Source organism: Daucus carota, chromosome 5 (assembly GCF_001625215.2).
Source record: "Daucus carota subsp. sativus chromosome 5, DH1 v3.0, whole genome shotgun sequence".
Classification (NCBI taxonomy): Eukaryota; Viridiplantae; Streptophyta; class Magnoliopsida; order Apiales; family Apiaceae; genus Daucus; species Daucus carota.
The window spans coordinates 27,147,538-27,291,716 of record NC_030385.2 but is presented as its reverse complement, the minus strand read 5'-3'; the positions used below and the strand labels follow the sequence as shown (position 1 = coordinate 27,291,716).

Below are 144,179 nucleotides of genomic sequence, written 5' to 3'. Positions count from 1 at the left end.
GATTACATGTGAGTGATTGGATAGTTGCCTCGTCCAGACCTTCATCCCATTAATATCATTTTATTGGTTAATTTTCAGTGGATTACATCTCCTGGATGACTATTAAATGTAATACAAAATATAAATGTCAATTCCAATAATATTCTTCATGCTCTTTTTATTTTTTATGTTTTGTTAATATATAAACGGAAATAGAGAGAAAAGTGATGTATGAACCGGAACAAATGAATTTTTTGTTCGGCCGAATAGAAGTTCCTAAAAATATGACACTAATTATTTACGAGAATATATTTGAAAAATATCATCATGCAGATAAATCTAAATAATATTAATAAATAACATCACTCTGGTTTCAAAAAAACAAATAACATCACTCGTTCGAAAATTCAGATTAAGTCCCAAATTTAGTGAATTAGATGTCCTAACATGCTAAAAGATATCTATGAACTCCAAATATCAAATAATTTATAGAAGAAAGTTCAAAAATATGAGTTGCATTCTCATATCAAGTTTTTAATTTAATCCATGTACTTGTTTATAAATATCAAAGCCAATTATTTTATTATTAACTTATCCATGCATCTATACGCGAAAATATAATAACTTCAAATTACTGGCTGAGTTCGTTTTTCCAAACTAAGTTTTATAAATATTTTTAAAAAAGATCCGGTATAAGAATTATTTCACTCATCTTTTATTGACTTTCTCATTATTATTATTACTTTTAATTTCATGCCCGTTTCATATCTTTTTCTTTTTTGCTATTTTATACATTTTTCCAAATTTTATGTCCCAACAATTTGTAAATAAATGGGGCGACAAATCGAGTATTTATTTTTAAAAAGATGTTTTGTATTTATAAAATTAGAAAAAGGTTTCTTATTTATGAAGTTAACAGAGAGCATTATTCTTTATCTTTTACATTTTTAGTAAATAAGATATCGATCTTTTTTTAAAGACAAGATTATCATATTTTTTTAGTTTTATAAATTTCAAGTTATATACTGAAGATTTTCTCAAATATGGATCTCATATTTGTTATCAAAAATTATTTTATTTTTCTGAATAAAATTCATTTTTTGATGCCAAAAAGACTAATATATTATAAAATCTTTCTTTGATAACAAAATTTTAGTTATTTGATTTTTGGTTCTTCTTAAAAAGCAGTGACATACTCCCATTAATATTATAAGATTTGTTCTTATTATCTAATAAAAAAAATATTTAGTTATGAAGTCACAAAACCCTAAATTTTCTTGCTATAGGCCTAGCCTATATATGAGAAACTCTGGTTTTTTCTTGCTAAAAATGCCCTCCAAATTGCAATTGCACTGTCAAAAAGTGCAGCAGTAATTTTTTGGTAAAGCATGGTTAAATATGTAGCACAAATATTTACAGATTTACTGCTTCCCTCCCCTTGAGGAGGCTTTGATTGCATTGCACCCAACAAAACCCTCACACAGATGCTCATTATATTTACAGATTATATATATATATATATGATTCAAACCCTTCTTTTCATTCCTGAGTTGCCACCCAAATGAGGGCCCCATCTGCTCAATCTGTGTCCAGCAGCAGTGGTACTAGTCAAGCTGTGGCCACCCCACATGCTCAAAACTCCTTTCTCAATCTTAATCACCTTCATATTCAACAGCCTCCTCAATTTGATAATGATGTTGACAATGATGTTGATGATGCTGCTTCTCAGGCCCCTGTTGGGTATGCTTTTCTCTTACCCATCTTTTAATTTTGTGTTCTGATTTATTGTATAGTGTTGTTTAGTGATTTAGTGTGATTTGGTTGAGTTTGAAGCAAACCCCATTAGGCCTTTTGAAATTGAATTGTTGTTGGGTTACATTGTATTGCTTGGACCTGAATTTCGGCTACTCGGTGAGCTTGATATAATGTGATAGGCTGTTGATTAGGTATTAGATAATTTTGTCTGTGATTGCGATTTTGGTTGTTGTTAATTAGCTGTGGATTGCGTAATTTGTTTACTAATAAATAGTAGTTCCTTTGTGCATTATGTTGGAATTCGTCCGGATTTCTATGTTTTAATCGCTGTTTGAGTTGAATTCTTATGATTGATAATTATGGTGTGTCATTATAGTTGAAACTGTATTTGTGGTAGAGATTCTATATCAGTTAAGGAAATTAGTGATTATGATAAATAAGTGCTTGTTTGTTGGACTTGCTCTTAGAGAACTGGAGCAGTACTTGGTAATTTGGTATTAATTCCTGGGAACTCCAGGGTATTTGCACTTTCAAGAAACTCTAGGGTGTCTTTAAGCCGTTTACTATGTAGGGTGGAAATTTTTACTTCCACTTCTACAGCTTTGATTAAACATAGCAACAAACAACTTTGTGAATCACTTCCTTGGTACTCGAAATATCCAAAACAGATTCAGATTAAAAGATTTGTGGTGCCTGCAAAAAGATAATTGTAGACTTTCATGACTTGAAAAAATTAGGGGTTGTGGAAAGAGACACACAAGAGAGAGTTTTGCATAAAAAATAGATGATTGTATTCAAGGTGTTATGTAAGGGAGCGGCTCCATTCTTTTATGATATTTATACTTGTAGATTTGTGGTTTCACCCTCCCTCAACCTCGCTATATAGCTTATTATTCAGTATTGTTAATGACAGTCATTTGTGGTTGTGAATTGTGATCCCAACACATTACTTAGTATAACTAATTGTCATTTCCTAACAGTCATAAGAAGAAGAAACGAGGACAGGGTGCTATTGATGGGGACAAAAGTGGCAGAGGACTTAGACAGTTTAGCATGAAAGGTTTGCCCATATCTTCATCTTCATCCTTCTTTTTATTATTTTTGTTTTTCTTTTGCCTTTTGTGTACAACAATTGGTGCATCAGTGAGTAACTGAGTATATAACATGCTATATTTTACTGCTGTACTGTTTTACTATATGATGCTTATTTGATGGTTTAATTCTTATCCATGAATTGCCTTTTATTATGCGTAGTGTGTGAGAAAGTGGAGAGCAAGGGCAGAACCACATATAATGAGGTCAGCTGAAGTTTAGAGTTATTTATGAAATTGATGTCATGCCTTAATATGAATAAATTGTTTATATTATAAATCCATTTTGTGACTTGTTCGAGATGAATGACTGGATTAGATCACTTGACGTCTGGGTACGGTTTCCTTAAGTAAATACTTGAGAAAGAGAGACAGAGAACTCTCCAAACATAGATAAATGTATTAGAGGACGAGCACTGAAATGGTTTCTGTGAGAGATTGACTTACATTATGGTGTCGTACAAATCATGTCATGAATATCACAGTCCAATGACCCCCAAGTACTGAGGAAATGTCATTTGTTAGTTGCCAAATGATTAACGTGCTCTCATTGTTTCTCATGAAGACTCTGTAAAAATGCATGACATGTATCTCGTTACGTATTCTGCACCAGCATGAATTAGTTTTTTTGGCATTGTATGACTTACTTTCAGGCAGTCAGTTTCTACAATTGAACTTAAGCAAAAATATTAGAGAATCATTATTACTGAAGTTTCTGGACTGTTATTTAAAATTCAATAACTAAAACATCAATGACTTCTGTAATGTTAATACTGTGTGACAATAGTTTGATCGATCCTTAAACAATGTCTCAAATATTAAAAAAGAATCCAAGAATTAGATTTGCAAGTCCCAAGTGTTTTTGACTGACGATGATCTAAATATGGCTGTCTATGAAATAAACATGTGGCATACTTTATCCTTGTCCTAGACAGACCTATATTATTGAAGCAATGAGCTAAGAATCCCAGCAAGTAATCACTGGTCTGACTAGCAAGACCACATATGATTTTCACAATCTATGTAGTAAAAAGGAGCTTAGAAACGGAACTGAACATAATACAAAGATTGTAATTTTTGCTTTAAATTAGAAATCAATATCGGAGAAATCACACTCAATTTTCTGTGCCTTTTAATTTTGTAGTCCTTACTAGTTACTCCTCTGTTCTTGAATATTTGCTTTTTAAGGTTGTTGCACAAAGACCAATTTTTCATTTATTGGTCTAAATGTTGGTGTAATGCTCCTAGTAGTCAAATTATTTAAATAGAGCATTTATTATCTTATAGGGATATAGTTGGAATCATAGCATTAGTTACATATTGTTGAGGATCTTACACTCGTCTCAGTTACGAGCACATACTTTACAGTTGTCTTAATTACGAGCATATACTTTACAATGAATATCTGAACTAAGTGAACATATGCTAGGTTGCTGATGAACTTGTAGCTGAATTCTCTGACCCTAATCATAGTCTTTCATCTCCAGATCAGGTTTGTCACCACAAGATGCTATTGATAAACACTTTCTATCAGATCTTCTCTGGAATCTAAATTCTTTAATTTAGAAAGTAATATAATTTTTTTAATGATATATCACAGCAAAAATATGATGGGAAAAACATACGTCGAAGGGTATATGATGCGCTGAATGTTCTCATGGCCATGGATATTATTTCCAAGGACAAAAAGGAAATACAGTGGAGGGGTCTGCCTCAAACTAGCTTAAGTGATATCGAAAAATTGAAGGTCTCTCTATCTACCTAAAACCCTCTTCCTTACATCCTTATGTTCCTCCATAATCCATATTGCATATTAGACCTTATTGGAAAATTGATTTTTATCAGTTACATGTATGACTAACTTAGGAACCGGCTAAGAATGGAACAAGAAAGAAAGAGTATTTAATATTAAATATCTTTTTTAATTTATTTTTAAATTATGAAACTGCAGAGTGAACGTCTTGGACTGAAATGTAAAGTTGACAAGAAAGCAGCATATTTGCAAGAGCTAGAGGACCAGGTAAGATATCTTTAGTATATTTTCCTTTGATTCTATGCTGAAATCTTTATGCAAAAGCAAAATTTCAGTCAAGTACTGCCTATATGCTTATGATGTAATGGACATATTTGTACGGGTTATGGTCAAAAGTCGTCTTTCTAATAACAGTCTCTTACGTCCCTTAAAGTATGAAGGTATGCAAAATCTTATACAGCGGAATGAGAAATTATACAGCTCTGGAGATCCTCCTAGTGGAGGGGTGGCTCTACCTTTCATACTAGTGCAGGTGAATATGATTATATAGTAACTATGTCTACTTTATCTTAAGTTTAAGTTCTGTCAGTAATTTGGATTTCTCCTTGTAATTATGGTTTCTAAAGTGATTATTATCTCTTCCACAGTTCAGTAGGAATACAATGTGAATATATTATTTATTTCAATTCTCCCTTTTAGGGGTATAATCTACCAGGATAGCATTGTGATTTGTGAAACCTTAACATGTCATCTTCTTTTTTGGCCCCTATAGTGTAATTTATGATTTCATCCACATTTTTTGTTACTAGAAGGATCAGAACCAGGGAAACAAGTTGTGAAAATTGTAACATTTGGTTTAGTTGGTTACATGTTTCAAAACTTTTTACTTGATAATGTATTATTATTTTATCATCAAATGTTGGCAAAGGAACTGCAACCTGAACAAAAAAGGACAGCTAGTGCACAGCTTGCTTCTATTTAAAAGAAAGTAGGAGTCAAATTAATCACTTTTTTATAGACTGGGTGAGTTTTCTTTAAAAAGACGTTACAAAATTTAGTAGATTGTGCAGGAAAGAGTTATAAGATAGAACTTAGTTTACTAAGAGAATACAATATTAGAATTTTATATTTTCTATATAAATGTCTATTTTTCTCATCAAGTACCACATTACTAAAACTCTAGCGCAAGTTGTGCAATTGTACGTGCAATTGTACGGCCACTAGTGGGCAAATGTGGTTGTGTTTTCTTCTTTGTCATTCTTATCTTATTATAGCAACTGCTCTCATAATATGTGGCTTTTGGAACTGTAGACCCGACCTCATGCAACTGTAGAGGTGGAAATATCTGAAGATATGCAACTGGTGCACTTTGACTTTAATAGGTACGGACACGGAGCAACATATAGATATTGATCTTTCTTTTTACTAATTCATATAAAAATTGTTTCTAATGTTAAGTTTTTCTTTTCCTTTCTAATTTAAGGTAATTGCCAATGTTTTACCAACCAATCATATAAACTGTTGTATAATGATTAAAAATTGGTTTTCGTTACTGCAAGAGAAGGAATAGACAAGGAGAATGCATCTGTAACTGTATTCACTATTTGGTTCATATTATCATCTAATAATCTTTCTTTTGGTAATTAGTATGTTCATGATAATTGTTCCCTTGTTCAATAGTATGATATACTGATTTTAGTAAATACCTCTTTCTATAATTTTTACTTCTCCCACCTTTCTCAGCTTCTAGTTTAATACTAATGCAGCACCCCTTTTGAGCTCTATGATGACAACTACATTCTCAAGGCTATGAAATTTTGTGGAAAGCCAGAAGGCAATGATTCAGCGGATAGAGGTGAAAGCTCGAGCATTTTCCAACCTCAAATCACCGACCCATCTAAGTCAAGCATACAGCTGAGAAGAACTCCCACCTCTCCTCCACTTCCCGGAATACTCAAAGCCCGTGTTAAGCGTGAACAGCATTAATCTCTCATCCCCCTTGCAACAGGCTAGTTCATCATAATATTATTTGTGCCTTGCTAGGCATTACAGAATTTCTTTTGTAGGTTTGAAATGTTTGAGGATACTCATTCTTAAGTCATAGCTATAATGATTTTTGTTATATTTATAAGATAAAATCTGAAGTAATAATTGGAAATTAGAATATTTAAGTAATCTTTATGCAGTACTAATATTTTAGAGAAATATATATCTATCTACTCCCTCCGTCCCAAAATACACGTCGCTTTGACTTTTTGCACGTGATTTGATGTGCAAATAAAACATACTTCTATACATTATTTTTCAAATTTTCTTTTTCTGAATAAAAGTATAACATCCATATTTTTATTCAGAAAAAGAAAATTTGAAAAATAATATATAGACATATGTTTTATTTGCATCTCAAATCACGTGAAAAAAGTCAAAGTGACATGTATTGTGGGACGGAGGGAGTAATTATTATGGTTGTGGTGATCCGTATACTCTATATGGCTTATTCAGGCATTGGAATTTGGAATAAAAAGTCCTCATCCATACTATACTCCCCGTTCATTTTTAATACATAGATGATACATATAGAGGATATTTTAGGGTTTAGATATCAGATCTTTTATCTACATGCTTATTTTTGCAACCTTCATAAGTTTGTACAATTTTGTAGTCGTGAGTTTAGGCATTTGTTAGAGAGAAGAACCAGAAAACCTTACGTGAATGTGAGGTTTCGCCCTTGTCAATAGTGTGGTTACTGTTTCTTGGCTGCAGATGAATGGTACCTGGGATTTTAATCCCTTTTTTTTCTCAGTATGCTATCATTATCCGTTGTTAGTGATGAAAATCTTTCATCTTGGAAAATTGAATGTAAATTTATATATCAAGCTTTTTATTATACACCACAATGTTTGACCATTTCCTTGTAGTAAACTCATACGTGGTACTCCATCCATCTCATTTCTTTATACTTTTTGTAAGCATTATTTGTGACGCCCCCAGATCCACTTCCCGCAGATCTGGTCCGCCACTAAATATCTGGCTCAAAACAACACTTGCATTACATATTAATATTACATAATCCAACTCTTGCCCCACAAGTCCAGGGTCGATCGTCATACAACATTACTATAGAGTCTAACTTTATTACATAAAGGGGAGTCTGATTTCTGGCCATTATAATAACTATATCTCGTACTACCAAGCGGCGTAGTCTAGCAGTCTCAGCTTGGTGATGCGCATTTTCCCTGCCTTTGCCAAAAATCCATTTCTGGGCGGTTCTTTTGAGTTGTGCCATACTCACTAGTTACTACTCAAAAAGGAATAAAATAGATGCAAGAATGAGCAATCAAATTGCTCAGCAAGTCTACATAGAACAAACAACAATCAACAGAATATGCACGTAAGGCATAGAAAACAATTCAAGTCAAAGCAACAAAGCAGCTACCGTCAAATGACAACACAAGTTCAAGTAAAGAAAACGCTGGTCTTCCACCTCTCGGTAACACTACATGGCTCGATCAGCACCATTTCGTGATTACCGTTCTCCTGTGTGATCCTTGCAGTCTGATCGTAACCGCACAAGACACACCTATCACTCTCATTTGCTAGCATAAGGGTTAACATTTGTAACCCTAAACTATCTGCCTTACCAGATAGTAAATTTCAACTCTACCACGAATTTAATAAATTCGTGTTGACCAGCTTGAACAGATTCCTCCGAATACAAGAAAATTCTCCCAAACAAACACTTCGCATCTCTACCAAAGAAGTGCGAACAATGCACCCTTTCAACAAAGATTACCCGAAGTTAGAAGTGAAGGATAATTAAAAGAACAAGATTCCAAGGAATAAGATGATCTCCAAAAAGGGAGTAAGTTGATTATGGTGAGATCATCGCTGCAATGTATTCACCTCAAGTTTCAAAGATTCAAAAATATTATCGTTATTAGGATCAGCTCATCCCCGTACAATGGGAGGGCTCGAATTATAGAAAGTAATATATGAACAATATCTTTAAAGTCTTCCAAATGAAACAGAGATATTTTCTCGATTCACGTTGGTACGAAATGTAATATCTTCACAATCAACACTTTTCACACAATTATCAAATAGGCACGAAAAACTTCACGTCAAGAGAGGGATAATGAACTTGCCTGACGTCCTTAGCTTGATAAGACTGTACAAATTTAATACTCATAATTGGCTCCGCCTTTCCGGAACATATACATTCTATATCACACAAGGTAGTATAGATTTAGTATTATCATTTTAAAGGAATAAAAATAATTCCAAAGTATCTACTTCAAGTAGGTTTATATATATATATTCATTAATTAATCTCGAATAATCGTTTTTTCATGCTGGCTTAGAAAATCATACACAACTTTTATTTCATAGTATAATGATAGTAATTATAAAGCTCATTTATATTTATATATTTGATATCCAATTATCTTTTATTACTCATTCTTTTTAACCAATAATCTCCGCTCATCTATATTAAAATTTTATTATTATTTACGCAACGGCCGACTAATATTCAATATTTCCTTCTTTTCTATCCCAAAATATTATAAACTCCACTCTTACGTTACTCATGTCCATTATCCGAATATTTATTCATTCAACTTGTACTTAAACTCCGTTTTTCACATAGATCTATACTCGTGTTCACCTAATTGAACGGTAATCCCCAATAGATTAAATTTTAAATCTACTTTTAATCCACAAATTACTTTTAACGCTACCAACAATACATTTTTATTTTATACCCTCATTCCAAAAATTTATTGTTAACCAAAATATTTTTAAAGCCAAAATTCCTTTACTACATTCCAATTATCTTTACTCCGCATACATTATTTTTAATGAATCCATTTTATATACTTAGCTCTAAATTTATTATTATCATCCATCTACTTAATTATATAATCATATCCAAAATATTATCAATCTAAGTTTATCGTTAAATAATCCAAATTCCATATTTTTATATTTATTTGACAATCTCGGCTTGTGAAGGTCCAAACCACCCCAAAATATACATGTATAAACTCTAAACCTAGTTTTTTAAGAAATTGGGGAACTTCAACAAATATGAGAAGTTGATTTAGAAGTATATCTGTGTGTGCTGCAGTAAACTTAGACTTTTAGGTTTAAGTTAAAAATATACTAGTGAGCACCAAATGAATACCACAAGCTTGAATATTGAAAGTTAATCTCCATTAACTAGCATTATTGACCAACGTAAGGAAAATAATACCTTAGATTCAGGTGCAGGTTTATATCCAAAATTCCTTCTTCCCAAATTAAAGCTCTGATATGCTCCTCTGCTCACTCTAATTTCTTCCAATTTATGCCGAAAAAGTGAAGGTAGTAAATGAGAAATTACTTTGGCTTTTATACTGATTCTTAATCACCATTAATACTTAATGACCTTTAATTAACATTTTTAAATTATAGAAAAACTTACTTGGGCGCCAAGTCTACTTGGGCACCAAGTATAATTTTTATTTTTATTTATTTAACTTCTTTTTCTTTCTTGCTCGCCAAGTTACGCTACGGGAAAAAATTAATTGTTTCGTTATTACTCGAATATTCTCGGTTCCCGTTCATTTAACGCTACTATTTTAAAATCATTAAATATTATTATACGAGATAATAGAATTGAATAAAATAATTATTCTAATATTTTCTAAATATTTCGTAATTTATGAAATAATTACAATGAAATATTTATCATGGCCAACCCGTAATACTTATTTATTCTCGGGTTGTAAAATTAGAACTTCACGTCTACTAACTATTCACGTATTAATATTAATGGTACGTAACTGAACTTGATTCTCTAGCTGACATAAAAATATAATCTAAACTTTTGTTACTCTTAAATATATTACGTACCAATACTAAATTCATAATTTATGTAAATGCTAATTTTAACCACATAAAATTTAATAATCAACTTATTTACGTACTTGAAAATTTGCGGTTGTTACATTCTTCCCTCCTTTAAAGGATTCCGACCTCGGAATCATATTTGGTGCTGAAACAATTCTGGATAGCTCTTTCTCGTTGCCTCTTCTAATTCCCATGTAGCTTCTTCTAATGCCGGATATCGCCAAATCACTTTAACTAATTTTACTTTCTTGTTTCTCAGTTCTTGAGACTTTGAGTCTACAATATCTGTCGGTTTCTCTTCATATGTTATGTCAAATTGGATATTTATTGGCTCGTAAGACATGACAGTTATCAGTTTTGTAAGCTTTTAACAAATACATCGTGAATATGTTGTAGGTCTGGGGGTAAGTCTAACTGATAAGACTCACTTCCAACTTTCTTTAGGATTTCCAATGGTCCTATAGACCTTTGATTCAATTTACTGCTCTTCCCGAATCTAATTATTCATTTCCAAGGCGATATTTTCAAAAGTGTTTTTTTCTTACGTCAGATGTTTTCTCTTTTCTTTCTAAATCTGCATATTTCTTTTGTCTATCATGAGTTGCAACTAATCTCTTTCGTATCTTATCAATTGATTGTTTGGTGTGTTGGACTAACTCTGGTCCTAGAATCTTTTTCTCTCGAACTTTATCCAACAAAGACGTGATCTACATTTTCTACCATACATTGCCTCAAAAGGTTCCATTCCAATACTAGAGTGATAGCTATTGTTGTAGGCAAACTCTACTAAAGGAAAGTGATCATTCCAATTTCCTTTTAAGTCCAAAGAACAGGCTCATAACATATCTTCAATAGTATGAATTGTTCTTTCGCTTTATCCATCAGTCTGGGGGTGATACGCAGTGCTCAGGTTAAAACATTCTTAAAATGATTGCCAAAAGCTCGATGTAAATCTCGCATCTCTATCCGAAACAATTGCCACTGGTAATCCATGCTTAGACACAACTTCGTTCATATACATCTTTACTAATCTCTCAAGGGTATATTTCTGACTGATAGGAAGAAAAATGCACAGATTTTTTTTTATTATTTTTTTTTCCAATTTATCAACAATTAATAGCGTCACGATTGGCTCAGGTCATTAGTAAATTTACTATAAAATCTATTGTAACGTGTCCCAGTTCCATTTTGGAATTTCTAATGGTTGCAAAAATTCACTAGGTCATTGGTGCTCAGCTTTTACTTTCTGACAAGTCAAACATCTACTTACCCAGTTCGCGATCTCTCTTTTCATATTAGGCTACCAATAATTCTTCTTCAAATCTTTGGTACATATTTCGTGCTTCCTGGGTGTATAAAATATCGCGATTCATGAGCTTTACTTAAAATATCTCTTTTAATATCTAACATGTTAGGAATCCAAATATACTATCAAATCTCCTAATTCATTTCTTATCTTTAACACTTAAGTATTCATCACTTGTCAATTCAGATCGTCTTTCTTCAATCATTAATTCTTTGCTCTTTTTATTCTTTCTTTGTAACTTTGGTTGCACTAACATCTCATAAATCCTTCCCTCCTTATGCTCTGAGTCTTTAATCTCCAAATCTAGCTTTTCCATTTCCTTAATCAACTCTTTTGGTAAAGACATCACCTTAACTCTTTCTTTCCTACTTAATGCATTAGCAATTATATTCGCTTTTCCTAAGTAATGGTTAATTGTACAATCATTGTCCTTTATTAATCCTAACCATCTCTTTTGTCTTATATTCAACTCTTTCTGAGTAAACAAGTATTTTAACTCTTATGATCCGTAAATATCTCATATTTCTCAATGTACAAGTAATGTCACCAAATCCTTAAGGCAAATACTATAATAGCTAACTCTAGGTCATGAGTAGGGTATCTCAACTTGTAATCCTTAATTTGTGTTAAGGCATATGCTATCACTTTTCCATATTGCATAAGAACACATCCTATTCCTTTATGAAAGGTAGGGGGGCCATAGTAAGTCGCTTCCTTATCCCAAAAATTCTCCTTGCATTTAGGCGTCCATTCAAACTTTTCTTCTTTCCTAGTCAACTCGGTCAAAGGAGTAGTAATCTTAAAGAAATCTTTTACAAATCTTCTATAATATCCTGCTAATCCAAGAATACTTCTCACTTCTGTTCGGGTCCTTAGTCTTTCTCAATTTGATATTGCCTCAATCTTTGCGGGGTCTACCAATATTTATTTCTTGGAAACTATATGCTCTAAACTGTATTTGCTTTATCAAAATTTCGAAAATTTTGCATATCACTTTTCTTTCCTCACAATTTCCAAGTTATCTTAAGATATATGCTCTTCTTTCGTCTTAGAATAAATCAAAATATCATTTATAAATAATAATGAACTTCATCCAAATATTTCTTAAATACTCTATTCATAATATCTATAAAAGTTCCACGGGCATTAGTCAATCCAAATGACATCGTTAAGAACTCATAATGTCCATATCAGGTTCTAAAAGCCATCTTAGGTACATTCTCAGACCCGATTCTTTAGCTGATGGTATACAGATCTCAAGTCAATCTTAAAAGTAAGATGTTCTCTTTAACTGATTAAACGAATCATCAACCCTAGGTAAATGGTCGACTTATTTAACTCTCGATAATCGATGTAACAATTCCTCAAACTCGAGGGTTTGAATTTGATGTCTCCATACAAGACCTTCTTGAAACACCTTTAAAAGAAAACTATAATTTTGAAAAGAACAAAATCAAAGAATTTGAAATCTGAGCATTTTGAAGAGAACTCAAAAGAAATAAGAATTATAAAACTTTCATGGATATATAGGAGTCTTTCACAGTGGTAATCACCGATCAATGATTTTTCAAAATAGCTTTCATTTGAATTAAAAGGATGATTGGGAGCCCAATACAATCAAATGAACTAAGTGTTGCGTGTCCAAATTAAGACACTACTAAAGGTTGTTAACCTTCTTGTAATTACAACACACACAAGTGATGGCGTCCCATCCAACTCCTATCACACAAATAGGTATACCTTGTGTCCCCTATAATTAGGGTTGTTCATCCCAATCAGATTGAAAAAATATCAAAGAAGGTTTATTTCAAAGATTTGCTTTTCAATCGTTATTTCACAATTTGGACAACCTTGATCTACCATAATTATTTCTCAACACACTTCTTTTAAAGAATGCGAGCAATGCATCCTTTAATCACAATTCAAGGATTTCCAGTGGATAAAATCAGAAATAGAATCAAATATGAGACGATTTGCTTAGAATTATTAGATTGAGATCATCATTGTGGTGTATATTTATTCCAATTCTCGAATATTAAATCACGAATCACAAAAAAATTTCGTAACATCAAAGAAATATTGATTATTAGGGGTAGTCGCTTCCGAACAAAGGAAGGACTCAAGATACAGAATAAACTTCTCAGTTTTCAAAATGAGATTTGATGTCAACTTGAGCTGAAATAGTGTGAAACATAATATTATTCATAAATAGCGTATTCTACAGATCTTCTACTCAGGAAACGAGATCTTCCTTGTAACACGTTCGCGGTCTGCGAAGTTCTAAACTTTTGATTTCTTTCTATTTTACCTATATTCGCGGCATCCCTTGCTTCACAAAAGGTTTCTTCACACTATGAGTCCAAGGTTTCTTTTCAATATTTTGATTATTTTTTTAGGGTTTTTTTTTTTTTTTTTTTTTTTTTGCTTCCTATCGACTTTCTCTTTGTTAAACAACTCACTACTTGACTCAACTATACAGACTTTGTGCACTCTCGTCGTATGGTTAGCAATATCGAGAACAGTAACCCTATTCTGAATCCGGGGCTTTAAGCCTGAATGAAACATCTAGCTTTCTTTTCGTCTGTATTTTCTCGATGTGGTATAAATTTTGAAAGTTCGATAAACTTAGATTCGTGTTCAACTACTAACATATTCTCTTGCTTAAGCTCTATAAATTTGAGCTCCATTTGATTCTCTAGGTGTTTAGGAACATACTTATTTAGGAATAACTTTTTAAACCCAGTCCATGATATCACACTAGACTCTTCCAGAACTTGCTAATTAGCTTTCCACCAATAATTACCCTCTCCATTACACATATAAGCATCAAAGATAGTTTTCTTATCATCTTCTACATCAACCATTTCAAAAGTCTCCTCTATTTTTCTTAGCCATATCTTGGCCTCAACGGGATCTACAATCCCTTTATAACTCTTGTGGTGGCAAAAATTGGAAAGATTTGAGAGAAATAGTGGGTTTAGTAAGCGAACTTGAAGAACTTCTTTAAGGATTGTTTGAAAATTCTGGGTATGTTGTTGAAGAAGTAGATCAAAAAGTGATTGAACAGGATTGGGTCTAGGTTGAAATCCAAATGAAGCATTTGGTATTGCTTTATCAACAGGGTTGTCATTTAGGTTTGAATCCATCTCAATCTATAAGAGTAGACAAAACAGTTTAATAGGTCTCATCATTATACAAAATACAAGGTTTATCCAAAGGTACAACAAGGTGCAATTTTGTAAAATACTCAGTACAAAATTTTGAAAACAGGTTGCATATTTTGGTTGAAAAGACAAGTTGTACAAAAGCTGCATATTTTTGAAAAAATTTTAAAAACTTTAAAGGTTGCACCTTTTCTTTTGAAAACTCTAAAACTTTAGCAACTTGAACATTTCTCTTTTTGAAAAACCTCTAAAAACTTTAAAGGTTGAAGACTTCACATTGGATCATTGATGTAGCAGTTGCAAGATAGTTGACAGAAATGAAACAGGTCAAAAGTAATTAATAAGTGCAAAAAGCATAGAGAAGGTATAGCAAGGAAAGAGGCAATAATATGACATAAGGATTGATCATCTATCCCAAAATGGTCATAATATTTGAAGCTTTAAGGGTACAAGTCATAATATAGAAAGTAAATCTGGTTGTCATCCTGCTACATCTGGACATCACTATACAAAAGATCATCTATACACATCTCTACTTCTAGAATGATCCACTGATCGAAACTATAGCATCTGTATCTAAATAAAAGGAAGTGCACGATTCTCTATTCTGATACTATACAAAAGTGTCTGCATATCCTCAAGATACATAATATACCATAACTGAGATACACACAGACTTCGTGTTTTATTTCCCAAAAGTCATAAGATATATCAACCAGATATCCCTGAGATCCTACGCTAGAACTCAGAAAAGGCTCTATTCATCAGTATTGTAACAATTTTAACATTTGCATGAGCTGGTGGAGGGTATCTCACAGATATCAGTAGCAAGTCCCTCAAATACAGAAATAGAAATCTTATACACAATCTCCATACTAAACACTCGGGTCAGAAATCCTGAACCCGTAGAACAAACATAGGATCGTAAGATCCTGGAATTCCAAATCTGGAGTCATATGCAAACTCTCTCAACAACTGGTACTGATGGACCAAAGAAAGTGGCACATAGTCGCCACCTGATGGTACAGAAATTGGTGCATAGAAAGATTCACTAATCTGACAAAGAGTGGTATGAGGTGCAGAAACTGAAATAGTGGATATGAAAGTAAATGGTTCACAAGTCTCTAACATGGTAGTAACTAGGGGTGTAACTTGAACTCGAGGTTTAAATGTGGTATAAACATGGGTGTGACTACTCAAAGGTGGTATAGGATCATCTCCAATCAGAGAAAACACAGCAGTCCCAAAACGACAACAATTAAAAGTATGTGTGGTAATAGGATTATAAGAAAGAGGTGTAGGCTCGAAATGTTGAAGCAAGCCTAAAATGAAAGGGTCCTCACTCTCAAATATAGGTGAAGGAATAGTAGATGTGTTAATTGAAAAGGAAGTGGTCAAAGTAGGAACATAAGTCAGCTCAGGTAATGATAGAAAGATATTCATCCAATCACTCAAAAGATTCTCTATCCTTGCTCTCCTCAGATACTAAGTTAATGATCTCAGGTGCCGGTGGCTCTAATATTTGTCTAGAAAAATCCTCATACTCGTTATCTCAATCTCTATAGATGGATCAGAATCAGCCTCGTGACCTGACATCTACAACAACATCATTACTAATAGTTATTGCTACGATTGCTCGTACCTATAAACGTTTATATTTGTAGGGTCTACTAACCCTTTGTTATAAGTTTATTTGGTACGTATGTTCTCAAACATATGGAGATAGGTTCTTCTAGTATACCTATCTTAATCTACGTGTCATTCTCGCTCGTTATATTCCTAGGATTTCTCGAATCCTAAGGATATAACTACAGCTCTGATACCAAATCTGTGACGCCCCCAGATCCACTTCCCGCAGATCTGGTCCGCCACTAAATATCTGGCTCAAAACAACACTTGCATTACATATTAATATTACATAATCCAACTCTTGCCCCACAAGTCCAGGGTCGATCGTCATACAACATTACTATAGAGTCTAACTTTATTACATAAAGGGGAGTCTGATTTCCGGCCATTATAATAACTATATCTCGTACTACCAAGCGGCGTAGTCTAGCAGTCTCAGCTTGGTGATGCGCATTTTCCCTGCCTTTGCCAAAAATCCATTTCTGGGCGGTTCTTTTGAGTTGTGCCATACTCACTATTTACTACTCAAAAAGGAATAAAATAGATGCAAGAATGAGCAATCAAATTGCTCAGCAAGTCTACATAGAACAAACAACAATCAACAGAATATGCACGTAAGGCATAGAAAACAATTCAAGTCAAAGCAACAAAGCAGCTACCGTCAAATGACAACACAAGTTCAAGTAAAGAAAACGCTGGTCTTCCACCTCTCGGTAACACTACATGGCTCGATCAGCACCATTTCGTGATTACCGTTCTCCTGTGTGATCCTTGCAGTCTGATCGTAACCGCACAAGACACACCTATCACTCTCATTTGCTAGCATAAGGGTTAACATTTGTAACCCTAAACTATCTGCCTTACCAGATAGTAAATTTCAACTCTACCACGAATTTAATAAATTCGTGTTGACCAGCTTGAACAGATTCCTCCGAATACAAGAAAATTCTCCCAAACAAACACTTCGCATCTCTACCAAAGAAGTGCGAACAATGCACCCTTTCAACAAAGATTACCCGAAGTTAGAAGTGAAGGATAATTAAAAGAACAAGATTCCAAGGAATAAGATGATCTCCAAAAAGGGAGTAAGTTGATTATGGTGAGATCATCGCTGCAATGTATTCACCTCAAGTTTCAAAGATTCAAAAATATTATCGTTATTAGGATCAGCTCATCCCCGTACAATGGGAGGGCTCGAATTATAGAAAGTAATATATGAACAATATCTTTAAAGTCTTCCAAATGAAACAGAGATATTTTCTCGATTCACGTTGGTACGAAATGTAATATCTTCACAATCAACACTTTTCACACAATTATCAAATAGGCACGAAAAACTTCACGTCAAGAGAGGGATAATGAACTTGCCTGACGTCCTTAGCTTGATAAGACTGTACAAATTTAATACTCATAATTGGCTCCGCCTTTCCGGAACATATACATTCTATATCACACAAGGTAGTATAGATTTAGTATTATCATTTTAAAGGAATAAAAATAATTCCAAAGTATCTACTTCAAGTAGGTTTATATATATATATTCATTAATTAATCTCGAATAATCGTTTTTTCGTGCTGGCTTAGAAAATCATACACAACTTTTATTTCATAGTATAATGATAGTAATTATAAAGCTCATTTATATTTATATATTTGATATCCAATTATCTTTTATTACTCATTCTTTTTAACCAATAATCTCCGCTCATCTATATTAAAATTTTATTATTATTTACGCAACGGCCGACTAATATTCAATATTTCCTTCTTTTCTATCCCAAAATATTATAAACTCCACTCTTACGTTACTCATGTCCATTATCCGAATATTTATTCATTCAACTTGTACTTAAACTCCGTTTTTCACATAGATCTATACTCGTGTTCACCTAATTGAACGGTAATCCCCAATAGATTAAATTTTAAATCTACTTTTAATCCACAAATTACTTTTAACGCTACCAACAATACATTTTTATTTTATACCCTCATTCCAAAAATTTATTGTTAACCAAAATATTTTTAAAGCCAAAATTCCTTTACTACATTCCAATTATCTTTACTCCGCATACATTATTTTTAATGAATCCATTTTATATACTTAGCTCTAAATTTATTATTATCATCCATCTACTTAATTATATAATCATATCCAAAATATTATCAATCTAAGTTTATCGTTAAATAATCCAAATTCCATATTTTTATATTTATTTGACAATCTCGGCTTGTGAAGGTCCAAACCACCCCAAAATATACATGTATAAACTCTAAACCTAGTTTTTTAAGAAATTGGGGAACTTCAACAAATATGAGAAGTTGATTTAGAAGTATATCTGTGTGTGCTGCAGTAAACTTAGACTTTTAGGTTTAAGTTAAAAATATACTAGTGAGCACCAAATGAATACCACAAGCTTATTGAAAGTTAATCTCCATTAACTAGCATTATTGACCAACGTAAGGAAAATAATACCTTAGATTCAGGTGCAGGTTTATATCCAAAATTCCTTCTTCCCAAATTAAAGCTCTGATATGCTCCTCTGCTCACTCTAATTTCTTCCAATTTATGCCGAAAAAGTGAAGGTAGTAAATGAGGAATTACTTTGGCTTTTATACTGATTCTTAATCACCATTAATACTTAATGACCTTTAATTAACATTTTTAAATTATAGAAAAACTTACTTGGGCGCCAAGTCTACTTGGGCACCAAGTATAATTTTTATTTTTATTTATTTAACTTCTTTTTCTTTCTTGCTCGCCAAGTTACGCTACGGGAAAAAATTAATTGTTTCGTTATTACTCGAATATTCTCGGTTCCCGTTCATTTAACGCTACTATTTTAAAATCATTAAATATTATTATACGAGATAGTAGAATTGAATAAAATAATTATTCTAATATTTTCTAAATATTTCGTAATTTATGAAATAATTACAATGAAATATTTATCATGGCCAACCCGTAATACTTATTTATTCTCGGGTTGTAAAATTAGAACTTCACGTCTACTAACTATTCACGTATTAATATTAATGGTACGTAACTGAACTTGATTCTCTAGCTGACATAAAAATATAATCTAAACTTTTGTTACTCTTAAATATATTACGTACCAATACTAAATTCATAATTTATGTAAATGCTAATTTTAACCACATAAAATTTAATAATCAACTTATTTACGTACTTGAAAATTTGCGGTTGTTACATTATTCGGTTTTCCCCTTTGATTAGATATCTGATAAGCATGAATGCTCTGCTATTTCAATCTCTTAATCCACTTGCCTCTTCTTTTACTCCCATGCACATTAGGCATCCATCAATAGTCAATTGCTCCTTTCTATTGTTTCTTTCTTCCCATCACTTCTCTCTGGTGCTTTCACTATCTGGGCGTCCTTTCTATAGGCAGCTATCCTTAAAGTCAATAATGTTGTTTTTCAATTTGCGCATGTTCCAAGCCGACTCCTATCACTTTCACATTGATAGTGATTTTTAAGCCATCGAACGGTCGTATGATGTGTACACAAATCTTTACAGGTTCAATTGTTGTAGCATCATTCATTTTTTATTTTATTTTTGTTAGAATCTCATATGAATTTCCATCTAAATATTATCTCTCTCTACTTATATTAAAAAACCAAGATTGATACCAAGAACTTCAATAATCCCAGGGGATCAATGAGTGCAAGTACATAGCCATGAATTCCGACATGGGATAGCAATAATTTCCGACATGGGATGCTCGAGGTCGTGGAGGATTGAAAGAAGGGAGATGTAACCTGTCATATGAATCTAGGAAGGAGATACAACCTGTCAGAGAACTAGTACCACATAAAATGAAGAAGGGTCAAGAGGATTTGAGAATGATGGCTCCAAATAGACATGTGTTATGCTAACGAGAAAGAAATCAAGACACAAGTAGTTATGAAGAATTATTATATTGAATTTGTAGATAAAAAATTTCATCTTGGAGAGAAGTGTTTCAAACAAAATTATATTAAAAATAAAATAATAATAATATGTGGTGAAAGTGTACTAGAAAATATGTGTTTTGGGGAGCACTCCGATTAAAATGAAGTTGGGGAGAAGTGTGTCAAATGAATTTGGTGAAGAGTGAATCGAACAGTTTGATTCTCGTTGTGTACAAGTCAGGTTGTTATTTGTAACCACTATAATTAATTGTCCATAGTGCTATAGCCATTGCTGTCAATTGTTAACATCTCAAAAGGCTTTAAAAAGCTAAACAAGAACATATACTATGGTAAGTAATCATGTAAATTCACAAAACTATACTATACCAGAAAGTACAAAAACAATTGCTTGTTATAATGGATTTTACTTTTAGTGAACCCCGTCTTCTTTGAGAAGTATCGAAGAGCTTGATCCAGACGCTATGTTTATGGTGGGTTGGCCGTGTGAAAACTTCTGCAGCTGTATCATACGCGAATAACATCCATCGGGATAGTTTTTAAGAAGATGCGAGTGAGAACCTTGTTCTGCCACTTTTCCGTCATCTATAACTGCAATGACATTAGCATTTCTTATTGTAGATAAGCGATGAGCAACCACAATGGTGGTCTTTCCCGAGCAAGCACGCTCAAGAGCCTCTTGCACACTCATTTCAGATTCTGCATCAAGTGCACTTGTGGCTTCATCTAGGAGCATGAGCTCTGCTTTCCTTATGAAAGCGCGAGCAATAGCTATTCTTTGCTTTTGTCCTCCTGATAACTGAACACCTCTTTCCCCCACAAATGTTCTGTAACCCTCGGGTAATGAAGAGATGAACTTGTGGGCATTTGCTAGTGTTGCTGCTTCAATTATCTCGGCTTCAGTTGCTGATTCATGTCCATAAGCTATGTTCTCGTATATTGTGGTAGCAAATAGGCAAGGCTCTTGAGGAACCACTGCAATGTGGTGTCGCAGTGACTTCAAATTGTACTTTCGGATGTCCTTCCCATCAATCATAACCCGCCCAGATGATGGCTCGTAGAATCTTTGTACAAGTGCAATGACTGAACTCTTTCCACATCCACTTGGACCAACGAGGGCAAGGGTTTTGCCAGCTCGAGCACGGAGGGAAAGGTCACGGAAAACTAATATATCAGGGCGGGAAGGATAACAAAAATCTATGTGTTTTAAGTCCACATCTCCGCGAATGCTACTAGGCATAACAGTACAATCTGGATCATCTGGCTCAATTTCAGTTTTGCGATCAATGAGATCAAAGACGGACTGCATAGCTTGGCCACCCTTGATGAAGTCGGGAGCCAGTGTAAGTGTTTCAGCTGCACCATTTGCTGAGACCATAAGAACCATAAATACTCGGATCGTTTTTGAGAAGTCGGAGATCCCATGCTTTACTAGCCAGGAAGAATACCAAAGACCAAGGGCATATGAAGCATATAGTAGAAATTGAGCAATTCCATACCCACATCCAGCAATCTGGCCTTTATAAAAACAGCGACGCAATGGCGCTTGGAGGTTGGAGATGTAAAGTGCCACAATTTTGGATTCCGAATTGAAGGCAGCAATGGTTCTTACATTTGCCACAGCTTCGCCAGCCAATTGTGTGGCTTTAGCATGAATAGCTTCCAGGTCTCCGGAGAATCCTTCCATGAACATCTTCTGTAGAAATAAATGAAACAATAGAAAACCTTTAGATTTGTTCTTATATGAACTTCCAAAGTCTACTACTGCTGGAAATTGTGACAACACAAGCATCTTGGAATTAAAGTTTGCAACAAAATTATAACAAGCGATTTATCAAAAATGGGGAATTTTTCATTGTTTTGCCAAGTGAAGAATGGGATATTAAATAATCAGGATTGGCAATTTCGGGTAACAGGTCGTGTTCGTGTCAGCAATCGGGTCGACTTCGGGTCAAGCTAAAATCACTCAAAATTGAATAAAACTAAAAATTGAAGTTATTAGAAATGAAATTCTAATTTCAGGTCATTTCGGGTCCAATTCGGGTCAATCGGGTGATTTTCGGGTCACTTTCGGGTTTCTGTCTCAGTAAATCGAGTTTCGGGTTGGGTCGGGTTCGTGTCGGGTTTCAGGTCGTGTCTGATATTGCCACCCCTTCATATTTAAGAAGATAAGAAGTGATTTTCTCAAAAACCTGCTTGCAGCAGTTAGTTTAATATAATGTTTTAATTGATTCAGTTGCAAAATCAAACCTGCAAAATTGTGGCTGCAACAACTAGAGGGAAAACGGCCATAAGGACAAGAGCAAGCCGCCATTGCAAGACAAATCCTGCTGTGCATGCAACTACCAAGAGCGCTGCGTTCTGCATAATCACTGAAATTCGATCCCCAATTGCTGATCTGACATTATTGGCATCAAGAGCCAGCCTTGCAGCAATCCTAGAGCTCTCATTTTCCTCTTTATCGAACCAGGCCATTTCATTTTTCAGCACGGCTGCCAGCATTTTCTCTCTTACTCGTTTTGTCAAATTTTCTCCCACAACATCCCAGAAGAAATGTTGCATTGTGTTAAATATCAATGCAGCCGAGGAAACCCCAATCAAGAGGTAACAGTATTTTCCGATTTCTCTTATCATGTAAGCATGATCTTGATTGTAGTAAACACTAAGAACAGCACTCAAAACATATGCAAAGAAGGCACTAAGGGTGCCACAGACAACTGAACCTATAGAACCAACTAAGGCATAAGTCCACTCAGGAGAGTTCATTTTGGCAAGGCGCCAAAAGGAACTAGCGTGCTCCTTAAATGGAAGTTTTTCAAGGCGATAGCTGGGATATGACCCATCTATGGATAGGCTAAAGTCAGAATTAGAGAAATCAGATAATCGACGTGAATATGGCGATCTGCCGTAAGAGGAGTTTCGGGTCATTATAGGTGAACTCACTGAGTTCCTTGCACTCGAAGGCCTGCAAAGGAAAAATCATGTCAACTAATAGCTGAAATCCTGAGGAGCACCCGAGGACCAAAAAAATGTGATTAACGTACATAATGAGTACCTTGCACTGCTCTTTCTTGCATTATTGAGTGCAGTTTCATGAGCAATTTCCTGTAGGCGGATGAGCTTGGCATATGTTCCATTCTCTCCTTTGGCAAAAAGTTCATCATGTGTTCCAATTTCAGAAACACTACCCTGCTGCAGAACAGCAACTAAATCAGCTTTCCTTATGGTTGATAACCGGTGGGCAATCACAAGAGTTGTCCTCCCGATCATGAAACAGTCAAGCGCTTCTTGTACAAGTTTTTCTGACTCAGAGTCTAGTGCACTAGTTGCCTCATCCAAAAGCAAGATTGCTGGATTTTTAAGCATTGCTCTGGCTATTGCTATTCTCTGTTTCTGTCCACCTGACAGTTGCAGCCCTCTTTCCCCAACCTGCCAATATATTTTATATTAGTAAAGCTTAATTTCAACTTCAAATCAATTGTGTCAGGAAAAAATAAAAATTAATTGGTAAACTGATATATCTATGTACAATAAAACCATCGTATACTCCTCAGGAACATTTCCTATTGTATGAGAATTGTCACTGTAATTTCATTTATACTAAGAAATTTGTTAGTCTGAAAGAATGAGTACAGTTGATGCGAAAATAATGTAACCTGAGTGTCGTAACCATCTGTCAGCTTGATAATAAAAGAATGGGCATTGGAAACTCTGGCAGCTTCTTCGATCTCTTCTAAAGTTGCATCTGGTCTACCCAAGAGTATATTTTCTTTAATAGAAGTAGCAAACAAAGCTGGTTCCTGGCTCACCAGCCCAATTTGCTCCCTTAGCCATTCAAGCTTCATTGTCTTTATATCATTACCATCTAGCAAAACTTGACCTGTACAACAGCTATTTATTAATGAGAATGCAAGATCTACAAAACATGCAAAAAACATGAACCTTTTAGCGCATCTAAATGCACCACAGTGAGTAAGTAATACAATAAATTCGTTAGATTTGCAGAATCTTTCAATAAAATTGTACACCACATTGGCAATAACTGTATTACCCGAGGTTGGATCGTAGAACCTTTCAATGAGGGAAACCACCGTACTTTTTCCAGAGCCACTACTTCCCACCAATGCTATGGTCTTACCGGCTGGAACGCTAAGCGAAAAATTGTTTAGTATTAGTACGTCTGGCCTTGCGGGGTATGAGAAATTCACACTTTTTATCTCCACTTGTCCCAATACAGAGTCTAACTCCAAACCCGATTTGCTATTTTTGTGTATAGTTGGCTTGTGGTCAATTATCCGGAAAATTTTAGCAGCTGCAACTCTTGCCTTCGCAAATGCAGCCATACTGGGGATAGATTGTCCCAAAGCACTGTAATGGGACACATATTGATATTAATTTCTTTAGTGAAATGCACTGAAAAATGTAGCCATGTGAATAATGTTAAAGAATACACTTACATTCCTCCAATCATAACTGCGAACATTGTTGATATGGCAAGCCCTCCATTGGTATAATGATGCCTGACCAGATAACCCCCATACCAGAGTAAAAGTGCATAACAACAAAACACAGTGAAGTATGTAGCACCTAAACCCAATCCCTTTGATAGCCCGGTCTTATATCCAAGCCTCTGAGAGATCTTTAAAGCACATGAGTATGCTTTTAATGCTCTGGACTCACCAACATATGCAATTACAGTCCGAATTTGAGCTATATTCTGCATTTTTACTCAGATTTAGCATGCAATAAAAGGGAATTACATGCCAATTTGTACAGATTTAAGCTAAAACTTGTGGAACTATCATGGTTTCTCACCTGCTCGGCAATATTGCCAGCTTCTAATTGAGCTTCTTGACTCTTTGCGGAGAGTTTAGATAATGTAGTGGTATGAACTCCTCCAATTACAGCTATAACAGGAACCACTGCCAATGTGACCAGTGCTAACTGCCAAACAGCTGTAAAACCGACAATGAATCCAGAAGCAAAAGTTGCCATATAATGAATGAAATTTCCCAACTGCACCAGAAAAAAATATATGAAAATCATGGCTATTTAAAGTGCATGTAACGCTGCACAAAAATTGAACCAAGAATGCCAATTTTAGTTCTCATTCTCACTCCCCTACCTTCTCACTAATGGCATCTTGGACCATAACTGCATCTGTGTTAATTCCAAAAACAACATCTGATGTTCTAACTTCTGTATCGAAAAATTGTACATCCTGATTCAAAGCTGCTTCAAGGTACTCAACTCTCATTCTGGTCGTTTGTCTCTCTCCGGTCCACATCCAACAAGCAATCTCTGCAAATCAAAGTCCGAATCATTACACAATAGTAAAATGTAAAACCTACACATAAATACCCAACATATCTAATCCATATGTTCCGAGGGAGAGAATTGAAACTGTTTTTGTGAAAACCCCGATTTTAAAAGGCAAATATCGTAGTAGTACAGACATTAATAAGACGCAAATAGCCAAAAACCCAAATTTATGTCTTAGCACTAACCTGCCCATGAAGAAACCCATATTGCAGCTCCAACTACAAGAAAGTAAAATGCATACTACAAAACAAAACCATTCCAACAGAACAATCAGTCCTGTCCAAGCTTATAAACAAGCAAGCTGAAAACAACATGACAAAAACAAGAAATACCTTGACAACTTCATGGGTCATTTTATCAGGATTATTAACATTGGCACCAAAAGAATTAACAAGATCAGCAAAGAACCTAAGAAACAAAGGCAAAGCAGAGCCATGAACAAAAGCCCCCACACTCCCAATACCCATCAAAACATAATCTAATCTATCTGCAAATCTGAAAAGCTCCATGAACCCAACTGAAGGCAACAGAGCCTTCTTCTCCTCATCTGTTTTCTTCACCTCCATTTTCTCCTTTTTCTTGCTTTTCTTGTCATTCTTTTCTTTATCTTCTGACCCTTCTAACCCTTCAGCTGCAGCTGTTGTTTCTGCTGATGAAGATGATGATGGGTTGTTTTCATCTTGTTGAGGAGCTGCAACACTGAGCTCAATCCCAAGAAACTCATAGAATTTGCGCTTTGCAGAGATGCTGATTCTTGGGCTAGTAGTACTGGACTTTCTCTCTTGTTCAGGATCTTGTGCCATTGTGTTTTAGTATGGTTTCCTAAACAAACCACCCTAACTTCCCCTACTTATACCATGTTTATATATGTGTGTGTGTGAAGAGGATGTAGCTGCAGTTTAGTTAATTTATTACTTGAGTTTTTTAACTAGGGGTTTGTAGTTTTGTGGTAGTAAAGAAGAGTGGTGTGAAAACACAGCAACAGGAGGAGAAAGTGACGGTTGATGAGAAGAGGGCAAACAATGAAAAGGAATACTACCTGTAAACTTAAGATTGGGTGTTTGACCACAACAGACTCTTGCAATAGTAATTTTCAGTACCACTGGCTTTGAATTTCAAGGCATATTTATACGTGTATATTTAAAATGTTACTGTATTCTTTTTGATTGCCGGAACAATTTCATTAAGCAGAATAAAATATATTCGAGATAACCCACGGTCATATAACTAGGTTGGAAAATAAATAATATATTAAAAATAATTACATAATATATTTCTCAATCATTTAACGCATAAAATTTAAAAATTATTAAAATTAAATATGAAATTAAAACTATTCCAAACCATCCAAATCATGGATATACAGATTCGTGATCATAACTAAACTGATTTATTGTTGAGTTTTTTGGTATTTTTTATCAAAATCAAATATAATTAATAAAATATTTTTTGCAAGGAAAATTTTTGATAAAAATATTAGAACACTGCATATAACTAATTAATTATTTTAAAATATTTTTAATTAGTTATTACAAAATACATATCCACTCCTCTAATCTAAAATGACAATTATCATATTACAATTTACACTTTCACTCGTTCACGATTTGTGTACTCACTCTCCAACAACCCGCATAAACAGCTTCAAACATTGCTTTTTTATACTTTAAAATAACTGAAATAACATTACACCTCAGAGCACCCGTCACTCCGTCGGTGAACTTTAAAGCATCTCCAGAGGAGATATGTATAATTGTTAGCTAAAAGCCTAAAATGCTAAAAATAGATGATATGTAAAAATTTGCTGAATGTGCAAGTGTTTCTGCTCCAACAGTGTTAGCTATAATGGTTAGCTATATGTTATATTATTTTTTTAAATTTTAACAAATATAAATTTAAATAATAATTATTTGTTATAGATAAATTTCATAAGTAATGTTTTCTAAATTCAGTCAAATAAAATTTTACATTAATATATATATATGTTATTTTAATTATTTGAAATTTTATTGTTTAAAAATTTGTATTTTACTATTTTCAAATTTCAACAGTTATGTTTTCAGATAGTAGTTATTTATTGTAAATAAAACTCATAAATAATTTTCTTAAATTCAATCAAACAAAAATTTTATAAAAATATATACGGTTTTAATTAATCAAAACAATCCTACTTAATGATGCAAATCATATAAGTTTTAAAACTAATTTAATTAACAAATATTATTTTAATCTTTCAAAAATAAGATAATATCTTTCTAAAATCACAAATAACATATACTCAACTGATGTTTTTATCATTTTTATATTACTTTTTCTCATAAAAATTTATATTTTATTGGCAAAAATAAAATATATATATCAGTTTCATATGCAAATTATAAAAATAAAAATAATAAGTTATATATCGATAATAATAATTATAATATATATGTATATACATATTGGTATCTATATAATAATTTTATAGTAAATAATAAAACATGTCTTATTTGTACTTTTATTTAATTTTTAAAAATTAATAATTGAATTTAGCTTTTTTAACTTAATAAAGAAACTAAAAGTATAGTATATATAATATAATTATTAAATAATATAGGAGAGACCTTAACTAATTTAATAAAGAAATTTATTAAAATTATAGTATATGTAATATAATTATTAAATAATATAGGAGAGACCTTAACTAATTTAATAAAGAAATTTATTAAAATTATACTCCCTCCGTCCCACCCATTTTTTTACACTTTACTTTTTGGGGTGTCCCATCCAATTCTTTACATTTCAAAACTTACCAAAAATAGTCAATGGGTCCCACCACTTCTCCACTTTTCTTTCCTTTTCACACTACTTTTACTCCACTATCTTCTTTTTATACATTAAAAATCAATGGGTCCCACCACTTTACCCACTTTTCTTCCTCTTTTCCACTACTTTATACATATTCCTTAACCTCCGTGCCCAACCCATTTGATAAGAAATGGGTGGGACGGAGGGAGTAGTATCATAAGAGAGATGTATTGTATCATGTAAGTGACAAAAGTATAAAAGTAAAATACATTTTAAAGGAAAATGACGTGGAAATAATATAGATGATGAGTTTTCATTCAACAAATGTAGCGTGTGTGTTTTACGTCATCTAAAATTATTGCTAACAGTTGACTGCGTTGGAGTACTTGTTTTGCAATCATTAGCTATACTTTTAAAACCTAGCATGACAACTGGACATTATACTTAACATGTGCATCCCCTCTTATAATTTGTAAATCAAAATACGTGTACAATAGAGCCAATTTTCGGGATTTTTTAAACTTGGCTGTGACTTTTAAATTTATAGAAATCACCAAAAACAGGTTTTCAACATGAGCCTAAAATGAATGTTAATAAAATATATTTTATTAAATAAGAATGTGAAAAAGTCATTTTTAACTATACCACCTATGTAATAGTTCTTCCGTGTTGATATTAATGTCTTGTTAGTATGATAGTGCTTATAATTTTATTTTATTTTAAAATAGCTTACTATCACTTTTATAGTAATTTTAGTTTCTTTTATAATATAAAAGTTACAAACTTATATCATATATTCATTGTTATGATCACATTTTTATATATCACTCGTATTCAGTTATATCATGGGAAAACAAAAAAAGAAGACATAACTTTCAAATTGTCCTCATAAAAGGATTTTCATTCTAGTTTTAGTAATTTCATTATCTGAACTAACTGGAAACAAAAATTTATGTAGGATTTTAAGATGCCAGTATTACAGGTGTTGGTTTTGATTGTCACGGGTATGAAGAAATAGATTAATAGCCAAAAGGATTATCCATGGTTTACTTGCAGTTGGACCATTGAACTCAAAAACTTACAAGTAGATCACAGAATCAGATTTAACTTGCACTTAATTAATTGAACTAATAAAAATCTGCATTTAAGTAACTGACATTAGTATAGCCGATAAGTGTCGGTTGACTTTGATGGAATCCATTAAAAAGAGATAAAAATAATTAAAAAAACATAAACAATCGAAAACAATCAAAATTTAATATTTTTTTCCTATTTATTTTGGATTTTTATCTTTTTTTTAATTCATTTTAACTGATTCCGTCAAAGTCTAATGATATTTAACAGTTATGCTGATAATAGTTATCTAAATGCAAGTATTTATTAGTTTAGTTAGTTGATTGCAAGTTGAATCTAATTTTGTAATTCGTTTGTAAGCTTCTTGACTTTAGTGACCCAATAAAAATGTTAGATCGTTCGGTGTTTATTCCATTTTCCTTCTTCATGTTAGCGTTTTGATTTTTTGTTCAAGTACCAAAACACTATATTATCCGATATTAATGAGTAGACTTTTGAACGAGGCTTTTTCTCCGATGTTAACTCATGTTACAAGAAATATGTAATAAAACTAATCATATGTTTCAAAAAAAACCTAATCATATGTTTGTAAATTTAAGAAGTGCTCGACGTGTATAATTATTTAAAAAAAGTTAGTATCAAAAATTCGCTAAACCCGGCTAAATTCCAGTAAACGCCCAGAGATCAGAAATATTATGATATTTTATAAAATCTGTATTCCGTTCAAGCTTTTAAACCAATAACAAATCCTCGAGCCAGAACTCTCGTGTACAGGCCATGGAGTACGTGAGTTAGACTAGGGCGTTTAGAGATGTATATTTTATTTTAAATGATAAATTTCACATCATGATATTTAAATTGTCATTTTAAATTCTCATATATATATATATATATATATATATATATATTTGAATGTTCTATTTTATCTAAAATGAAATTCAAATCTGTACAACTAAAAAGTTATTTGTTTACATCCAGAATTTCAAATGAAATTGAGGTTACCAAATAGATAATTAAAAATATTAAATTTGGATCAAATCGAACCAAGTTATATTTGATAGTATATGTCATTTGAATTTATTCTATGAATGAATTTTGGTGCTCGGCATTTTCATTAATTTATTAGAACTGTGGTATGTTAACCGAAAGCAAACAACCAAATTAATCGGTAGCTGATTTCACAACTCATTTCCCACAAATTGCATGGCTTTTGCATTTTTAACTGCTGGCTGATTCGTATCACCATTCACAAACACATTTTAAGCTCGTGCGTGTGTTTTATATAACCCTCTTCTAGTGCGTATCCATTTGTTTCCAATTGTGATCTACTTTTCAAACATAAAATTATTGAGCACATAACCAATATTCTAACTGTAATAAACTAATTTACTAATGGGTTTAGTGGGATTTTGCTCAGAAGAATCAGAAAAAGTCATTTGATCTTGATATATAAATAAGGCAGGCCTAAAGGCATTCATAATACATGTATCTTTTCGATTATAATTCAGTTGTACGTACACTCCTGGGTGTTTTCTTGATTGGAGCATTATGAAAGTGACGATATTAGTCCTTCCCACATGCTCATGGCATCTTCTCAAGCAGTCCTGTCGAATCTCTTAGAGCAACTCCAATGCAATGCTATACTTGGTTCTATTGCTATATTATAGCATCAAAAGTAAAAAAATTCAACTCCAAAGGGGTGCTATATTTGGATGCATCCATGCATAGATGCATCCTTGGTTCTATATTTGAAACCAAGGATGGATCCATCCATGTTGCCACATCATCAATAACTAGAAATTGGTTGAAATATTTAATAAAATTTATAGAAGTTAGGTAAAAGTTAATGAGTTGGTTAAATTTGAAACTAGTTATAGAATTTAGCATTGGAGTGCAAGTTTTATTTTAGCACCAAAAAACACTTTTTGGTGCTATCAATACCCTTTATTAATAAGCGAAACCATATTTCGGTGGAACATCGGTACCAAAAGTACCAAAATTTGGTCACTTTCCTATTGATTAGGATTTTATAAACATTATTATACTATTATCAAAAGACTTCTATATCGAATAGAATTTTATTATTAAAGACTTCAATATTCATTAGCACAATGAAATACTTCTGTATTGATTAGAATTTTACTCCTGTTAAAGACTTCAATATTGATTAGGACAATGTCATTTAATTTTTTTTATTTAATAAAAATAATTATTATAGAATTATGAAAAGTTTTTCGTATTGTTAGAATTTTATAGTTGTTATTATAACAATTATTAATATTATACAATTATGAAAAGACTTCTATGTTGATTCAGATTTTATTATTAAAAATTTCAATATTGATTAAGATTTTATAATTATTAGTGTTTAGGATTTTGTTATGTAACATTTATCACACAGTTAAATCGCTAACAATTTAACTTATGAAACAGTATTCATATCAAAATTTGGGTATCATCACATTATTTTTTAATTTAAACTTTCATATTGATTAGGATTTTATAACCATTATTATACTATTATCAAAAGACATCTATATTGAATAAAATTTTATTATCAGAGATTTCGATATTCATTAGGACAATGAAAGACTTTGTATTGATTAGAATTTTACTCCTGTTAAACACTTCAATATTGATTAGGATAATGTCATATAATTTTTTTATATAATAACAATAATTATTATAGAATTATGAAAAGTTTTTCGTATTGTTAGGATTTTATAGTTGTTATTATACATTGTTAGGATTTTATAATTATTATTATACAATTATGAAAAGACTTCTATGTTGATTCAGATTTTATTATTAAAAATTTCAATACTGGTTAAGATTTTATAATTATTAGTGTTTAGGATTTTGTTATGTAACATTTATCGCGCAGTTAAATCGCTAACAATTTAACTTATGAAACATTATTTATATCAAAATTTGGCTATCATCACATTATTTTTTATTTAACAATTATTACTATTATCAAAAAATTTCTATATTTGTCATGATTTTGTATTATAACAATTATCTCACTAATAAAAATATATTCCCAACAAAATTATTTGTTTTAATTTCTAAAACTCAATAATTTAATATACGGAACAACTCTGTAAATCTTTTATCATACTTCAGATTTCAAATAAATAAGAAGTTCATATTGATATTAATATAATATCCATATATAATTTTTATCAATAAGCCGAATCAATATCATCAAAATACTAAATATCAAAATGCCAAAATTTTATTATTATCATATAATTTTTAATAATAATAATAATTATTATTATTATCATATAACTATGAGAATACTTCCATTTATGATCAGAATATTTGTAATATATAATGATTATCACACTAACAAAATTACGGTCAACAAAGCTACTCATTTTAAATTTTAAAACTCAAATAATTTATTTTATCAAATAACTTTAATTTGGTTATCATCATATAATTTTTTTTATTCAGCAGTAATAATAATTATACTATTATAGATTTTATAGTGAAATAATGTCCTACCAATAGAATAATAATGTCAACGAAATTATTGGTTTTAATTTCTAAAACTCATAAAATTTAATTTACGAAACAAATATATAAAATTTCTATCATATTTGAGAATTAAAATAAACAAGATTCAATATTGATACTAAAGTACCAAAAAACTTGGTCATATATTTTTTAATAATAATAATAATAATCATTCAGTGCTCTTCAGAAGATTGCGATAAAGACGAATAAGACGGTGGTAACACTGACTTGACAATGAAAACGTTTTCAAAGAGAATGAAGCTATTGTCCAGAAGATTGCGATAAAGACGAATAAGGCGGTGGTAACACTGACTTGACAATGAAAACTCAAAGAGAATGAGGCCATTGTCCATATTGCAACATATAACAAAATAACTAAAACACAAGACATAAGTCAAAAAATTTGATATCAAATTAGTTTTGGAAAGTTAATTAATTTTGTCAAACTACAATATTAGTTTATCAAACTCCAACTAGAATTATATATGATGTTTGCCTATTAGATGAATAAAATAACAACAATAATTTCAATAAGTATATCAAAAATATGTTTTGTCCAATAAATAATAAATTTGAAAAAATATATAATCCCGTGCTTGGCACAGAGACCCATATTGTTATGAAATAAATTTAAAATAGGATCAAATTTTAATATATAAAAAACGTCATATTAAATAGAAATATATGAGAATACTTCCATGTATGATCAGAATTTTTGTAATATAATGATTAACACACCAACAAAATTTCAGTCAACAAAGCCATTCAATTTAAATTTTAAAACTCAAATAATTTATTTTATAAAATAACTTTAATTTGATTATCATCATATATTTTTTTATTCGGCAGTAATAATAATTACACTAATATAGATTTTATAATAAAATAATATACTACTAATAGATTACTAATGTCAACGAAATTATTCGTTTTAATTTTTAAAACTCATACAATTTAATTTACAAAAAAATTTTATAAAATTTCTATCATATTTCAGAATTAAAAAAAAAACAAGATTCAATATTGATACAAAAGTACCAAAAAAATTGGTCATATTTTTTTTTAATAATAATGATTATTACCATTCAGTGCTCTTCAGAAAATTGCGATAAAGACGAATAAGGCGATGGTAACACTAACTTGACAAATAGAAACTCAAACAGAATGAAGTCATTGTCCATATTGCAACATATCATAAAAGAACCGAAACACAAGACATACGTCAAAATATTTGATATCAAATTAGTTTTGAAAAGTTAATTAAATTTGTCAAACTACAATATTAGTTTATCAAACAACTATAACACCGTTGTTAGATCTACAAAAGCTCCAACTATAATTATATATAATGTTTGCCTATTAGATGAATAAAATAATTGCGACTAGAAAGTCGTATATTAAATAACAATAATTTAAATATCATTTAAAATAATAATTTAAATAGATATAATAAAATATGATAATGTAATTAAAAAAGACATTATTCTTCCAATAAATAACAAATTTTAAAATTTTATTTAAACCCGTGCTTGGCACGGGTTATCAGCTAGTATTATAGCAATAGCAATATATATATAGCATCTAGCATTGGACTTGCTCTTATTACTCATTTTTAAGTTTTAACACTTTCTTTTTTCTCAAAGCTGATATTCCTGATTACCGAATTTCACATTAGTATTTTGGTATCAGTTCATTCATAAGCTAGCATAGTCTGCGAACCATGTTGTTTGATCACCAAAACAAACTTAATTGTCATATGTTTTTGTATAGCACGTTTTAAGGATTTTAAGCTTATATTTTAGACGGATGAATATAATTTGTAAGATTAATGGATAATATAATATATGATGACCGGATTTTGGTACTCTGGTACTGATATTCCACCGAAACGTGGTTTCACTTATTAATAAAGGGTATTGATTGATGAACTAATTTTGTGACATTACATTTTACAAAGCTTAGTACATTGTTTCTTGTGTGTATAATGGATTACTTTCTTGTTGCTTCTTCGCAGTTACGTGGTGGATAAAAATTATTTCTTTTATGTAAAGTCTGCACGAGTATCTTCATCCTTCCCCACTCTTGGCCCATTCCATTTTTGTCCTTCTCCCTTACTTTTATCATTTTTCATCAATTATTATGTTCCTTTTAATTTGAAAACAGATCATTACCTCCCCCAACTTTTAGATACTTACTACTTTATTTTTCATTTATTCAATTTTACTATAATTGCTTTTTGTTTTTATGTAAAATTTATTATTACTTTTTTCTTGTAGCTATAGGATGACAGAGATCAGTGGTTTGATTGCATTGGCGCCTGGCGGTGGATGAGCAATGTGCCATGTGGGTTATATCAATATATTCACAACTGTTTAATCTAATAATCAAAACTTTCTGCTCAACTGTCCTTATTGTTGTACATTGTTTTAAGATTCTTAAGATAAATCGTTCGTATGGTTAAATGTTAAATTTTGTCTAAATATTTAAGTTCAACAATTTGCATATAAATGTGAATTTTTACTTGAAATAAGTCGATCTGAACGACAACTTTATAGTTAGTCATCCCGTGTATCAAACTCTAAATTTGTTATCCGAATCTCGGATTAGGAGTCGTGTGATTGGATATTAAGAAAATTTTATTTCATAATCTATCTGTGTTTTAAAATCTGAATTTGTTATCCAAGTCAGAATATGTTATTGATTGTTAGGAGTTGTGTGTTTTGGACATTAAGAAACTATTTGCAGACTCATGTAGTCATGTTATACGGTTCGTATGATAAATTTTAAACTGTTGTGATTTTTATGACAGAAATAAAGGAAATTAACAGTTTAACTTGGCTAAGGACAAGAAAAGAGGGCTAGGATGCCAAGTTGTTCTTCAACAAACAAGAAGGATCAATGCTTTTAGCTTTTCTTTTAGCCCTTTTTCACTTTTTAGCATGCCAGCCAGATTGTGCTCTAACCCTCACTTATTGACCAATAAAAACATACATCTGTGAATGGAATATATGAACTATATTAACTATACTAGCCACATATTATCTTAAAATCAAAAAAAAAGAAAAAAAAAAAAAGAGGTACAGTTCAGAAAAGAATAATTACGGATAGAATGAAGAAGAAAGAAGGGAATTGAGATAAGCGTTGAAATGTAAGTACACATTGTTGTGAAGTAAGTGGTTTTACATGTGCAAAGGCCAGTAAAGCAAGGCAAGAAATGGGAAGGGGGGGCAGCCTATTCGGTAGTAGTTTCACTCATGTGCAATGGACTGAATTGCTTGCTCATATTTTACATCTTATAAAGCTATGAAACGTCAATCTTTACTTTTGGTATTGCCCAACACAAGCTGGCCCAACTCACATGCTGCTTCCACCATTGCCTTTTGGTGAATATACACCTCTAATTATGAATATGTTTGGTTTAGTGGGACTGAGAGTGGCTCCCTCTAGTTACAACTTCGTACAATTATAGACCAAAACTTGTCCACATTCTTTGATTCAGTTTCTCGCTTGATAGCTACAAGGGTCCGCATCATTTGTAACCGTCGTTAGTAGTCAGTGCATTAAACTCCCGGCGTGAAAGACCTCGACGGATGAATTGATATACATTTACCTTAATTTGGAAGCAGATAATGGTGATGATAGTTGATGCAGATTGTGAGGACAGTTTATAGTTATATTTTGTTAGTCAACTTTCTGGAGCACAGGAGTATTGAATAATGTCCTGGAGTCCGAAAGTGTCAGAAACAAAGTGGCAGTGTACAGTGGGAAATCTGGCAAGACACGAGAATCAAAATGAGCACAACAATGTGGACTTGTGAATGTGTGAAGTTGCTGAAAAAAGTTTTAATCATTTTCATACCATTCATACCTCCAGAGGAACCCCATTATAGGTCACTCCTATTATTTACTGCTTGAGTATGCACCAGCAGTCCACTAAATGAACCCGTAGTCCTGTACAGTGCAATTTCTCTGGTGAAAACGCAGGGCACAGAGTTGGACTTGCCGTGTCCGGAATAAATTTCTATTATCTTGTGTAAATATTTACATGCATAGAATGAGAATGCTTGTGCCATCATTTTCTTCTCCTAGAAAATGCACGATGAGCAGTATTAAAATATAATATTGATGCCAAAGTTTACCCTGTCTCATATAGTTGATTTGAAATTCAATATACACCCACGGCACACACTAGAAAAAATCTTATATTAATATCTGAATGTAAACATGATTTCAAATGAAATCTAAGCTCCTAGACATATCATAAAAGAATTTCAAACACCTCATACTTTTGAACATCATTTTTTTAACTAACCTAAGTAATTCACACTTTGAAGTACAGTATTATCTATTTCATTTTTTCATTTTGATGATTATAATTTTAATTATCTTTTATTTTAAATACAGAATAATATTGTTTAATTTTAATAATCTAATAATGTCCGAGGAAAAAACTATAATCATAACCCAACAATCTATCTATGTTTATTAACATAATATATGATGTCAGAGTGTCAATTAATCTAAAAATTAGGTTTCAGTGCAGCGGATTCTTTTTGCGAATTAAAGCCCAATAGTCAGTTACAAATTACAATACAACGTGGGATCATTTCGGTCCTTTAATTGTAACCATCTGCGGCCCAATTTTTGCCTTCTGCCGGATCGCAACCATTACCAATTCGAATTCTGAGCAAAATAAAATCTCTTTCTGACATATTAAAGTCTCCATTTATATTTTTTATTTTTTTCTGAGTTCTATCAAGGAGTTGGGAATTTTCTTTTTGTTTTTAAGTATAAAGAAATGATTCTGGACTAAGAGCATGTTCATCTCGTTTAAAACCAGGATTTTAAGTCACTAGTTGAAAAGCTGCGCGTTGCGGCGGCCTAAAAAATTATATTAATGATTCAATATTAATATTAGTTGAATGCAATAATTTTGTGGTTGTTTATAAAATGTATATTAATGATTAAAAATTAATATTTGTAGGATAAAATAAATTTTATATTATAAAAATCTTGATGTATACCAACACTAATATATAAAATTGCAAAATTGGACTATAATTCATGTTGAAAAATGAAAATAAATTTCTACACATAATTAACAATTTAAAGCACGACGAATCTTAATTTTATTTGTGTTATTTTTTTTTGAAAAGTGATCATGTTTTTACATTATCACCTTCCTCCAATTTGTTTGGATTGATTGTGCACAAAAACATCTAACTTAAATCCGTGAGATAGCGGTCTATAACTACCCTTGCTTGTAACAACCTTTATTTTTTAATACTGTATGAAAAGACTTCACTTAAAAGTTGCTTGAACGGAGTAAACAGATAATGCGTGAATAATATTTTCCTATGTATAAAGGAAATCATATAAAAACTAACAACTACAAAACTTGTCGGATGAACAAAATAAATATTATAAAAGAATAACCAACAAACATACATCACTGATAGTTAATTTATTGATATCGTTCATCAATATCATGTCAAGACTGTATTCTTCTCCCGTGTTTGGATTTGTCGACTCCCACATGACGGTCTATAACTACCTTTACTTGCAACAACCTTTAATTTTTTTAATATCATATAAACAGCCTTCACTTATCGGTGCAGAAGAACGGCACCACCGAGTTAGAAATCGAGCAGGAGAAGTATCACCAGAAAGAGAGGTAGGGTTGTAGTATTGAGAGAGAGAAGGTTGTGTTTAGATGATCCAAAACCCTACAAACAAAATCAGATTCTGAAACTTGCTTCTAATATATCCGAAACTAAAAAAGGTAGTTCCAATTTTTGATAGTTTTCAAACAAAAATTAGAAAAATAGAATGGAGCAATGTGAGAGGCGTCACCTACACGCCCCTCGCTTTTAACTTTAAACCGAAAAATGTATTGTGTAACAAGTTTGTTTGGAAAATAAGTAGAAGTTCTGAAACAAAATCGAGTAATCCTAACTTTTTTTTAAGTACTTTCTCACTTTTTATACAAACGGTACAGATAAGGGTTAAACTTATAAATCCTGAAGCGGGCATTGCCAAACACTGCATATATATTAAATTTTAAATTTATACTTGTTAGGTCCTGAATAAGGCGTAAATTAAGCTAGAAGGGGGGTTGAATAGCTTAATGTCCAATTTAAAAATTATAATTGCCTTTTAAAAATATTTTCCGAGTTTTAAATATTTTTACCGTGTTGTTAAGCAATTATATGTGCGGAAGTAGAAAGCAAATATCACACGGTCGATTTTATCCTGGTTCGCGATGGAGCAACCTCTAATAGATTCGCGATGGACTTGGGTCTTAGAACAAGAATCACCTCACTTCACTTCACCTCACTGCAAAAGTTAGAACACAATATCTACGAACAACAAACAAGTTATAAAAGATATGTTTTGAACTAGTATGTTACTGTACTAGTTCGGAGATGACAATAATATTCAAGTTATAAATATTATAGTCAAGTATAGTATACTTTCTTTGGATCTATAATATAAGATCAAGTATACGTTTAATTACTCCAAGTATAGTTAAGTTGGGAGTAATTAATCAAGCCTTTTCTTTTAAGCAAGATATGCTTAAGGCTACACAAGTATTCTTTTCTTTTGATTCAAAACGTTGATCAAAGAATACTTGGTTTACAAAACTCCGTTTTGAGATATAATGAGAGATCTCGGAGATTGTAAAAATATCCTTTCTTTAACTTCTTGCACAACTTGATAAAGCCAAGATAAATAGAATGTGGGTGGCTAGCCTCTTTGAGTTGTGCTCTTTGAAGTTTAGGATATAGAAAGCTTCCTCGAACAATAGTTCGGAATATTCGATATTTTCCCGAGAAAAAAAAGTTAAGTTAGTGCGGGATCGAATATGCTTTCTTTAGCTTCTCAAAGTTTAGCCAAGATAATAACAACAAATAAGTTGCTAAACTTTGCTTTTGAAGCTATAGTGATTAAAAGCTCTTTTGTCGTAAATCTTTCTTCCACACAACACTAAGGTGATAGATGGAAGGACGACGATGCTTTTATCACAAATCTCTTATAGAGATTAAGTACTCTTGAAACTATGTTCAAATCTTTTGTCTCTTTGAAGAGATCGAGTACTTCCTCGGATGTTCTTTCTTTGTTCTCTTTAAAAAGAGAGAGATATATATATCTTTTATATCTTGAACAAATCCGGATCTTTTGGTCTCGTTTAGAGAACCTTGTTGAAGAACTTGTAAGATGAAGAGAGTTTAAGTACAAAGTCCTGCAACAAAATGGTCGGTTAAGACACACATAAGAAGCTAAGAAAAAACCACTTACGGGAGATGACCGGAAAAGTTCGCCGGAAAAATTCGCCGGAGGTTCGGCCGGATTTTGGGCACTTGGACGAACTTGGGCAGCCCCTACGGAGGCTTGGGAGTGGTTGTGGGTGAGCTAACTTGGTGGGTTAGAGCTTGAGAATCAAAACCTTGTATATATGAATATATATTTAGGAAAGAGAAGGTTTTGGAGATGAAGTATTAAAGAGAGAGAGTATAAACTTGAAAATCTTGAACACTTCTAAAAATCTCAGCACTTTCTTGGCTCTTAGCTTGAGAGAATTTGGTGTGTGGGAGGTGGGTATTTATAGAGGGAAGTGGGTGGAGTGAATGGTTGAGATGAAAGGAAAATAAAGGGTGGAGATTGAAAAGGTGTGGATTGTGGTTTTGTTGTGTTTGTTTGCCACTTGCATAATAAGACAAACAACTTTGTGGGAGAAATCTCAGCTGAGTTGTGTCACTAAAAGACAAACACGCTTCCCGAGAATTTGATTAATAACGTAACTTTGTATCGTTATTAAATGCGACGATTTTTCGAAACCTCCAATAAATTACACCAAAAATATGATAAATCATAGAATATTGGAAAATGGTGATCTGGAAATTTTGGTCAATTTTGGTCAATGTTGACTTGGTCAAACGTCCAGTCAAAGATCCCAGTCAGCCCCTAAAAATAGCGTCCGGACCAAACTTCTCAGAAAATTACGAAACTTTTACTATGCACCAAAAACATTATTCAAATGATCCATCTCAAGTTTCAAGTCATTCTAGCAAGTGGAAGTATTTTATTTTGATTTAAAACGATAAAAACCAGTCTCCGGGTTTGAATAAAATACGATTAGCCTTTTGCGAGTTTGAACAGAACTTTGGCTAATATTTTGACTTGAGTAAACACTTTGAAATATATTTCCTTGAATATAAAATATTTTGAATTTGAAGGAAATATTTTTGGGAGTTTAAAATAATTTATTCCGTAAAATGATAAATTGAATAATTGGGAATAAATTGCTTTGAAATAAAAGACTTGCATAATAGATTTTTCTCTTTTTAAATAAATGTCAAAAGAGTGTTCTAAAGAATATAATGGATGTATATTCCTTGTTCAAGCTTCTTTTGCATTTTGCTTTTGCAATTGTAAAACAAGAAGATACCATTTATCGATATTTCTCGTCCGATAAATTGCGGTGTAAAAACTTTGAATACTCCTTTAGAAAAATATTGAAATCTTTTTGTAGACAAGGAGTATCATTTATATTTATATGATATAAATATAATTTTGAAAATTCTATTTGAGCTAGTTTGACCATTTGACTTTTGACAGAATCAATTAAATAAAATAACCTATTGGAGAGGATTCTAAGTGAATTTAAATTTTATGTAAGTTATGCAAATATCAAAATAATCTTTTTATCGAAGATGTCCTTTCAATCTTCCCCTTTTTGGTATTTGTCAAACAAACATAAAATTTAAATTTTTAGGTGTGTGCTTCCCCTACGTGTATGCATGGGTTTTTAGAAAAATATTTTTGCACATAAAATTTTGGAGCACACAAGCTAAATCCTCTTGATTAATTCCTGCACAAGGCAATTTTAATTTGTCAGTATGGGCTCAAAAAGAATATATTAATGGAAGAAATTTTAAAATTTTAAAATTGGAGTCCAATTTCTTCTTCCCCTTTTGTTTGGAAAAATGCCAAAAAGTAATATCTAAAAGCTTAAAGTGGGGAGATAACAAAATGAGCATGGCAATAATCTAGATTATAATTAAGCATAAAGTTTAACACAGTTTAATTATTGCTTAATCATGATAAAAATTTGCTACTATAGGCCAAGCATGATTTTAATAAACATGGCAGTTGGATAAGAGTTATTAGAGAAAATGAATTTTAATCCAACTTATAGAAAAAAAAATTTCATGGCATAAAAACGTTTTTCTTTGGATCAAACAAACCGCATATATTTTTGAAAACCAAGTTTGAAATCACATAAAATTTTCTTCAGAGAAAATTTGGATAACAAATGCAATTAGAATTTACAAAGAAAATGTGCATTTAGAAATTTAATAATCAGTGCACATATTTTCTAACTTGCAAACTCGAAACCATATATGAAAGATGGCACAAGGTACAATGTAGTTCCTGTTACTATACTGATTATAGATATAAATAATTAGGCATGACAAGAGTAATGACAGTTGGATAATCTCGTCCAGTGTCTGTAATTCTTCTGGCCAAGGATCTGTGTTTGCCCTGCAAAGTTAGCTAGAGAACAAGCTAAGACCACAGAGAACTATCGTAGCCAGAGAACATTAATTATTGGAATGCAAGAGATTAATTAAGCTGAGATACTTGTATAAGCATGAAAACAGATAGAGTTTATTTGAAGTGCAAGCATCTACACAACTCATCAGTACTGATTTAGGCGAATAATTCTAGGAAATTACAATTACATAGATGCCATGTGCTGCAATTTCAGAATCAGTTTTATGTGGAATAAATGCATCAACTGTTTTAACAACTTACACATGCCAGATGAAGATTTAGAAAAAATGAAACAAATAATCTAATCTCATAACAGGTTGAATGCATGGTATCAGTCAAGCTAGGCAATGGAGAAAATGAGTTGACTTATATCTAGAAACACACCTATATAACACACAATCAGAGGAGATCATATTCAGTCCAAGATTCAAGCAATGTACAGAAGGCAATGCTCAGTTCTATCAGATCACAGAAATTGGTCAAGTAATCATACTATCTGTAACTCCCAGATTCAAGCAAACAGTGGGAACTTGACATGTATTTCTACAGTTGAGAAGATTTAGCAACTCACCAGGTTATCAAGCTATAAATTATGCAGGAGAATAGCATCACAGATGTGATAGATCATTAAAGAAATTAAAGGAGTGACTAAGAATTCTAGCAGCTGAATATATCTCTGTCACTTACTTCATCCTACTATTTTAACTAAACAACTATATTTCCAGAGTATAAGAGGACATATAAATGCAAGGAAATCAGTATCAATATATTTATACCAAAAGAAGTTCCTTACAAATGTATGAATTTAAAATGATTTCAGTGAAGCAGGTTGTTTAACTAATCAAGGAAGTCTCATGTAAACAACCCAAACATTATATCACATGGACAATCATTTGTGATCAAAATATATAAGCAATCATCTTTTCAACTATTTTCATATTTCAGGAATAGAATTTAGAGAGATCAAATAGATATTCGAAGCAGATTATAAACATATGGCATATAATATTCAACTAGGTCAAGCCAGGCAGTCAGTCAAATATGGCAACAGATGGTAGAGATAATGAAATGCACACCTAAGTAGCCTATACAAATACCTGCAGCAGATAAGATTTTGTTTTCAGCAAGCTACAGGACCAACAAAAATTTACACCACAGATGATTTTTCTGGCAGAGCTAATAATTATGAGCAGAGCACTTAATTATTTTAGTCATTCTAAAGACTATCACATAGATTTATCATTTGGAATGTAACTAGTGAACTCAGTTTAACCTATAATAAACAGGCAAGAGACTTCAACAAATTTCAGCAGGACAGTTGCAGAATAAACCTGATCAATTTTGAGGTCCAAGGAGCTGCAGGAGTTCCTTACAGATCAATCACTGCCAAGAATAGCAGCAGCCAGAGGAGTCACCTGATGTTCTTTATCCTGCAATCTCAAACAGCAGGCTATATTTCTAGAGCACAGATTCACAGTTATATTTAAGGGAAGCAGGGGAAATATATTACAAACCAAAAGAGTTCATAATAATCAGTGATGAGCACTGATTACTTTGAACTAAGTCTCATCCCTGTTTAGGTTACAGACGGAAGTGTTCAAGCACTTCAAAATGCAAAGTCAGTTAAAGTTAAACATTACATAGATTAAAAACAAACACACATCACTTGAGTTAAACACTCAAGGATCAAAAGCAGCAGTCCAAGCACACATCACACAAGCAACACATCAAGTCATAGCTTCCTCCAAAGCTGCAGTAAAGCTACCAAATTGTGTACCAAATTCAATTAGATCATCCGATCCCTGTCCTCCGATTCCTACCCCAACAGCCTCAATGGAATGAAATATATCAATATCTTGTATCGCATTACCCTCATTAAGCATTGGAACTTGATAGATAGGATCTATTTCCATGCCCCTTTGGCTAGACTCTCCTAAAGAACCCGCAGCAACACTCTCCAAGTAGCTCAACCTACCCAAGATGCTCACATTTTCTTCCTTAAACCTCCTAATTTCAGATTTAAGTTCACTCACCAACAACCTAACCGAGCCATTGTTAGCCAAGGTGATGTCTTCTTCATCTAGTTTGGGTGACATCCTACCATTTTTAACCTCTTGAGGCTCACATTCATCTAAAGGCACTTGAGTTCGAATGTTTGAACGAGAAATTTGAGAAGTGGCTTTAGTTTCAAGTGAGGAAGGCATGGAAAGGTGGTAGATATTAAAAACGGAGGTCAACAAGAAGCCATATGGCATGTAATCAACTAAGTGGGCATTGATCATGTTAAGCAAAATGATGTAAGATATGCTAAAATCAATTTTGTTAGTCACAAGCATAAACATCATTTTCAAATCAAAGAAATCAAAGAACTTGTCTTGATTTGGTTTAGGGAGAATATTTGACCTTACAATCAAAGCCACAAGTTGAAAAGTAGGAGTGAAATGCTTGTAGTGAATGCCATAGTTTGAAACACACAATCCGGGAGGCACATCCGAATCACAAAAGAAACCAACATACAATTCAAACTCATTTTTGTTAAACACATAGGTGGAGTAAATATCAATGCAAGGCAAGTTAGTGAGTGGATGTGGCAAGTGTAGTGCCTTGTTAAGAGTTTTGACATCTACTAGCATGGGTTTACCTCCAACTATAGTAGTGAAGTGCAAGATACCCTCCAAACCCCTAATGGCCTTAAGATTGCAATAAAACTCCCCCATTAAATGAGTAAAATACCTTGATCCTACCCCATAAACCAAATTTTAAAGTTGAGCATTGACTACAATCTCCTCTATTTCCCCTTTAACCTCAACATTTGTTCCCGGTTGGATGTTCTTGTACATCTCTAGCAATTTCTTAGAATCCGAAGGGTTGATGAGCTTAGGGATGGGAGGGGTGATTGTGATATGGTTAGGGTGGATTTGGTTAACATAGTTCCTCCTATGGTAGGTGATTGGTTTTTGTATCTTGTATCTAGGGCTTTGGTAGAATGGAATGCCATAGCTTGCATTTCCATATCTTGGCTTCCTAATGAGATTGGATTTTGGTTTGTGAGTGTATTGGTGGAAGGATGAGGCATGAGAGTGTTTGAATTGGTTTCTTTCCATGTTGATGAGAAGAGATGGAAAATCAGTTGGATTTCTAGTGTAGTTTGCTTGAAGAGGCTTGTATTCCATATAAATATATGGCTGTGCAGACTTGTGTAATGCATGTATATATATACAGATTTATATCAATGCTTCATATAAATTTTAAACATGAATCAAGTGTACACTGCCCAAGGTAATCTGTGGCAGTTTTTTTTTTATTATTATTATATGAATAATGCAGTGCAGATTAAGTGTCAAAAAGCATGCTCAGATTTTCATACACCTAGGTGATGGCAGCAGCTGATTGTAGCACAGGTAAGTAAGAATAATGCATATATAAGTAAGCCATAGAAGATATGGTACGCATGCATAGAACTATAAACACAATATATGAAAAGACATATAAAGTATGTAATTACAAATAGTTTACACAGGCCTGAAGTGATGTTTTACAACCATGAATAGTACTTTAGTGCTGGCCATTTGTTGGCTATATATGATAGAGGTAGAAGGGTTATCATTCAGAAGTACATAGGTGGCATAAAGATTTTACAATCTAATTGCTAAAGGGCTAACTGTACTCCTTAGTGCAATTGGGTAACAGTTACAAGGCTGACAAATCAGTACCTAGTGATGTAGTAGGTATATATAAGAGACTTAGTATATATTCACATATAACTGGCAGCAGAAACAGAGTATATTAGAATAAATTTATGTTCTTGATGAGTTTCTTCTGCAGGCATACAATGACAGTGATACAGGTGACTTAGCTGGCATCAGATTAACTAGCATACAAATTAGCTATATAAATATACTGCATCCTCAACAGGCAATCAAATAATATATTCACAGAATTGAAAGGGAGTGAGGCTGCTTAGCATTTCAAAAATCAGTTTATATATATCACATATATGCACACTTAATAATTAGCTGAGAACATATACACACCCAGAAATATCAGAAAGCACTGAAACTCAGTGCACATGTCGTAGAGAAATATAGAGAGGGACTCTTAATTTTTCTACAGTAGTCAGCTTAAAAATCTAAAAACAGGTCTGTGCATAAATGTAACACTCAGGTATATAAGTAGATTAAAAATTTTTTTTTTTTAAAAATGCACAGAGATGTATAAGAGCACTCACACACAGCGTGCACAGGTATGGGCTAATAAGTCTAGTTGTGACCAGAGTCACAGCATTGCCAGGCAACAGCACCAATTTTCTAAATTTAAACACAAAATGCACAGGAATGGATACACAGCAGTGTCTCAAAAGTTACCAACTACAGTGCTTTATAGTACAACAAGTACCTTGTACACCTTACCAGCTTTTTGCACACCTAAGTCATTTGCAGCAAGAAAGTACATATGCATTTAAGGAATGCTGCATCCATAGAATAAAAGAATAAATTTATGAAGGTAGGATTGTAGCTACTACTGAATAGAATTGTCAGAGCTACACCAACCATTAGCTGGAATTTATATACACACAAGTGCATTATTCTAAGCAAGAACACTAAGGCTATTTCAACAATACTGTAAATGTTCAAACAATGAAACATACATTCGAAAATTATTAATTCTACCATTATACCAATACTTCACATATAGCTTAAAAAATATTCAAGCAATATCAAAGATTCATAAGGATGAACAACATTTTAACTAGACAGAAATTCACTTCCAGTCAACCGATTGAACTCACAGACTTCAAGAATTTTCAGCTAGGACAGATTATTTTCTTACCTCGACTTGTGGTGTCTATTCACACAAGTCCCAATTCTTTTAAACAAAGATACAAACTTGTCTAAAGCATGCTTTGGACAGCTTGTTCTGAGGGGTCATTCTGCATAGACTATCCTTGAACCATTTCTCGACTTAGGCCTGCGGTTTCAGCTTTAACAGTTGTCGTGAATTAGCTCTCTGACATCGCCAAACATCCACCTTCAGCGGGATTCAGTCCTCTCCATAGCTCCAGTACTTGGGGCTTCTGCAAACTTTCTCAAGCCAAGAGTTAGAGTTTCCACAGTTTCTTCGATACATATATGTATATATGTAAATCATAGCTGAGTAGCCGAGTGAGGAAGCACCAGTAATAGGTGCATTTGTAGATTTCGACATGAATCCCCAAATTCATTGAATCGAATTAGGGCAGAGATGAACGAAATCAGCTTGTTTTTACCAAATCAGCCTCGACACACAAATCTGAATGCAGAAGTATGTGTTTTATGTAGAAAATTTCTTAATTCAAACTGCAATACGAAGTATCCTGTAGAGCTAGGATTCAATTTGTGACAATTGCTGCAGTCGAATTGAAAGAAACTGAGAAGAGAAGAAGAAAGAGATAGCTTCAACCCGTTTTTTTTAAAAAAATGTATATGTATTTTAGAGAACGAATGATCCAGATTAAGCCTGGTAGATATTAACGGTTAAGATTTAAGAAATAAACTCAAGTGGTCGAATTAGTTGGCTGATTCGGGTTACGCACACAAAAATACATATAATAAAATCTTTAAAATAATCATTTAAATAGTTATTAAAGATATAAACATAAAAATATAAATATCAAAAATAATAAAATAAAAGATATTTGACCAATATTGGGAAAATAAAGTGCATAATTTCAGTATCTTAGAAGTATTGAATGATACTCGCTCGAACAAACAATTTGATCGATTACTTCGAATTTCTCGAATACCTCATAAAATCCGATTGACAAATTTCTTCATCAATGAATCTGAATTTTTGAGATATTGAAACGTTCGATCGAAAAGTTTATTTGCTCGTAAGATAACTTAATATTATGTAAATTATCTTAACCCAAAATAAATATATATATATAAATATAAATATACGCAAACCTGTACACTAAATTATTTAGTGTATTCCAGCATTCCGAGATCCAGGCGCAATTTGGCATATCGTTCTGAGTGTAGTGGCTTGGTAAAAATGTCAGCAACATTGTTCTCCGTGTCAATGTGAGTCATTTTTATATCTCCTTTGTTCACATGATCACGTAGGAAATGATGCCTTACGTCGATGTGTTTTGATCTCGAGTGTAACACGGGATTCTTGCTCAAATCAATAGCGCTTGTGTTGTCACACAGAATTGAGACCACATCAAATTTTTCATTATAGTCAGCCAATGTTTGCTTCATCCACAGAATTTGAGCACAACATTTTGCGGCTGCTATATACTCAGCTTCCGTAGTAGATATCGATACGGAATTCTGTTTCTTTGAAAACCACGAGACAAGACATCCACCGAGAAACTGACACGTGCCACTAGTGCTTTTTCTGTCGACTAGATGCCCAGCATAGTCAGAATCAGAAAAACACACTAAGTCGAATGATAGCCCTTTAGGATACCATAGACCAAGATCAGTGGTTCCTTTCAAATATCTCAATATCCTTTTGACAGCGGATAAATGAGATTCCTTTGGTGCTACTTGAAATCGTGCGCACTTACACACACTGTATTGGATGTCGGGCCTACTTGCAGTGATGTAGAGCAAGCTTCCAATCATTCTCCGATATTTCTTTATGTCTACAGGAATCCCCTTTGGATCTTCCGTTAATTTGTTGGATGTAGACATAGGAGTAGAGATGGGTCTGGCATCATCCATTTCAAATTTCTTTAACATCTCTTTACAGTACTTCGATTGAGAGATGTGGATGCCTTCGTCAGACTACCTTATTTGCAATCCTAAGAAAAAGTTCAATTCTCCCATCATACTCATCTCGAATTCCTTGCTCATGCTATCCGAGAATTCTTTACACAATGTACCATTTGTAGAGCCGAATATGATATCGTCCACGTAAATTTGGACAAGCAGGATATCATCTTTTTCTTGTCGTGTAAACAACGTTTTATCAGCAGTTTCCATTTTGAAGTTGTTGTCGAACAGGAACTTACTTAACCTTTCATACCAAGCTCTCGGAGCTTGTTTTAATCCGTATAGAGCTTTGTGCGATTTATACAAATACTCCGGATGTGTTGCATCTTCAAAACCGGGAGGTTGTTTGACATAGACTTCTTCCTCGAGTATCCCATTTAAGAATGCAGATTTCACATCCATTTGGTAAACTTTGAAGTCTTTATGACACGCGTAAGCTAATAGCATTCGAATAGATTCAATTCGAGCTACGGGTGCATAAGTTTCATCAAAGTCAATGCCCTCCATTTGAGTGTATCCTTGAGCAACTAACCTTGCTTTGTTTCGAACAACCGTTCCGTTTTCATCAAGTTTGTTGTGAAACACCCACTTTGTTCCAATGATAGAAGTGTCCTCAGGTTTTGGAACAAGTTCCCAAACTTTACTTCGAGTGAATTGGAGCAATTCATCTTGCATTGCAGAGATCCAATCCTCGTCTAGTAATGCATCTTTAGCAGTTTTGGGCTCAATTTGAGATAGAAAACTGAGATGATTAACAACGTTCTGAACTTGTGAGCGCGTTTGAACTCCTTTGTTTAAGTCACCCAAAACGTTGTCCAGGGGATGACTTCGAACAACAGGAATTTCTTTCGGGAGATCATCTTCAACATTCGCCAATTCTAATGGATTATTTGGCATAGATGTACCAAAATCCATATTCTCAAATTGACGAATAACATCTTCCACATTATCTTTGCCATCATCATCTTTATCAACAAGATCAATGTATTTAGAGGATGGTTTTGACTCATCAAATGCCACATTCATTGACTCTTCCACCACAAGAGTCTTGAGATTGAACACTCGATAGGATTTGCTGTTCTTCGAATAGCCAAGAAAAATGCCTTCACTTGACTTTGGATCGAATTTTGTGAGATAATCCTTGGTGTTCAGAATATAGCATTTGCTTCCGAATACTTTGAAGTAGCTTAGCTTCGGAGTCTTGCCAAAATAAAGCTCGTATGGAGTTTGCAGCTTTATAGGTCGGAGTAACACCCGATTTAGAATATGGCAAGCAGTTGACATTGCTTCGGCCCAAAAGTACTTAGGCCGACGATACTCATTTAGCATTGTATTCGCCATTTCTTGCAACGTCCGATTCTTCCTTTCGACAACTCCATTTGATTGAGGAGTGTAGGGAGCCGAAAAGTTATGAGTGATTCCATTTTCATCACAGAATGTTTTGAAGCTAGAGTTCTCAAATTCCTTACCATGGTCCGTCCGTATATAGACGATGGTATTCTTTTGTTGATTTTGAATCTTTTTGCATAGAGCGGAGAAAGATTCAAAAGCATCACTTTTAGCTTTGAGAAATTCCTTCCACGTATATATTGAATAATCATCAACTATCACCAGCGTATAAGAATTCCCTCCGAGACTTTGAACGAGAACAGGTCCAACTAAGTCCATGTGTAGAAGCTCGAGAGGCCTTGAAGTAGATATCATAGATTTTGCTTTGTGAGTCGCCCGAATTTGCTTTCCAATCTCACAAGCATCACAGATGTGATCCTTTTGATAGTTTAACTTTGGTATCCCTCGAACATGATCTTTTGCAGAAAGATTCTTGATCAGCTTCATGTTTGCATGTCCCAATCTTCGATGCCATAGCCATGGATCATCATTTGTAGTGATTAGGCACACATTCTTGATTTTGCCCATGTCACAAGTATAGACATTTTTGTTGCGAGGGCAAGTAAGAACCAACTTTCCATCCTTGTTCAAGATAGAACAGTGAGTAGGATAGAAGATCACTTTGTATTCATTGTCACAAAGTTGACTGATTGAAAGAAGATTGTATTTCAGCCCGGTGACTAGTTGAACATTTGATATTTTGACTCGATCATTTCCAATGTCCCCAATTCCAATGATGCGACCTTTGCTACTATCTCCAAATGTGACATCTCCAGCAGCAACCTTTTTAATGTTGTTTAAGAGTGACTTGTTTCCAGTCATATGCCTCGAACAACCACTATCAAGGTACCACATGTCTGTTTTAGCAGCAAGGCACACCTACAAACACAATCAATAAAACTTGTTGGTACCCTTTTGTCTTGAGGGTCCAGGGGTTAGTCCAACATAAGCAGTTCTAGAGTTTGCATAATAAAATTTAGGCATGGGATAATCACTTTGAGGCACATACAATAATCTAGATGCATGATTCCTAGCATAATAAGCATTTTGCCTTAAATCATTTCTAGGATGCACATAGTTTCTATCATAACTATGATAAGGAGTTGGGTGATGATAAAAACTCTGTTTAGGCACATTATGACTTCTAGGAATATTGCCTCTAGAGTTTGTATTCTTCCTTTCGTTTCTACTTTGAAACGCAATTGGTTGTTGGTGATAGCTAAACCTTGGTTGCCTTTGATTTTTATTGGCACCATTTTTCTTTGGTATAGCTTTGTCAACCCGAGTGTATGATTTTGATTCCTTTGGAATCCATACATGCTTCCCCTTAATTTCACCACTCTTATATTTACAAAATGAGACAGAATGTCCAATTTTGTTGCAATATGAGCACTTTAGAGTTGGTGGTTTGGGAGCATCTTTTGGTGGTTCCACACATGGTTTCACTCATTTACTTTGAGTGTTTATATCATATCCTAAACCTTCACGGTTAAAGGAGTTCTTAGAGAATACCATTTTGTTTAGTATCTCATTACCATGTGTGAATCTTTGAACCACTATCTCAAGATTTTCTTTTTCTTTAATCAAAGAATTAATCTTTTGATTTAAGGATATCTCTTGATCCTTAACTTGAGATAAGAGCTTAATATTCTCATCCTTTAGTCTTTGAGTTTCTAATTGAAACTTTTCATTTTCTTTTAAGACTAGGATCATCTCTTTTTCAATTTCAAGAGAGCTCTTTTGATGACTCGGAGTTGACCTTTCTTGAGTCAATGATTCATTTAGAATCTCCAAGTTTAACGCATCAACGTGAAGCTTACAATTATTTTCATTTAATTGTAACTTCTCATTTTCCAACTCTTCAGCTTGAAGTAACAAGGAAACATTCTCTACTTCGAGATTTGTGATGTTATCCTTGTACTTGTTGTTTTCAAGCTTTAGGAAATCATTTTGATCGTTGAGGGAATTTATCTCGTCCTCACTTTTGATCATTGATTCCTTTATTCGAGTCAACTCTTTTTGTTGATCTTTACTCGAATTTTTGAGCTTTTCATGTTCCGACCATATTGATAGGAACCGTTGGTCAGCATCACAATATTTACTATTTATATGAACTAGCAAATCAATTAAATCACTTTTAGTCATGTCAAGCAGATTTAAGCTAGAGTCAATAAATAGATGCATATTGTCTAATATTCGTGAGGGACCACTTACTTCTTGGTTCGTAGTGGAATCTTCCGTAGAAGTAGATGCATCATCCGAAGCCATTAAGCATAGATTAACCATTTCTTCGCTTGCTTCGGAGGCTTCTTCATCCTCACTTAGATCCCAACCGTTTTCTGCTACGAGAATACGTCCTTTGGCTAGCTTAGGACATTCCCTTTTGTAGTGTCCCGGTTGTTTGCATTCAAAACAAACATCTTGTGTCTCCTCTTTAGCAGGCTCTTTCGGCTTTGGAGGAGTATAGTTGTTGTTGTTGTTGATGTTGTTGTTGATTGCATTGTTGTAGGAATTCGAATTTGAATTTTGAATTCCTTTGCCTTTGTTGTAGCCCGAAGCAGGAAAATTACGCTTGTAGTTAGGAGCGTAATTTTGAGAGTAATTAGGCCTTCCGTTAGAGTTGAAAACTCTTTGTTGATTGTTTGATTTAAGGAAGCCTTTTCCGTATCTTTGAGCTTTGCTTTGGAGCACACGACGAAGTTGTCTTGTTAATAAAGCGATTTCGCCTTCATCGAGATTTTTGAGTTCCTCGTTTAACTCTTCGTCGTTATCATCATCATCGATTAATATGGCCTTGAGTGCCATATTTTTCTTCTTTTCTTCTACTTTAGGAACGACGATATCCGGAACATTGTCTTCCTCGTAAGCACGAAGATTTCCGAAGAGATTGTCAATGTGATAATCATTGAGATTGTGCATCTCTTTGATTGTTGTAACTTTGACTTTCCAACTCGGAGGAAGAGATTTAAAAACTCGCCGATTCTTTTCATTTTGCGTGTAGTTCTTCCCGAGTTGAGCTAGTTCATCGACTATACGAGTGAATCTCGTTTCCATGTCGATGATATTCTCTCCTTCTTGGAGTTTGAAGTTCTCGTACTCCATGATTAGAGTATCCATTCGAGAATCTTTGATATCGGTGGTTCCTTCGTAGGTGACCACAAGTTTGTTCCACATTTCTTGTGCGGACTTGCAATTGTTTACACGCTTGTATTCTTTTTCAGCAAGTGCACTTGTGAGAACCATTTCGGCTTTGGCAGCAATGTTCATTCTATCTTCCTCTTCGTGAGTATATTCACTCACTTTCTTCTCGTAGATGACATCATCGATAATTTTGGTTGGAATGATAATGCCATCCTCTATAGCCGTCCAAACTTTGACGCCTTGAGATCGAGCATAGATGCGGAATCTCGTTTTCCATGTTGCAAAGTTGGTGCCATCAAACAGAGGTGGTCGAGAGCTAGATAGACCTTCACCGCAGCCAATGGTATTCAAATACGCCATTTAGGATCACTGCTTGTTGTGCCTGTAGATCTGAAAATCACTTGACAAACACGTTAAGAAGCACAGCTCTGATACCAATTGTTAGGTCCTGAATAAGGCGTAAATTAAGCTAGAAGGGGGGTTGAATAGCTTAATGTCCAATTTAAAAATTATAATTGCCTTTTAAAAATATTTTCCGAGTTTTAAATATTTTTACCGTGTTGTTAAGCAATTATATGTGCGGAAGTAGAAAGCAAATATCACACGGTCGATTTTATCCTGGTTCGCGATGGAGCAACCTCTAATAGATTCTCTCACCCCTAGTCCAGTCCCCGAGCTCCTCTCCGGACTCGAGATTTTTCACTATAAGAAAGATGTACTCCTTATAGCCGGCGGAGAAGCCTTTACAATCTAAACTTACAAATATTTATCTTGGTTCGTAACTACCCGTTACAACCTCACAATAAATGTAAAACCTCTACTTGACTTATCTTAGAACGTAACTCCCCGTTACTTCTTCAAAGTCGGTGTAGAACCTTGGTGTAGTCTTTGTATTCCTAAGCTTTTGCGAGTCTTGGATCTTAGGTCTTAGATCTTGGATTTTTTTCTTTTCTTCACGGTGCGAAGACGACTAACTCCCCGTTAGTTCGTCTAGGACTTGGGTCTTAGAACAAGAATCACCTCACTTCACTTCACCTCACTGCAAAAGTTAGAACACAATATCTACGAACAACAAACAAGTTATAAAAGATATGTTTTGAACTAGTATGTTACTGTACTAGTTCGGAGATGACAATAATATTCAAGTTATAAATATTATAGTCAAGTATAGTATACTTTATTTGGATCTATAATATAAGATCAAGTATACGTTTAATTACTCCAAGTATAGTTAAGTTGGGAGTAATTAATCAAGCCTTTTCTTTTAAGCAAGATATGCTTAAGGCTACACAAGTATTCTTTTCTTTTGATTCAAAACGTTGATCAAAGAATACTTGGTTTACAAAACTCCGTTTTGAGATATAATGAGAGATCTCGGAGATTGTAAAAATATCCTTTCTTTAACTTCTTGCACAACTTGATAAATCCAAGATAAATAGAATGTGGGTGGCTAGCCTCTTTGAGTTGTGCTCTTTGAAGTTTAGGATATAGAAAGCTTCCTCGAACAATAGTTCGGAATATTCGATATTTTCCCGAGAGAAAAAAGTTAAGTTAGTGCGGGATCGAATATGCTTTCTTTAGCTTCTCAAAGTTTAGCCAAGATAATAACAACAAATAAGTTGCTAAACTTTGCTTTTGAAGCTATAGTGAATAAAAGCTCTTTTGTCGTAAATCTTTCTTCCACACAACACTAAGGTGATAGATGGAAGGACGACGATGCTTTTATCACAAATCTCTTGTAGAGATTAAGTACTCTTGAAACTATGTTCAAATCTTTTGTCTTTTTGAAGAGATCGAGTACTTCCTCGGATGTTCTTTCTTTGTTCTCTTTAAAAAGAGAGAGATATATATATCTTTTATATCTTGAACAAATCCGGATCTTTTGGTCTCGTTTAGAGAACCTTGTTGAAGAACTTGTAAGATGAAGAGAGTTTAAGTACAAAGTCCTGCAACAAAATGGTCGGTTAAGACACACATAAGAAGCTAAGAAGAAACCACTTACGGGAGATGACCGGAAAAGTTCGCCGGAAAAATTCGCCGGAGGTTCGGCTGGATTTTGGGCACTTGGACGAACTTGGGCAGCCCCTACGGAGGCTTGGGAGTGGTTGTGGGTGAGCTAACTTGGTGGGTTAGAGCTTGAGAATCAAAACCTTGTATATATGAATATATATTTAGGAAAGAGAAGGTTTTGGAGATGAAGTATTAAAGAGAGAGAGTATAAACTTGAAAATCTTGAACACTTCTAAAAATCTCAGCACTTTCTTGGCTCTTAGCTTGAGGGAATTTGGTGTGTGGGAGGTGGGTATTTATAGAGGGAAGTGGGTGGAGTGAATGGTTGAGAAAAGGTGTGGATTGTGGTTTTGTTATGTTTGTTTGCCACTTGAATAATAAGACAAACAACTTTATGGGAGAAATCTCAGCTGAGTTGTGTCACTAAAAGTTTACGCTTCCCGAGAATTTGATTAATAACGTAACTTTGTATCGTTATTAAATGCGACGATTTTTCGAAACCTCCAATAAATTACACCAAAAATATGATAAATCATAGAATATTGGAAAATGGTGATCTGGAAATTTTGGTCAATTTTGGTCAATGTTGACTTGGTCAAACGTCCAGTCAAAGATCCCAGTCAGCCCCTAAAAATAGCGTCCGGACCAAACTTCTCAGAAAATTACGAAACTTTTACTATGCACCAAAAACATTATTCAAATGATCCATCTCAAGTTTCAAGTCATTCTAGCAAGTGGAAGTATTTTATTTTGATTTAAAACGATAAAAACCAGTCTCCGGGTTTGAATAAAATACGATTAGCCTTTTGCGAGTTTGAACAGAACTTTGGCTAATATTTTGACTTGAGTAAACACTTTGAAATATATTTCCTTGAATATAAAATATTTTGAATTTGAAGGAAATATTTTTGGGAGTTTAAAATAATTTATTCCGTAAAATGATAAATTGAATAATTGGGAATAAATTGCTTTAAAATAAAAGACTTGCATAATAGATTTTTCTCTTTTTAAATAAATGTCAAAAGAGTGTTCTAAAGAATATAATGGATGTATATTCCTTGTTCAAGCTTCTTTTGCATTTTGCTTTTGCAATTGTAAAACAAGAAGATACCATTTATCGATATTTCTCGTCCGATAAATTGCGGTGTAAAAATTTTGAATACTCCTTTAGAAAAATATTGAAATCTTTTTGTAGACAAGGAGTATCATTTATATTTATATGATATAAATATAATTTTGGAAATTCTATTTGAGCTAGTTTGACCATTTGACTTTTGACAGAATCAATTAACTAAAATGTCCTATTGGAGAGGATTCTAAGTGAATTTAAATTTTATGTAAGTTATGCAAATATCAAAATAATATTTTTATCGAAGATGTCCTTTCAATACTTGTGACTTATGACACTTGACAGCATCAACAAAGTCACAAGGTTTGGGTTTTAACCGAGTATTCAAAATACTAGTTATTTTTATCTCGGTTTAAATTTGGTTCTTCTAGATAGGACTGATTTTGAAATAAATGACAATTTTAGCCTTTTGAGGGTGGGGCGATATATTTTTTTATATCAAAATCCAATTAATTTCTAGCTTATTACTCCCGTATTACTCAATTTTATGCAGTTTTTTCCATTACTAGCACATATTTTAAGATTTCTATAAAATAGAATTAATAATTTATTTGTAAATTTTTTTTCTAAAAAAATTTAAAATAAACATTATATTTTTATTTAAGAGAAAATGATTATAATAAATTATAAAATTATATTTTATAAGAAACTCGAAATATCTATATTATAATTCAACATGATTGGGAGTAATGTCGGTCTACGGGGCCGTTTGGACAACGTTAAAAAAAAGTGACTTGTGTAGATTAGAAATGAGAAGTAAATAAGTTAATAAAGTGTTTGGAAAAAATATAAAAGGTCTCGGATAGTAGTTACTCCCTCCATCCCAAATTAGATGAACCTGTTGATTTTGGGCACACAATTTAAGGTTCATTGACCGCATAGCTACATGACTTATTTTTAAAATTTTATTTTTGCAAATAAATTAAAATATGAATTTTTATTTACAAAAGAAAAAATAAAAAAGTAAATTTCAGAAGTAGACGGTCAATACACCTCAAATTACGTGCCCAAAACTCATCTAATTTGGGATGAAGTTTGGGATGAAGGTATTTTAGAAGTTGTTTACATCTATTTGCACAGGCTGTGAAAAAAAAGCAAAAGTCAGCTTCTTCTTGAACAAACAACCACGTACGTTTCAGTGTGGATTTGATCATTGTGTTTCCTCGAAATCCTTTCCCCAAGTATTAAAGTCAATTTCAAGGGAAAAAGTATAAAAGAGTCTTTCATAGACTGTGAGAAAAACTTAATTAAAAGTCATCAACGCCCTTAAAAATGTTAAAAGAAATAAAATTTGAAGTCATCACCACATAGATATTCAACAATTGTACAGATAAAGACAAGAATATTCAACAAATAAACTTTACAAATTGGAGGTTACAGGAATCAATTAATTCCATCACCTTTTTACACACATCTTTTACAAACAAATCACCTCACCTGACCAATACAAACTACATACTAACATCTTGCAGCTTTTATATACAAACAAACTTCAGATTTGATACACACCAATCAAATTCCAACCTCGTCGACCTTAAGAAAACTTCAAATCTTTTCACCCTTTTTACCTTTCCATGTCAATTGGCGCAAACGATTTTCCTACCTCAAGAAAACTTCTTGACCCCGAAAATTTATTTTCCTTCCGAGCTTCAATGTCATCGTATCCCTGTTCTTGTTCGATCAGTTTCGTGAGCGACTCGTACTCGACTTTCTCGGGATATAATTTAAGTAATCCAATATAAACGGTCATGGCGAAAATCATTAGGCCGATTATGTACCAACTAAATTCTATGTTCACCAGTGCTTTTGCACGGTGCAGAGCTTCATTGTCACTGCATCTAACAACTTGATGGCCCTCTTCCAAGTTCAAGAAGCAACCCTTCGGGACGAGCCGCGGAATCCATAGCATAAATCCCATGACCATGAGCCATAGACCTTGAAATAAAATACTTAATGATCTGACAAAACTAATTAAGAAGCTCTTAGGGTAGTTGATACCAAACAGAGTGGTGGCTAGAGAAATAAGTATAACAATCTGTAGAAGCTTATGGTATTGACCTTCAACTCCCATGTGATCAGCTGAATGAAGATGGAAAACTAGAAGCTGCTGGCCAAAGGCCACAGCACCTAGAAGTTGAGTAAGGCCATGTTTGGTTTTCGTCTCGAGTTTGTCCAGGAAAACAGAGAAGAATGCATAGATGAAAAATGTCATCGAAATGGACGCGTGCTCAAAGTTGTGAAGATGGTTGGATGGAATAGTGCCATCCGTGTCGAAAGGCTGATGGCGGTCCGGGCCGATGAAAAGCTCCATGGCTATGGACATAGTGCAACCAGCCATGATCAAGAAAAGCTCTGAATACCTGTACTTAGAAGTAGGGAACCATGGTAAAGATGTGTAGGAGTTTGGATACAGAGCATGGAGTTTGATGTGGTTAAAAAGATGCCAAAGCCCAATCACAAAGAAACCAAAGCCAGGTGCTACATGCCCCACTAGTGTGCCCATTTTTCACCTGCTATTCTAGCTTTTAAGTAAAGAAACAAGTACTTAACAAGAGGCCTTAAGATAATGCTCTGAGGTGAAAGAGAAAGGGAGGGAGATGAGTTATATAAGGGGGAACTAAGAAGATTTGAAACTCTAGAGACTTCTTTGTGTGAGTTGAAAGTTTGAATAAATTGGTGAAGTTACCCAAACGGAGGCTGAGAGAATGAAGTTGTATAGGTATTTTGACCATTGATTACTTGGGAAAAACTTATTAGCTAAGAGATGAGGTAACACTTTGCTTGTGTATCTAGAACACTTGGTGTCAATCTTGGTGAGGCTGCGCGTTTTTCTTGTGTTGTACATACAAAAGATGATTAGAACTGTCCTACTTATAATTTACATGCAAATTATCCGGGGTGTGTATAAATATTTATTTGTTTATTACTTGATGTTCCTCAATTACACATGTTACATGCAGGTACGGATGTTAAACATTTTTCTGGGGACGATCTTCGTGAATCTGATAGAAGAGTTTAGAGAGTACCTTAAGATAACAAAAGTAAACAACCATACGGAACGAAATTGAGTTGCAATTTTTATTTTGGATACAAGTTGCAAGTTTATTAATGAAAAAGAAAGCAGCGATCCCGCTGCAGTCGTTTTTCCGTCTTTCAGTTTCTCTGCTTATTTTATCTATATCATGATCCATCGAAGTCATTAATCAAGTGAAGTCATTAACCAAGTGCAGAAGATGATCATATAAGTATTTTATTGATAGTACTGGGCTATTGAAATAATCGGCGCTTGATTAATTAATTCATTATATAATCCAATGATAATCATTATTATAAAAATCGGGAATCTCCGCACAGTCCATGAATTAATCAGATAATCGGAGATCAATCGGAATGATTAATCGGATCATAATCAAATTAATTTAATATTATTTTTTAATTATATACATATATTATAGATTTATAATTTTATATAATCAAAATAGCACATATTTATATATCACAAATAAAAAAACACACGCATATATATTAGCACAAGCGAAAATATATAATTTTAAGTATTTTGTATAATTACATGACATAATCTAATAAAAAAATTGTATATCATATATAATTATATTTTATAGTATAATTTCTCATAATCGATAAAATTATAATTGAAAATTTTTGATATTTTTTTATAAAATTAAAATTGATAAATTTTAATAAAATAAATTTTAATTTGTGTAATTAACCGATTTTTAACCGCTTTATTTTTAGTTTAGGGTTTTTCCCTTGAGTGGTAAGGTAGTGTGCTATTCGATGAAGAAAACATTGCCGGTTTTTGATCACTTTTGCCGACTTTTGACTGATTTTCACCGCTTTTTTAAAAAAATGATTTTTTATCCGATTAACGATTAATCGAGACGTTTTCCGTCTTAACAACGATTAATCTGCGATTAATACCGATTAATCGTCGAATTTTAAATAGTCTGTGATAATTTTTTAATAATTTAATATTCTCACTGAGTTCGTCATTCACTTATTGTCATAATTTTAAAAGAATTTATAAAAACTACCAACTTTTTTAAGTCTTTTTGTGATTTTACTATTTTTTTGAATATATTTGAAAAAATACTATTCCCTCCCCAACCATCTCTTTATAAATTTGTTTCTAAGATGTTCCATCCAATAATTTACATTTCAAAATTTACCAAAAATAATTAATACCATCATTTCCTCATTTTTCTTCCCTTTTCATACTACTTTTACTCCACTATCTCTTTTTCCTCCATTAGGTACCATCACTTCACCCACTACTTTATATATATTTATTAACCTTCGTGTCGAAATCATATGTAAACAAATGACTGAGATGGAGGGAGTAATTTTTAGAAAATATATGTAAAAATACTATCTGCAACCAGATGCAACTTATAATTAATTGACCCCGCTAGGTTGCAAGTATAGCTGCAAGTGGTTGCAACGGGTTGTATACAGTATTTTTGCAAATATTTTTAAGAGTTCGATATTTTTGTGAAATATTTGAAAGAGTTATAGTATTTTTGTAAAAAATATTTTAGACATAGGTATTTATGAGAAAACCCCTAATTTTAATTGTTGTTTGACATTTCAACAAACAGAAGAGTAATATTTATATTGATATAAACTTTTATATTATATTAAAATTTAGATTTTAAATTAAGATGTGATATAAAGTCTACAAATAAAAAATTTCCAGATGTGATACTTCTAACATACTCAATTACTTAATAAATTATTAAGTTGATATTTTTAATTTATAAATAAAACTTTTATAAATTCGATATTCAATTAAAAATATCAATCAAATTATTTTTTTCCCAGCTGTTTTTTAATATGTATTTTTGAACACATTAATAATTTTCGCTAGACTTCCAGATCATAAATAATGGTATCCCTGCACACAAAAAATTATCAACAAAATCAGTTGTTAATGAGAAAATAATTATCATTGTATAGCTGCGTGCCACCTTTTTTTTCAAATCTGCGTACGATGTATTTTAGCATGGAACGTAAACTTATACACTCAACACCAATAATTAATAATGTGATCATGATATTTAAAAAGTCTTTCCCTTCCAAACATTTCTTCTTCATTCATCTCACTTCTTTACGTTTAAAATTTTTCAAAATATTAGATTTTTATACTATAAATATTTCTTCCATCCGTTATATATATCCATTTACTTTACTTTCATTCGTTTTTGAATTTCTATTAATTAATAATAAGATATTTGTCAATATTATTATTTTTTATAATTTATTTTATAATTTTACTATTTTCCAAAAATTATTATCAAAATACTATTTAATTGGATGTAACTAAATACAACTCTAGTAATTTTACATGTACAAAACTTGGTCCATACGGGAATCGGGATATATATATATTCTCTACATCTCCACACACTCTCAATATTAAGTATACTCGATGATTGCAAGGATTGCTATGATCTTGTATGAAATGGTACTTTGAAATCTATCACAATGAATTATTGATGATAATAGTATGAAGATCATTGGGATCCATCTTTCGTAAAAATCAAGATAAAGATGGAATCATGGAAGCAGCACTTGAAGAAAGACGAGAATAAATATGCACGAGACATTTGTTTCATATATGCAAGAAGGGGTAACCAAACTTTAGAATTATATTGTGTTTATTTTCACTAGATAGAAAATTGTATTCATAGATGAAATATTTTATTCAATTCAAAAGTTTTGTAGTTGGTTACTTTGAGTTGATTTTTTGATTAGTTGATTTGTTTTTGCGATATTGATCCTGTTTGAAAGTTAAAAGTTTTAGACAAAATTAGAGATTTAAGGTGTTTTAGAGGTTTGACTATTAAATTCCGCTAAGATGAGTGTTTGGTGGTTAGCAGATGGAAATAGAGGTTTGGATCCTAAAAGCTAATTAAAAAAAAACTATTTTAAGGAATTTTTTGGATTATAGATTTTGGTTTGGATCAGAAAAAGTTAATTAATCAGCTATTTACCAAACAATTTTTACAAGAGAAACAGCTAATTCAATCCGTTATTCAAACATCTATTTCAAGGGTCCAGGTCCCCAGCAATCGGTTGCTGGGGAACCTTTAAACAACCCACCATCTGCGAGCCGTTGGATGGGCTCGTGGACGGTCCCGATTTAAAAATCGTCCAGCGCTTTTTTAGCGCTGTACGACTATCGTCCAGCGCTAAAAAACCGCTGGACGAGTGAACGTTTTTAACGCGTACAGCGCTAAAAAACCGCTGTAAACACAGGAAGTATATAGTCGACTGTCCGTTATAATTCAAAACACAACTGAGCGCTAAAACCCTCTCCCTATTCGAACACCCCCAAACCACTTCATCCAATTCATACATCTATACAAACGATTGCTTGTGATTGGAATCTCGAGTACATCTGTTCATCTCTCCCTATTCGAACACCCCCAAACCACTGCCATTTCGACGAAGCCACTGCCATTTCAAGTTTTGTTCAAAGGCTAGCATAACTTCTAGGTAAACTCTTATTTGAAGCTTATTTGAATCGTGTTTACATCGTTTGATCAGTGCTTATAGTTGTTGGGATGATATGTGAATTGTTGTGTACAAAATTGCATGTTTGAAGCACGAGTACAAACTGTTTGATGAAATGCCCCAGTCGTATTTTTTTTGTATTTTCTGAATTACTTTGATTTCTCGATTTATAGCAGTTAAATGGTAAGAATTGTAGCAGCTGAAATGGTGAATTACTGTTTTGGGGGATGGATATAGCAGTACACGTTGTGATTTATAGGTCCCTTGGTTGAATGATACATAGTTTAGATTGTTAATTATTGTTCTTGGGGAGGGATATCGCAGTAAATGGCTTATTAATCTGTTATACTTGACGCATAAAAACTGCATCCAAGTATTTTGTGTGGATTGTACACCTAGCAAGATGCATTGAATTATAGCCGTTTAAATGTATGGATTGTAGCAAGTGAAGGGAATAAGTTTGGTATGCATTGAATTTTGTGTGGATTGTATGAATTGTTACTCTTTCGTTCATTTTGCTCTGTATATGTGTCCTATTTTGCTACATTGTTAATCGTTCTTTTCTTGTTTGGGAATTGCAGAGATGAAGGAGATATTGCCAGGACCGAGCAGTCGGGTACTTATCACTGACAATGCTTATCATGTCAGTGATAATGTATGGGGGGGCATAGACAGGGGGCCTATAGAGTGTTTTGGTGCCAGCCGTCTACTTCACGTTTGGGTTTTGTCTAATGCACAGAAGGAGCTGCTGCACGACGTGGGATTTGGATTGTTTGCTGACCAGGATGTGGGGGTACAGAATGACACGGCATTAGTTTCTGCACTTGTGGAGCGGTGGAGGCCTGAGACCAACACATTCTTCATGAGGCGGGGTGAGATGACTATTACTCTCGAGGATGTTGGTTATATTCTTGGTCTGCCTATTATTGGGCAACCCTTGGCAGGGCCAGCCATACAGAACCCGGCGTCGTGGTTTAAGAAATACTGGTTCGAGCCACTGAGTGATGAAGATTTTGAGGCTGCTTGGAGTAAGTCGGGCATCAAGTTTACTTGGCTTTATGAGAGATATGGACGGGCGGGTGTGGAGGGTGACCCTGAGCGGATTGCAGTTCACACTCAGGCTTACCTTATGCTGGTTCTGGGTGCTGTACTCTTCCCTACGAGGAGCCGGAGTTTTGTGCACCCGAGGTTCATTGGCCTCCTTCGTGATGTTTCACAGATTCATACATACTCCTGGGGGTCCGGTGTGTTGGCATATTTGTACAGGGCTTTGGGGATGGCTGTGAGGAAGGATAGCACACACATAGCTGGATGTATGTTGCTACTTCAGATATGGAGTTATGAGCGGTTTGATATTGGGTTGCCTACTCCATTTCCTGGTGCTATTAGATATCCGGCTGCCCTATACTGGGCATATCCGAAGACGAAGTCTGTTCTAGTTGAGGAAGCTGGGAAGGAGGAAGAGGTGGTAGTGAGGCCAGTGCTTGGGAAGCGGCGCCGGGGTTCGAAGGGTCCACACCACAACTTGCCACACTATAGGGCTGAGTTTGATGGCGTCGGGTCAGATAGAGTGCAGTGGACTCCTTATTATGAGGAGGAGGAGGAGGTTGACGAGGAGTTGGGTGAGCCCGTTGTGATTCGTCATATGGATTGGGATAAGATTGAGGCACAGTTGGCTGGACAGTCTAGGCTTCCACTTATATGCTTCGACATCTGCGAGTACCAGCATTCTGATAGGGTTTTGAGGCAGTTTGGGTTGAGGCCATGCATTCCGAGGGCCCCTGTAGACATGACCCCATATAGGGTGCCGAAGCAGAGGTTCCGGGCAGAGAATTGGATGGCTGTGTGGTTCGCAGAGATTGCCCAGTGGAGGCGCTTTTGTGACAGGCCTGACATTGCCCTTTGTGATGATACACTCTACACTACCGAGGATGCTTACATGGAATGGTATCTGGAGGTGTCGAGGAGGCGCATTGGGAAGCCAAAGCCCGTGCCTCAACCAGATTATGCGAGTCGTGAGTTGTTCGACAACTACGAGGCCTTCCAGCTTGTAAGTGTTTTGTTAAGTCCGATTTTTGCAAGTCCTCTATTAATTATTTGCTATTGCCATGTTGTATTAACTTATGTTTTTTTGCAGATTGAGGCTAGTATGGACCTAGTCCGACAGTTGGATGCGCGTCTGCCTGAGAGTTTTGTCCCCGACTTTCGGCAACTTGCACCCAAGTTTGTCGATCGATACAATCGGTTCATGAGGACTGTTAAGGGGCCGGGATTCACCCCTCCAGTCTTTGAGCATCTAGATCGGGCAGACATGTCTGGCACAGGTTTGGCAGGTGTCGCTGAGCAGGACATCATTCCCATGACTCAGCCTTCGCAGCATATCCCTGATCAGCCAGCATCTTCGTCCCGTCCCGACAAGATGGCACTTGTTAGTCTGAGAAAGGGGAAATGGAAGATGAACAAGCCCCTTTCTTCTGCAAAGCAAGATACAATAACTACTGATTGGGGTTGGAGAGATGGTGTGGTGAAGCTAGACGGGGGGGTTGAGTTTTGGTATGATTTTGGTTTATGGTTTATGGTTGTTGAGTTTTGGTATGATTTCTGTCGAGCAAAAAAAAACAGGGGGAAACCACAGAAAACAGGGGAAGGCTGGGCAAAAGGTTCCCTGTGTTTCCAGCGCTTTTTAAGCGCTGGACACAAAAATCTGTTTTTGCCGTCCAGCGCTTAAAAAGCGCTGTACGGCAAAGACAGATTTTTGTGTCCAGCGCTTAAAAAGCGCTGGAAACACAGGGAACCTTTTGCCAAATCCAAGCCACATTTATGCAGGTTTTGGCAGTACAAAATGCTGTTTTTTACACCATTTACACAAAATCCTCCAAAATCATAGAAATTCATATAAAATCTATTAAACTTCTAAAAATTCATGGAAATTAGGAAATTAGGAAATCCTTACAAATTCATACGCATTAGGAAATAAGGAAATTGTTAGAAATTCATACAAATTCATACAAATTAATTGAAAATGCCTAGAATATTGGAGTAGCCAATGGAAAGTCGATGGTGAGGGGTTTCGTCCATGCTAATGAAACAAGTCGCTTGATACAACACCAAAACACTTCCCTCGCGAACCTCTCCCGTCGTGATCATTGGATGATCACGCGTGTCATCACCAAGCGAAACTAGAATAGACTCGGACCCGTCATACAATCTAAACTTTGCAAGAAGAAACGGATTTGGCTTATCATCAAGATTGTCCGTTTGAAAATTATGTACGAACCCCTTCACATATGCGATACGAAATTGATCTTTTTGGAAACGTGTCTCGCGGGGCCTCAAATTGCTTATCTCAGCAATTCGCTCGACATTGACAAGTTCACCTCCATCCCAAGGACGTAGCACAGAACGCCTGTCTCTGTCCAAAGCGTCCGCTCCCAAAAGCCTAATGTGAATGAAATACGGTGGCGGGCATCTCGTTGCCTTTGCCTCCATTTCTCCACTTGCAAACCATCCACACGCTTCACTCCATCTCCTCTCCCTTTCAATTTCTTCCTCCATAGGGTACAAGTTGAAATCTTCTTCTTCAACTACGGGAGCATCTATGAAGAACCCGTTTGCATACGATGGACAATCTAATGCCTCCATTTCTCCACTAGCAACCCATTCACGGGGTTCAATTTCTTCCTCCATAGGATCTAAGTTGAAATCCTCTTCTTCAACTACGGGAGCATCAATCAAGAATCCATTTGCATACGATGGACCATCTAACGGCAACCGGTCAATAATGTCAAGCATCTCATTGTCCGACGGGGTCGACCAAGAACGGAACCAACTTTCACTAAGCGCCTCCTCCGAGGGTGAAAGCGAATCACTAACATGAGTAAGTGTGTCACTACTGTCAGATTGATGGCCATTTTCCATTTTTCACCTACAAATAAATATGAAATAAAATCATAAAAAATCACTTTAAATCACATAAAATCATACGAAAATGACATTAAATCATCTAAAATCACGCAAAATCACATACAATCATATTTGCCAAGATCACATAAAATCATATAAAATCACATAAAATCATATAAAATCACATAAAATCACATAAAATCATATAAAATCACATAAAAGCATATAAAATCACATAAAAGCACATGTGACAAGATGACATAAAATCACATAAAATCACATAAAATCCTATAAAATCACCTAAAAAAGTTACATCTAACAACTCTTATTTTGGTCTCCAAATTTTTTGCAAGTCCTTATATCATGGCCTTCTTCATGACATTGCTTGCATTTCCTCTTTTTCTTACTAAGGCCTTCAATTGGATTTTTGAAACGTTGTGGCTTCTTCCTACCCTTCGTTTGAGACACTATAGGATCAAGTACCGGCTCGTTCAACTCGTCACCAATATTCTCTTCAATGGGATTCTCAGTATTTGTATTAGGAGCAGCATCAACATTATCAACAGCCATTTTCTCAAGATTTGCAATTTCTCGATTCATCACCTCTAGGGCATACTCATATCTTTCTTTCGAAACCATGCTGCTATGACAAAAACTCATTGTTAACAAAGTCATATGGTTGAATCTTTGAGTTGGTGTCAATTCTGTAGATGTTGGATCATCGCAACCCATAGCATAAGGTAGCATACCATCTACCCTATTAGCATCTCTAGTCCAACGACGTTGAATAAATGTTACTGGAATTTGGGCAACATTTTTCTTGTTTAAAACGGCAATGATGTGTCGACACGGGATTCCTAAATGTTCATACATCCGACACACACATCTTCCTGTCAGGGCCACTTTGTTGAATTTCACTTCATACATTGTTCTTTTGTCGACTTCGGTCAGGGGTCTAAAACACCTATAATGTGTGACTTCATCCCCTGACGTGAACTGATCTGTATCCTTCTCGACAAAGTATTTAGAGGCTTCCACCAATTGAACTTGAAATTGGCGAAACATCTCCTTGGTATACATGGAAGCCCCGTCTTGTTCCAAAGCCGTCTTCAACCTCAAGTAACGGGTTTTATTCTTTGTGTCATTGTCCTCCTCCTTCTCCCGCATAAATTGTCTTTCAATTGCTTTTTGTGCATTCTCAACAAATTGCTTCAATCCTGTACTAGAACTAACATAGCTATCGAAGAATGCATTCATTCCCTCGCTCCTGGATGTCGTGGTCTGACCCGCAGAGAATGTACTCTTAGTATAGGCCGAGATCCATTTCTCCTTCAACAAATACAATCCTTGCAACCATGAATGATCTTTCAAATCATACTTCACCACTAAATCTTTCCACCTCTCCTCAAAAATATCCTCCGTCAATGAATGGTATATGCATTTGTTGAAATCTACTTTGAATGTTCCCGGATGCTTAATATAAAGGGTGTTCAATTTTTCGGGGAACTTCTGGCTTATATGCCAAGAACACAACAAATGTCGGGTTTGGGGTAGTATGGATGCAATTGCCCCCGCCATAGCTTGATCTTGGTCCGTGATTATAGCGTTCGGGTGTTTATCGCCAACCGCTTCAAGCCATGTTCTTAGCACCCATTCGAAACTACTTTTTACTTCATCCCTCATGAGTGCAAATCCAAAAAGAACAGATTGGTAATGATGATTGACCCCTGTAAAAGGCACAAATGGCATGGCATACCTATTCGTTCGGTATGTCGTATCAAAAGCAACAACATCTCCAAAATTACTATAGGCCATCAAACATTTAGGATCCACCCATACTAGATTTTTCAAACGGTTTTCTCCATCCACTTGAGTTTTCACAAAAAACTTCCCACCGCCTTCCTCTTTAAGACGACTTAACAAATCCAAACCCGCTTGAGCATCACTCACTTGTATCTTTTTCTTCCGCTCATCCCGCACTACATTCCTAATATTTTGGCTACCAAAACCAACATTACTTACTCCACCTTGCATATTGCTAAAAAGACTCATGGTTTGGCTAGGGCGAATACCCGACACATTTAACACATTTATAAGATTTCTTGCCGCACTCGTCACATGTCTTTCCCGTTGAATCAAAGTCATCTTGCTAGGAGATACAAGATCATGATTGTGTTCTAATTCAACTGTTGTTAACTCCCAATAATCTTTTTTCTTCTTTTTCACAACAAACATCCTTACCTTACAACCACTTCTAGGAAGTTTATCCCGACGACGTGTGCCCTTACTACTGCCTACACATACTTCTTCATCCACGACATTTTTGTCTTGATTTTCACCCGCGAGTCTACAAACAAACATTCGGGCTTATATTTCATCAACTTTTGCCCGTTTCTTTGTTTGTTGTATTTTCACAGCAAACCCGTTCTTAAGGGCATATGACCTAATAAATCGATCCGCGTCATCTAAACTATCAAATCTCTGATTCAAATACGGGACTTGAACATTTTTATTTTTTTCATTCTCATCATCAAATTTATTATCCACTGCTTTATCATCACTCTGTACGTTCTCATCAACCTCATCATCACCACTAACAACATTTCGAGCGTCAACACAATCTTCATCAACACTAACATATTCTTCACCATCAACATTTTCATCATCTTTCAAATCAATAAATACACGATCTACAACACTATGAACCTTAACAACATCATCTACATCTACGTAATCCTTATTATCAACTTTTTTAACTCTTTTTCTTGGAACAAAATCCTCAAACAAAGAATCCGCCATAATAACAACAACAGAAATGAAGTAAACAACCAGATTAGAGTTAGAAATTACCACAAACTTGAGTATGCACTTGCTATTTTAGCTCCAAAAGATCAACCTAGCTCTCCACTTGATTTTTTAGCTCTGCAATGTATTTTTGGCTTTAAGATCATTAACCTAAAGTGACCTAGTACGTGAGTACATGATCACTTCTCTGTGTTTCCAGCGCTTTTTTAGCGCTGGACAAGTTAAAATATCTCATCCGTACAGCGGTTTTTTAGCGCTGTACGCGTTAAAAACGTTCACTCGTCCAGCGGTTTTTTAGCGCTGGACGATAGTCGTACAGCGCTAAAAAAGCGCTGAACGATTTTTAAATCGGGACCGTCCACGAGCACATCCAACGGCTCGCAGATGGTGGGTTGTTTAAAGGTTCCCCAGCAACCGATTGCTGGGGACCTGGACCCCTATTTCAATCAACCAGTCAAAACATCTGATTGTACTCACTAACCGCTAATTTTCAAACATGACCATTAGTACCGCAAGGACACTCATTTTCCACATTTGTATCTACTTTCAAAACTTGTTATGTAATTAAATGTAATTGTTAACAAACATTTCAAAATTGCATTTTTGATGTTGCTAAAAGTTGCATGTATAATTGCAAAATGTAACATTCGTATTTTCGCAATTTTTATTTGATAGATTATATTTTTACAAACTTTTAAAAATTCAATGTATTTGTGTAAAAACTCTTTTAGATTCAGATATTTATGAAAAACTTCTTAATAATAAGTTCATCAATTTGTTAACTTTTTAATTTATCATACTATTTCATAAAATATCTTAAAATTTCACACCCATGTAAATATAAAAATTGGATAAAACAACGGAATATATCCTTCGATCACTTACAAAAGAAAATAAAAATAAAAATAACCATTAAATATCGAGAAGCATTTTAGAATAAAAGAAAAAACACATGATATTATAAAATTGATAATAATGAGAAAAATATCATATTGAAAAATAAATAAAATTATTGTATTATATATGTGGCTTGAGATCTTATTTTATTGAGTTTCTTGATTCTTGACTTTCCCTTTATATTTGGAGTAGTCGTGTGGCCTTTATCAATCTTCAATTCTTCATCTTCCATGGCGGAAACTTGTTCTTTAGCTCTCTGCTTCTCTCCTTCACCTCTCTCTCCTCTTTCTCTCTCTAAACAAACTTCGTCCGTAACTTGTATTTTCTCTCTTTCTCATCCTCGTTTAAATGCATCCTCTTCGTCTCGATGTGTGGGTTTCTCCGCCAGAGCTTCTTCTTCTGATTCCAATGGGCCCCACTTCGGATTTTATCCCTGGGATCATCCCTCTAATTCTGACCCCGGTAAGTATCCCTATGCTTCTCATATCTGTATTGATGAATGTTTGAATTGTCTGATTCTACTAATAGATGGCTCTTAGATTTGTTGTTTGTTTCCTATGTTTTTTTATTACATGTATTCATGTATAGATATTATCAAGGCAATAGCTGTTTGTTTGATGACTAATTTACAGATATGATACATTATTGCATTTCTTTAAGCATTGTGTTTACTAGTCAGGAGTGTAACATTCAAGCTATAAATCAGCAGTTTAAGCTCTGCTTGTAAATGATCTGGCTTAGAATATACTCAGCCTAGCTTCAGATATTTTTCTTATCTAATCAAGCTTAGCTCGAGCTTCAAATTATCGGGCTTGTGTGCCTTTTGAGTTTATCAAAGTTTTGACTCCGCGCTCTAAATTTATGGCTCGGTCGAGCTTAAGTATGAACGTTTTAGTCGAGTTTGAACTCAAGTCTTACAATGTATTGTTGGGCTTTGCATGAGTTACACCTTACTCTTTAACTTGTTCTGTTCTTTGGACAACTTAAGTTGCTTCAAAGGCCTTCTTAGTGTGAGAATAGTTGGCGCGTATATATTTTTTACTCTTTTAATTTCCTCTTTCATAGCATATAGCCATATATTAACGAGCTTGTATTATCTTTTGGGCTCTTTTGGATTATTATGACCCCATGGATTTTTGATTTTGCAGCAATTGCTTTGTGTACCAATTCTGTAGGTCTTTTGTAACCTGTCAATTACAACAATAGGATTTACTTGTTTGTGCATAAATTAAAAGCAATCTATCAATATAGTCAACTGGTTTATATTAATTGCTATAATGATTTAACTGCTTTATATTAATTCCTATAATGCTATAATGTGAATTTACTCTTTCTGAATTATGATGACAGGCATTGAATGGGTTCCAGAAGAAAGAGTCACATTGTTCACCGCTGATGGGCTAGTTCAAATAGGTGGATCCTTGGTCCCTAAACGTGTTTCTTCTTCAGATGTATGTCCAAACTTAATTTTTTCAACTATAACCGTTATTAGTATTATTAAGAAGTAATCAATTTTTACGTGACTACAAAGTAGGTGTAAGAAAATGTTGCATTTGTTGTACAGGCATGAAGCTCCAAAGTGTTCGCCCAATTTTGTGTTTTGACAATTAAATATTGGAATAAATTAGTTAATATTGCTTCCCCACACTTGTGGTTACTTCCATCATATAGATCAATTTGAAGTAGAACATTAACATCTATTTGATGGTTTAAATTTGTACCATCGAGTTAAAATATTCTTAAGAGTTCAGTTTAAACTTAGTAAAAATAGGGTAGTTGTTCGGGGATTATGATTCCTTTATATAAAATAAGCATGGCCCTAGTGTTAAAGTTAACCAAAGTGATGCTTAAGAGTGTACTTTTTGGCTTTGAACATATTTGGCTGCATTGAGAATTTTCCATTTATAGTTTATCCCACTTCTACAGTATAGTTATTGTTCTATTTAGAATATGATGATATTACTGACCAGCGTATTAGCTACAATGGTCTATCTTTGAATGCAGAGGAACCAAGGGAAAGGCAGGGCTTCTCGAAGATTTGAACGCTTTCAAGAGAGTAACTACATGGATCCAGCTCAAGGATTATGTTTGGGTGCACTCTTTGATATTGCAGCAACAAATGTAGGATTTGTTTGTGCTGAGATTTTTTAAAGTGATGAAAGTTTTTTCATTTAGTCAAAAATTGCTGTTGTAGGGGCTAGATACAGGGAGGAGGCTTTGTATTATTGGATTCTGCCGTTCCATTGAGATGCTTAGTGATGTTGTGGAGGACACTGTTCTGGAGCATGGTGGAGAGGTATGTTGGCTGTTTTTGCACTTATACCAAATAAGCGAAGTATTTAATTGCTGAAAAATGTGTGCGTATTGAATGCAAGGAAAGTTTATAAACACCATGAAATTTGATGTAGTCATACTCCTATGTTAGGAACCCAACATATGTTGGAGATTGAGACAGGATCATGTCAAGCAAGGGGAAGGTGTGTGTATATATATATTTATGTATGTAAGTTGTGACGTCTGTAGTTGTATGTTTCTAGAGTTCTAGGATAAACACATTTTTGGAGTAGATTAGTCATTTTCTTTCCAGAAAGTCTGTGTGATATGTTTCACTAATCTTTGCCTATGTTAACCGGGTATAGGTGTGGATCTAAGGCTGTGTTCACTTGTTTGGAATGAAATTGGGGAGAATGGAATGAAATTTGTACTATAAATTGGGGTGATTAGAGAAATTCTCTATAATTTTCATTCCTTCATTCATTCCATTCCTATTATTTGAACTAATCTAACTAGCATGTTTTGAAAGGATTGCTCATCCACTTCTTCATTATGTTTACCTACAATCTTTTTTCATCATAAGAAATTTAGACTCGCTCATATTTATTCACTGTTGTCTCATACTTTCTTCTTTCTCCATAAACTTTTTATTTATAATTTTCCTTTCCATTCTCTCCTCATTCCATTCCATCCAAGTGAATGAAACCTAAGTGGTGGATCCTTATTTTTTAAAACTACCATATGCTGTATGGATCTGGAATTTGATGCAGGTGTCAATACTCTGCATGTAAAATTATCCCAAGTGAATTTTCTATCTTTATCCCAAGTGAATTTTCTATCTTTATATTCATTGTACGGTTTTCAAAATAATGTCAATTACCAATATATTGTATACACCTAATTACAGTTGTGAGATTTATATAATAAAGTCAAAATGATAACATAAATACAAGTCTCCAAGTCTCAGGGATCCTGCTCTCTGCTCTCTATAAACATACAACTTTGAGGAGTCTTATATTTCATCATGAACTAGAAGTGTCTGGTTCCATGAAGGATTTGACTTGGATCTTTAACCCATGACCAAGTTATTTGCAGTAGAATGTGTAAGAGGACAGAAATGGAGAGTCCGGGTAGGGGTGAGCAAAACCGAACTGAAACCGCAAAACCGAACCGAACAATTTCGGTTCGGTTCGGTTTCATTTTTTTAAAATTTCGGTTATTTCGGTTCAAATCGAGATTTATATCGGTTCGGTTCGGGTTTTGATATGATATTTTTGTTTAAACCGAAAAAACGGAAATTTATATTACATACAAAATAAACTAGAGATCAAGAGTGCATTTACAGTACCTACTACTGAGTAAATTCACTCTTTAGACAAAGACTAAAGAGCAAATCAGATCCCCTTCCTGTAAATTTAACACCTGCATTTAACTACTCTTGTTCTGGTATCAGCCTCTTGAATAGCACTGAGTATATATTACTCCTGTATTTTAACAAGCGCATGTCTCTCTCTCTGAGAGAACACTTATACAACTATATTTTAGTAATTTTGTAGTCTTGATTTCTAAAGACAGTAACTTCACCTCCTTGAAATTAATCGAGATTCGACAAACAGAGTGGTTTGTACCTCTGAATAGCTTCGTCTGGTGCCAGATTCATAAACCGAACCGAACCGAAATAATTCGGTTTGTTCGGTTCGGTTTTAAATAATAATTCGGTCCAGTTCAGTTTCAGAAAAAAGCATTATTCAGTTTTCGGTTTTTTCGGTTCATTTCGGTTTTGAACCGAACCGACCAAATGCTCAGCCCTAAGTCCAGGTAACACGGTGTTTTTGGCCGCTGAAGGACAATATTGAAAAAGTGAATTATATAATATTCCTTCCGTTCAGTTTATAAAGTCCCCAGTTCCTTGTCTTTTCTTCCCAATAAATTGTCCCTATAAAATTAATATGGTAAATAAATTGTTATGTATGTTAAGTTTCTTAGAAACTAATACACATTCTTGGTAACTTTTAGCATATTTATTACTCTGATTGAATAAAAATGGATTCTTACCGGTGAACAAGAAAAACAGGACGGAGGGAGTAAAATAGTAAAAGCATTGAACTTGAGTGTGCATCAGATAAAGCAGAAGCAACTTTAGAGTTCGCCAGGAAGTAAAAAAAATATATGTGAGGGGGGAATGAGAGGAAATTTGTTGCTCTTGCCTTTCAAAGAATTTTAGGCTCCGTAATAAATAGTGAACCATATATATCTGGGCTGTGTGTATATCGTGTAAAATTTTTGAGATGATAGATCTGATAAAAACAAGATAGACTCTATGGGGGAAATCAGCCACTGGTGACAAATACCATGTAGCCTTTGGGTTGGAAATTAAGATCCCCGTCCCAATGAGAATCCGTAGTGGAATATGAGCTGTGTGTGCTATGTATCTATCTGAATGTTTCCAGACGGAATAGAAGCTCCCACCATACCATTTCGTTGCACTGTCGTATTGTGCTTTAAGAACTGAAGATAGAGAACTGCCAAAGCAGCCCTTTGCTATACAGTAACACTAGCTTGATCTCTGATAAGTACCAACCTGGATCTGAAAATAGAGACCACCATCAAGATGGGTACTGCTGCTGGATTAATTTCTGCTGAAAGATACTTAAGCATCAAGGTTCAAGTGGACAGGTTAATGCGGAGTCTCACCACTGTATGAATCATGAGTGGGATATACCTTTCCTGTTAAATTACCAAGACAATATAAATATACTTTTAATATGTCATAGTGAATGTAAAATTTTTACTAAGATATATTGCTTATAATTTGTCAGAAGTGATATCCATTTTGAATTTTTCTCGTAACAAAACAGCTCTAACCTCTTGACATGTCAGGACACACTACTGTTTCTTGGACCTTGTTTTAGTTGCATAAAATATACAGTGCATTCATAAGTTCACATGTTCGGCAACATACATTAGGTGAGTGATCAAAACTTTGAAAATATTGACAGTACACAAGAATCATAAGTGCCATATACGATTATGTAAGTACACAAAATTCAGCTTGATGATACTAATGAAGGATTAATGTATAATTTAGCGGTGAAATCAAATGTCATTGATCCAAGAAATAATTATGTAGTTAAAAATACTAGTATCTTATATATATACAAAGGATCAGTTTATGATTCTATGGCTTGTTTATCTGACTTGAGTACATTTGTTTCCACAAATCGGTCTTACTCCATGTTTCTCTTGTGACAGCTTATTTTAGTTTGGAGAAACACCAGTTATCTTTTTGAGTTTTGAGGGTGTTTGAGAATTTCTGTTAACATAAGAATATAGCATCACAATCAAGTATTATATTGCAGCAACGGGAATGCAGACTTTAGGGGATCTTTAACTTTCTTTGTTGGTATCTAACGGGTGCATTTTATTTTATGGCCAGGTTGTAACAGCAGAGAAGGCAAGTAAAGGCGGTTTGCATGAAAAGCTAAAAATGACAGTTGCAGTGCCACTGCTTTGGGGAGTTCCTCCAGTCTCGGAAACACTTCATCTGGCAGTCCGGAGTGGTGGGGGGATCGTTGATAAGGTTTACTGGCAATGGGACTTCTTGTAGATAAATTGCTCAACACCTTGTCAATTCCCTCTGTATATAACCTTTAATTGTTGTAATCAGTGTACCTAACAATACTGTAATTATCTGTACATATAATCAATTATTATCTGTACAGCCAACATTTTATATCTTTATGTAGTATTCCTGAAACAACACACTGTCATATAACTGTACTCGGATCTCAACTTTTAAGCTAAAGCAGTTGACTCCATTTATTTTATGGTAGTATTGTTGATGTCATCAATAGTAAGTACTCTGTTAGTGAAAAAATTGGCATAAATTATGTTTGTTTGGCAAGGGGCCGAACCTGCTCTGCTGTCATATTCTGATCTTCAGACATGTATACAAACCGGTTCAAGGGGGCTAATGTTTGACTTGTACCTTATATTCTCCCCAGTCATGTACAGTGTTTTTGGTGGTTCTTTCTGAACTCTGAGGATCAACAACTCTTGGAGGAGGGGGGTCAAAACTGTGAGACCAAACAGTCAAATTCATCCTTTGGATCTTCTAAAATATTAGTGTCACCGTACATGGCGCTGGCGTAGTTGGCATGGCAGTACAACCTGAACCAAGCTCAACCTTGAATTTTAAATTTCTTCTGTGCCATGTGATTCCCTTCTGGTGATGATGAAGGCAGAAATCAGAATACTGGAATCCGGTATATAAAATTCATACGAAACTCATGTAAGTGTTCCTTGATTTGAGTCGGGACGACAATATCTAACACGATCTAAAATATAATTTAAAATTGTTACAAAACTAACGATGAAAACTTTCATTTGCAACTTATGTTGAAAATATTTTCGTGCTAATTTTAGCAGTTTGCGACAGTTTCTTCTTATCTGTGTGTGAAGCAATGGGGGGGAAAAACGAGGAAGCAGTGAGATTTTGTTAATTTCTATTTTCTAACCAGTCATGTAAATGTGACAAATAAAAGTAAGTACAGAGAGAATAATATTTGGATGAGTAGGTGAACTAGGTGCAACACCTTTTGACCTTTCTGGGTTTCTTAGGAAAAGACAGTCTCAAAGTCCTTAATCCAAAAGTGAGCCATAGGACATTGATATTACAAATACTATGTGCAGATAGCTGTCATCACCAAAATGTATGCTTGAAAAGGTCAATGCATTCATGTTTCAAGCCCTGGCCTTGTTTAATTTTCTCTGTATTTGGCCAAACTACACAGCATACGCCAATACGAATCATGGAGTTACATCAAACATGTTCAAGATCATGACATATTTGGATTATTTCATAATTATATCAAAAATGTCTAGATAAACTTAAGTAATTTACTGCCCTCCGTCCCTCTGGGTTGTTAGTTCACTGTTTGCACGCATTTTGAGCCTCTTATAAAATTGTTCCATAATTTTTTTTCAAAATTTTCTTTTTTTAATAAAAGTTTAAATATCAAATTTTTATTCAAAGCAAAAAAATTTAAAAAATATATTATGGAACTATAATTTAAATGAGGGTTGAAAAGCGTGTCAAAAAGTAACATAAAAAAATGAGGGAGAGAAAGGGAGTATGATTTAAAACAAAAAACAGATTATAAGTAATAAACACATTTCATATATTATTAAAATGTTTTGATGGCATAATTTATAATTTATTTAGGTGTTCGAAATCTTACTTGCAATGTTTTTGATAATTTAAAGTAGCAGCGCGTTGTGACAAAAAAGGTAAAAACCTCAGAGAAAATTTTTAAAGTGTCTCTGCTTCTTCGTCCTAACGGGTCAAGAAAAACACATATTTATTTTATTTTTTAAAAAAACACTGCTTCTGTTTTTCCAAACATGCACATAATTGAAAACTTTGCCTATTCGACTGTCCTAAAAATTGAAATGAATTATGTATTATGAAAAATAATATGCATAAAATATATAATTAATTAATTAACATGATATCATACTTTGTTGTAAAAAAGAATCCTAGAGCTCAAAATAGAAATCAAATTAAAAAAATTCTTCTCCGATCCGACATCTTAAGATTTTAAAATATTAAATTTTGAGCAATATCTGAAATGCGTGGAGACATGGTTCTCTCCGTGTATTATCTTCCCCACGAGGATTCTCATTTCTCCCCTCATGGCTCCCTGCTCCCATCTTATCCTTTTTGAAAAGGATTTGCTTTCTAAATCTTTGTTTCCAAAGTAAAAACATTTTATAATAAATTATCTTCATAAAAAAAGGATCTCATCACTGACTGCAACCTGGCTGCTCACATGTACAGCCAAATTCACCTATAAAAAAACCCAGATTATAATAACCAAAAATGCTGCTTCATCGCAGCTCATGCTGGATTACTTATAATTGCATTAAATTATACAATTACGTGAATCGTCCGACGCATATGATTACGATTTCACATCAAATTTCAACCTCGATCAATGTCGATTTTGGATCAGAGCGCCCTGTTGGTATTTTAAATTCTTACTTAACTGTAAAGGCGGTGGCTTTGTTGAATTAGAAGAGACTATTGGGGTAATTATACGTTGATCAAGGTTTAGAAACGTAATTTGAAGTCACAAAATTCCAACTTCTCGACTTCTCACGTTGGATTTGCTCAGATTCACACGGTATATTATAACAAGACATGCATTTTGAATTAATAAAGTAAAGAGGACTAGAGGAGTGTAGGCATTTAAATACGAGAATGTTTGTTAGCTTTGTATTCATATCCTAGTTTTCATTCTTACAACATTAGCAGTTTCAAACACGAAAATATGACAATTATACTTGCGTTGGCCATTTTTTCATCATCTAGGCTTTTAGAGCATGTTTGTCCCGGTTTAAAGTCGTTTTTAACTTTAAACTGAAAAATGTCTATTTATGTTATAAGTCAGAACTAATTTAAAATCAGAAATAAGTCAGAAAATGATTTATCATCATAAGTGAGTTTGAGGTATCTTTTTAGTAAATTAATATTTTTTAAACAAAGTCTCGTAATAATTCGTCTCCACTCGCCTCTTAGTAGTTCATCCCATACCGCCTATTTATTTAATAAATTTGGTAGATTATAATTCTGTCCAGCCATCTCCTCCCAATGTTTTGAGATTTTGGAAGAATTGACCATTTCACATCATATCACAGCTCAACATTAGATATTGAAATATAATATGTGCACATATTTAGTAATCCTATGCCATAAAATTGCTAGCTCATTTAATTGTGATTATAATTTGGACGAACTCGTAAAAAATTCGATAAAAAGAAACAAAAAAAAACCCTTAGTGTTACTCTATAATTACTACTAGTTCATATCCGAATATACATATGGAGAAGCAATTAATAAAATAAGGTAACATAGTAGTACTAGCTAGGTTGTAACAGACATATCTATTTCCCGAAAACAATCACTACTGACTGCAATGTACTGCCCCAAAAAGATGTTCCCATCAGAATTAGGAAATAAAACAAAAACTCACACCATACCATATCATACTTTCATATCTTCAAGTACCCCCTACCACCTTACCCATTCAAATCTGCTGCTGATTCATTCTACTCATCTCAGTCAACATCAGTAGTACATTGTCTTGTTCTCATCCACAAAGTAATTCAGATTTGTGTTACATGTGAGATTATTAGTGCTAATCAGCTGCTTAATCTCCTCCAGACTGCTCATGTTGTAGTCTAATGTGTTGCCAATACTTTGGTGATTACCAAACATCCCCAGATTCATTGGCTTTTGATCGGGTATTTCATTAATCCCCCCATTCGAGAACATCATCAACTGCTCATAATCCACTTGATCTTTGTTGTTGTATGTTATGTTGCTTCCATCAGAAGAACTGCAGCTAGCAGCTTGCTGATCATGGCCTCCAAACATAATGAGCCCAGATTCTTTCCCTTGGTAATTCTGCATGGGGCCCAAAAACTGATCTTGGGCTTGTGGGTTTACGAGGTTTGGGGTAAAATTCGAGGTTCCGTTGTAACAAGTGTTGTTGGTATAGTATCTGAGGGAAGGTGGCAATGATGAGGAATATGAACAAGTGGGTGATGACAAGATTGGATTTTGATGGTAATTAATATGATTAGGAGGCCTAATGAAGGGATTAGGCAGCATCAAAGAGCCCATGAGGAGCTTTTTCTTGAGCTTAGTGTTCCAGTAGTTTTTGATATCATTGTCAGTCCTCCCTGGTAACTGACCTGCTATTATTGACCACCTGCAATTGTTTAACCAATTTGGGCTAAGCTCACAAGAATACTTAACCTCCATAACTTGCCATATAGTACATGACAAATATTCATCATTCTTTTAAACTTTTATTTCATTCTAATCTGACTAAAGAGGTATTGATAGAAAATTATGTACCTGCTCCCTATGTTAGAAAAGAGGGTGCATATGATCCTATCTTCATCATCTGTGAATTCTCCATGTTTAATGTTTGGCCTCAGATAATTCAGCCATCTTAATCTGCAGCTTTTACCACATCTTCTTAGCCCTGAAAATAATTATTAACACAGATAAAAATCATTAAAAACAAAACAAGAAGTAGCAAGAATTCAAGGAAATTAAGATGACTAATTTACCAGCTTTTTGTGGCAGAGCAATCCAGTTTCCTCCACTGCCATGTTTCTCTATGTACTCCTTAAGCTTTGCATCTTCTTCAGGTGACCATGGTCCTCTCTTCACATTTGCCTTGTCACAACAAGGAGCTCTCCCCATCTCTTTAATTCTCTCTCCCTCTATATAAATAACAAATAACAGAAAAGTAGAGCTGCAGAGCTGCAGGGAGCAAGAGTTAAATTATTTCTTGAAGATGGTTTTGTTGGGGAAGGTAAGCTTTTTGTTTGCTTACAAGACTTGAGTTATGATATATATGAAGGAAGGATAGTGGAGTAGTATAGTAATACTCCCTCCGTCCCTTTTTACATGTCCACTTTGAAAAAAAAATTTGTCTCAAATTACTTGTCCACATTCTCTTTTCAAAGCAACTTTTTGTATGTTTTTTCAAAAAGTAACAATTTCCAATGTTTGACTAGCATATATATATACACAACTCTATCTAATTCACTACATTTATTAGGGATATTTATGAAAACAATGTTAGGGATAAAATACGAGATTCAACTTCTAATGCAAAGCAAACACACAACAATATATTTGACGTGGAAACCCCACGTCCCAACTTGTATTATTAATCAAAACCCTTATCAATAATACAATCAACCAAACTTGGATACTCAAGCCTACTACTCAAGTATCCGCCCGCAAGCGATACCTAAGTCTACATCTTGAGCACACCTATTAAACACAATATGACTATGTATATATAGCCATCTCAAACTAGACAAATCAGAATCTAATTCTAAAACAGCTACACATAGTCCCAATCCAATTCTGATTTCCAACTCAAATCAGAATCCAATTCCAACTATGTCTTCTATCTTTGTGACCAAGACATATCTTATAATAATTGTCTAAACATACAATTATTATCCTTATATATTTTGGATCACCAAAGTCCATGTTACCTTGTAATGGGCTGATACCTAACAATCCTCCCCTTCAGCCCAATACAATCAACAATCACGATCAAGACATCGACGTCCATCCGCCAATGCCTCCCCTCGAACAAGAATCTCCATGTCTCGTTCTTCTAAATTTTATCCATCTACAAAATCACGTGCATCAACCCCGAGTGCTCTTCCATCCATGAGTCACCCGATCCTTGCTTTCACAATCCTCCGGCCTCTAGAAGAACCATCCAATCTTCTTCCATATTGAGTCCATCATGATTGATCCACGGTGCAAGTCAACCGTCATACCGCACGTAACTTTGTTTCTTCCTGCTAACAAAACCTTCATCGTGCTCTGCATTCTCTATTGAATCCTGAATTTTTCTCCAACCTCATATATCATGATCCTGACCTCGGCTCTTGATACCACTTGTTAGGGATAAAATACGAGATTCAACTTCTAATGCAAAGCAAACACACAACAATATATTTGACGTGGAAACCCCACGTCCCAACTTGTATTATTAATCAAAACCCTTATCAATAATACAATCAACCAAACTTGGATACTCAAGCCTACTACTCAAGTATCCGCCCGCAAGCGATACCTAAGTCTACATCTTGAGCACACCTATTAAACACAATATGACTATGTATATATAGCCATCTCAAACTAGACAAATCAGAATCTAATTCTAAAACAGCTACACATAGTCCCAATCCAATTCTGATTTCCAACTCAAATCAGAATCCAATTCCAACTATGTCTTCTATCTTTGTGACCAAGACATATCTTATAATAATTGTCTAAACATACAATTATTATCCTTATATATTTTGGATCACCAAAGTCCATGTTACCTTGTAATGGGCTGATACCTAACAAACAAGATATCCAACTAACATTTTCTTAAGATGCGTTATTTTTTCAAAAGGGACAAGTAAAAGGGGACGGAGGGAGTACTTAAATGAAGAAAAATGTTTATAGCATTGTTATTATTTAAATAACAAGGGGTAACAAGAAAAGTCAAAGGGCACCACAATTAATATCCTTGCCTTTGTACTAAACCTATTAACAGTTGATTATAGCAGCTAATAAAAGCTTTATGTGATTTGATGAATCTTGCCTCACTCACTCCCATCTGCAACAGAGACCTTTGCTTGTTTCTAAGAGCATCCAAAGTCTGCCCTAGTAATGGCATACATCTTCCATTTCTGTAAATGACATGACAGATACTCATTATTGCATACTTTTCAGCACCAGGCAAAATCCAGACCTACTGGAACCGACTAAGACCAGACCCAATGCAAAGCTAATTTTATGTTTATAATTTAGTATCAATATAAAAGAACTCAATTTTTAAAAGATCTTTGTACAAATATACATAGATGCATTATACATTTAATTATTTATGATTTTACATCATCATGTCGCTATTAATTATTGATTAATTATAAATAGATTTAAATATAAAATATATTAAGTAAAATTAAGATGAAAAGTAAGCTAACTTTTAATACTAAATGTGCATTCGAGCCAAATATAATACCTCATTTACCTTCACTTCATCACTTACCCTTTGTGAATTGTGATCGACCCATAGTCATATATAATCATCATATTATATATTAATTAAGTATATTATTCAATTATTTTTACTTTTTTAATATGTTAGCTATGTGTATGATTATGTTCTTCCGTAATCTCATCTCATATTTATCAAAACCATCTATACTATATTATAATAAGCCAACATGGGTATATTTTGTAGTCCAAGGTTTTAGTTATATTTTTTGGTTTGGTATGGTACTACAAGTCTACAATGGGGAGTCTTTTATTATTATATTGTTAAACAGTTTCAAATACTAAAAACACTTATAAAACACTTATAACAATCCATTATCATATAATATTTCATTAAAAAAATTATAATAATGTTATAAATAAAATTATAAATATATAATATTTTTTTTTTGCTAATTGATAAATATACAATTTTTATTATCTTCTTTTAACAAGAACCTTCATATAACTCTTTTTAACTTTAACGTGTTTCATTTCAATATAAACACGAACCAAAGTTATTGTTGTCAAAAAAAATCAAAATTACAAAATTACGTTGAAAATCGATAATTAGATTGCTGAATCTTTTAAAGGTATTACACGATCGGCTATGTTTGAAAAAATTTGAATTTTCTGATTTTTTTTATTTTTAAATCTACGTGTATTAAATTCGGATTAAATGTGTTAAAATCCTTACACACATATATATTAGGGTTTGTCCATTTTCAAGTAAACGGGAGAAAATATAGTCAGTTGAATAATATAATTTAATTAAAATTCAATCCACTAATACTAAAATACTAATAAAATGATGTTAAAATTTAAATTATAAATAATAAATTACGAATTATATACTCGCCCGTGGTTAAAGGCTAGTATACATAAACCTCAATAAACAGAAACTTAAGGACTTATAATATTTGAGATCATGTTTCTTCAAATTTTATGATTATCATCTGCCAAACAAAAATGAGAGATGTAGTATATGTCTTTTGACATAACAACAATTAATCATTTAACTTTCAATATATTCGGTCGAATTCCGATTATATAATAAGTAGTTCAACATGTAATCATATACGTGTTGTGAGTATTTTTCTTTCTTGAAATTTCAGAAGACAGAAAAAACAAGAAGAAGAAAAGATTGATATCTACCGACTTGTTTGACCAATGTGACTCAGAAATGCTAAAACTCTAAAAAAAAAGATTTCCGCAAATTTCCTCAAAATATAATTATTAGTCTGTGATTAGTTCAATCCTTCCTCCAAATTAAAATACATTCATTAATTTTATCTACTTCGATACATCTAACATTGTTCAATATGATTACACTTGTTAATATAATCTGGATCATTTTAACCAGCATATGTATAGACTATAGTACCTATAAACTATAATGATTATTAATATTATTATAACGACAACAAACTTTTATGTCTACTTTAAAGCAATTGTAATTTGTTTACGTTAATCATGTAAATAATCTAAATTTACAAAAATAATTTTGATATATTATAAACCTGTCGTTTTCATTGGGGTGCAAATGGGCATTTTCAAGCGTTTAAATTAGGACTTTTAAGATTAAATAGTACTAAAAATAGTCAACTTTTTACCACATGTAAAAATATGTGCGCATTACTATAGCCATCAATCAAGAAACGTTCTGATCCTTGCTGTCTATAGTTTTGTAACATGTGGAAGACCTTTAACTTTGATTAGACAAGGTCAATTATTTATTTTTGTGTAAAACTAAAAGGGAGGATCACAATATGCTTATTTGACATTTTTATATTTCTCTAAAAAGCGAAAATCGTACTTAATCGGTGAAGTTACGGAACAAGGATTAATCAGGGATTAATTGAATTGATCAGGGATTAATCGGATTGATCGGTGATTAATCGGAGATTTAATCAGTTCGACGAGCTACAGAACAGGGATTAATCGTGATTAATCACCGACTTTTAAACAGAGCTCAATACATTGAAGGTTACAACTTACAAATAGCAACACCAGTATTTATGAATACTTCTCGTAAATAATGTTACGGCAGCAGAGTGCACACATTTGTCATATGTGTATGTCTACATATTTTTAACAATATTCTTATCATCCCGGAACAAATAAACTGACACTATTTAGCTTTAGACAAACATTACTATTTAAGAATTATTTTGTTGGTTATTTATGAATAATTTAATAATTATTTATTCTGTATTTTATAATTGAGGGAAATTAAATCAATCGATACATCTTCCAGTTATTCTGAATTTTCATTGTTTAGGTCTTTCAATTTTGGATCCTCAAAGTTACAAAATTTTAACTTAAGTCTATATCATGAAAAGAGAGTCGAATTCAGTGAAGTCTACCTTTTTTATTTTTGGAGTCTTTAAAGATGATGATTTCTACCTTCATCAACTAATTTTTACTTAAATTAAAAAATGAAAATGAAGAGAACAAATAAACTTACAATCTGGTAATAAACGTTAACAACAATATATTTACACAACGTCAATATAATTAACATACTGTGTATATACATATTTGTATACATTATTATTTTATTTATATCTTGAATCAGAGTTTACATTGAACGTTATTAAGAGAATTGGAAAGTCAATTGAGATGAAATTGATATAAATTATAACAAAATGAGTTCGAGAATGGGTTCTTTTGTTATCGTGTAAGGTGAGTTTGAGAATGGATTTGAAAGCATCATTTATTTGTGAATACGGTTTTGATTGTTTAGTTGAACCACTAATAAATCAAATAGTGAACAGAGAAAGTAACCAAAATCCTAGTTACGTAATTTTGGAGCCTTTATCTCAACGATATAAGAATATATTGACAAGTGAAGTGAATATTTAAAGTCAGATCTGTGTCGTAATATTTTTACTTTATTTTCATTTTTCTCTTTAATTTTCATGAAATCTGTTGGATGAGATATAAAAAACTATCGATCGAGTGGCAGAAAAATTATATCACCATCAAAATATATTTAACAGTAAAAACTTGAATTAAATTTTTTGAAATGTTAGATACTCAAAATATGTAACCTTATTATATATTTGGACATAACAATAAAATCAGATTAGTTAAGAAACGTATAAATGGAATTTTCACCAATAAAATCAGTTTTCATCAACATTATACTAACTTTTTGAATTCGAGACGCATGATATCAATGTAAAGATATAGTAAACTGATATTTATTGAGCCAGCTTAACATAAAATTAATCAGTAAACTAGAAAAACGTAAAATTAGTTTCTGAAAACAAAATAAGTAGTCGAGTTCTTCTCTGCTCAGTTTGGGTAGGCTATAGGTGATTTGACGCTAAGAACGTGGGAGAACAGTTTAGTAAATAGTGAATTGAGATTAATCTGCATTTAGACACTGCACGATAGAGATAGTTATTAACTTATTGGCACATAATTCCACTAGGGACCATTTGATTTGAATATAAATCACCCAAACTCATATGTTGAAATTTACTCCCTCCGGCTCTCCCATTTTTTATCGAATGGGTTGGGCACGGCGGTCAAGAATTATGAAAAAATAGTTGAAAAGAGAAAAAAAAGTGGGTGAAGTGGTGTGACCCACTAAATTTTAATGTATAAAAGGGAGATAGTGGAGTAAAATTAGTGTGAAAAGGAAAGTAAAGTGGAGAAGTAGTGGGACCCATTGACCATATTTGGTAAGTTTTGAAATGTAAAAAATTGGATATGACACCCGAAAATGAAAATGTAAAGAAATGGAAGGAACGGAGGGAGTATATATCTTTACGATTTAGTGTTATGTAAAAATGTCACGGACACCTTGTCTGATACGCTAACGATTTGGCAGCTTAGATAGACTTGCAACAAGGTTCGTTGTGGTCCAGCAAAACGTGGCGTAGTAAAAAATTAATAAGAAATGACACTGTAAAATAAATTAAAATATTTGAAGATTAATCAAAGCCAAGTAGATAGATATGCGACACAATATAAAAACTCGGAAAGTTTAGAATAAGTGAGTAACCGAGAGCAGAGGCGGATCTAGAGATGAAATCTAGGGGGCACAAGCAAATTTTCGGAAAACACCTATATATTTTCAAATTTTGGGAGGGCACTTCTATAATTTTTTAAAATTTAGAATGATGAAAAAATGTAAAAAAAAATTTTAGGGGGGGCACGTGTCCCCCGTGCCTCTTCCTAGATTCGCCCCTGACCGAGAGAAATATTCATCTAGTTTTCTAGTGCTAGGTGATTTGACCTTTGTCCTCCCCGAAATGTCCTTCTTTCCCCCCTTTTAAGTTCCGCTCTCTTCGCGAAGATTGAAATTTGGAAACAATTGAATATTCAGGGCTGAAAAGAAGTAATTGTCCGAGTCCGAACTAAGGGAGGTTTGATAACTCTTAATAGCCTCTTAATGGTTATTTTACTTATTCGGTCAGAGATAATTTTTTTAACCGATTATAAAACGTGCTTAATAATGAAACCAAAACACATTTATTGGATAAGAGCGTGGACTCTCGCTTAGTGGGTAAGAGAGACTCTGAATAGGGTTTTCCAATATATACCCTCAAACTCAACCTTTTTTTTTCACTCTTTCTGCGTTTATGCTAGCTGCTTTAACAGTGTATTATCACGTGTCCGTCACTTTTCTTTAAAAAAAGAAATTGATTAATCTTGATATGGGCTATAAATATATAAAATAATAAAAATTTTGGATGATTTTTATAATTTTGGATTAATTTTTTTATGATTTTGGATAAAAAATTTGGATGATTTATGATGTGTTTTAGATAAAAATTTAAAAATATAATTTTGAAATTATAGTTATGGATAAAATTCCAAAATAATAAAAATTATAAAAAATTTAACATCATAAATCATCCAAAATTATATAAATTTATCCAAAATTATAATTTTTTAATAATTTCGGATGATTTACATTTTTGTAATTTTTATAATTTTGGATAAGATTATACTTTTTTTATAATTTTGAATAAAATTATATTTGTTATAATTTTGGATGATTTATGATGTATGTTGGAATTATAAAGGTAAAATGATAAATATATTGTCATTCAGATATTTTAATATGATTGTTATCAAACAATAAATTTCTTTCAGTAAATTTTTCATTCTGGTAAATTATTCATTCAGTGTATTCAGCAAATTTAATGACTCAGCATTTTTTATTCAGTTTTATCAAACAACCTCTAAGTCCATAATTCAAGTCGGATAAATCGAGTTCCGAGCTGAGCCCTAATTCGAACCAAGTTTAATTAAGTCAAGTCGAGCCGACTCGCTTAACTAAATGAGCCAGTTTTAACGAGTCGAGCGAGACAACTCTTATAATTTTACATTTAATCGAGTCTAAATCTCTACCGAACTCGGCTCGTTTAGTTTCACAAGTCGAGCCGGCTCGTTTAAATAAACGAGCCGGAACATTTGCCCGAATTCGGCTCGTTTAACGAGTCGAGTCGAATCCATTTAAACAATTAATTATATATTTTACATCGAACTCGGAACACATTAATAAAACTACTTCATTTTTTAATTTTTTAAAATTCGAGAGCAAGCATGGTAAAGTAGTAATGTTCCATCCCACGTACCTTCACTTACATTATTTTGTTTTTTGTTTATAAAGAAACTAGGTGTATAACCCGCGCTTCGCGCGGGCATTGTAAATATCTTGGAGAATGCAATTGTTGCGCGTGAGAGTAGCGATGAAGAGAAAATAATACAAGCGCCCTCCATAATCTCATATTGTTAACTTGTTTTATTCTGAAGAAAATGAGTATTTGGAAATTACAGAGCACTTAATACATTCTTTATATAATCCATAATTTCTGAAATTTTTAATTTTGTATTTATTGTTGAAATATAAAAAAACCTATAGTTATGTGCAAGCTTGCTACTCATCTAAATTGGTGTGCAGGGCAAAAATTTATCTACTTAACTTCTAAAATCCGTGAGGTGCATTCTTGAAGTAGTTGAAATTTCTGGTGCTTGGCTATCTTGAAAAGGACTTCCATTTTGCTACGGAACTCCGGAAAAACTTCTTTGCACCTGAACGATCCTGCACATGCACAGTGCTCAGCCAAGTGTGCAGCTTTCACCTGGTTGCACTTGAGGCACACCAGGTCCTGTAGATGATAAAGGCGTTCTCTTTGTCGTACAATCTGGAGAAGGCCATTCTCCATCACCTCACGGTCAATCAGTAAAACCACCACCAGCAGTAATTATATCTAGCAAATGCTTAAATTTTATTGTGTGTCACAAGTGACAACTGAATAGATAAGACCAAGCAGAACAACAGTTTCTTTTAAGTTTTGAGCACAATTCCACGGAGGAATGGACATGATTAATTGGGGGAACAAATCTCATTATCAACACTGCACTTCCACTCGATTGAACATTGAGGTCTCAACCCACAATCAGAGCCTCGACTACAACCATCACTACAAGAACCAATCCGACCACATACAAAATCAAACATTATCAATCACAACACAATAACAACCAAACAAACACCACCAAATCCACAATTAAAAGTACCATTAACCATAAATTTATCCAAAAACAGTGTTCCACAATGTGAGAATCCATAAGAACCATTACAATCAGTATAATCCATTTCAATTAAAACAGAAACAACCAATCCTAAGCAGTAAGCACAACAGCGCCGCCCATCTCAATCTTCTTCTCCGCAATCTTCGACACCAGCTTGGCCTTTACCACAATCGGCTTCGTCCCTGAGTCCTTCCCCAGCACCTTAAAGTAGCCAAACTGCGTGACATCAAGCACCTGCGCCTTGTCACCAGTGGTTTATAGTCCGAATCAAGTATGATAAAGCAAATTCTTGATAATTTATTGATTTTAGTACTTGCAAACACATATATCCTTCCTGACTAATACTCCCTCATATCCCAGCACCTTATAGCTATTGTTTCTAAAGTAATAAAAGAAATATTTGAATACCGGAAAGTCTGGATATTGGATATAAAAAATTCGGTATCTTTTACTGCTACATCTCCATAAAATGTATCTACAACTGCTTTCCTTAACTCCTGTAAGTTGCACAATTTTCAGTGCAAATTTTCACATATTAAGTCGAGAAATTTGTTAATCATCAAGCATTATAAGAGTGTTGCTAGTTTCTCTTTCGAATGGATTATCCTAGTTCTGCTGTTTTGCCAGAGAACATATTTCAGACCGAAAAGAAATGGCCACAACACACAAAGGGCATAAACATTCTACCTTGTTTCCTTGTTCAGCTCCATATCCTCTATACTCTCTATGTGTTGAAAGGTCTTGTGCAAACTGCATTTACCTGATATCAATAAACATTTATTAAGGACAATTTCTTGAAACATTAATGGTCATATGTTAGAAAAAATAATAAATGGCTAAACCATGTTGCAAGAGACTATAAGACATTTAAATTATAATCACTACACCTGGGCAAATGTTCAAGCTGCATCATTTTAAAGGTAGATCGATTTGGAGTCACTTCAAGAATTTATGGATATTTTGAAAGTTAACCTAAGCAGATAAATTAACCTACCTTAAAAACCATAGTACACACAAGAACATGATAAAATATGTAAAACATTCATAAATAGAAGCATACAAAACTCTTTTCCAAACCCTGTAATTTGCAGAAATCTTGATCAGGGACACCCTGGGGTGCAACAGACCATCAGAGGATTCAGCCCCAAAAACACAAAGAATCAGTAACAACAAAAAGTAGAAGTGACCCATTTGAGTTAAAGATATAAATAAACATAATTCAAGGCAAAAAAACACAAAGAACCGATAACAACAAACATTTGCAGTGACCCATTCGAGTTAAAATCATAATTAAAGTGAGTAGAACTAAGCCGCAAGAGAACAAAGAATCAAACAAAATGATTAGTATTATGGATCTTCTGATCATATTTACGAAACTGTTCATACAATAAGCTACTAAAAACAGTTTCTCACTTTGTTGCATAACTGCTCAGTAGTTAGTACTTGCCTCGTCACCTTAAACACCACAGCACACACAAGAACTTGAGAAAATATGAAAAACATTCATAAAAAGCACACCAAACTCTTTCCCAAAACTTGTAATTTGCAGAAATCTTGATCAGGGACCCCCTAGGGTGCAGAAGACCATCAGAGTATTCACCTAAAAAAACACAAGAATCAATAACAACAAAAATTAGCAGTTACCCATTTGAGGTGAAGACATAATCAAACACAATTCAAGCCAAAAGAAAAAAACCACAAAGAATCGATAACAACAAACATTTGCAGTGACCGGTTCGAGTTAAAATCATTATTAAACATAATTTAATCCAAAGAAACAATAATATAAAAAAATAGTGTAATCGTAGAAAAGCAAAGCTGAAAAATGAGAGATTATGCAAGAAAGTGGCTCTTATAAACATGTTCAACTTGATGCCCACAACAAAGTCACATTCTAATGACATCGGTAATAATATAGTTAGTTGGGCATTTGATCGAACACCTTATTACCAAAATCTTATAAATGTGTAATCAAGTAATAAACACTCACCCGACCCGAAACTGACCTTAACTGCAGCCCACCAATCAGTCAGAGTTCCAACCACAACAACTTCGCAACCACCTTGTTAATCTTTCGGCAAGTATGTAAAATCCCAGGTTATAAGAAATCTTAAAATCCTGGGAGGATGTATAATATATAAAATTGAGATGAACATTTGGTAAATCACAAAAGAAAGAGTAGAAATCTGGGAAAATAATACCTGAAGAAGATTCACGACTAAGATAGAGATGAAGAAGAGGACGCCGACCGGAAGAATAATAGCTGTTGCAGCAATCGCTATAGCCAAGCCAGCCCAACAAAGAGGTCCAATAGTGTGTGTGAAGCTAACTTTCGAGTAAGAAATAACCAAACGAAAAGAAACGATTGCCGGAGGATCATTTGTAACAAACTGTCAAAGGAGATGGCGAGGCTTCAGTTACGAAACCGATCAGTCAGGAATCAAAAAAAAAATTTAAATAAGAAGAAAAGAGACAAAGGAGTAACTGAGATATGTTGAAAACTGAGAAGAGAGAATTCAGTCTAAAAGCAAGGAGGGAAGAGCCACGTCAGCCGCCCTGGATTTTACTTTATATAGATATATAGATATGCAAAACATTTATTGTATTTCTTGAAAGGAAGGATAAACTAAAAATCTAAAAATTTGGTCATTCTTAGTTTTGTTGTCACAGCGGAAGAATTACATGCAGAATATATACCCAAGGAACACGATACAATCATACAACGCAATTACGTGCAACATTTCGAACAGGGAAAAATGATCTATATATCAGTATATCACATACTACTATAGTACTATATTTTAACAACAGAGTTCAAGAAGGATGCTTATTAATTTAAAAAACGTTACCACACGAAGCATGCTTGTCGAGAATCTGTATGAATACCCGTGTAGTTTGGTTGATATATAGCTCTTGTCGAGTAGCAAAATGACCATATATCGGGTTCTCCTGTCCTCACAATGACTGATTACGGTGTGTGCAAGTGCTCCACTCATGCAATTTACGATGATACAACCACGTTGAGATTATTACTTCCAACAGTTGGCCTCTCGATATTTCTGAAGTTGATCACTGTATCAACTATGAAATATGTTTTTAGAAAAAGAACAAGTTAATTATAGGTCCTCATGAACAAGGTGAAATTAGGATTACATTCGTGTAAGATTTTTTTGTGTTGAAAACAATACACAATGTAACGTGAAATGGAATTAGAATTACCCAACGTTATTTCGTGTAATGTTAATTTTTAAATACAAAATACTATACGATGTGATGTTAATAACTGGTATTCAGATAAATATGTTATTAGAATATTAGAATTCGAAATCATAATAATAGGGATCAACACCCAACATTATGATTTTGGATTGCTGGATGATACCAACGAAAACATTATAACAAATTTATGTAATATATGACATTTTTTTTTTGCTGACCAATTGAAATGAGTATCATGTGTATGACGTTTTTCTAAATAAATTTGAAGATTGAGATATACCGATTAATATCTTTCAGTTCCACTTTTTCAAGTTTGTTTTGGATCCTTTGATGTCTAGTATTCATATCTATATTTCCCTTCCACGAAATTGATTGGAAACTAGTATCACTTCGTTTCATTTAATTGGGTTTCTATACGTAGATCAAGAAAATATATAAAAAATAATAAAAATTTGATGAAAAATGAATAAAGTGGTATGATCGGTTTATGTTATAACAGATTTGAAATAGTGAAAGTAAGTAGCTGGTGAGATAATATTTTATATTATTATAAAATAGAGATGATAGGTGAATAATATGTTATATTATTATCTTTTGCGACAAAAAATTATTATTTTTAGAATATTTAAAAATAAGAGGGACATCCAAAATTTAAATTTATATATGTAAAAATGAACATGGAAGAGTGAGAGCATCTCCAAGAGCCTCCTTGTTGGCTCCTAAATATAATATTAAAAATGTGGCTCTTAGCAATTTAGGACAAAGTTAAGAGTGTAAACTCCAACAATACTCTCTACATCTCTTCTCTATTTCATATTTTATTCATATATTGGGCTCCACTATAACAAAAGAGATGAAAAGATGGAGGTGAATTGGAGGGAAGGATTTTTTTATTGTGAAAAAATAAGTTAGGAGCAATGTGGTGGCTCTTAACTTTGAGGAAAGATGAGAGAGAAACGAGAGGCTCTTAGTGATTTAAGAGCCACTTAAGAGTCTCTTGGAGCAACATTTTTCCTCTCCCTCCTCAAATCTCAAGTTAGGAGCCTAAATGAAGAGTCTCTTGGAGATGCTCTGTGATAACGCCAAATCCCGTTCTAGTGCTTCCTCCGCCGTGTACTGGTGTCTTGCGGTGTAGCTGCTGGACGGGTGTCTGCAAAACAACACCGGAGGGGGGTTTGAGCCCCGCGGCGCCTCCGGCGTGAGAATGAGTACAGGCGTCGGGAAATATATAGACGGGAAATGAGCTATCTATGTGTGGTGGGTGAAGGTGTATGGCTGCTGTGTGTGGTGGCTTAGAGTGTGTGAGAAATATGAGAGTGTGGAGAAGAAGATCCTTAAGCCTCTCATCCTTGGTCTATTTATAGGCCAAGGATTAGGGTTTAAGGATGTGTACCTTGGATCCTGCTGTCCATCTGTAGGGCTTGGATGCTTAACACCTGTGCAGGTGTCAGCTAAGGAATAGTATTTTGGAGTGTTATGAGGTTTGTCTTCATAGTGTCAGTAGCTGGCATTGGGTATTGTCCTTGTCATGTCAGACTGCAACTTGTTCAGGTGTCGGCTTGGACTCTTGTGTCCCGGTCCGGGGGAAGGATGGATAGGTTGCGTCTGGGTCCGGGATCATCTCCGGGGTCCGAGATCATCTCCAAGGTCCGGGATCGTCTCCTGGTTCTGAGATCATCTCCTGGGTCCGGGACCATATCCGGGTCATATCGTGCTCGGGTCCGGATTAAGCCAATCTAGAGTCCGGGTTAAGCCAATCCTTTTCATGTCAGAATGTGGCTTGTTCCGGTGTCGGCTTGGACTCTTGTGTCCCGGTCCAGGGGAAGAGTGGATAGGTTGTGTTTGGGTCCGGGTCCGGGTCATATCGTGCTCGGGTCCGGATTAAGCCAATCCAGGGTCCGGATTAAGCCAATCCGGGTTATACCCTATCATTTGCCCCCCACTCCCTTATACAGATTTTCTGTGTGAGGGAGTTGAGTGTATTGTCCGGTCCGGGCTAATTGCGGAGAAGGTGGAGTTTTTCATTTGCCCCCCTGTCCGGGCTAACCTGGACAAGGTGGAATTTTTGCTTTTGCGCCTCTATCCCGGTTAATCCAGTATTAGGCGAAGAATCCTGCTTTTGCTCATCTGCCCGGGTTGACCTAGACTAGGTGTGAAATCTTGCTCACCTATCCAGGTGGATCCAGACATGGTGTGAAATTTTGCTTTTGCCCCCCTGTCCGGACCGATCTGGACGTAGTGGTGGGATTCTGCTTTTTGCCCCCCTTCTGGGTTGATCAGGGTAGGATGTGAGATTTTGCTTTTTGTCCCTCGGCCTGGGTTGATCCGGACAAGAGGTGAGTCTGGACGAGATTGCTCGGCATGAGTACGGACGGGATTGCTCGACATGTGTCCGGACGGGATTGCTTGACATGAGTCCGGGCGTGATTGCTTTACATGTATTTGCCTTAGAAAATTTTTCTAAGTAATAGAGATATCTCATGATTGAACCGGGGTAGCTTTTGCTTGTTTGTCTTGGAAAATAATTTTTCCAAGTAAGAGATAGGTCATGATTGAACCCGGGTAGCTTTTTGTTTGTTTGCCTTGGAAAATAATTTTTCCAAGTAATAGATAGCTCATGATTGAACCCGGGTAGCTTTTGCTTGTTTGCCTTCAAAAAAATTTTTGAAAAATTTTTCTAAGTAAGAGATAGGTCATAACTGGACCGGGGTAGCTTTTTGTTTGTTTGCCTTAGAAAATTTTTTCCAAGTAAGATAGCTCATGATTGAACCGGGGTACTCGGGTTCTCAAAATTGAACCGGGGTAGCTTTTGCTTTTTGCCTTGGAAAATTTTTCTAAGTAAGAGATAGGTCATAACTGGACCAGGGTAGCTTTTTGTTTGTTTGCCTTAGAAAAATTTTTCCAAGTAGGATAGCTCATGATTGAACCGGGGTACTCGGGTTCTCAAAATTGAACCGGGGTAGCTTTTGCTTTTTGCCTTGGAAAATAATTTTTCCAAGTAAGAGATAGGTCATGATTGAACCAGGGTAGCTTTTTATTTGTTTGCCTTAGAAAAATTTTTCCAAGTAAGATAACTCATGATTGAACCGGGGTGCTCGGGTTCTCAAAATTGAACCGGGGTAGCTTTTGCTTTTTGCCTTGGAAAATAATTTTTCCAAGTAAGAGATAGGTCATAACTAGACCGGGGTAGCTTTTTGTTTGTTTGCCTTAGAAAATTTTTTGAAAATTTTTTATAAGTAAGAGATAGGTCATAACTGGACCGGGGTAGCTTTTGCTTTTTTGCCTTCAAAAATATTTTGAAAAATTTTTCTAAGTAAGAGATAGGTCATAACTGGACCGGGGTAGCTTTTGCTTTTTTGCCTTTGACAATTTTTCAAAATTCTTCTTTTTTTTTTCTTTTTTTTTTTTGAGTGAGAGATAGGTCATAACTAGACCGGGGTAGCTTTTTGTTTGTTTGCCTTGGAAAAAAAATTTCTAAGTAAGAGATAGGTCATAACTGGACCGGGGTAGCTTTTTGTTTGGGATTCTGCTTTTTGCCCCCCTTCTGGGTTGATCAGGGTAGGATGTGAGATTTTGCTTTTTGTCCCTCGGCCTGGGTTGATCCGGACAAGAGGTGAGTCTGGACGAGATTGCTCGGCATGAGTAAGGACGGGATTGCTCGACATGTGTCCGGACGGGATTGCTTGACATGAGTCCGGGCGTGATTGCTTTACATGTATTTGCCTTAAAAAAAATTTTTAAGTAAGAGATAGGTCATAACTGGACCGGGGTAGCTTTTTGTTTGTTTGCCTTAGAAATTTTTTTCCAAATATGATTGCTTGGTCCGGACTCATTATTGAATCAGGGCTAGTATGATTGCGTAGTCCGGACTCATCTAAGTCAGGACTAGTATGGTTGCTTAGAAAAACTTCTTACTGATTGCTTCTTGAAGACGTCTCATATAAGCCGAGAGTGCCTCATTATCATACTCCCGTACCCGGAGTCCCTTCTAACTTTCTTCTACAGCTCATGGATCATGTCCCGTAGATTGGTCTGATACTCGTTATTCTCATGGTCTGAGATCAGCTCTTGGGTTGGCTCATTCCTCAAATCGTTTGGAGCGGGACTTGCTCATGAGCTTTTCTTCTTATAACTGGATCCTTCTTTGAATTTTCAACTCTAGCTTTTCTTCTTCTTCCTTTCAGATCTGTTCGTTATTTTCGGCCAGGATCCTTTGCTTTGTGGCATCAGTTTCTCTCTACTTCTTTTTTTGACTTGGTCACCAATCCGGTCAAAGACAGAACCCCGGGATTGGCGAGTGTTTCCCGAGTCCTCAGAGTCGGCAACATGTTCCTCTTCCTTGCGAGTTTCAGCTTGGGGTTGATAGTAGAGCCGGATTGCCTCGGCTATTTCCTTCTTGGTGAGATTGGCCATATGGTCGGCCACTACCTGAACATCCGTGTACTTGAACTGGTTCGTATCGATAGTCCTGACCCGGGTCAGGACTTGCTCAGAGTTCCGGCCCTGGTGTGGATTCTCTTGGTCAGGACCGAACCCATGTTGCCGGGAGGTGGTGGTAGCCGTGGTTGATCGGGTCTATCCCCTCTTACCATAGTTCTGCAGATGGTTTTGATAGAAAACAAAACAAGACCAGGACAAGGCTTCTACTACAAGTTTTTATGGCTGTTTTTTTTTTCCCGAGAAGTAAGCACTAAATATGACAAAGAAATGACTAAGGGAGTAGAGACAGACAGTCAACTTGCTATAACCAGAAATGCAGGAAATGGCTAAGTGACAAGATGTGTAAGGAACTACCAGACAAAGTGTTTAATGAGCTAAGGACAAATATTTTAGTTTCTTGAGATCGGGGTTTTCTAACGTGCACATATCAAGACAGCCATGGTTGGGATGGTGTTTTGGAGATTGGATTTTTTTTTTTTAAGCTTACAGTGGTGAATCGGGACTCCCTTTTCGGGAGCTTTCTGAAGAAGATGAGTCCAGTGGCACCGTGACCACAGGACGGAAAATACGCCCCCCCCTCCTTCTAGCGCCAAATGATAACGCCAAATCCCGTTCTAGTGCTTCCTCCGCCGTGTACTGGTGTCTTGCGGTGTAGCTGCTGGACGGGTGTCTGCAAAACAACACCGGAGGGGGGTTTGAGCCCCGCGGCGCCTCCGGCGTGAGAATGAGTACAGGCGTCGGGAAATATATAGACGGGAAATGAGCTATCTATGTGTGGTGGGTGAAGGTGTATGGCTGCTGTGTGTGGTGGCTTAGAGTGTGTGAGAAATATGAGAGTGTGGAGAAGAAGATCCTTAAGCCTCTCATCCTTGGTCTATTTATAGGCCAAGGATTAGGGTTTAAGGATGTGTACCTTGGATCCTGCTGTCCATCTGTAGGGCTTGGATGCTTAACACCTGTGCAGGTGTCAGCTAAGGAATAGTATTTTGGAGTGTTATGAGGTTTGTCTTCATAGTGTCAGTAGCTGGCATTGGGTATTGTCCTTGTCATGTCAGACTGCAACTTGTTCAGGTGTCGGCTTGGACTCTTGTGTCCCGGTCCGGGGGAAGGATGGATAGGTTGCGTCTGGGTCCGGGATCATCTCCGGGGTCCGAGATCATCTCCAAGGTCCGGGATCGTCTCCTGGTTCTGAGATCATCTCCTGGGTCCGGGACCATATCCGGGTCATATCGTGCTCGGGTCCGGATTAAGCCAATCTAGAGTCCGGGTTAAGCCAATCCTTTTCATGTCAGAATGTGGCTTGTTCCGGTGTCGGCTTGGACTCTTGTGTCCCGGTCCAGGGGAAGAGTGGATAGGTTGTGTTTGGGTCCGGGTCCGGGTCATATCGTGCTCGGGTCCGGATTAAGCCAATCCAGGGTCCGGATTAAGCCAATCCGGGTTATACCCTATCACTCTGAGCAGCGTTCAGCTATGTATAAAAATTTCTCTGTTTATTTCATGTCGTGTCTGGTTACTGTGAATCTCAATTCTCAGGTGAATATGATTTTGCATAGTCACGAAGAATATGCAGCAAGCCTGAATGCCGAAAGCACTACTACTGCACCGACAGATTAGAAAAATGAGCACAATCTTCAAATAATAATATTTCGACAACACATATTTACGCTTCCATACTCACGCATTGATGAACAACAATAAAAATGCAGACAAGAATTACAAATCTAACGAAGCTAACTCGCCCACATCTGTTCCTGTTAGAAAAGTGTAGTACCATGAAAGATCTTGCCAAGTTCCATGCCCATTTCATTACAACAGGCTTTTGTAATGACACCCTTATTCTCAGCAGCCTTCTTTCATTCACTGCTTTGTCTCCTGCTGGAGACTTGGCCTATGCTCACTTAGTTTTTAACCAAATAAAATCACCCAATGCTTTTATGTACAATACTATGATCAGGGCTTATATTAACAATCCTTTGCAAGCATTATCTATGTATAGATTGATGTTTAGTGGTGGGGTGTCCCCAAATAATTATACATTTCCATTTGTTATAAAAGCTTTGTCAAGAGCTGGTGATTGTAGATATGGAGAGAGTGTTCATGCAACTGTGATCAAATTTGGGCTTTTTGTTGATCTTCATATAGCAAATTCTCTGTTACATATGTATGGGAATTTCGGGTTTTCGAGGGAAAGTGTGGAGTTGTTTGATGAAATTCCTGAACCAGATGTTGTTTCGTGGAATGTTGTGATTGATGATCTTGCTCAATGTGGGTATTTTGATCAGGTACTTGGTTGTTTTGATGAGATGTTGTTTTATGGGGTTGAGCCGAATTCTGTTACGCTTCTTGGCCTTCTTTCTGCTTGTACTAAAAGTGGGGAATTGTGTGTGGGAAAGCTGATTCATTTGTATATACTGAAGAATGGTGTACTTGTTTCTGAAAATCTGGGAAATGGGTTGCTTAATATGTATGTTAAGTTTGGAGACATGGATTCAGCTGAGAAATTGTTTGGTAGAATGAAATGGAAGACGGTTTTCTCGTGGACCTCCATGATAGATGGCTATATTCAGAAAGGTGAATTAAAAAGTGCTGGTTTGTTCTTTGATCAAATGCCTGAAAAGGATGTGACTGCCTGGAATGTGATGCTTCATGGGTTTGTCGCTGGAAATGATTTGACTGCTGCTGAACAATTTTTCAGAGAAGCACCAGAGAAAGATGTGGTTTCGTGGAATTGTATGATTGTAGGGTATGCTCAGAACAAGAACTGTACAAGATCTTTGGAGTTATTCAAAGAAATGTTGTTAACAGATATCAGGCCGGATAGAATAACAATCGTAAACCTCTTATCTGTTTGTGGTTCTGCAGGTGCGCTAAACTTAGCTGAGGCAGTTCATTCTTTCATGGAGAAACAGAACACTATGGGGGAAGAAGTTGAAATAGCTCTGATGGATATGTACAGCAAGTGTGGTGCTCCGGAAAAAGCTGTTAAGTCATTCAATGGCATCTCTACAAAATCTGTTTTAGCTTGGAGTGCTATGATCGTTGGTTTGGCGATGAATGGTCATTCCAAGGATGCACTCGACTTCTTCGCCCAGATGCAAAATGCAAATATTAAACCAAATGAGGTCACGTTCCTTGGCGTTCTGTCAGCATGCAGCTACTCAGGCTGGGTTGAGGAAGGAAGAAGGCTATTCAATGCAATGAGTGAAGTTTATGGCATCACACCAAGATCTGAACACTTCGGTTGCATGGTTGACATACTTGCGCGAGCTGGATTATTGGAGGAAGCAGAAATATTTATTCGGAATTTGCCAGTCAAGGCTGATGCAGGTGTTTGGGGACCCCTTCTCGGCGGATGTAGATTGCACAATGATGTTCAGATGGGGGAGAAGGTAGCTGAAATTCTAACAGAGCTGGATCCATCTCACTCTGGACGTTATGTTCTTCTATCAAACATATATGCTGCAGATAGTAGATGGACAGATGCAGAGAAGGTGAGGCAAGATATGAGAATTTCTAGAGTCCAGAGAACTCCAGGATATAGCTTAATCGAGCAAAGCAGAAATTGGTAGGAAATACTTTGTAGCTCTTGCCATCGAACCATAGAGCTAGTTCATTACAAGGTGAAGAAGACCTCTGAGTCCAATCTTTGTACATGGTATATATGATGAAGCACTAATGTTGCAATTCATTGAGTATATTACTTGGTAGAATTTTGGCCTTTGGAAACTTTATTTGTAGTTGTGTAAGATATAAATAATGATAACATGTTTATAAAGCAAGTCAACTGGTACAAATAAAGCTATTCAAGTCTTCGTCCCTTTTAAGATACAATTGGACCCTTAAGATGATATATAGTTCCAAATAACAACTGGAGTCTTGCATGTTATAAACTTCTGTTCTTGTTGGAAAAAACAATTGCCTTTTCCCCTTACATAAACTTCAATTTTCTTCTGCAGAGGGAGATTGTTGGGTTGGGATTTGCTTGTGATTCCAGCATTCACTTGATACTAACAAACTTTAAGGTACAGTAAGAGCTCTGCTTAGTTGCACAAATACTGAATCCCTTGGGTACGACTTATGCTTCAATCTCAGGACGTCCCCCTGAAAAAAGCAAAGGATTCTCAGCACTGCTGACTTCAGTGCAACACCCCTGACTCCAATTTCTTGCGCAATGCTTCTGCAGCTGCTTCTGTTCTTGCTTGATCCTTCAGGCGTAACAGGCTTGTATTAAAATAAAACCAACTATAGCAACTTAAGTACTATTTACATGTGATGCAACCATTCTTACCTTGCCTTGCAGACTTACAATAAGAGGTCCGTCTCTGGATTCTCGGTAACATCCTGAATTTAGGAGAAATATAAGTAGAAGAGAGAGTTTAATATTATAAGTGCTCTTTAGCTAAACAACATTCTTCACACACTTACCGATGTAAAGATCTGGAAATTCAAGGCGAAGTTTTGATAGCGGTTGAGCAGCCTTTACCTGGATTGTGTGAAATGCAAATAATTAAAATAATTCTTGACGAACTTGTTAACAACAGGTTCCGGGATAATATAGATTTCCTTTTACGTGTTTAAAGAAAATTATAATCTCACATGCCACTCACTTATATTTTCTTTGCAAAAAGTATACCGACACACTTTAATGCGGACCTCTAGGCCAAGTGATACAGTGATCTCAAAAAGGATGGCCAAAGAATAACAAAGCAATATCGTATAGAAAGCATGACCATACTGTTAGTATACATGCTAATGAAATTGTCACCATTTACCAAGCAAAACTGGTTTGCACTTGCAAATAGTTTCCCTTTAGGTTACCACTATATGTGCTTTGAAATAAGTCCTCCATTGGGTGGTAGAAGCATATACATAAATAGAACTATAATGAAACAAATGTAGATCATATAATACATACATCTGAAACAGTCAACATCAAGCGCTTTGACGCGAAGGGTTCTGAAACCAGAAGGCCACTGGATCTTTTTAATTCAATTAGACAGTTCCATTGCACATCCAACTCAGCAATATTCGTTGCAGAGAGAACAATAACATTTAGACACTTTATCTGCGGAAGCCATTGCAGAAATAAATTGACTTCAAATACTCAAAAGATCAAGAGGTCAGAAGTAAGCCATCAACATAGGGGATTTTAGAAGTGAAAACGAAAAGTGGTAGGTAAATCAAGATTAGGTTTTATAGTATGAGCAGCAGACAAAAGTAAGGACTTGAGTAACTATAAGTTAAATAAGTGGGAAGTCTTAATTCAGAACCAATACAAAAGACAAATGTAAGAACAAAACCAGGAGACTTTCAAGGTACTTCCGTGTTACTAGAAGGATACATTTTTATAGCAAAAACACTAAATCTTGACTGGAGTTTAGGATTATAAAGAATCAGTAATTAAGCTTCTATAATACTACTCGACCATGTGCTCGCCTAGGAACATAGACTCTTCAATTTGGCTGCCATATGCGAGTCAGACTCGCCCGACTCGGCGACTCGGCTGAGTGCGTATCAGACTCACCATGTGGCGAGTCGGCACGAAAACAGCATCTGACTCAGCCCAACTAGAAAATGACCAGCCCATTATCTTTTCAAACTAATTTCAAAGTAGCTGCCAACATGGATACACGGATCTGCCATATATATATGTACACACAATCCGAAACTTAATTTTAATCTCATCCTCTGTAAAACCTATTCTCTCAAATCTCAATTAAAAAGAATGGAGTCTGTTATTTTTACACAAGATGGATAGAATTTTGACTATTAGTAATTAGTTCTTACTTTGACTGTTCTTATTTTGAAGAATGAAACTTTCATTACTTCGTAAGAACGTAGGATTCATGAATAAAAATGTTAAGTGTTTTACATATACAAATGTTATTCATGTTATCATGAATATATATATAGGGTCATATTCCTCTTAGAACCCTTAACCTGAGAACCCTAGGACTTTAGCCTTATTTCTAGTATTCATTAGGGTTCCGCAGCAGAACTGCACATGCAAAAAATGTTGTGTTTATGTATTATATTTTGAATTTATTTTTGAACACACACAATGATACAAAACACATGTATTTGGATTTAGATCCTGAAAATCTATTAAAAGTTTAGGATTCTGCAGCGGAACCTTAGTGATTTTAAGGTTCTATTTTAAAGATTGGTTCTATTTTAAAGATTGGTTCTCTCTTGAGCGCGAACCTATATAAAATACATATGTTATTTTATTTGCCAAGTCCTGTATCCAAGACTCTTCCATGATTGGCGAATCCCCGTACCGGTGTTCCGTATCGCTGTATCGAGTCCATGCTTCCTAGGTCCTCAGAGTATAAAGAGGAAAAAAGAAGAAACCATATACTTGTCATACTCTTTAGCACTGAGAGTATTACAGATTCTTATGAAACATGTTGATTAAAAGCTTCACAAATCACAATAGCAGATTAAGCACTAACTTAAGTAAAGCCACGAAAGAGCCGCAACACATACCAAAGGCATAAGCAGCTTCTCATGATGCAGCAATTCAGTGATACCCTCTGGGAGCTGAGCCATCTAGGCAAAAGAAGTTATCGTCTTAGTTCATATGCATACATTAAATGGCTAATAGGATTAGTCTAAAATAATATCAGACATTAGAGGGATTAATCTCTTTCCTTCCATCTTTCGATAAAATTCCATTTATTTTAGCATGGGTGTAAACCCAATTGACAGGTAGATACTAAAATTTATAGCATATGATATTCAGACTACAAGGGGTAGAACTTAGAAGGATCAATAACAGCATGAAGGAGACTCGATTATGAACATGTCATGGGTGAAATGGAATTCCAATTCTGTCACTTTCAGTAACCCTATGCTCAGAGGATTCCAAATTATCACTACAATTACCATCAGAACATATTTTTATCAGATGACATTACACACACACACACACACACATAATTAAAACTAAACATACAAAAGTTAAACTATAACCGCTATATCACTTAAATCAAATTGATTAGAACCATCAATCAAATTTTCCATATTTATGCTACCAAAAGTCTAAGGTTTGAATCCCGTCAACAACATATTAAAATAAATAATTAATTTAAACACACATAAAAAAAAGGAGTTAATTATCTGATTGGGCACTCACTTCACACCAATATATCATCCGGAGCACTCTCGAATTTTCGGTCTCATTTGAAACACTGTTTTTATAAATTGTATCAGTCTTAAAAGTGAAAAGTTAAATTAAAAAAGAAATCGACAGTTTGAGAAGTGTTACTCATGGGAATTTAACACGGTAGGCTATAGAGATTGTGTAGGTACAATTAATTGAATTTAAGCGTCTAAAAAATGGCTATATATAAATTATTAGGGTTCTTCATAACCCATCTCTTCCACCATCAATTTTACCCAATTTTTGGACGCGGAAATTCAATTAATTGTACCTACATAATCTCTATAACCTATTGTGTTAAACCGCTATAATCTCTATAATCTTAAACTGTCGATTTGTTTTCGAACCTAACGTTATATTTTTAAGATGATACAATTTGTGAAAACGGTGTTTCAAATGAGACCGAAAATTCGAGAGTGTCCCGAATGATATATTGGTGTGAAATGAGTGCCCAATTAGATAATTAACCCTAAAAAAAAGTACGTATGAACTATCATAAATTATCCATGTATAGCACGAGTTACACCTCAGTTTAAGTCACAGAAGAGAGCAAGCAAATTCTCCATATCAACTCACAAAAACATTTTTCAATGTTATAATTTCTACTCCTTGAAAACTCACAAAAAAAATATTCCTATATTATAATTGTTACTCCTTGAAAACTATTAAAGTCTAACATCAAATTACCTCATTGCGGTCCCCACTGCATTTTTCACCAATAAGATGCCTTAAATATTCTTCAAATTCCTCATCAGGAGCCTGAATCGAAGTAATTTAATGTTCAAAATTCAAACTTCTTATATAAACATAATTGGATAGAAGAACAAGTAACGATTTGGCATAATCTCATAATGATATATCTTTTTTGGTTAACTTTGACTGATAATACATTGCTATGAATTTCTTTCCTTGTTCATCCTAAATGTTAAATGTAACAAATGCCTAGGAAAGGATTGGAAATTCATTTCATAATTGTTTTTACACTTCTAATTAAATAAATGACATACTATCTAAAATTATAAATGTAGGCAAGGTCAAATTATTAATTGACAGCGGCTAAAATGAAAACCTTATAAATGAGAACCATTAAGATTAATCATATTGGACCTTCTGAATCCATCCTTACTAATAAAATATTAATAATCCACATTGTAAGGATTCACCATTCATCCTAAACTAGGGTATATTTATACATTCACCTCAATATTGTCATAATTACTTTCAAGAGTTCACCGTTTCACATACAGGATATAATTACTCTCATCTATAATTCAACATAGCCTGATCCAGTATATCCTCTGTACACACATATATCCTGAAAAAGAGATATTGATATATAACTAACCGTTCGGACTCCAAATGCTTTTGCAACTCCAGCTACAGTAACATCAGAGTGCAATGGCCCAACCGCTCCATATATAAACACCTAAATGACAGTATCAAGGTGTTCAATATAAGGAAATGAGAAGTCATCACAAAGCAATGAACAAAGAATAATGGTGCACCATATCACTTGTGCCTTTACGTCGTTCAACTTCTTCAGCAACAGAATCTATCTGGAATAGAGAAGAATGTCACAAGAGACGAAAAGGCAAAATAAGGAGTCCTATACCACATTTTCAAGAAAATTGGAATCAACTTAAAAAGATCCGTTCCCTCCTGATACAAATAACATATGCCATTCGAAACATGGAATTAATATTAGGGAGCGGAACACTAGATTGAAGGATATTTGTAAAGCCTAGTGAACTATTATAGAATATGCTGCATTGAACTAGTTCCTTCCAGAACAACTCAGGTAAGATGAAGAACTAAATCTGCAAGCTACACTTCCTCCATCCCATTTAAGCGGACCCATGTTGGCTTCTAATAGATCATATGCGGACATTCCAAAATTATAGTTGATATACTTTATCGAAAACAGTTACACTGAACCTTAAACTTGATTGTTAAATAATGTTTCGTATTAGAGTAACTTTTGGGACTTGCAAACCAGGATGAAATACTTTTACGCACTGATCTACCTTTGTTGCAAGAATTTCTCCAAGATCTACTATTTTATCACCTATCCATGCAACAAATTGGGTCTTGATTAGGAATTTAGACAAGACAGGTTTTAAGATTAGAGACTAGATGCATTGAAAGTCCATGTTTACTAAAAAAATTTTAGAACTTAGTTCCACCAAGCCATAGATGATTACTCAGAAAAGATTAAGTACATAGCACCTGATACAGTTACACTGACAGAGTATGGGTCATCAGAAACAGCATAACTTCCTTAAATGATTTAATCAATATTTCTATCAAAATTTATGCATACCAATATTAACAATATCAAATAATAAACATACTATTTTCAGTGTTTACACATAAATGATATTACTATCAGCCTAGAGTCTCTTGACGTATGTAATTGAAATAGTTTAGCAAGTGGGAGTCTGTAGCTTACATCATTTCGTACAATAGAAATCTGTGAAACAGCCCACCCTAAAGTATGCAGCTTTTTACACAAGGAAGCTCCAAGTTTGTCCTCAACAGTGCCAGATCTGAGCTATGGAAACAACAAATTGTATCAGATACATCTTGCAGGGATAATGAGTCTAAAAAACTCTTCTATTGTGTCCACAATTGATGATCACATATATAATCACCTCACTAGGCCATTTTATGTAACAATAAATATAAAGTTTATGAATTGCCTCACCTAAATCATTATAAGAATTCACGGTTCACTAGCTGGACGCTTGGCCGGTGTAGGAAACACTAAAATGGAAGAGAAAAAGAAATATCTGTTGTGTGGTGCTTGCGGGTATTGAGGCTATGTCTGAGTAAGACACAAGGAGGTACTAATCTGTGGGTTGAGTAAATTGGAGATTTTGTATCTCGATTTCCCTAATTTCTAAAACTTTTATTTATAACCTACCTCCTAGATTAATGAGCTAGACCAGATTCATCAATAGATGGGAATTGGGATCTGTATGCTGATGGTGTCTTCCTTGCTATCAACACCTTGTGGCAGCATACAAGGGTAGACATAGTGATAAGAATCCTGGAAATCTTACTGGACACTATGGCGTCAACCCGTGCTCACATAACAACATTTTGTAATGAAGTAGTGACAAGTCAATATTCCATTATAGTAAGAACTATTCATGCAGTACTCATCTCAGTGTTATTAAAGGCAAAAAGCGCGGCGAAACATAAGGGGTCTCTTCCAGGTTAAGCGTGTCGAGCAGGCTATTGTAAACAACGTGTACTATATTAATTAATAGATATTTTTATATATTAAGATAAAAAAACATGCTAATTACTATTTATAAACTCAAAAGAAAAAACTAGGCCCATGTGTCATAGCATTGAAAGATATTTAAAAGTGGATGAAATGCATTGGCCACTCCTGAATGCGTGCATTGAAGATTTGTAGAGTCTGTACCAGTGCTTTGTTGAGGATGTGGAGGATGACTGAGGCGGCTCGGTTAGTAAGTATAATGTACTGGGCTTTTAAACAAGCCCAATACTATAAAATATTGACCCACCTTTTGAAATTATGTCCAGATATAATAAAAACAGCAGTCTACGTAAAGCGGGGCTTTTGTATTTGCTCTGCGCTTTTCACTCAAGCCCGATAGGTGTGCTTCGCTGCGCTTTTCGCTTAAGCGGCATTTAAGCACTTTAGATAACTATGACTCATCTAAAGGGAGAAGTAGCATGTCTACAAACAGGGTCTTGTGACTTGGTTTGAGATGCTGAGTTAAAAAACAAAACAGTACAGATCCCGACTCCTGAGACATTAAGGCATTTGATCATCTAAGCTACCTGGACTGCTGGAACTCATTATTTTTTTTTGACAAGCATAACATTCCAAAAGCTTACTTGCTGTCGGTTCTTGTTCACATAGGGTACTTAACCTGAATAAAGGAGCTCATGTACAGCGGGCTACCACACTAAGGATATCACTCGGTTGTATAAGAATATAAAAAATAAGTAAATTTTAAAAGGATATCACTCGGTTGTATAAGAATATAATAAATAAGAAAATTTTAGTCTACTTGATTTTCAAAGTTGCAATATTATGTTCAAACAGGCATTCAGATGTAAATCAACAAATTTCACTATTGATCAGCATAATAACAAGCAACTTACAAAAACTCATCACCCACAGCAATGACAGATGCAGTAAATAAAATGTTGTGATTTATATCCACAGCTTTTGCATCACCATTACTGACAGCTGTAGATTTTGCAGAAGCTGGTGCTGAAGACTTCCTTGCTCTGCCCGCTCTTTCTAATCTTCCATCTGGAAGTAAATATGCAGGCTTGAATGATATTTTGCCATCTTTGGTATTTCGTGTGCACAATAAATCATTCGGAACTGTGTCATGTATGCTTCCAATCGAAGTATACCTGATTGCATCATGATAAATTGTCAAAAACAAACGTTGCTGATGGGCAGCAAGTTCCATACGACTTGGAAAAGTAACGGAATCACATACTTGGATGACTTTAAAAATAAAAATATACTAAAGTAAATTTCACATGTGTATTCAAAAGTGAATGATATATATATATATATATATATATATATATATATATATATATATATATATATAAATGACACATTTATATGAGTGTTGCGTCAAATAATTTTTAACTTGCTCAGCTGCACATGCAGATAATATGTTTATTTTAAGGAGGATTACCAAAATTTAAAGTACTAAAGTGTTAGTATGCTAATAAGATATAATGAGTGAATTGCAATTCAATCACCTTCGGCACCACTAAATTAAATTTAACAACTATTTTTTTCATAGCTTGAATATATATTACTTTGCATTGCCTTTAATGATTCTCTGTTCAAACAAATTAACCCTTACAAGGAATTATGAATATAGTGGACATTACTACAAAACAAACAAGTAGCAAAACAGAAAAGGGATTTCGAAAGTTCACTGTGCAAACTTGTCCTGCCTAAAAAACCACAGCCATCTTCATCATACACATGCATCCCACTTCCTCAATTATCCAGAAAATAAAAACATAAACTTTAATAATCATTCATTCACATAATTTGTTTAACAGAACACCAATTCGGATTTACTCCTATTTCTCTATTTAGTTTCCCCATCAGCAACTGATTGCTTTCATGCATGATCTGCAGCAATCAACTATAAAATCGGCAAAACCCAGCACCCTAGCGAGCTCGACTCTATGTTAAGACCTAAATGCAACTAAACAAGAACATCAAAGTCGCTATATATCTGCTAGTCGAATTGGTTTGTCCATAACAGTCTGATTGTTTTAGTTTCTTGCTTTTAATATTTACTAGACTATTCAAATAAAAACTAAATTATAACTTTTATATTTGTAAATATTTAATAAAATTTAATTTTCCCTCGTGAAAAAATATAGGGACCCTTTCAATAAACCATTATGTATCTAGTACTAATTTATTAAATTTAATATAATAAAATTTATTAATTATTATGTTTATTTAAATAACTTGTATTATTTCCAAAGAAATATTTGGAGCCCTCTCAACAAATCTTCTGGTTGCGTTACTGAACATCATTTACATATTTAAACAGAAAAATCTGCAAAAGACGCAAAAAGCATATAAATGGTAATTGTCAAGTTTGAAAATAAATGATGTAAACCAAAGCATAGGGATGCAATACTACAAGATCCTCTTTATTCATCTAAAATAGCCAAATTGAGTACTTCAGTTTCGCAAAGTCCACAGTAAAAGCACAGATTTTAAGAGAATAACATAGTGGGAAATAAGGTATTTCAAGAAGCTAATGTATAATACTATAAACATTTCTACTATAAAAGATGAAGCATTACCCCTGATCATAAAGACTGCAGTACTGAACCTTGGAGGTTAGAAGGAAAGCCCATACATCTCTGTCAAATGTATTTGAGGATGTTAGCTTCATAGCAACCCAGTCCAAAAATATATGGCAGAACGAGATATTCAAATTTTAAAAGCACAAATTTTAAGTGCATACATACAGCAGGAGGCAACAAAAAAAGTAAATTAAATAACTGAGTAGAGGGCATTATATTGTATTCAATACAAAGTCAAATGTACATACCTGTAAGACCAATCTAAAATTGGATTAACTCTCATGAACGGAGGCCATCCAGGCGAGCTAGGTGAAAACTGTTCTTGCCCAACCTGTATCATTTCAATATTGTGCAATGTCAATAAACTCCATGAAATATTTAAAGCCAAGCTATCTAATGAAGAGTTAAAAATTGTAACTCATACCGCAGTGGGATCACCAATGCGAACTCCCAAAAAAATAGCTTTGACTGGGTTCGCCTTGAGAAGAGCCTCCAAGCCGGACTTGAAATCTAGGCGTATAATATCCATTTGCAATCCGTAACTGTCCAGAACGTGAGCAATTAAATCAAACAGTTCCATACAGAAACTAACTAGAATGCAAGAATATCATTAAAAAATAAAAAGGTCTAGATACAATATGTTGCTTTCATAGTCCCATACTCCCATATAATAATACCACTCCTAATTTGTTACAGATTCGAGTGGCAGGAGGGGACTCAAAGTATCACAAAAGGTAGGGCTCTCACGTTGAAGCTGTTTCATAAGTGAATGAGTTGATCTCCGTAAAGGTAGAAGCAGTCTCAAAATAAATCGTCCGCATTGGAAATTCGACGTGATCAATTGGACCTCCCTGGTTGGTATGACTTTCACCTTTTTGATGCAAATAATGGCCAGCTCTAAGCAGGTGCAACAAGACCTGCAGAGCCAATTTTAAACATGGATGCACATCTTTCAAAGCTCACTAATGTATAACGTGTACAAACTTACGGTTGAATCTTTTCCTCCATTAAAGCTAAATGCAACTTCTTCGATCCTGTTCAAAAAGAAAATTGCAAATTACATAATAATATACAACTAGGGCACAGCCATTACAGAACATTTACAGTAAAACATAATGAACTTTGGTTAAAGATAACATAAATAGCTACCTAACAAGTAAAGAAATCAATATAAAAAATCCAGATATCTGCTTTTAAAAATAAATAATGAAGCACACATTTTTTAATAAACAAAAAATACAGTATTTTACACCACTAGTGTTAACTCAAGAAGAGAGATTGCTTACAAACATTTCCGAAAAAGGCACATACTTAGTTGTATAACCAAAGGAAGCCCTTTGGTTACATTTTCTTGTTTCTTTTATTATTATTATAATCTATTTTAGTAATGTTAATGGTCATTCGTTGTTATATACTTATTTGAGTATCTAACCACAGGAACCCTATGGTTAGATTCTTTACTTGCATCCTGGATAATATTATTTGTTTCTTATAATATCCCTCATAAGTAATATTTTACTGCTTTTATGTTGTTAGGTGTATTACCCGCTATTTTAAGAGGCCGGAAACTTCTTGGATTTAGTGGCATTGTCTAAATATCTACGGTCATGTATGCATATCCATTGGTTAGATGTGCATCATTTAGATTATAAAGTTTTTTGAATGAAAGGAAGTCTCCGCTCCAACTATTGTATTTTGGTACAATTCATCCACGTGTATCTCGTGACAAAACATGGGTAAATTTTCGTACATGGCAAACATAGTAGATAAACACAACTAAGGATGTTTAAAATACATCCCACAACAACCAACATGAAACAAAATAACCCATCTAACATAATAACAGTCCAATATTACTAAAACTAAAATACTTTGGTGACACACCACGGCGGATCCAGAATTTTACCAAGAAAGGGGCTTCACTAATACTAAAAAAAATTGTTGATGGGGAGCCATGAGGAAAGATGTCAAGCGGCGCATGAAGTACTGAATCGGCCTCCACCAGAGAAGCTGTGGGTTGTTTAGCAGTAGACTCTGGACCGGGCTTCAAATATAAAAGAACGGGCTCAAAATAATTGGGTGGGCTCACTTATAAAACATATAAATTTTATGAAGAAAACTGAAGTTGCTATGCGCTCAGGGGTGGGTTGGAGCCCTCGAGACCCCTGGTAAATCCGCCACCTGGTGACACATTTTCACATTTTGGCCTCATAAAAAAACGGTTTAGATTTTATACTAGCTCAACCCATGCATTTTAAATGTGTCTTCTAATATTTTACTATTATTCTAAGTATGTATATAGTCTCCATGCAGATTGAAAAAGTTTTTTCATTCCATATGAAAAAATTATTTCTATATAATTAACATTTTTTGATGTATATTATTTAAAGTTCCAATAGTATTCTAGTATTAAAATTTATAGATGAAGAACTAACAACATTTTATTATAATGTGATTATAATATGTGTAGTATAGTGCAATTCTAATAGACTATATTGTAAAAATATAATTTCTAAATTTAATAAAGTTCTAATCTAAGGTAAAATTGTATAAAACTTCATATCAAATAGTATAATTAATCTACTCTATTCAATGCACATAAGGCAAATGCCACCTACAAACAAAATATCCTTAGTTTTGCTTTAATATACTCCCTCCGTTCTACCGGATTCTTTGCGGTTTCCCTTTTTGGACGTCCCACTCATTTCTTTACATTACACAACTTTCCAAACTAGTAAACTTTTACCATATAAAACTCAATCCCACCCACTACTTTCATCTACTTTTTCAAATCTATCCATTAAATATAAATGGGTCCCACCACTTTCTCCATTTTTCTTACTCTTTCTTATTACTTTATACTACTTTATACATTTCTCTTAGTCCCCGTGCCCAATCCCAATTTAAAGAATTCACTGGGACGGAGATAGTAATAGTATAGATTATGTGAACTCATTTAAAAAAAAGTGAAAATCTCTTAGTTTGTAGCATGAAGTTTTTTTTGTAATTAACCTAAATAATCTAAGCCTTAGTCCACTAGGTTATATTTCAAAGGTTTTATATTCCTATAAATGGTATAATCCCCGCATAATTTCAACTAGATATTAAAATATTATCGAATACACAATTAATTCTTCTTGTCGACCAATCTTAGCTTTCCCAGGTTGGTAATTCTAGTTGACCATCCTAAATCATCACTGTCATTTTTCATATCGTAATTATTCCTTATCAATGTTGCCACTTCTATGATTTTCAACTTGACAGTTGTCAATAGATGGACGAATAAAAAAAATTCACATTTTCCCAACATACATTTTTGAACAACTTATTAATATATAAAATAAGCTGGAAATTGACTTCAAACCAGAAGTTGGTAGTTCACACTTTTTTGAACAACTTATTATCTTTATGATTTTTTCAAATAAAAGTCAATTTCAACCTCAAATAAATAACCTATCAAATTTACTTTATTATCCTATTCTTAATAACAAATAAGTTACCTATAATATAAAATTATCCAAATCACCCAAACAGACAATTTAAGCTACTCACCTATCACGTTATTAAATTATACATAAACAAAGCTACAGCCTACAAGCAGGCTAATATTTGAGTTGTTAGATATAATAAGATTTAACAAGTTGAGTAATATTAAGAGAGATTTGACGTGCTGATGATGAGAAACTTTATAGTTGAGCTTAGCACCAAAAAGTATCTAAATATTTGTTAAAAAGAGTCTAGATATCCATTTTTTTCTACAAGTGATTTGTCTTTTTACAACCTAAATTATACACTTTATGTGGAAGCTTTGCTCCAACACTCAAGGTACAAAAAGACAATTCGTCGGTTGGTCAATTGAATAAGAAAAGTATATTCAACACTGAGCGTTCTTTAGTTTGTCGGCTATACGTTATTGAGTCCACTGCTAGGCTCAATCTATTTTTCAACTTCTTTAAATACTTCCCCGCATCATGTCTAGGAGCTCCAAACATCAATTCTTCACCGCAATAGATTCCTAGGTGAGTTATGATTCCTTTGACACTAAATATTTGACTACTGGTATTTTTAGGGAAATTTTTATGGGGAAGTTGTTGATGTTTGTGGTTGAATTGTCAAAGCTACATCACCTCTTCAAATTCAAACTGAGCTTCCGGCAATTCATTAAGCTACTGAATTAGCAGTCAAGACAACTTTCGCATGTTCTTATCAAATCTGACTGCTGCAAAGTGGTTGTCAAACTCTCACTTGCGGGGTATAACTCCGGTCCGGTCCTGTGTTGTTCTGATAGAGGACATGAAATCAATAGCATCTCTTCCTCCTTGTCCCTCATATTTGTAGTGGTGCAGCTCACTACATTGCAAAACAAACTTCCCTAATGTTTCTCTCCATAAATCAAGTTTCTCAACCTCTCCTGTATTATCCTCTCGCAAGGTGGATTTCCTAATTCTTTCTTTAAAACAAAAGACTACTGTACTATGTAACTATAATGCCTTAGTTTTACATTGCTAGTATAGAACGTATCAATTATCAGTTGAACTGTTGAAGTGGTGTATCTCCCATCACAATAATTATCATATAAAATCAGCAGATAGCACAAATAGTCAAATTTTGAACTAACAAACATAATAATCTCAAAACCCCTCATCAACACAAAATAATAATCCAAACTAAAAGCTCTAAGAAAACCCCAAATAGCATTCAACAAAAACAGAAGTAAAACCCGAATCACCAAACACAATATAAGTGGAAGTATAGAATTAGTGTAGAGAAGGAAAAAAGAACTAACGAGTAGAGAGCAAGAGCTCTTCGAATGACAAAGATGGCATTTTTGTACTTGGTCTTCAACCTCTCATCATCACTTTGTGTAATAGCTTTATCAATCTCCATCTCTTCCCTGTGAATATGTTGATATCTCTGTATGTATAAGATCACCCCTTTTGTTCTTTCGATGAAATTTCAAGAAATTGGTGGGTTTGATTGACATATATATACACACTACAGCTCAAGCCTTCAAGGGTTGAGGCATAGGGGGTGGCTGCTTCATTGCTAGAAATGTCACTCTCTAAATTTGGTCAAAATCTAAACGTCTATTTTAAATTATTGGGTACAGTTTTACCGGTAAACGTTTATTAAATGCCACAGATTTTATACCTTTTATATATGTTTCTTACATTTCTCCAACTGGCTATGATGGTCTAGTTTTACCAAAGGATGATAATTATTCCCAAAAAAAATCTTGGTTTTTGCCTATTTTTTTTTACATTCTTTGTGTGTCACGCTTTCACTAGTATGATTTTTATTTTTTTAAGAAAAAGTGATAATTCAATAAATAATAGCTATACGGAATCTACAAATATGATCGAATCGAACAAATATAAAAAAAATTAAGATGCTTGTCTTCACACCCAAGATGAGACAAATAAGTGATGTTGAAATTGACAATGGAATATGTATAGATCATTGCTGTGTGTTCACTATTTTTTCCAAAAATTCTATTTGAGCTATCAACCACAAATGCAATTCTCGGAAGCAGGGGCGTCTCCAGGATTTCGGAGGCCCTAGTAATATACTACAAAGAATCAAAAATATGTAGTATCTAGTATAGAAAATTAATTTTGAATTAAAAATCTCAAAGTAGAGAAGAATTGAAGAGATCACTATATATTACCTTTGCTGGCTTGCTGCTCTGGTTCTATATTTGCTCTGGCTCAATATCTGCTCAATTGAGCGTATTAGGTTTTCTACCTTTTTGGATATATTAAAGACTTAAAGTGATTTAAAATATTGAAAAACATTATATTTTATTGGACTTTTATCTATTTTTTATTTTATACATGGGTCTAAAGTTAAAGGATTGTATATATAGGAGGCCCCTATATGGATGGAGGCCCTAGGCAAATAGATGGGAAGACTCCCCCTGAAGACGCCTCTGCTCGGAAGGCTTTTATCGATTAATCCAAACCAACTCTCACAAAAGAAGGAGAGAAAAATCACACACTCTCACCAGAGAAAGAAATCAAACTATAATCAAAACAAGCTAGAGAAACATCGAACTACAAACTAAAACAATTAGATTTGCACCACGATGTGTAGGAGATAATCAATCCACTCACAAATCCAAAACACTTTCTGGAAGCGAATAAGAACGAAAATCGAAACTTTCAATGATATGGATCTAAGAAAACTTTTTCCGAAGAGGGAGATTTATTAAGAAAATCAATGAAAAAATAAGAACAATCAAAGAACAAGCAATCAAATGGAAAGATTTGGGGCTTTCCACCAGAAAACCGATGGAAGCCTCGTCGGGGATGAAAAGAAGTCTCGTCGGGGATGTAAAGAGAGAGGCAGTCGGAGAGAATAGAGAAAAAGAAAACTAGAGTTTTTTTCCACTGGTATAATTTTGAATATATGAATAGTTATAGCGGAAAAAGGTCAAATGATTATATAAATAATTTCAATAATTATACAAATACATGGTCTTTAACGATTTTAATTTTTATGTGAGATTTATGTTGTTGGATAAATATATTATATATAATTTGTTTTTGAAAATCCGGCAGAGGACCAAAATTTGAATAGAAAAACTGTAGATAAATAATTATAATTATTTATATAATTAAATTATTTCATTATAATATTTTAAATTTTACTCAGGAATAAAATTGTAGAGATACATTCAAAATCAAACACATATTCCATGATTTTCAAAAAATTCTACTAACAATCTAATTCCATGAAATTATATGTAACTACAAAAGTAGGGAACACATTAATTTATTCGAATTTTCTGTGGTGTGCTCATGTGCACATAATAGTCCAACCATTGAAAACCCTTAGCTAAAAGGTGAGTTGGCATATTATAAATAAAAAATTTTAGCCGAACAGCTCGAAAAACTCATACTCCAACCATATGAATCTGTTGTCTATAATTTTAGCCAACCTCTTATGGATGACTAAATTTGTCGAACCTCTACAGGTTTGTAAGAAATCTGTAGGAAGATTGCACATCATTTATACCATATTGAACTGATATATTCAATTTTAATAATCTAAAATATCAATAACATACTATTTTTAAATTATAGCCAACCAATATAGCCAATACCATTGAAGCAAAATGTCTTACAAGTTCAGCAAAATTTATATAATGTCTTGCAGGTCCCATTTACGGGGGTATATTCGATTGGGATTTTAATGGATTGTTTTTAGTCTATGGATTTTAATGGATTGCATGTGATTTTGATTTTGTGCGAATTCTTGATGAAATGTCGCAGAGTTGATAGGATTTAAGCACAATGCTTCAAAATCCCATTGATTTTGGTGGGATTTCATAAAACTTAAAATACACTGAAGAATGCCACAAAATCCACCTTTTTATGAAATGAAAAAAAATCCGTCAGCATTTGAATACCATCAGATTTTAATGGATTTTAAACAATCCCAATTGAATACCACCAGATTTAAAGCATAATTTAAAATCCTAATTGAATACCACCAGATTTTGTAGCATAATTCAAAATCCCAATTGAATACCTCAAGATTTTAATGCATTTCAAACAATCCCAATCGAATACCCTCGGATTTCATGAATGCAAAAAAAATGCTTTAAAATCCCAATCCAATACACCCCTCTAGCCAACGATTATAGCCAATACCGCTAGAGATGCTCTAACTCCCATGAAAATACTAGATTTTGATTGATGGATAGATAATAAATGTTAATGGCTCTCTTGCATTCACATCAATTCCACCGATCAAAAGAAACCTTATTCATGAGAATGGGTGCTTATTGTGTGTCTTTGTGCACACATTAGAAAGACAGTAATTTATTTATTGAACTATGACCAGTAAACCAAGCTAGACCTTAATTTATTTAAGAAATTTCCATATGCTAATTTATAAAGTGAATTGAAATGGAATTAAACATGAACTTAGTGAGGATGAATAGATGGGCTTTTTCAAATTCTAACCCGAGTCGTGTAATACTTTTGGGCCAGAATAGATAGCCTGGAAAAAATATCAGAAACATAATGAGCGAAGGGGGCCTATTTTGCGCATTGGGCCTGAGCATGTCAAAATCTGTGTCATAACAAGTCTGACGATTTGGTGATACGAAAGGAGCGGAGGTTGGAGAAGAAACGAGAGAGAGAGAGAAGAAGATGGCTGCGAACAGTGTAACCTACATCAGCAGCTCTCAGCTTCTCAGGCTCAAACCTCGTCCGAACATTGCTGTTATCGATGTCAGGTACCATAATATACATACAATCACACACACAAGAACATATTTCTCTTTTTGTCAATCCAATTTACATTATTATTACACAACAGAACTTATTGAATGATATATGTGTGTGTAAAACTAGGGATGATGAGAGAAATTATGACGGGCATATAGCTGGATCACTACACTTTGCTAGCGACACTTTCCGTGAGAAATTGCCTAAGCTCGTCGAAGCGGTCCAAGGCAAAGACACCATCGTCTTTCATTGCGCCCTTAGCCAGGTCTTAATTCATTATCTTTGTATATCGAATATCGGGTAATGGGTATTGATTTATATCTATTCTTTATTTCGCAATTTACTTGGTTACTTGATAGTTAGGTTTAGGATTAGGTCAGTGTTGCAAAGAAGATTAAAATAATAAGTTGCACGATCAGATTCCTCTAGAGCTTTGCTATATAAATTGTGCTTTTTTAGTGGCGACTTAAGATATATATTGTCGGAAATCAGAAATGTCACAGATATAGTAGCTTGTTTTTTTCTCTGAATTTTAAATTGAAGATCACGGATTTCAAATGTTTTTACACTTTCATAACTGGCAGAGGTAGGGATTTACAAAGGGGGAAACTTATTCACCCCACTAAAACTTCTGAATATGGACTTCTTCTCATATGCTAATAGCTCATTGATTCTTCCGCCCCCATGATTCAGTTGTTGGAATTTTGATTCAAGTGTCCGGAATCGATTCCTCTTCCTCCTTTTTTTCTCTAGTACAGTACTACAGTATGGACCTGAAGTTTGACTTTTCCAGAAAGAGCTATGTAATGATGGCTAATATTTTGACTTGCAACTAGGGCTGTGCATGGTGCAGTTCTGGACATTAACCATTACCAAACTGTTGAATGCGGTTCGGTTCGGTTAATTATCATTAACCGTAACCACGCCAATTAAAACGGTCTTTCGGTTGCGGTTAACCATTAATCAATTACGTTTTTTTTGGGTTTCTCTACTATTATTTGCTACTTCTATCCATAATGATTTTTTTTAAAACATAGAAATTTTCCATGTACATGTACCGTATGTTCGGTCACTCATGTTTCCATATATGAGGATATAGAAAACATTACAGAAAATAAAACCACCATTAATTTCGGTTTTTTCGGGTTTATTTTCAGATTCATTGACCTATTTAAATAATCTTATAAAGTAAAACATAAATAATAGTCAAGACTAGATGCTTTAAGATTAAGTAGTGTTCCAAAATCTTTAGGCCGGTCTAGATGGTGAAGTACCTTCTAGAGATAGTCAATGTAAAAATATTTTCCAATTCTCTTACAGCCCGATCCCAATGTTTTTGCTAAGTCTGACTTGAAAAACAAAAAGGCTAATTGGTCGATTTTAAAAAATATTGGCATAATATCTGCATATAATTAATTCTGAATTCCACAGCAGTACAACACTTCTTATAACTGTAGTTGGATTTCATATAGCAGGAAGGAGGTGCTTATTTAAGGGTCTTATTTTCTGTTCATGTAATTCCACTCTACTATAATTAATTAATAATTCAACTATAATTAATGCTGCAGCCCCCCCCTACTATCATTAACCGTAACCACGCCAATTAAAACGGTCTTTCGGTTGCGGTTAACCATTAATCAATTACGTTTTTTTTTGGGTTTCTCTACTATTATTTGCTACTTCTATCCATAATGATTTTTTTTAAAACATAGAAATTTTCCATGTACATGTACCGTATGTTCGGTCACTCATGTTTCCATATATGAGGATATAGAAAACATTACAGAAAATAAAACCACCATTAATTTCGGTTTTTTCGGGTTTATTTGATTCATTGACCTATTTAAATAATCTTATAAAGTAAAACATAAATAATAGTCAAGACTAGATGCTTTAAGATTAAGTAGTGTTCCAAAATCTTTAGGCCGGTCTAGATGGTAAAGTACCTTCTAGAGATAATCAATGTAAAAATATTTTCCAATTCTCTTACAGCCCGATCCCAATGTTTTTGCTAAGTCTGACTTGAAAAACAAAAAGGCTAATTGGTCGATTTTAAAAAATATTGGCATAATATCTGCATATAATTAATTCTGAATTCCACAGCAGTACAGCACTTCTTATAACTGTAGTTGGATTTCATATAGCAGGAAGGAGGTGCTTATTTAAGGGTCTTATTTTCTGTTCATGTAATTCCACTCTACTATAATTAATTAATAATTCAACTATAATTAATGCTGCATTCATTAACCGTAACCACGCCAATTAAAACGGTCTTTCGGTTGCGGTTAACCATTAATCAATTACGTTTTTTTTGGGTTTCTCTACTATTATTTGCTACTTCTATCCATAATGATTTTTTTTAAAACATAGAAATTTTCCATGTACATGTACCGTATGTTCGGTCACTCATGTTTCCATATATGAGGATATAGAAAACATTACAGAAAATAAAACCACCATTAATTTTGGTTTTTTTCGGGTTTATTTGATTCATTGACCTATTTAAATAATCTTATAAAGTAAAACATAAATAATAGTCAAGACTAGATGCTTTAAGATTAAGTAGTGTTCCAAAATCTTTAGGCCGGTCTAGATGGTGAAGTACCTTCTAGAGATAATCAATGTAAAAATATTTTCCAATTCTCTTACAGCCCGATCCCAATGTTTTTGCTAAGTCTGACTTGAAAAACAAAAAGGCTAATTGGTCGATTTTAAAAAATATTGGCATAATATCTGCATATAATTAATTCTGAATTCCACAGCAGTACAGCACTTCTTATAACTGTAGTTGGATTTCATATAGCAGGAAGGAGGTGCTTATTTAAGGGTCTTATTTTCTGTTCATGTAATTCCACTCTACTATAATTAATTAATAATTCAACTATAATTAATGCTGCAGCCCCCCCCCCCCCCCCCCCAAACAAAGTTACTTTTAGAAATTTTCGGTCTTTTCTAATTAGTAACTTATCCTCTATTATTATTACTGTAACAGATAACAACTTGTGAAGAAAATAAATCTATTACCACTACTCGCCTAAAAAACTTTTAAGTAACATTTTTTGTTTGGATAAGCTAAGCAGTCTCCTCCTCCTCCATCCATATGCATTACAAGCGTTTTGCAACAAATTATCATACTTCGGTACCCAAGTATGTTAAGAAAATCTAAAAATCAATTAATTGGCAGTATCAATATTCATCTTGTAAAAGAATTACTATTTATAAAAGTAGGCAATTAAGCACATATCTAGACATATTATCTTCCTCTGTTGTTAAGTTATTATGATTATCGTTTTGACGTGCAAGACATTGAGGTTAAATTCATGATGAGCACTATTTAGTGGTACATTAGACTTCATTTGGTTAGTAAAAGACTTTGAGTCTAAAAATTATGGTCTGGAAAGTGATTATCCATCGGATCATTTCTACTGTAGAAAACATATACTCCCTCCGTCCCACAAGGATGCTTACGTGCACTATTTGCATGCATTTTGAGACTCTTATAAAGTATAGTTCAATAACGTTTTTTTAATTTATTTTTTCTTTGAATAAAAGTTTAAACGTCAAACTTTTTTTCAAGATTTTTTTTATAATAAAAAACAATATGAAACTATACTTTATAGGAGTCTCAAAATGCGTGTCAAAAAGTAGCGTAAAGAACCTGGTGGGACGGAGGGAGTATTGTGTTGGGGTTAACTCACCTGCCGCCTCCTAGGCCCATTGTGGAGGCGGAAATTGTTATATCCTAAAGCTCATTAGGTCTGCAGTCTGCTTCTTAACTCTACATTAGTATGATATTATCTGCCCCGGGGCAGGTCCGCACGGGTTTGTTTATGGGCATTATTCAAAAGTTTGATGCTAATGGAGTTAAGCATATTGCCCCTTCTACAACTGATGTGGTATACTCCTAACATTTTGAACAAAAACCACAATTCATTCTTATGCAATATTCAGTCTCACTGTTTCAACAAAACAAGTGAGTTGTAACATCAAACTGACAAATCTATATTGTGCCGTCGCTTGCACAATCCTTAGCAGCATTATATAATTTTACACGCTGTAATTATTCTCCTATTAGTTTCTTTTCAATTGTCCAACTTTTATCTGTTTCCGTATTGTGTACATGTCATGTTTATATAACGAGAGAAGCATCAAACATAAGTTTAATCATGTTTTGTTTTCATTCTATTAATAGGTTCGTGGTCCGAAATGTGCTAGAAAGTTTGTCGACTATCTTTCAGAAATAAATGAAGACGTGGGAACAAAGAATGTGATGGTTTTGGAACGTGGGTATAATGGCTGGGAAGCCTCTGGTAGGCCTGTCTGTCGCTGCACTGAGGTTCCCTGCAGAGATGAATGCGCATAAGAGACAAAAGTGTCATATTTTCGTGAAGATATTATGATGTTCGTGTGTAATCTATATATTAAAAAATTCTTAAACACAGGTAATAAAATATATGCAGTCTTATGGATGAAATAACTTTTGTTTGCTATATTTATACATATACCTAAATTGCTAATTGGATGAACTAACATCTATTTTGGTCTATAGCTTCTTTTTCGCATGGAATTAACAATTATAAATTAAGCTCTTTGACCTGTATACGTTTTTGGAAGTCCTGAATAAAGGGCCTAATTGACATTTTTGTTCGGTAATACTTATATTTGGTGCAGTGCCCCCCCCCCCCCCCCCCCCCCCCCCCCCCCCCGCCCCGCGGCGGTAAGATATGATTAGAGGATCTCTAAGCAGGGCGGTAAGATATGATTAGAGGATCTCTAGCAGGGTTGCTTACTATTTGTGGGTTAAATTGAACCTGTAACATTTGTAGGATATAGGGCTTCAATGGTATTGGTTATATTTTAAAAATGTTATGTCATTATTATTGGTTATATTTTAAAAATGTTATGTCATTATTATTTCAAGATGTTAATAGATTATATTATTTTAATATGGTAATAGACGGATGTCAGATTTTATTATAATTTTTCGAAGTTTGGTCAAGTATAGCCTAACATGTATGACTAAAACCATGGAGAATGGGAATGTGTAATTGGAGTTCAGATTGTTTTTTACATAATATCTATCTTTTTTTTGTTTATAGTATGTATTAATTATTTTTACTTTTCTGTTATTGTCATCCAAGAACAAATGATAGGTAAATCATATTGTGTGTTTTTATGATCATTTTGCCGGAGCACTATAGTTGACCATGGTTTCCATAAAAAGTGCTTTGGGGTCGAATTTTCAATTTTATTAGTGTGCTTGCAGAATGGACAGTAAAATTGGTTGCAATACGAGACATGATTGGAAACCTCAAATTTGTCCGGATAAAACCCAAAAAATGAAATGATCTGTTATTCGGAGGATTTTATTCCTTACGCTTAAATATCAATTTCGTTTATTTTGAAGCGATTTTTGGCCTTGACACATTTACATTGCTAAATATGGTTTAAAGTGCTTTGGAGTTCAAATTTTCTGAGTTCAAAGGTATTTGCAGAAATGAACAGTAAATTTTATGTTGCAGGATTTTCAAAGAGCAAAAGAATTGATATTTTGATCAAAGAGTATGGAATTGTTTTTTCAGTTGCACAAAGAAATCACAGTGATACAGTCCCGAATCGAAAACAAACGTCTATAATGAATCTAATTTTTGGTGCAAGATAATCATTTTAATGAGTCACGTTCGAACAGTTTTTATGATGAAAACACACGACAATTGTTCTGCACTTTTTGAAAGTGCAGAACAACTATTCTGACGGACAATTTGTTCTCATTTGAATCACAACCTTCATATGGATGCTAATGTTCAATCATTTCTGAAAACTGAAACAAATTCTGTAGCACACACAACGTAATTACAAAGTAAATTACATGCATCAATGTCGAAAGTATTGTCTCTGTCGTCCCTATTCACTTCTACAAATCTGCTCCTCATAGTTTCCAGTATATACCCAACTTATGTAAGATGCCAGAAACCACTCCCCAGAAAGTAATCTCGGCAAACAGTACATACAACAAAGTTCCTACTCTTTCCGAGTGCCACACATCATTAAACACATGTTCTTGAATCCAGTTAACCTGATCACAGTGTTATTTCAAGCTGTTAGTTGATGTTCTTTTGTTAATACTTTTTTGAGATATGTAAGAGACACCGGAACTTACTAGATTGTTGTCCGGGTTCTTGTAGTACCATCCATTGATAAATCCTGCAAATATGCCCTGTGCTGCCATTACAAACACTAGCATTGCATTTAAACCTATCCATTCCAGGAATAGGAATGGAGTCCGCATTCCCCAGATATCAATCTGCTCATTTGAATGAAACACGAAGAAGAAATTAGATCGGTTCTGGAGATCTCAGCTTAATCTCAAAACCTACTGATACATTACATACCAGTACGTAAAATGCTGAAAATACGATTCCAGCTGCCCCAGCCGTGAAACAGACGTAGCTAAAGCTGTACAGTTGCTTGTTGATAGGAATGGCTGTGGACCAATATATAAGTCCAAGTTGAATTTTAATGGCAGTATAAGATACTTATAAAGAGATGTTGTTACACCAGACAGATGGAAATGCTCACCATCTGTAAAATGAAGAATAATCGCGAGGATAAGCAGGCCAAACCCCATTGATACCCATTGTTTTAGCCTCTCAGCATGTCCCTGCATAATAAATGATTACACCAAGTTGTGCATTTCAAATTCACTACTGCAGGTAATCAGTTTGTAGCATTTCCAACCTTGAAATGGATCAAGACATGTCCATAGTGAATGCCAATGGTCCCGGAAAGAATAGCTGAAATTGTGCTGTAAAAAGATAAAGACCACATCAGTGTCCATTTTGGGAATGAGTTGATCTTTTCGTATTTAAACAAGAACAAAAATCTTCTGTTACCTTAACAAACCTTCTGGTTCGAATGGAGCACGACACCAACTTGGTGCATCTTCACGGAGAGGGCCAGAACTCGGAGAATTTAAAGTGCAGGCCTGGAGAGAAATGAAAAGTTCATCTGATGACAAATACTCACATGAACCTGCTTCAGCTTTTTCCAGTAATGACTAATTACACTATTACCTTCAAGCGACTCCAGACTGGTCCTGAGTAAAGATGATTGATTCCCCAGACTGCACGATCCACATAACCAACAGCGTTGCATCCAGGTCCTAAGTGTCCTCTCATACCACACTTAACCTAAATTAAACATGTACATTATTTTTATCAGTTTGCTTCACAGTATAGGTCAAGGCACTTAGTTTACTACAAAATATCTATGACATACCGTGAATCTCTCTGATTTATGATGGTGTTCTGCCACAAAACTCCAGTCTGGGACGTACAGGGCATACGTCGTGATCATGTAGATGAGGAATGCAACAAATCCTCCAAGCCTAGCCAAATTGTTTTTAAGCCATGTTATTGCAAGTAAGAATGCAAGAAAACACACTTTAATGGTTCAAAAGAACATTATGACAAAAATACATTTGGGAAAATTTCAGTATCATATTTCAGATGAATTATTAAATTACCATTGCCATCTGTATGCTGTAAAAATGGAGAAGTAACCTGGGCTCAGGACAGAAGATCTAATCTTGGTGGTCAGAGCCTCTATTAGAGCCACAATCATGTAGACCAAAGCTATTCTCTTCCATTCATAAAATAAAATGAAGCATGAGAAATATAGAATCATATATGGAGTGAATTTGAGTATATGAATATGAATGCATGCAAGACTAGGCAGCTTATGGTGAGTTATACCTGAAGGATGCCACACCATCGGATTAGTTTCATGTCAACTCCATAAGCCAGATCATCTGGTGCATGAGAGTATCCTCCTGCCAGAATTTACATGTATCTCAGATAAACTTACCAGAATATTATCCTCAAAGAAGTTGAATAGCAAGTGCACTTTCTTTACCTTGCAAAAGAATCCCCCAAAATAGCATTTTTAAGGTCCTCGAGATGATTCTTCTAATTGCACTACCCAACTTGGGAACTCTCTGCCATTAACAATAAACAGTATTCTGATAATTGTATGAAATAAATTACTATGTTTACACTGATACAAGCCCAACAATTAAATACAGCTAATACGTCTTCTTTTTGAAGAAATGGAAGAAAAAGAATAGTTAGGCTTGTAAAGGAGAAGAACCAAAGCATGTACCTTGAAGGCGAGGGCGATGGCAACCCCAACAATGAAGAGAAAGAAAGGCATGACAAAGTCCGCCAATGTGCATCCATTCCACGGTGAGTGATCTATACGTGCATATGCTCCCCCCGCATCATCCACCAGTATCATGAGCTGTTGAACATACGAATATGCTTATAGTGATCAGCTCATCTTACCTTTATCTATTTTAAGAGAAAACTTGCATCATGCATTACATACCACAACAGTAAGACCTCTAAAAACATCCAAAGTTGCAATCCTCTTAGGCTTGGGGCTGGACTTGATCAACGGCTGTTCATCTCTTTGTGTCGCTCCTTCCTCCTTGATACTTTCCACATGAGAATCAGTAGTAGCATGCTGATTACTAATGCCTTTTACCTCTAATTGCTTTTCATCAATACTTAATGGCCTATTACCATACCCCTCTTCTATTCTCCGACCAGTATCCTCTTCTGCCATTACTTCCCAGCTCTACTTAATAATTAACTATGTTTCCCTCTAAATGACTAAATATATTCAATTAGCTAGCTACTTATACGAGGCGGTTACTTAGAGAAGACAACACTAAACTCAACAAGGCCGGCCAGACATATCACAGGGCCAGGAATATTGATGTGAGTATACAGCTTTCAATGGCATACAAACAAAATAATATTATTAAGAGAAACAAAAGCTAGTCTCTGAAGACATTCTGGGTGGCAAGTGATTGTCACACAAACGTCAATATCCTATTACATAATAAAGACAATTAAGAGGTGTAATGATCAATGTTTAATATTATAATTGACGTTTAATACATGTAGTCTGCTATCTTGTACTTCAACTTTGTTCTGATAGTGAATACAAAGTTGTTTACTGTGTGATTTTGTAAGCTAGCTTTAGGCCAGAACATCACAAATTAATTGACAATTCATAATCAACAATGTAGAGGGAAAAACAACAAAAAGAATCTAATAGGTTACTGGTTAATAGTCATTATAATATGGATCAAAGCTCATCTTTAAGCTCTGTCAATTAAAGTGTGATTTGTTTCCTCTCTCTTGTCTCTATATTCAGCGTCACTGGAAAATTTTCTTATTAAAAGGAGATTTTCTTGGAGACCCTATATAAAAAATTCTATGTTATTTGACGTGCAATAGTTTATATCTGGGAAATTGGTCGAGATTCTAGAATTAGTAGATGGTCCCTGTGACTTGCAGATATATCATATATGTGATACACTAGGGAGTCAAAGACAATGATCTCAGAGTAGAAAACAGAACTGTGACAAGAGTGACCAGAGCTCGAAAAATGCTTATCTATCTCCATGGAGTTCTTAATATATTCAGCAGTCCTACAAAAAACTAAACAAGATGCACAAACAAACTAATAATACAAATCCCAGGTACCAAACTAGATTAACAAAAGATTCAGAGTGTTGCATCTTAAGAACACATATATGTGTATGCAGAAGCGCCATGAAACAAATGAATAATGCATTAACTAAAAATATAGCCAAATGAAACAAATGTGTATATTTTTTCTGAAAGACAAAATTTGTATCTCTACTCAAGCTTAGATGAATCTTGTAAGTGCATAAATTTATCCAAGAATGTCACTCTCGGTCCTCCACTCATTTCCTTCAATTTGATCACTTAAGTTTCCAGTATATTAGCTAATTTTGTTCAACTTTGTTCTGATAGTGAATACAAAGCTAGCTTTAGGCCAGAACATTACATATTGTACTTCAACTTTGTTCTGATAGTGAATACAAAGCTGTATACTGTGTGATTCAGTAAGCTAGCTTTAGGCCAGAACATTACATATTAATTGACAATTCATAATCAACAATGTAGAGGGAAAAAACAAAAACAAACAAACTAATCTAATAGGTTGCTGGTTCATAATCATTATTATAGGGATCAAAGCTCATCTTTAAGCTCTGTCAATTAAAGTGTGATTTGTTTCCTCTCTGTTGTCTCTATATTCAACGTCACTGGAAAATTTTCTTATTAAAAGGAGATTTTCTTGGAGACCCTATATAAACAATTCTATTTTATTTGACGTGCAATAGTTTATATCTGGGAAATTGATCGAGAATCAAGAAATAGTGAATGGTCCCTGTGACTTGCAGATATATGTGATATAGTATGGAGTCAAAGACAATGATCTCAGAGTAGAAAACAAAACTGTGACACTAGTGACTAAAGCTCGAAAAAGGCTTATCTGTTTCAATGGAGTTCTTAATAAATTCAGCAGTCCTAAAAAAAAACTACACAAGATGCACAAACAAACTGATAAATCCCAAGAACCAAACTAGATTAACAAAAGATTCAGCGTATTGCATACAACATGTATATGTGTATGCAGAATCACTGTGAAACAAATGAATAATGCATTAACTAAAAATATAGCCAAATGAAACAAATGAGTATATTTTTTCTTAAAAGACAAAATTTGTATCTCTGCTCATGCTTAGATGAATCTTGTCAGTTTATAAATTTATCCAAAAATGTCACCCTCGGTCCTCCATTCATTTCCTTCAATTTGATCCCTAAAGTTTCCAGTGAATTAGCTAATTTTCGCGAGATGGCTAATAGTAAACCCCGAGTGTAGTTTCAGTAAATAGCTTATACAGCAGTTTTCCTACTTTCTCCAAGTAATAACCATTGATGAGAACATGGTGAAGGATCCAGAGTATCTATGGGCTTATTACTAGATGTTGACATGTTGTACTCAGTGCACGAGGCTCTCGAATTAGTAGGCCTCTCAACATTCACAGGCTTACTGTTTTTTTTTTTTTTTATGAAGACTCGAGAGACTGTTTCTAGGTGTTGGAACATGTGAGCATAGAGATAGACATTTGACGATGACCAAATATCTATGTCGAATTAATCACAGTTAAAATTTATAAGAAATCAGGTCGTGACATCTCCCAAGTACATGAAAAGAACTCCAAATTTACCTAATGTTATTCGTTATAGAATAATTAGTAAGATAATTTATTGTCGGTGTTCTAGGCTATGGTCTGGTTCCATAGTACCGTTCCTTTACTAATCCTGCTAGAGTTCTTTGCACTCTAGCGCAAATACTGGCACAGCATTCACTCCTATCCATCCTAGGAAGAACAAGAGTGGAGCACATATTCACCATTCATCAATCTGATTGTTCATTAATATCACCCCCAACAAGTCAACTGGAAGAAAATTTATTTAGCTTCAACTATTAACATCATGTAGAAGGCAAGAAACAGATTCTGGCATCATCGGCCGTTAGCAGACACAGCTAAAGCTTTTAGATTTGCTTGTTCATTATTGTACTAGCTGTAAGAACAGGGGTTAGGACGACTACTTGTAAAGCGTTCAGGCATCTGATCCTCACTTGAGGCTCTTACACAATTCAAAACGACTTTCTACAATTTCTAATAATTCATCAAACGAAGTTGGTATTCCTTTTGCTTGCTTGATCCTTGTTTTTGCATTACTGGCAACCATCCATGCTGTTCACCGGATATCAGATCATCTTTAGCTGCCCCCCAGGCCCCATCCATATTACACAAAGGATCTTGAATATGCTCAATTCCCTACTAGTTTTCACCTTCATTTGCTTGCACCACTTTACAGTGTTTACAAAGCGCCTGATCCCCTTCTGCTTTACTCATCATCTTGCAAATAGTTCTTTGAAATGTTACAGATTCAAACATCTGCAGCATTAACTCCAGATACATTTTCACATATTGTACTGTCTTAGTAATAGTGGAATGGGTTGTTTTCAGTTTCTCCAGGTCTCGCTTCACTTCACATTGAGCATATTCGAGCCCTCTGTCATGTAAGAATTTAATTACTCTTAGCACTTCAGGACGCAGAGTTGGCTGTTCTTCCACCGGAAGGTTTTCATATTCAACCAATTTCAACAAGTCAAACGAAATTAACAAGGTATTTTCAACATGCTCGATCTCTTGCCGATTTTCATCTTCATTTGCTTGCGGCCCTCCATCATACATAAGAAAGGATAGCATTCTAACTCGAATATGCTCAACCCATTGCTTATTTACGTCTTCACTTACTCGAACCACTGTCTGTCGAATATGCTAAAATCCTTCTCGGACCAGTCTGTAATTCCCAATGGAGATCTCATGATTAAGAATATTCTCCATCCATTGTTGATATTTATCTTCATTTGCTTGCCCAACTCTGTAATTTATAACGGATCTCGCAGCCTCTCCAATATGCTCAATACCTTGATGGTCTTCTTCATCTTCATTTGCTTGCACAACTCCGTAATTCACAATGGATCTCGCAGCCTCGCGAATATGCTCAATTCCTTGATTGTCTTCTTCATCTTCATCTGCTTGCACCCCTCCATAGTACATAGCAACGGACCTTGTGCTCGATCGAATATGCTCGATTCCCTGACGATTTTCACCTTCATTTGCTCGCACCACTTTACAGTGTTTACAAGGCACTTGATCTCTTTCTGCTTCACTCATTATCTTGCAAATTCTTCTTTGAAATGTTTCCGAGTCAAACATTCTCAACATCAACTCCAGATAATTTTTCACATACTCTACTGTCGTCGGACTTTCGTGATGGCTTTGATTCAATTTCTCTAGGTCTCGCTTTACTTCACATTTAGCAGAGTCAAGCCCCTTGTCATGCAAAAATTTAATCATGGTTAGAACTTGAGGACGCAGAGTTGGTTGTTCTTCCACTGACAGATGTTCATTTCTAACCAAATCCAACAATTCAAACGAAATTGACAAAGTATTTTTAACATGCTCGATCTCTTGCTCATCTTCATTATACATAAGAAAGAATAGCATTCTATCTCGAATATGGTCAACCCCTTGCTGATTTCTGTCTCGAATATTCTCAAATCCTCGCGGATCTTCATCTTGATCTGCTCGCACCACTCTGTAATTCACAATAGATCTTGCAGCCTCTCGAATATGCTCAATTCCTAGCTGGTCTTCATCTTTATCTGCTTGCACCCCCCTGTAATTCCTAGTGGATCCCTGAATATCCTCCATCCATTGTTGATTTTCATATTCATCTGCTTCAGCCTCTCCATTGTACATAAAAACTGATCTACTGCCCTGGCGAATATGCTCGATCCCTTGCTGATTTTCATCCTCACTTGCTTGCACCACTCTGTAACTCTTAACTGATCTCTCGGGAACTCTAAAATCCTCCATCCATTCTTGATTTTCATATTCACTTGCTTCGTAATTCCTGACGGATCTCTCAGGAACATGAATATTCTCCATCCCTCGCTGATTTTCGTGTTGGTCAGCTCACACCGCTTGAGAATGCATTCGACTACCCCTCTAAATAATCAAAACTGTAGAGAATCATTCCATCTAAAACCTTAAGGTGTTAAAATAAGTTTTTTTATGGATCTTATACATATATACTTATATTTCAATAAAAACCTCTACGCTGAAGTGCGTCAAAGTACTATTCGACTGTCCCTGATATAGTTGGACGCCATTACTTGAGAGTTGAGACCATGCAACTCATTCCATGTCTTTTTCATTTTCGCCCCCAACTCATCTCTGTTCTAAACATCTCCTGTTTTAATACATGGTCATTGACTCTACATGATAATACTATCAAATTGTTTTTATTATCCAACTTCATGATTTCTAGTTGTATACAGTTGATATTATTTCATTAACTATGACCCATATCAGCTGATCTATTTTTATTATTTGTAATGTCAACGGTGTCGTGGTGCCCATCTTATCTTATATAGATCCAGGTAATAGAATTAATGGATTACAGAGTAACTACAAGTAATTAATGGATTACGGTGTCGTGGTGCCCATTTATTTTTATTTTTATTTTTTAAATCTTTAGCAAAAAAAAATAAAATAATTTTTCTGATATAAACATGCATATAATTTTAGGGATCAAGAAAGAACCATCAGGAAGATAAGTAGAACTTCACATGCAAAAAATGTTAATATTTATATATTATATTTTAACATAAATATTAATATTAACATAAAAAAAAATATATTTAGATCCAATTTCTAAAAATCTATTTAAAATTTAGGGTCTATCGCAGAACCTTGATGTTCGATGGCTTATTTTAAGGACCGGACACTGTAATTTTATTTGAATGTTATAATTTTATCTGAATATTATGTATTAATATTTGCATAAATCTAGATTTATCTCAAAATTTGAGAAGTAATTTAATTTATAATAAAATAATTAAACATAACATGGGTTGATTGTAAGCCCAGGCCCATATCCACCAAACCGTCCCAATATTGTAAAACAAACAGCGTCGTGCACAACTTTGTGTAAAGAGGGCAGCAAGAAATGGCGGTACCAGGAAGACGCAACGGTCTGATCGACGAAGACGATGACGATGAAATAGCTCTTTTCGAAGAAGACGGTGTTTTCCCTCAACCTGATTCCGATGTTCCTCCTCATCTCCGTCAACTCGCCGCCGCCGCCGAGCAAGGCGACGCTCCCGCCCTTCGTCAAGCTCTCGGTTCCCTCTCTCTCTCTCTCTCTCTCTCTCTCTCTCTCTCTCTCTCATAGTCCCATGTGCTTTCGCACACCTTTCATCATTTGTTGTTATAAGAGTTAGGCTATTATAAATTATAATTGGACTGTGGTGTGTTATGTATTGCTACTTGAAAATTGAAAGATATATATGGTTATTTTTATTTGGGAAGACCTGAAAAATGTGGAGAGGCGAGCTCGTAATTTAGTTGTGGAGCTGAAATTTTATATTGAGTGTTGTTTAGCTGCTGTATGCAGTACCTGTGTTACTTTTTGTGTGTTGAATTTTCGAATAATATGTGAATACCATGAATGACGGGGACGGTCCTCGGAAGGACGGATTTAGTGTGCAAAACAGAGAAGGATGAGAAGGAAGAAGAAGGTGAAATGAGAGACAAAGAAAAATATGCTAGATTTGCGGAGTCTTGTACAAATGATATTTGTTTTTGCTTTATAGTTAATTTTTGTTATGTGCAGTGTCGAACATTTGGTACCCAGTTTTAACTAACTTAGAGCAACCCCAACACACTCTCTATATAGCCTCTTAACCTATAATTTGAAGAAACGGAAGAAAACCACACCTCCAACAGACTCCTAAGTTATCCTCTCATTTTTAGGAGCTTCATATCTCTCCTCAGTAGTGAGGAGCCTATCTATCTTCCTCTTTTGATTTTATATTAATATCCAGCAGCCTTTCTCACATTTCCCTGGCCTTTGTACGCTGCTATCCTTGCAAACTGGTACTAAATAATTACTGTAATGTGCAATTGCTGACCAAATTAGTACTGACATAATATATGTATAAAGACATAGAGAGCGAATGAGGAGTGTTTTTGGAGTGTTAAGATGATTTTGTATCTTAAAAAACTAAGAGCTGATTTAATAATATTATTTATGAGGAGGATGCTGAATAGTTGTTGGAGTTGCTCTTAGGCTTGTGTGGCATGTTTAGGCTTTATTTCTCTGGATTCAAACAATGTAGTTTTGAGAATTGTTATATCTAATTTAACAAGTTGTACTATACAAATTTATAAAACAACCAAAAGGTATTTAATAGATTTGCATCTTTAAAATGTAATTTTGTTCAAAATTTTGTAATGTGCTTGCAATTTAGAGAATTTACACAAGAACTATATAATTTGTACTTTTGTGTTTCTTCTTCATGGTTTGAAAAGTGCTCGTTCTATGTAGAACTTCCATTTGTCTTATCTGTTTAAATATTTCACCCCTTTTAGTCTACCATGAATTTATTGGTGAAGAGGGGCTAATGCTTCTACACCTTGCGGAATATTCCCTTAATTTCATGGATATCTACAGATAATCTGCCTGGCAGCATTGATGAACCACTTGAAGATGGAGACACTGCTCTTCATCTTGCTTGCCTTTATGGCCATCTGCCTTGTGTCCAGGTCACTTTCACGCTCTACCTTTTGCTCAGTGCTATTAGCTATAGTTTTTAATATTCAGAATTTCAGATGCTATCATTTTCACGGTAGTCACTAGTCATTATTGATCAGAAGACTGGATTTTATGTAGACAATTAAAGCTTATATTCATTATATCCTCAATGTCAAATATGGCTATCAAGCTCTGCTATTTTTATTTGGTTAGTTAATGCCTGAAGATTTTTTGTGCAGATTCTGTTGGAGAGAGGGGCTTCTCTGGAGTCTAAAGATGAAGATGGTGCAATACCTTTGCATGATGCTTGTGCAGGAGGTACTCTTTCTTTACTTCCATCAATATCGTGCCATTTCATTATATGTTTAATATTAATTCTGCTAATTACCAATTGCAGGATATACAGAGATTGTGCAACTTCTTTTTAATAAAGCGAATGATGTGGATTTTGTGAAGAGAATGCTCGAGTCAGTTGATGTAGAGGGTGATACTGTGAGTAATTTTACATTAGGCTGCACTTGTGTTCCATTTCATTATTTTTTTAGGTAGAGAACTAATCTGGCGCAGCTCTTGCTATGATTGCTTTCTCACACAAAGAGTGATATCCCTTCTTCCAACTTCCTCTATCCTTTTAATTAGTAGAAGGACTGAATCACTTCACAAGCTATACCTTCGCTCTCTTTTTTGATAATTAGCAATTTTTATTTTTTAACAGCCTCTTCATCATGCGGCGAGGGGTGAGCATGTAAATGTTATTATGTTGCTGCTAGCTAATGGAGCTTCTCCAACTAAGACCAATAGTTGTGGACAGGTTTGTATGCAGTAGACATTTATAATTTTATTTCTCGGGTTTTCATGTTGTCTGAATACTTTGATTTGGCAGATCCCAAGTGAGCTAGCTGATCCAGAAACAGATGCTCGAGGAATTTTGGCCAATGCTGCAGGCATATCTGTGGCTTAATATGAAATGGGGGCACTTAAAACCAGAGCCAGCTATATGTTTATATGGATTTGAGAAACAGAAATAGTTAAGTATTACTCTCTTTGTTTCCATATAGTGCCAGTTTGGATACTCCCAATTTTGACTAATCACCCCCCTCTGTTAAGCTGGGGTGAGGTTAGTGCTCTAGTGTTTGAAATGATTTGTATGGACAATTTTTTAAAATTGCATATAAGTGGGTCAAATTGGATACATGCAGATAATCAGATTTTTGTTAACATTACTGTTTTTAAAAATGTTGGACAAACACCAACTTCAGTCAGAAGTGGAAGATACTAAATGTTGGTGCACTGAGATTATGTTAAGCTTATGGGCGGAGGTCTACACATCTATGATCTTTCTAAGCAAGAAGTTTGGACTGATATATCTGTTGCATGCACCGAATATCATTTAGTCTGGTAAATTGATCTTCGCAGGGTCGAATCACTGTGCACCATCTTGATCACCGTCTTGAATGAATGTAAAAAATGTTTGACATGTGTTCTCAGATTGTGCTTCTAGCAAAGCACTTTGAAAGAGTTCTGGTGATGTTGAGGTCTACTTTCCACTCCTGATAAATCTTTGAAGGTTTTCTTTTTTATCTTCTAACTAGAACATATGCAACTCTATGTTTAGATTAGAGCTGCTGCTTATCTGGCTTGTTACCTTTGAGTCTTTGACATCTTCATCTGGGAAGATAAATATGGTGACGTTTACCCCTATATATAAGTTTGTATTAGTTTTAAGCTAGTTTAAGTTCGAGGAAAGCACAGAAGTTTACATTAAAGATGTATAACCAGTGTACGTGCATATGTATATAAGCAGTATATACTAGGTAATAAAATCAACATTTAAGTCCCAAGCTTTTGAAGTTGATATGTGCAAAATTTTAAATTACATAAAAAACAATCAATACCCTTTATTAATAAGCGAAACCACATTTCGGTGGAACATCGGTACCAAAAGTACCAAAATTTGGTCACTTTCCTATTGATTAGGATTTTATAAACATTATTATACTATTATCAAAAGACTTCTATATCGAATAGAATTTTATTATTAAAGACTTCAATATTCATTAGCACAATGAAATACTTCTGTATTGATTAGAATTTTACTCCTGTTAAAGACTTCAATATTGATTAGGACAATGTCATTTAATTTTTTTTATTTAATAAAAATAATTATTATAGAATTATGAAAAGTTTTTCGTATTGTTAGAATTTTATAGTTGTTATTATAACAATTATTAATATTATACAATTATGAAAAGACTTCTATGTTGATTCAGATTTTATTATTAAAAATTTCAATATTGATTAAGATTTTATAATTATTAGTGTTTAGGATTTTGTTATGTAACATTTATCACACAGTTAAATCGCTAACAATTTAACTTATGAAACAGTATTCATATCAAAATTTGGGTATCATCACATTATTTTTTAATTTAAACTTTCATATTGATTAGGATTTTATAACCATTATTATACTATTATCAAAAGACATCTATATTGAATAAAATTTTATTATCAGAGATTTCGATATTCATTAGGACAATGAAAGACTTTGTATTGATTAGAATTTTACTCCTGTTAAACACTTCAATATTGATTAGGATAATGTCATATAATTTTTTTATATAATAACAATAATTATTATAGAATTATGAAAAGTTTTTCGTATTGTTAGGATTTTATAGTTGTTATTATACATTGTTAGGATTTTATAATTATTATTATACAATTATGAAAAGACTTCTATGTTGATTCAGATTTTATTATTAAAAATTTCAATACTGGTTAAGATTTTATAATTATTAGTGTTTAGGATTTTGTTATGTAACATTTATCGCGCAGTTAAATCGCTAACAATTTAACTTATGAAACATTATTTATATCAAAATTTGGCTATCATCACATTATTTTTTATTTAACAATTATTACTATTATCAAAAAATTTCTATATTTGTCATGATTTTGTATTATAACAATTATCTCACTAATAAAAATATATTCCCAACAAAATTATTTGTTTTAATTTCTAAAACTCAATAATTTAATATACGGAACAACTCTGTAAATCTTTTATCATACTTCAGATTTCAAATAAATAAGAAGTTCATATTGATATTAATATAATATCCATATATAATTTTTATCAATAAGCCGAATCAATATCATCAAAATACTAAATATCAAAATGCCAAAATTTTATTATTATCATATAATTTTTAATAATAATAATAATTATTATTATTATCATATAACTATGAGAATACTTCCATTTATGATCAGAATATTTGTAATATATAATGATTATCACACTAACAAAATTACGGTCAACAAAGCTACTCATTTTAAATTTTAAAACTCAAATAATTTATTTTATCAAATAACTTTAATTTGGTTATCATCATATAATTTTTTTTATTCAGCAGTAATAATAATTATACTATTATAGATTTTATAGTGAAATAATGTCCTACCAATAGAATAATAATGTCAACGAAATTATTGGTTTTAATTTCTAAAACTCATAAAATTTAATTTACGAAACAAATATATAAAATTTCTATCATATTTGAGAATTAAAATAAACAAGATTCAATATTGATACTAAAGTACCAAAAAACTTGGTCATATATTTTTTAATAATAATAATAATAATCATTCAGTGCTCTTCAGAAGATTGCGATAAAGACGAATAAGACGGTGGTAACACTGACTTGACAATGAAAACGTTTTCAAAGAGAATGAAGCTATTGTCCAGAAGATTGCGATAAAGACGAATAAGGCGGTGGTAACACTGACTTGACAATGAAAACTCAAAGAGAATGAGGCCATTGTCCATATTGCAACATATAACAAAATAACTAAAACACAAGACATAAGTCAAAAAATTTGATATCAAATTAGTTTTGGAAAGTTAATTAATTTTGTCAAACTACAATATTAGTTTATCAAACTCCAACTAGAATTATATATGATGTTTGCCTATTAGATGAATAAAATAACAACAATAATTTCAATAAGTATATCAAAAATATGTTTTGTCCAATAAATAATAAATTTGAAAAAATATATAATCCCGTGCTTGGCACAGAGACCCATATTGTTATGAAATAAATTTAAAATAGGATCAAATTTTAATATATAAAAAACGTCATATTAAATAGAAATATATGAGAATACTTCCATGTATGATCAGAATTTTTGTAATATAATGATTAACACACCAACAAAATTTCAGTCAACAAAGCCATTCAATTTAAATTTTAAAACTCAAATAATTTATTTTATAAAATAACTTTAATTTGATTATCATCATATATTTTTTTATTCGGCAGTAATAATAATTACACTAATATAGATTTTATAATAAAATAATATACTACTAATAGATTACTAATGTCAACGAAATTATTCGTTTTAATTTTTAAAACTCATACAATTTAATTTACAAAAAAATTTTATAAAATTTCTATCATATTTCAGAATTAAAAAAAAAAACAAGATTCAATATTGATACAAAAGTACCAAAAAAATTGGTCATATTTTTTTTTAATAATAATGATTATTACCATTCAGTGCTCTTCAGAAAATTGCGATAAAGACGAATAAGGCGATGGTAACACTAACTTGACAAATAGAAACTCAAACAGAATGAAGTCATTGTCCATATTGCAACATATCATAAAAGAACCGAAACACAAGACATACGTCAAAATATTTGATATCAAATTAGTTTTGAAAAGTTAATTAAATTTGTCAAACTACAATATTAGTTTATCAAACAACTATAACACCGTTGTTAGATCTACAAAAGCTCCAACTATAATTATATATAATGTTTGCCTATTAGATGAATAAAATAATTGCGACTAGAAAGTCGTATATTAAATAACAATAATTTAAATATCATTTAAAATAATAATTTAAATAGATATAATAAAATATGATAATGTAATTAAAAAAGACATTATTCTTCCAATAAATAACAAATTTTAAAATTTTATTTAAACCCGTGCTTGGCACGGGTTATCAGCTAGTATTATCCCAAAACAGAGGACTGCTATCATTATTTTTTTTTTTTTTCCTTTGTCACAAGGACTGCTTTCGTTTAAGTTCATCATAACATTTAATTGTAAAATCTGTTTATACTTTGCAAGTAAAAACTTTTTAAATAGTATTAAGTAAATTTTGTTCAGCTAATTATTCGTTTTTAAGAAAAGAAACCAGATAAAGAGACCAATATTAATTTGTGGCCACTTCGAGCTTATTTATAAGATGTCATTTTTCGCAAACATCAACGATAAATAACAATAAATTATAATGCAATAAGGTTACGTCTGATGATATGTATTTCATTTCAAATAACATATTTTAAATTGTCATTTCAAATTCGCAGTTTTATACAAGTATTTGAGTGTGGAGATTTCGGATGAAATTTATATCCATTTTTTTGTGTGGACATCCTGTGTGTCCACAGATGTCATTTGGCCGGTCTTCGGTATTGTTGATCTAGAAGATGTGTATGTAAATCTACTTGAAGTTCTTGCCCTGGTAGGTCTGACCAAACTGCCAATCCTTTGGGGCAACATGCCATGAAGTGGAGGATCTTCCATCACTAGCTCTGACTCTGAAAGTGAGCGACTCCCCAACTAATTTAACATTGGTTTGCCATTTCTGACCCCAATTCCTTGTCATGGGGGTCCATTTCACTTCGTTATCACCCTTCACCTGCACATCCGTCACATCTCCGGCGCCCCCTACGTTCCATACCAGAACTAGGGTGAAGTAAGGGTTCCCCGTTATCGTGAACTTGATCCCCCCTTTCTTGTTGCATGGTACCCTGTATCACATATATAAGCACTTGTTATTTATTTGAACTCGAGTTTACAATCTACCAAAAGTCCTTGTCTGAAATCATGCATGCATGTCAGGACAATGTAAATATGTTACCTTCTGTATTGAACAGGAACAATGCCAGCCTTGTACTCAGCAATCTGAAGAAATGCTGGCTGGTCGATGTCAAAATGCTCCCGCGGAGGGTTACACCATCCTCCATCATCAGCTGATTGAGCAAAGTTTGGTGGGCAGAGATTGGTGGCTGTAACAATCAGAGATGGCTGTCCTGGCTTGCAGTTTGGTCCAGCCTCAGGCGCGCATTTGATTTCAAAACAAGCCCCGCAGGTCTGTGCATTGTTGAACATCACCTGGCTTAATGCTGTAGTCTGTAAGCCATAGCCTTCTTGATTTAGGTCCTCGTATCCACAGGCACCCCCTGTTTGTAGTTCGTAACCAATTAATTAATAAGATCAACACATTCACAAATTAAAGTAATTAAGTTATATCATGTACTCGTAAATGATATTGGTTTACGTACCCATAGTCCCGGAACCATCAGCTCCTCCATAGAATGTTGCATGGGCATTCTTCCAGGGTCCTGGTTGAAACCGAGGCTTGTGGTGCTTACCAGGCAATGCAGCTGATCTCTCTGCTTTATATATAGGATGAATAGTGCTGGTACAATTTGCATTACGCAGCAATAGAAACATGCATATTACATGAACCAGCAGAGATGAATAACAAGTCATATTTCTCCAAGTCGAAGCCATAGATAAAAATATCTTTTACAGATTCTCCTGTAGATTCAGGGCCTCTCCCACTCATTGTGAGGTTTTATATAGGCCGTCAACATTCCGAATAAGGTGGCTTGTTGGTCTGTATGTTTGATGATATATGGAAGGATTATACTAATATTAGATAGGACACTCAAGGTCTTAGCTGTTGGTTCTTCATCTTGTCATCCTCCTGGATATATGACACATAAATCTAGCCCTCAAACTGACTTCAAATCCAGCAGTACCTTGCTTTTTTTAGATAGATAATAAAAATGTATGATGTTGCCAGATTTAACCCATAATATATACTCGAATATGACTAGTAAAAACGTTATAAAGAAATACATATACCACGCACTAAGGGTGAACATAACCGACCCAACCTGCGAAACCCGACCCAAACCAACCCTCTTTTGAACCGATTAAACAGAACCGTCCAAAACCGATAGTTAAATGGGTTCATTTTCAAAAAACCCGAATAAATTGGGTTGGGTTAGGGTTCAACATATTATAACCCTTAACCAACCCAACCCAACCCATTTATATACAAAACAAATAAATTAGTTTTCCTCACATCATCTTTATGTTTGAATCTAGTGATGTTACAATATAGTGCATTCAAATTCTTTTGTGCACTCTCATTTGATTGTATTTCAATATTTTAATTTGTTTTACTAAGTAACTAGTGAAAAAAGCCGCGCTTCGCGGCGGCGTGATAAATTTTGATATGAATAAGTATTATAATAACATAGAAATTATTTGAGTCATCTTTTCGTTAAACATATCACAAATGAAAAATATTATAATTGGTATAAATATTTGTTTAAGTGGTCATCCTGTCAAACACAATACTAATAATAAAATTAGTTTGAACCTCCTTCCCGTCAAAGACAATATTAATCCATAATTATTATTTTTATGATAAAATTAAATACTATAATTTAGATCAAAATTAGTTTGAGCCGCTCTCTTATCAAACACAATACCAATAACAAAACATTATAATTTAGATATTAGTTTGAGTCGCCTTACTGCCAAACACATACTAATAAAAATTATTCTAATTATGATAAAATTAAAGATTATAATTGGACAAAAAGTATTTTGAACTGTGGTCCCGTTTTAACAAAAATATATACTATAACATAGATAAAAAATTATTTTAGCCACTTTCCTGTCAAACATAATACTAATAGAAAATTTATTATTATTTAGATAAAAATTAGTTAAGGCCGCCTCCCGTGCCCGTCAAACACAATACTAATCAACATTATCATAAAATCAATATATGATTCCTATTTTATATGTATTATTTTATATGTTAATTATTTTTATTTTTTGACTCCTATTTATTAGTTTAAAATTATTATTCTTTTATGGTTCTAATATTTTTGGTATTAGTTTTTTAATGATTATTATCTTTACAATCTTTTATTTTCTATTCGAAATTTAAGAACATTATAAGACTAAATCGGAAATAAAAATTGTACGTATTACCTTACAAATCTTAAATATAAATTGTATTTTATCTATGATTATTAGTTTAAATAAATATAATCATATTCCTTTTGGCATTCCTAGATAATAAAAAAATTGTATTACCTCTAGAATCCGAAAAAAAAAAGAATTATATTAACTTTTGAAATCCTTCAAGTTGATTTCTTTTAAACATAATCTTATTTCTTTTAGGATTACTAAATAAGAAAAGAATTATGTCATCTTTAGAATTCAATAAGAAATATTAAATAAAAAAGAAAAGAATTGTATCATCTTTAGAATTCAATAAGAAAAGAATTGTAT

At 34.1% G+C, this 144,179-nt stretch overlaps 12 protein-coding genes and 1 non-coding gene across 19 annotated transcripts; 6 read left to right on the top strand and 7 right to left on the bottom strand.

Annotated features, from left to right (window-relative positions):
* Positions 1 to 1,406: 1,406 nt before the first annotated feature.
* On the top strand, positions 1,407 to 6,753 carry LOC108220898 (transcription factor-like protein DPB). Its single transcript, XM_017394782.2, has 9 exons — positions 1,407 to 1,719; positions 2,715 to 2,794; positions 2,989 to 3,032; positions 4,255 to 4,317; positions 4,426 to 4,572; positions 4,777 to 4,845; positions 5,012 to 5,110; positions 5,890 to 5,960; positions 6,345 to 6,753. The coding sequence occupies exons 1-9, from the start codon at positions 1,541 to 1,543 to the stop codon at positions 6,562 to 6,564; spliced, it is 972 nt and encodes a 323-aa protein (XP_017250271.1). The 5' UTR covers positions 1,407 to 1,540; the 3' UTR covers positions 6,565 to 6,753.
* A 14,047-nt stretch (positions 6,754 to 20,800) lies between these two features.
* Positions 20,801 to 26,892, bottom strand: LOC108223040 (ABC transporter B family member 1). The gene is made up of 10 exons (XM_017397088.2): positions 26,154 to 26,892; positions 26,007 to 26,061; positions 25,625 to 25,800; positions 25,315 to 25,515; positions 24,957 to 25,216; positions 24,551 to 24,867; positions 24,156 to 24,379; positions 23,555 to 23,928; positions 22,750 to 23,464; positions 20,801 to 22,195 (listed from the first exon to the last, which is right to left on the bottom strand). The coding sequence occupies exons 1-10, from the start codon at positions 26,622 to 26,624 to the stop codon at positions 20,912 to 20,914; spliced, it is 4,077 nt and encodes a 1,358-aa protein (XP_017252577.1). The 5' UTR covers positions 26,625 to 26,892; the 3' UTR covers positions 20,801 to 20,911.
* A 31,576-nt stretch (positions 26,893 to 58,468) lies between these two features.
* LOC108221079 (uncharacterized) lies at positions 58,469 to 60,014 on the bottom strand. The gene has a single exon (XM_017394980.2). The coding sequence runs from the start codon at positions 59,696 to 59,698 to the stop codon at positions 58,760 to 58,762; it is 939 nt and encodes a 312-aa protein (XP_017250469.1). The 5' UTR covers positions 59,699 to 60,014; the 3' UTR covers positions 58,469 to 58,759.
* A 4,301-nt stretch (positions 60,015 to 64,315) lies between these two features.
* Positions 64,316 to 66,460, top strand: LOC135152833 (protein MAIN-LIKE 1-like). Its single transcript, XM_064093953.1, has 2 exons — positions 64,316 to 65,782; positions 65,870 to 66,460. The coding sequence occupies exons 1-2, from the start codon at positions 64,316 to 64,318 to the stop codon at positions 66,458 to 66,460; spliced, it is 2,058 nt and encodes a 685-aa protein (XP_063950023.1).
* A 1,490-nt stretch (positions 66,461 to 67,950) lies between these two features.
* On the bottom strand, positions 67,951 to 70,434 carry LOC108225659 (protein FAR1-RELATED SEQUENCE 5-like). The gene is made up of 2 exons (XM_064093952.1): positions 70,058 to 70,434; positions 67,951 to 69,982 (listed from the first exon to the last, which is right to left on the bottom strand). The coding sequence occupies exons 1-2, from the start codon at positions 70,432 to 70,434 to the stop codon at positions 67,951 to 67,953; spliced, it is 2,409 nt and encodes an 802-aa protein (XP_063950022.1).
* A 1,073-nt stretch (positions 70,435 to 71,507) lies between these two features.
* Positions 71,508 to 77,438, top strand: LOC108224127 (uncharacterized). 2 transcript variants are annotated; one of them, XM_064094214.1, is made up of 5 exons: positions 71,508 to 71,799; positions 72,688 to 72,788; positions 73,342 to 73,458; positions 73,532 to 73,633; positions 73,763 to 77,076. In XM_064094214.1, exons 1-5 carry the CDS (start codon positions 71,568 to 71,570, stop codon positions 73,880 to 73,882), a joined length of 672 nt encoding a protein of 223 aa, XP_063950284.1. In that variant the 5' UTR covers positions 71,508 to 71,567; the 3' UTR covers positions 73,883 to 77,076. The 2 variants fall into 2 exon arrangements, with proteins under 2 accessions (XP_063950284.1, XP_017254184.1); XM_017398695.2 differs by having other exon boundaries at positions 71,510 to 71,799; positions 77,048 to 77,438.
* A 2,988-nt stretch (positions 77,439 to 80,426) lies between these two features.
* LOC108221019 (transcription factor RAX2) lies at positions 80,427 to 82,042 on the bottom strand. The gene is made up of 3 exons (XM_017394920.2): positions 81,754 to 82,042; positions 81,536 to 81,665; positions 80,427 to 81,386 (listed from the first exon to the last, which is right to left on the bottom strand). The coding sequence occupies exons 1-3, from the start codon at positions 81,887 to 81,889 to the stop codon at positions 80,741 to 80,743; spliced, it is 912 nt and encodes a 303-aa protein (XP_017250409.1). The 5' UTR covers positions 81,890 to 82,042; the 3' UTR covers positions 80,427 to 80,740.
* An 8,402-nt stretch (positions 82,043 to 90,444) lies between these two features.
* Positions 90,445 to 92,668, bottom strand: LOC108221508 (uncharacterized). Its single transcript, XR_010292364.1, has 3 exons — positions 92,219 to 92,668; positions 91,493 to 91,565; positions 90,445 to 91,045 (listed from the first exon to the last, which is right to left on the bottom strand). It is a non-coding gene; the product is annotated as an uncharacterized LOC108221508 (transcript).
* A 7,281-nt stretch (positions 92,669 to 99,949) lies between these two features.
* LOC108223547 (pentatricopeptide repeat-containing protein At2g29760, chloroplastic-like) lies at positions 99,950 to 102,069 on the top strand. The gene has a single exon (XM_017397869.2). It carries the CDS (start codon positions 100,165 to 100,167, stop codon positions 102,031 to 102,033), a length of 1,869 nt encoding a protein of 622 aa, XP_017253358.1. The 5' UTR covers positions 99,950 to 100,164; the 3' UTR covers positions 102,034 to 102,069.
* A 145-nt stretch (positions 102,070 to 102,214) lies between these two features.
* On the bottom strand, positions 102,215 to 116,574 carry LOC108223549 (uncharacterized). 6 transcript variants are annotated; one of them, XM_017397870.2, is made up of 16 exons: positions 116,263 to 116,573; positions 112,465 to 112,510; positions 112,224 to 112,393; positions 111,901 to 112,018; positions 111,725 to 111,807; positions 111,474 to 111,533; positions 109,773 to 110,033; positions 108,079 to 108,175; positions 107,135 to 107,185; positions 106,975 to 107,055; positions 106,317 to 106,388; positions 104,954 to 105,016; positions 103,380 to 103,529; positions 102,890 to 102,947; positions 102,753 to 102,805; positions 102,215 to 102,669 (listed from the first exon to the last, which is right to left on the bottom strand). In XM_017397870.2, exons 1-16 carry the CDS (start codon positions 116,361 to 116,363, stop codon positions 102,601 to 102,603), a joined length of 1,533 nt encoding a protein of 510 aa, XP_017253359.1. In that variant the 5' UTR covers positions 116,364 to 116,573; the 3' UTR covers positions 102,215 to 102,600. The 6 variants fall into 6 exon arrangements, with proteins under 6 accessions (XP_017253359.1, XP_063949421.1, XP_063949419.1 ...); XM_064093351.1 differs by lacking the exon at positions 103,380 to 103,529 and having other exon boundaries at positions 116,263 to 116,574; XM_064093349.1 differs by lacking the exon at positions 107,135 to 107,185.
* Positions 116,575 to 119,537: 2,963 nt separating this feature from the next.
* LOC108220535 (dual specificity phosphatase Cdc25) lies at positions 119,538 to 124,230 on the top strand. Its single transcript, XM_017394333.2, has 3 exons — positions 119,538 to 119,721; positions 119,840 to 119,978; positions 123,906 to 124,230. The coding sequence occupies exons 1-3, from the start codon at positions 119,636 to 119,638 to the stop codon at positions 124,074 to 124,076; spliced, it is 396 nt and encodes a 131-aa protein (XP_017249822.1). The 5' UTR covers positions 119,538 to 119,635; the 3' UTR covers positions 124,077 to 124,230.
* A 1,294-nt stretch (positions 124,231 to 125,524) lies between these two features.
* On the bottom strand, positions 125,525 to 128,452 carry LOC108222468 (uncharacterized). The gene is made up of 13 exons (XM_017396389.2): positions 128,099 to 128,452; positions 127,874 to 128,011; positions 127,628 to 127,709; positions 127,468 to 127,544; positions 127,239 to 127,354; positions 126,992 to 127,100; positions 126,787 to 126,903; positions 126,607 to 126,698; positions 126,452 to 126,518; positions 126,293 to 126,374; positions 126,106 to 126,197; positions 125,874 to 126,017; positions 125,525 to 125,789 (listed from the first exon to the last, which is right to left on the bottom strand). The coding sequence occupies exons 1-13, from the start codon at positions 128,336 to 128,338 to the stop codon at positions 125,643 to 125,645; spliced, it is 1,503 nt and encodes a 500-aa protein (XP_017251878.1). The 5' UTR covers positions 128,339 to 128,452; the 3' UTR covers positions 125,525 to 125,642.
* Positions 128,453 to 134,126: 5,674 nt separating this feature from the next.
* On the top strand, positions 134,127 to 136,992 carry LOC108220221 (uncharacterized). The gene is made up of 6 exons (XM_017393927.2): positions 134,127 to 134,362; positions 135,694 to 135,785; positions 136,014 to 136,092; positions 136,172 to 136,266; positions 136,490 to 136,585; positions 136,658 to 136,992. The coding sequence occupies exons 1-6, from the start codon at positions 134,188 to 134,190 to the stop codon at positions 136,733 to 136,735; spliced, it is 615 nt and encodes a 204-aa protein (XP_017249416.1). The 5' UTR covers positions 134,127 to 134,187; the 3' UTR covers positions 136,736 to 136,992.
* Positions 136,993 to 144,179: the final 7,187 nt, after the last annotated feature.

What these genes read in the sequence shown, in the direction of transcription:
- LOC108220898 (XM_017394782.2), top strand. Translation starts at nt 1,541, where the DNA reads ATGAGGGCCCCATCTGCTCAATCTGTGTCCAGCAGCAGTGGTACTAGT. An exon ending in GTGATATCGAAAAATTGAAG is followed by an intron (nt 4,573 to 4,776) that starts GTCTCTCTATCT and finishes ATGAAACTGCAG; the next exon opens with AGTGAACGTCTTGGACTGAA. An exon ending in TGCAAGAGCTAGAGGACCAG is followed by an intron (nt 4,846 to 5,011) that starts GTAAGATATCTT and finishes CGTCCCTTAAAG; the next exon opens with TATGAAGGTATGCAAAATCT.
- LOC108223040 (XM_017397088.2), bottom strand. Translation starts at nt 26,624, where the DNA reads ATGGCACAAGATCCTGAACAAGAGAGAAAGTCCAGTACTACTAGCCCA. An exon ending in CAGATGGTTACGACACTCAG is followed by an intron (nt 23,929 to 24,155) that starts GTTACATTATTT and finishes ATATATTGGCAG; the next exon opens with GTTGGGGAAAGAGGGCTGCA. An exon ending in TTGCAGCCACAATTTTGCAG is followed by an intron (nt 22,196 to 22,749) that starts GTTTGATTTTGC and finishes TTATTTCTACAG; the next exon opens with AAGATGTTCATGGAAGGATT.
- LOC108221079 (XM_017394980.2), bottom strand. Translation starts at nt 59,698, where the DNA reads ATGGGCACACTAGTGGGGCATGTAGCACCTGGCTTTGGTTTCTTTGTG.
- LOC135152833 (XM_064093953.1), top strand. Translation starts at nt 64,316, where the DNA reads ATGAAGGAGATATTGCCAGGACCGAGCAGTCGGGTACTTATCACTGAC. An exon ending in ACTACGAGGCCTTCCAGCTT is followed by an intron (nt 65,783 to 65,869) that starts GTAAGTGTTTTG and finishes GTTTTTTTGCAG; the next exon opens with ATTGAGGCTAGTATGGACCT.
- LOC108225659 (XM_064093952.1), bottom strand. Translation starts at nt 70,434, where the DNA reads ATGGCGGATTCTTTGTTTGAGGATTTTGTTCCAAGAAAAAGAGTTAAA. An exon ending in TCATATGCCCTTAAGAACGG is followed by an intron (nt 69,983 to 70,057) that starts GTTTGCTGTGAA and finishes GTTTGTTTGTAG; the next exon opens with ACTCGCGGGTGAAAATCAAG.
- LOC108224127 (XM_017398695.2), top strand. Translation starts at nt 71,568, where the DNA reads ATGGCGGAAACTTGTTCTTTAGCTCTCTGCTTCTCTCCTTCACCTCTC. An exon ending in TTGATATTGCAGCAACAAAT is followed by an intron (nt 73,459 to 73,531) that starts GTAGGATTTGTT and finishes TTGCTGTTGTAG; the next exon opens with GGGCTAGATACAGGGAGGAG. An exon ending in TTCTGGAGCATGGTGGAGAG is followed by an intron (nt 73,634 to 77,047) that starts GTATGTTGGCTG and finishes TTTTATGGCCAG; the next exon opens with GTTGTAACAGCAGAGAAGGC.
- LOC108221019 (XM_017394920.2), bottom strand. Translation starts at nt 81,889, where the DNA reads ATGGGGAGAGCTCCTTGTTGTGACAAGGCAAATGTGAAGAGAGGACCA. An exon ending in TGCTCTGCCACAAAAAGCTG is followed by an intron (nt 81,666 to 81,753) that starts GTAAATTAGTCA and finishes AATTATTTTCAG; the next exon opens with GGCTAAGAAGATGTGGTAAA. An exon ending in TTTTCTAACATAGGGAGCAG is followed by an intron (nt 81,387 to 81,535) that starts GTACATAATTTT and finishes AAACAATTGCAG; the next exon opens with GTGGTCAATAATAGCAGGTC.
- LOC108223547 (XM_017397869.2), top strand. Translation starts at nt 100,165, where the DNA reads ATGCAGACAAGAATTACAAATCTAACGAAGCTAACTCGCCCACATCTG.
- LOC108223549 (XM_017397870.2), bottom strand. Translation starts at nt 116,363, where the DNA reads ATGGAGATTGATAAAGCTATTACACAAAGTGATGATGAGAGGTTGAAG. An exon ending in AGAGCTCTTGCTCTCTACTC is followed by an intron (nt 112,511 to 116,262) that starts GTTAGTTCTTTT and finishes CTTTTTGAACAG; the next exon opens with GATCGAAGAAGTTGCATTTA. An exon ending in GCTGTGGGTGATGAGTTTTT is followed by an intron (nt 108,176 to 109,772) that starts GTAAGTTGCTTG and finishes TCCATAGCTCAG; the next exon opens with ATCTGGCACTGTTGAGGACA.
- LOC108220535 (XM_017394333.2), top strand. Translation starts at nt 119,636, where the DNA reads ATGGCTGCGAACAGTGTAACCTACATCAGCAGCTCTCAGCTTCTCAGG. An exon ending in ATTGCTGTTATCGATGTCAG is followed by an intron (nt 119,722 to 119,839) that starts GTACCATAATAT and finishes GTGTAAAACTAG; the next exon opens with GGATGATGAGAGAAATTATG. An exon ending in TTCATTGCGCCCTTAGCCAG is followed by an intron (nt 119,979 to 123,905) that starts GTCTTAATTCAT and finishes TTCTATTAATAG; the next exon opens with GTTCGTGGTCCGAAATGTGC.
- LOC108222468 (XM_017396389.2), bottom strand. Translation starts at nt 128,338, where the DNA reads ATGGCAGAAGAGGATACTGGTCGGAGAATAGAAGAGGGGTATGGTAAT. An exon ending in TATTCTTCATTTTACAGATG is followed by an intron (nt 126,198 to 126,292) that starts GTGAGCATTTCC and finishes ATTGGTCCACAG; the next exon opens with CCATTCCTATCAACAAGCAA. An exon ending in AGAACCCGGACAACAATCTA is followed by an intron (nt 125,790 to 125,873) that starts GTAAGTTCCGGT and finishes CACTGTGATCAG; the next exon opens with GTTAACTGGATTCAAGAACA.
- LOC108220221 (XM_017393927.2), top strand. Translation starts at nt 134,188, where the DNA reads ATGGCGGTACCAGGAAGACGCAACGGTCTGATCGACGAAGACGATGAC. An exon ending in GCCATCTGCCTTGTGTCCAG is followed by an intron (nt 135,786 to 136,013) that starts GTCACTTTCACG and finishes TTTTTTGTGCAG; the next exon opens with ATTCTGTTGGAGAGAGGGGC. An exon ending in AGACCAATAGTTGTGGACAG is followed by an intron (nt 136,586 to 136,657) that starts GTTTGTATGCAG and finishes TTGATTTGGCAG; the next exon opens with ATCCCAAGTGAGCTAGCTGA.